The sequence below is a fragment of the Vigna angularis genome, chromosome 1 (genome assembly GCF_016808095.1).
Source record: "Vigna angularis cultivar LongXiaoDou No.4 chromosome 1, ASM1680809v1, whole genome shotgun sequence".
NCBI classification, from domain to species: Eukaryota; Viridiplantae; Streptophyta; class Magnoliopsida; order Fabales; family Fabaceae; genus Vigna; species Vigna angularis.
In genome coordinates, this window is record NC_068970.1 from 4346184 (window position 1) to 4473913 (window position 127730).

At 31.9% G+C, this 127730-nt stretch overlaps 9 protein-coding genes and 1 long non-coding RNA gene across 12 annotated transcripts; 6 read left to right on the forward strand and 4 right to left on the reverse strand.

Annotated features, from left to right (window-relative positions):
- Positions 1–17824: 17824 nt before the first annotated feature.
- LOC128195012 (uncharacterized) lies at positions 17825–20364 on the reverse strand. The gene is made up of 2 exons (XR_008246538.1): positions 20232–20364; positions 17825–18054 (listed from the first exon to the last, which is right to left on the reverse strand). It is a non-coding gene; the product is annotated as an uncharacterized LOC128195012 (long non-coding RNA).
- A 3531-nt stretch (positions 20365–23895) lies between these two features.
- Positions 23896–24721, forward strand: LOC108337181 (auxin-responsive protein SAUR78). Its single transcript, XM_017573652.2, has one exon. The coding sequence runs from the start codon at positions 23985–23987 to the stop codon at positions 24348–24350; it is 366 nt and encodes a 121-aa protein (XP_017429141.1). The 5' UTR covers positions 23896–23984; the 3' UTR covers positions 24351–24721.
- Positions 24722–39377: 14656 nt separating this feature from the next.
- On the forward strand, positions 39378–41312 carry LOC128195013 (uncharacterized). Its single transcript, XM_052871803.1, has 2 exons — positions 39378–40741; positions 41062–41312. The coding sequence occupies exons 1-2, from the start codon at positions 39646–39648 to the stop codon at positions 41094–41096; spliced, it is 1131 nt and encodes a 376-aa protein (XP_052727763.1). The 5' UTR covers positions 39378–39645; the 3' UTR covers positions 41097–41312.
- Positions 41313–47020: 5708 nt separating this feature from the next.
- LOC108340869 (putative pectinesterase 63) lies at positions 47021–48570 on the forward strand. Its single transcript, XM_017578450.2, has 4 exons — positions 47021–47439; positions 47635–47841; positions 47929–48176; positions 48254–48570. Exons 1-4 carry the CDS (start codon positions 47023–47025, stop codon positions 48411–48413), a joined length of 1032 nt encoding a protein of 343 aa, XP_017433939.1. The 5' UTR covers positions 47021–47022; the 3' UTR covers positions 48414–48570.
- Positions 48571–58586: 10016 nt separating this feature from the next.
- On the reverse strand, positions 58587–60344 carry LOC108340801 (uncharacterized). 2 transcript variants are annotated; one of them, XM_052871804.1, is made up of 3 exons: positions 60132–60344; positions 59448–59937; positions 58587–59098 (listed from the first exon to the last, which is right to left on the reverse strand). In XM_052871804.1, the coding sequence occupies exons 2-3, from the start codon at positions 59890–59892 to the stop codon at positions 58704–58706; spliced, it is 840 nt and encodes a 279-aa protein (XP_052727764.1). In that variant the 5' UTR covers positions 59893–59937; positions 60132–60344; the 3' UTR covers positions 58587–58703. The 2 variants fall into 2 exon arrangements, with proteins under 2 accessions (XP_052727764.1, XP_017433885.1); XM_017578396.2 differs by having other exon boundaries at positions 58923–59079.
- A 3730-nt stretch (positions 60345–64074) lies between these two features.
- LOC108331977 (uncharacterized) lies at positions 64075–67717 on the forward strand. Of its 2 annotated transcripts, XM_052871805.1 has the most exons (8): positions 64075–64275; positions 64388–64455; positions 65539–65654; positions 66670–66776; positions 66959–67008; positions 67121–67203; positions 67300–67442; positions 67533–67717. In XM_052871805.1, exons 1-7 carry the CDS (start codon positions 64218–64220, stop codon positions 67412–67414), a joined length of 597 nt encoding a protein of 198 aa, XP_052727765.1. In that variant the 5' UTR covers positions 64075–64217; the 3' UTR covers positions 67415–67442; positions 67533–67717. The 2 variants fall into 2 exon arrangements, with proteins under 2 accessions (XP_052727765.1, XP_017422526.1); XM_017567037.2 differs by having other exon boundaries at positions 64077–64275; positions 67300–67717.
- An 847-nt stretch (positions 67718–68564) lies between these two features.
- Positions 68565–69235, reverse strand: LOC108339192 (uncharacterized). Its single transcript, XM_017576334.2, has 2 exons — positions 69042–69235; positions 68565–68913 (listed from the first exon to the last, which is right to left on the reverse strand). Exons 1-2 carry the CDS (start codon positions 69158–69160, stop codon positions 68784–68786), a joined length of 249 nt encoding a protein of 82 aa, XP_017431823.1. The 5' UTR covers positions 69161–69235; the 3' UTR covers positions 68565–68783.
- A 2613-nt stretch (positions 69236–71848) lies between these two features.
- LOC128194242 (uncharacterized mitochondrial protein AtMg00810-like) lies at positions 71849–72769 on the forward strand. Its single transcript, XM_052869330.1, has one exon. It carries the CDS (start codon positions 71849–71851, stop codon positions 72767–72769), a length of 921 nt encoding a protein of 306 aa, XP_052725290.1.
- Positions 72770–102679: 29910 nt separating this feature from the next.
- LOC108337138 (peroxiredoxin Q, chloroplastic) lies at positions 102680–104590 on the forward strand. The gene is made up of 4 exons (XM_017573596.2): positions 102680–102969; positions 103084–103221; positions 103942–104031; positions 104114–104590. The coding sequence occupies exons 1-4, from the start codon at positions 102775–102777 to the stop codon at positions 104330–104332; spliced, it is 642 nt and encodes a 213-aa protein (XP_017429085.1). The 5' UTR covers positions 102680–102774; the 3' UTR covers positions 104333–104590.
- Positions 104591–104662: 72 nt separating this feature from the next.
- On the reverse strand, positions 104663–109528 carry LOC108337137 (probable flavin-containing monooxygenase 1). Its single transcript, XM_017573595.2, has 5 exons — positions 109093–109528; positions 108589–108829; positions 105805–105983; positions 105353–105702; positions 104663–105191 (listed from the first exon to the last, which is right to left on the reverse strand). The coding sequence occupies exons 1-5, from the start codon at positions 109504–109506 to the stop codon at positions 104849–104851; spliced, it is 1527 nt and encodes a 508-aa protein (XP_017429084.1). The 5' UTR covers positions 109507–109528; the 3' UTR covers positions 104663–104848.
- Between the last annotated feature and the right edge of the window lie 18202 nt (positions 109529–127730).

The following is a 127730-nucleotide window of genomic DNA, read 5'->3' on the forward strand; positions in this document are numbered from 1 at the left end:
AAAAATGTGTTAGAAATCTTATATGAAAAAAAAATAAAACAAATTTACAAAGTAAATATAAATGTCATCTTATACTCCAGTCTTTTAAAATTAACAATAATTTCATTCATGACAAAACAAACAAAATTTACAATAAAGCTTAAAGTCCTGCCATTACTCTCTATATAAAGCTTACTACAATTTACAACAAGAATCAACACCCAACATATTTCTGAAATCTCATTTAAGATGTTGTTTTTTTTCCATTAATGATAATGAATGATTATTAAAATAGTAACGAGGAATCCAAAGAAAAGATTTTCTCAACGAACTGACATGACAAATTCTGGGCTCCAACCATACATAATACATGTTTTAGAAGCATTATTATATACCTATGGTGCCTCCAAAATATTGGAAAATATTTGAATTAATAAAGGTAAATGTATGCTACCAAGTGAGCATGTTGTAGCTATGTTGATTCTTTGGCAGCATTATCATGCACATGGGAAAGAGATTGCTAATCCAACAATGATCTCATGTCATGCCAATGGATATGATATGGGTGCATTGAAAGCATCAAATTTTCCGTATATAAAGCTAAATGTATGTTATCAGTTAGTCTTTAAAACTGTATTTATTGAGTTGATGATGCTTAATTAGTTCTTGATTTAAAAATTTGTTAAACCATTTGTGTTAGGTAAGTTTGGCTTTTAGTTTAAACTTTAAGCCATGCAGACGCACATGATTCGCTCTCTTGGAATGATAAGCTGTGCTTAATATTCTTGACTTGTTTTCTTTCTGTATTTCTTCAAATCCTGATAGCTTGTCTTTTTATACAAATGCAATGTTTTTAATGTTGTCATCATTGATAAGAACTAATATTTTGGAAGAGAATAATACAAAAACTGGAAGTGGGTTAAAGTATGAATTAATAATTAAAAACTAGATTGCTGTTATCTTCCATGGGAGAACCAAATTGCAATGCAGTCCAATAATCTCGTGGAGTTAGACTATAACTAATTATATTTAGATATAATAATTATGTTTAGGTTTTGTGGCACATAATTATGTGGAGTTTCAATAATACATGACAAGAAGAATCTATTTGTAATAATATGCATATGAACATTCAGAAACTTCACTAAACGTGCGCATGATTTATTTTCTTCTTGGGATGCCTTGTTTTTTATGACTTTGAACATTGTGCCATGCTTATCTTTCATTGCCCGAATGCCGACAGAACTGAAGAAAAATACTATTCTTAGGTATTTCTAATTTGCTTAATAATTATCATTTGGAGTTTAGTCACATAAGATGACAAGATTATGTTCGGCGTCTCCACAATTCACAAGATCAGTTTTTCTTATTATTATTCATATTGATACTATTTTTTATTATTGTTGTTCATCAAATTTTACTAGATGTCAAACTTTGTAGAATATTGTTATTTTTCATAAATGTAATCTTTATCTCTTTAATTATGAAATCGTGTTACAGTGAGTGCATGAAAGTCAAAGCAGAAAGGAAAAACGTCTGATAATTAATGAGGTTGAATAGATGGTGAAAACAGATACATGCTGAGACCAAGACTGTGTCAGGAATGTAAAATATAAATTTTCAAATGATACATACTCTTTCACGTTGAACTTTTTAACAAAAGTATTTTATTATATTCAAAATTTAAGGCAACTTTATTAATTATGCGTTTTGTTTCTTTAATACAAAATAAAACACTGCATAATTAAGAAAGAAAATATGATTACGATTTTTTTATAATAATTAATGAATTTTAGTATATTAAACTGTAATAAAAGAGGAGAGTTTTAAGATTATGGTTGAAAATATGTGACGGTTTTTCAAGCTAACGGTAACTTTATAGTCATTTTTAAAAAGAGATATAGGTTATGATTCTTGTAGATGATCGTAGTATAACATATATTTTTTTTAAAAGTAAATGCTATAGACTATGGTTAATTAAAGTAGATAACGGTAGCCTAAAATCTTTCAAAAAAATATATTTTAAAAAGCAAAAGATATAGTTGAAGTAAATAACCATAACATAAAAGTTGATAGAAAAATATATTAGAAAAAGGAACAAGATTGTAGTTATATTAGGCTACCATTTTTAGTAGAATAATAGCCTATAGCCAACTTTTTTTTAAATATTTTTGTTTTGTTTTGGTTTCTCCCTACATAATTACACATCCTAGACAAAAACATATAGATACACCTAGAAATCAAAACATAATAGATAACAATATTACAGTAGACAAAGTGCTTTAAAGGCTACAAAATATTTATATACAAGTGGACTAGTTATTAAAACTATCGTAAATTTAAACTATATATTTGGCACAAGCATTCCTTACATATGTTATTGAATCCAAAAACAATAGTTGAGATTATTAAAAACTTACACAAAAGATTATAATTTCAATTAATACATAAAAGAAAAAATTTTAGAGTGTTTTGAATTAAGTAAATTATGAACTGTTTGAATATAAGCACAAATAATGATTGTTATTCATTGCATAACATAGTAATCACACTCATATGAATCGATTTGTTTTTTACACTACAAATATACCAACACGATTATATATATTTGAAAAAAAAAATCAAACAATTATAATTGGACCAAAATAACCTTGATCGATAACCATGCCAGTTTTTTTAATCTAGCATTTTGTCTATCTCTCACCATAATATATCTAGTTAAAAAAAGCATATTAATTAAGACACATAAGAAAGAAAGTTCATAAGATAGAAGTTCTCACCAATCTACTATTTGTTTCAAATGCATATGAAAAAACTTCAACAATCAAAATAATATCATCAATAAGAAAAATCACAAGTAGTTGCGATAATTGAAAATATAATCATTCTTAAACTTAAAAAGATTATATATACAAATACAACAAAATACACTTAATCATGAATATAAGAGGCAAAATATATTTATTTTTCATATCCAAAAGAATTGGTGATACGTGCTTTAATGTAACTCATCTTATTGATCATTTAACGAATGAGACAGGATCTGTAATTCGTATAAAACTCAATCACATCTTCTTAATAACATCAAACATATACTTAAATGTAACAAGTTTAAATACAATAAATCATATTTAAATAAAAATATACTAAATAACATATTACAGAAAAAAAATTAGAAGAAATAACAAAGTCGTGTAAATAAATATATATATATATATATATGAAATTGTATTTGTTTATGTTTATATGAGATGAATTTTATAATGTATATAATAAATATTAATTCACAATAAAAATCGTTATACTTTATCGAAAATAATAGTAGCATTTGAAGAACTTTGGCACCTGACCTTGAAATTTTAAAAAGAAAATATAGTTATAAGTTGTACAAAACTCACATGCGAATGAAACCATGAATATTGATGATTCATGGTATATTGAAGTCAACCATATGGAACATGCTGACTCCATGTGTGTCTCACATGGTCCTGCCCCTGAACGCCAAGTTGCACTGTCAATCATTATAAAAAGTACTGTTTCTTTAACCCAATATATTTTAGCTGTTTTAACTGTATATGGAAAAAAATTATGATATATTCACTTTTTGCTTATATTCATCATTTATTCATCTATTATATGTAAACTTTTCCCAACTAATTATAATTAATATTATTATTACTCTACCAACATGATTAATGTTTGGTCCAGTAAATTTTTTAAAAAATTAATAAAAGTGTCGTACACAAACTAATATCTTACAATAACGGATAATATAATTAAGAAAACATTCTTTTTTTAAATGGTTTAGAACAATCAAACGAACAAAACATGTGTCTCAAAATAAAGAATTAATTTCATACCTAAATTAAGAAGTATATTTTTTTTAATAAGTAATTGTTAAAATAGAAATGACAATAATAAAACGTAGAGGGAAAATAAAGAGACAGAGAGTCACCTCAAAGTGACAATTCTTAGTGGACAGTCAAGAACAAACAATGTCTCTTTTCCTTATAAAAAATCTCTTGATTTTCTCCTTATTAAAAACGAAATAACTTTGCATCCTGAAAAATTTTAGTATTCGCTTATATTAGGTCATTTTTAAATTAACTTTTTCCTTTTTCTCTTAAATCAATAAATTAAATGAATTAGAGTCGGGAATTTAGACATAAGTCTATTAATTATTTGCAATTCATCCGGGTGTGGATTTATATTTTTAAGTTAAAAAATAAATGTGAGTTTTAAAACTTGATTTGCATTATCGATGAGTTTGGGTTTATCTTGAATTCAAACATTATCTGTATAATAGACTAGTCATATGAATTTATCTTGAATAATTTTGTAAGATTTTCAAACGTTACTGGTGATAGTGTTGTCTCAAAACCCGTATTGCCTTTTTATGGGACGGATGTGATGTGATATGTTAAAATTGAAGCGGTTTAAAGTACATGTTATATATACAAACTTTTCTATCAATGCGAGTTTATGTGAATAATTGAGAAACTCAATTATATACTCAACTCTAAATATTTTTTTTTAATTTCATTAAGTGTTTAAATCATATAAATTAACCTTAGGTGATAAATTGACATGGAGAAAGCTTATTATACATCTAAAACAAACTAAAATTTTAAATAATGAAGAACTTAATATCTTAGTATGAGAAACCAAGAATATTTTAGATGTTATATTAATTTACCGATTCAAAATACCAATTATTACAATTTTTTTTTTGTTAGATTGATTCATGTGTTTATTTATACTTGATGAATGTTTGAGAGAAATTAAATGAATTTATTATAATTGCAATTTAATTACTTAATATATGATTGAATTTATACTATTACTTCTAATTGGACAATCGGTCCTTCTATTTATGTATTATTAAAATTTTGTTTTAATTGTATTTACAAGACAATTACATGTGTTGTCAAAACTAATTAAAATTCTTAGGTTAATTCAGTCTATTGTGAATTTGAGTCGAATTGGGTTTAATAAAAATTATAATTTTTGATATATGTTAAAATTAAATCTGATTCACTGAAAACCTTATTCGTTTGGTGTGGTGCCAAATCATTCATAAATTTTAAATTACAATAAAAAATAAAAATCATAAAGTTAAATTCTTCTATGTTGTAAATTTATCATTCAAGACTCTGATATTATATATAGATAAGTAACAATAATGATTTAATGTTAAATAATAATTTATTTTGTATTTTTGTATTTTTTTTATTATATTTGAAGTTTAAATGATTTTGGATTGTATTTGAATTATATCATTTTTTATTGTATTTGAAGTTTAATATCATTTTGGACTGTATTTGGATTGAATTTAATTTAGATTTTAATTAAAAAAATTTGTTATTTTTTTAATTGAAAAAAAAATTATAATTAAGTAAGTAAGTGATCTAACCCATTTAATTCACTAACTTGTTATGATTCGAGTCAGGTTTGAATTTTGTCAGATTATGTTAAATCACTAAATTATGAACATGTGAGATTTGAATTTATCAAGTTAAATTGACTTACAAAATGATTAACCCGTGATGAGTCGAATCATAATTATTACGTAGTTTGAGTGCTAATCATGGAGATAAATAAAATTATTATTTTATTTAGGTTTAAAATTATGAATAAATGGTGTGTATTTACATAAATGAGACTATTTTCTTTAAAAAATAATTATAAAAATTCATTTTATTTTAATTTTCTAGTTCTAATAGGTATGAATAATATGACGAATTTGTACATCAATAACTACATTGTGAGTTAATATGATTTTTAAAATTAGTTTCAAAATTCACAAGTTATTTGTAAAAATTATTTACAATATTAATACATATCTTGCTTAGTTTTAAGAATACTCCCATTTAATAGATAAAAGATAAAATTGAGAGAGAGAAAAAAGTTGATTTCGAGAAAAAAGAATCTGTGTATTCTGTTGGATTTTCTTACAAAGATAGACCAAGAAACTTGTATTCATAACATAGTCATATAATTAGAGAATTGTTTTATAAAATATGAACACTCTAGCTATTAAAAGGAAATTATCATGAAAGTTAATTTTTATTTTCTAAAAGAAATTAATAGTCTTTATTTATCTCACAGAAATAATATGATATCTTGAAAGACAGTGACACAATAATATACGTTTGAACTAATTGATTTTATTTTCGTAAAATATAATTTTTATTATGAGTTTAATATAGTTTATCATATTTTGTATTTTATTTTATTTTTTTAATAAATTTTTATGTGATGATAAATAATTAATTGATTTTGACGTGTGAGTATAACTGAGATATTAAAATTAATAGTGATGTTTAATATGCTATTATTTTAAAGTAATTGATTTTACAATAAGTAATTCTTTTAATAATTACTTTGCACTATCATGAAAATTTTAATGAATAAATATATTTTATTGATAAATTATTTTTATATTTATAATATAAAAATAGTTATGATACAAAATTATATTAAATTATTGATATATTTCTCAAAAAGATATTAAAAATTAATTTAGACATAGAACGAATTGTAGTTGTTCAAATACATAGGATAAAATACACTAGGAAAAAGAAGAAAAATATTAAAAAATAATTAAGATACTATATATAAAAGTAAAAACTTAAATATTCTAATTCATAATATAAATTATTTTATTTTCTAAAATCTTGATATATAAAATCGATTGTTTAATTTTAATAATTACTATTTTATTTTTTAATTCTTATATATAAAATCGATTGTTTAATTTTAATATTTACGATTTTATTTTGTCAAATCTTGAAATATAAAATCGATTGTTTAATTTAAAAAATTATTGGTACAAAAAAATATTAACTCTTTGTTCACTTGAATGGATTTGGGGGAGAATGATTGAGTGAATTTGAAGGTAAATTTTTTTGTTCTTGTTTATTTGAGTGAATTTGGAGGTAAGTGAGAGTAAATTTGGAAGCAACATTTGTAAGAATTAGTGTAAGATTTGATTGATGTGACAAATTAAAAAAATTTACTTCCAAATTCATTCTCACATACTTCCAAATTCACTCAAATAAATAACAACAAAAATTATCTTCAAATCCTCTCAAATCCACTCAATCGCTCTCTCTCAAATCCATTCAAGTGAATAAAGCCTTAGGTTTGTTATATCAAGTGAATAAATGATGACTTATGACGATTCTAATCTGTCTATTATATTAAGTGACATGATAATATTTTTTTAATAAATTACAAAACATATTACATCAATTATAAAACTCCTCATAGCGATAAAATGAAACATTTGTAATTACTTATAAATTTACTATGTCAATTATAATTGTAAAGGTTGTAATAAAATTTTTTAATTATTTATGTCAGGTGTTTTTTTAACCGAGATAGTGAGCTTGTTTCTCATATTTATAAAATTCTCTTTTTTTTCTTCCCTCCTCTCCTCTCATTCTTGTGACCATTTTTAGGAATTAGATAACGATAAAGCATAAATACACTCATAAATGAACATATAAATAAAAGTACAACATTAATTTCATATGTTTAACATTTTAAACTTTACATTTACGAATATTAAAGAATATTATTATTTAATATGTAACTTTTTTTTACAAAAACTACAAATCTTACGTGATAAAAATTACATATAGACAACTGTCCAAATCAACTTTTTATTTTTATATTACTTTATTTGACGTGAGAATTTAGTAAATATCTATTTGAAAAGGTGTAAGTTCGAAGGAAGGGTGACTCGTAAAATTGGAGAAAAAATTGGGAGAGGTTATAAGTTAAACTCTATTCAGTAACAATTGAAGGTTATTTAAAAGGTTTGAAAGAAAAAATTGTAGGATTATAAGTTCAACTCTCTATATTAACAAAATACTAATAATTGTTAATAAAAAAACTACTTGAAAAATCAATATCATCTTCAGCCATCTTATATTTTTTACATCAAGTTTTATTTTTTACTAAAATCATTATTGATTATTCATAAAAAAATAGTTATTTCTTTTTAAAAATCTTTTAAATGGGGATACCTTATTTCCTTGCCTTAAAAATTAACATATCCTTTTGTTCGTCGTTTATAAAAATTATGTGACCTGTGGTTTTTTTATTCTCATAAATGAAGGATGAAAGGAATGATTCTTTTTTTTAGAACAAAGGCCATATTTGACAGATGGGAGATAAAAAGATATACCTTTTAAGAAAAAAAACGAAATATTATCATAATAATATTTGGTGAGGACATTTTTTTTTCCTTTGCTATGAAACATTTATTGTGTTTCTTATTGTATGAATACTTGGTTTCTTTATTTTGTAATTTTACCATTTTAAACAATTCTAAAATTACCAAAATCTCAATGATTAGAAATTTGTGTAGTTTGAACAAGATGTTAGGTTATTGTATATTTTAGAATCATAGAAGCAATCAACGAATAAAACAACTGGAACAAGAACTAAAAAAAATGCTAAAATAACCTTTCAAAAATAAAAAATAGTAATATTTTAAAGGATAAAAACGTAGTTTAGTTTTATTTTATTTGCTCCTCAGCTAGGCCCACCCACGTGGAACTTGAAACAAAAGTTTAAAGAAGAGTCCAAAAGTGAAGCCAAACCGAAAGGCAGATAAGAACTTGTCATAAAAAAGGTTTAATAAAAATTTTAGATTATGATATTTGAAATATATATATATATATATATATATATATATATATATATATATATATATATATATATATATATATATATATAATAATTCACGGTTCATTCAATGTTTTAATACAACTTTAGAAATTAGTAAGCGGGAGTGTATATATACAATCGGACTATTTCAATCAAGAAATTTAGTCTATATATTAATTCACAGTTCATTCAAGAAAACAAAACATAACAATCAAATACTAAAAACAATCTTTTTTATAAAGTCACTCTCTTTCTCTTCAAACTCTTATATGCAAATAAGAGTTCAAATCCACACTAAAGCTTCATAGAAAACTAACTAACTTTGAAAACTTATCTTGGTTAGATTTCACTAAGTTCAATTTAGACAAATACACATTCGAGTCTTGATTTTGGAAGCAACAAAAGAGAATGCGAGTAGAATTTTTAAAAAATTGTGAAATTAGAGAAAATATAGTTTTAAGCATAAGATTTGCACAAAAATAGATCTTGATATATAACAAAAGTAGTATTTAATTTTACTCTGATATCTAACCGGCATATCAAAGTCATGTTCATTGATATAAAGTAGGTAAAGATCTTAAAGTCTAAAAGTTTTTTGTATTGAAAATTTTTCATTTTTTATGTTCTATTGTAGAATGATGGTACAAAGAATGATGACCACCAAAATATTTTTACTTAAAGAGAAATGTTCTGATATAAAAATGACTCACACTTAAAAAATTATTATCAAGAATTGAAAGGGAGTTAAATTTCTACGAGAGTCAGTTGAACATGAATAAGATATATAAATTAAAATTTTAAGTTAAAAAATCCTTCTATTATCAATTTATTAACAACTCTTAAGTATTTCTTAAAAATACATATAGTAACAGCATAGAAAATTGTGTTTTAGAATTTATAGTATGTTTAAAATAATAAAATATTGATTATTCTAATAATAAAACTTTAAAATATAAATAGAATTCTTATAAACGAGTTTCATTTTCTTAAAATTACACCATCTTTCTAATCTTATATTCTCTAAAGTTCTCTCACTTCTATATAGAGTTCTTAACTATCAGATCATTTGTTTGGCATCGAAGACTGCTAGATGATCCTTGAGCTGAGTTCTTCACTTTTATCCCATTAGTTTCACTAATAGAGTAACTTTTTTTTTCCTTTTTCTTAGTTTGTGTAGGTTTTTTGTGCATGTGGATCATCTAAGTTTGCATATGGTGTATGGGTTTTCTTTAAGAGTTTTTGTTGACCAATGGTTTTAGTGGTGTGTCTTGGTCGTAGTTGTGTTGTTCTTAAGGGAAGATAAATCTTTTTGTTCGTTTGAATGCTAGTACTATCACTGAATGCCAGAACTGTTGTTGAGCGCCAAACTGTCGTTAAGCGTAATACCTGTCATTGAGCATGACGTTTTGCAAAAGATTTGGCGTTGAGTGTCAAGACTGTCACTATACGCAACCTGTTGCAAAAGTTTTGGTGTTGAACATTACTTCTGAGTCTTATTCTATATGTTGAAATTTTATTTCGCTACGTAATAGGAAGTGCGAACTTTCTATGACTACCATAACTATGATGCCAGAACACCTTTCATATAAAGGTTATTTCACCTGTGATATAGTGTCTTGTCTACACTAGTGTACCATGGTTTTTAGGTATGTTTAAGATGTATTATGATCCTTTTATGGATTGATAACATTGTTGTTGTGAATATGTGTAGTAAATGTTGTGGAAAAAATTTCAATGAAAAGTTTCATCTAGTGATTTAAGTAGTGTATGTATTGATATATGGATTTTGTATTAGAAGTTATCATATCGCTCTAATAATCATCTAATCTTAAGTAGAGAATGGTGTAATATGTGATGAGAGGAGTGAGAGGTCTTAATCTAGGAGCTTTACCTTAGCCAACGATTTTAACAAACTAACCTTGATTGTGGTAGGGTAAAGCCCTTCGCAATGACTTTATAAAGTAGTAAAGGTCATCACAAGTGCATAACTCACTAGAGTTTGATATGAATATATGTATCCAAATTATCGAATCTAGTGTGAATAATTGTATGTACTAGGATTGCTAATATGAATGTTTTATATGTATTAATATTTCTATTTATGTTGTGTGATTGTTTTTTTTACACATTAACTTACCTTTTTTTTTGTGTTGATTTGTTATATGTTATTTTTGTTTGCAATTATCATATTAATGGACGAGAAAGCAACTGCGGATCCCGTACAGGATGAGAGTGGTGCAACAATATAATACTAAGATGATCTAGTCCTACAAAGGTTCTCTTTTAAATAACTTTATCGTCTTTTGTGTATATATATTTTTTAATATTATAGTTATGAAAAATATTTACCTTAATAGTAACAATTTTATTACTAGTAGTAATAAATTTTTCTTTATGAATGGAAAATATAATTAATAAGTTTATGTAAAAGTAAAATGTGCAAAGCTAAATAAGAAATTTTGGTAGCTTAAATAGTAGAAAATTGTGGTGATTTCAAGAACATGGGTTCAAACTCTTTTCTACCTTTTTGTTTTAAAAAACAAATGGACAAAGAAACTTTCGGTGATTGAAATAGCAAAACACCAAAACATCTTTCGGTGATTGAAATGATAATATATATATATATATATATATATATATATATATAATAATAATAATAATAATAAAAGACACCAAATAGTACCAGAATCTTGGCCTATAAATACCAAGCAAGGGGGATGGGGATTTTGCACCAAGAAGTAGACTGAAATCATAAGATTAGGAAGAATTTAGAACAAGAAGGATTTTAGTGTGGAGATTCTGGAAGTTTTCCGGGAATAACCTCTAATCAAGAAACCAAGTCTGGAATAGAGGTAGGGGAGCTAACCTTTCTAAGCTTTTATATTATGATTTAATATTGTTTTATTACTATTCATGTCTTGAAATTCTGTGTGAATACTGTTAATGAAAAACATATGTGCTTTTTATATATCTATCTATATTGAATTTCTGTGTTAATATTATATGTTGTTGTTTTGAATCAGTAAATAAGAAATTTGTTTAAAACTAGTTGAGGAACACTTTGGCTAAGGAAAGACTTGGTACTTAAGTTGTCCATTGTGACGCACCTCTCTTTCCTGGAAGTCTAATCGACAAGTTTTTAACTTAAATCTTATTGAACAAATTATGTACTGTTAAATTATTGTGCAATATATCTTGTTGGAATGAAAAATTCTGATGAATTCATGTTATTGTGGTGAATATGGAATTATGAATTTGAGCATGGTATGAGTTGATGAATATGAACATGACATGAGTCTCGTGGAGAGATTCTGTAATGATATGGTATTAGTGTATATGTTGATGTTGAGGGTCCTGTTGTTGGAGGTTATCCTGATACTCTAATAATCATCCAGTCTCAAGTAGAGAAGGATGAATTATGTTGTGAGAGGGGTAGAAGTCATCACAAGTGCATAACCTTTCGTGACCGCCCATCAACGTATCAAGTGTGAGATTATGGGATGTTATAATTGCTAATATGAATGTTTTATATGTATTAATATTTCTATTTATGTTGTGTGATTGTTTTTTTTACACATTAACTTACCTTTTTTTGTGTTGATTTGTTATATGTTATTTTTGTTTGCAATTATCATATTAATGGACGAGAAAGCAACTGTGGGGTGGTACAGGATGAGAGTGGTGCAACAATATAATATTAAGATGATCTAGTCCGTACAGGATGAGAATGATGTAACAATATAATATTAAGATGATCTAGTCCTGCAAAGGTTCTCTTTTAAATAACTTGATAATCTTTTGTGTATATATATTTTTTAATATTATAGTTATATTTGAAATAACTTAATAATATTATGTATATATTTTTGAATTATTTATTTTTAAATATTTTTTAGTAATTGTAATGATGATATGTTAACTTATCACCCAATATATGTATCATTATCATTATCTTTTAATTGTAATCGAGTAGTACTAGGATAAAATGCAATATTTGTCAAACCAATTGATCCAATTTTCTCTCTGCCTTGCCTATGACAATAATTATTTTTCATTTTCAAAGTTTATGAGTCACATTGAAGTTCCAACAAAAATTAGTCAATTATCCTATTTATTAAGTCTCTCCTAGCACGGAAAGCGACAGACATGTGCAAATATGTTTCCAAGGTCTCCAGCCTATTAACCTATATTATCTTTTTCTAATAAACTACCTCGCACTCCAATATATTTAAGTATGAAATACCATATTATATATCATTTTATTTTTTTTACCCTTTTATTTTTATTTATTGTTTTGAGTTTTACATTTATAAATTGGGATGCAAAGATAAAGACAGAAACAGTACATTGCTTTATTTGGAAGTGCCAACAACCAAACGGTTCCTAACTACCATCTCCATTTAAATTTAGCAAGAATACCAAAGGAAGCACTTATTTTTACTCTTGAGAAAAGGTACAGCATGCATATTCGAAATATTTAACCCACTGAACAATTTAAATATTGTAAAGTACGTTACCGTATTAAGGAATATGAGGCTATTTATTAATGTTATCGTACATACTTAAACATACATGATAGAGATCAATCAACAAACAAATTTCTCACCCTACTTTATCACAACCTGTGTTCGTATTTTAGAAGTTTTCGAATTTGTTAAAATTGATCACTTGGGAAGTATTATATTAATTAAACATAAAATTTGTTTATAATATATAAGTAAGTAAAAATTATATTAAATATATATTTTTGTAAAATTGAATTAAGATTAAAATTTATTTTTTACTATAATATTAGAGTATGAAGTAAAATTTATCGTAACAAAATAATTATTTATTAAATATATTTTTTCACCTGTTATTAAATAATTTATTAATATATAATTATTTTATATTGATTAAAAATAAGATTAATTTATAATATATAAATAATTATGATTTTTATTTTATAAATCAAATTAAATTAAATTTAAAGTTATTTTAGAAACCGAATTAAGTGAAATTTAAAGTTCACTCCTAACAATTTTCTTTACGAAAACAATTAAATAATAATATTAAAATCGTATTATGACACTACCTCACTCTAATTATACAGTAAACTCGTGCCATTATAAAACCATTTCTTCGTATTAAAATCATATCACAATATAACAACTTAGCTCCAATTGTAATTATTTCAAAACATACACCACAATCGTAATTTTAATATTAAATTATCCCAAATTCGTAAACCAACCGATGATGGACTCAAGCCTATTAGGGTTTCATAAACAATGGAGAAACAACTTTTAGAAAAATAAATACTATGAATGAGTGAAGTATGAACGCATTATTCACATTCTAATTTTTCTTCCTTTTTTTCTATCATACTATATATACCTTTTACATTTCTCGCTTTTTCTTTTACCGAATTGATATAATTTTTTAACCATCAAAATGAATTAAATTTTAAAAAATATTAAAATTGATAAATCATATTTAAGGACAATCTCATTATAGAAAATAGAGACACGACTTCCATTTTCAACTTTATTTTAAGAAAATTATAAAAAATGAAAAATCCATTTTAGTTGTATTATTATTATAATAAAATGAAAATCATGCTTTCATTTTATTATTATTATGATAATAATACGGTGGCAATCATAATAATAATTAATAAACCCTATAATAATAATAATACATTAACATGACAATAATTTTTATTGTTGTTGTAATAAGAATACTACTATTATCAAAATCCAAAGCAACTATAATAATTATAAAATAATTATGATTATATTACCGTCATAATATTAAAAGTATTAATAACTGTAATGATTGATTATCACAATGATATAATTAATATTATCATTATTAATATCATTATTTATAAGGTTTAAACAGTTTTTTAATCCTTATTTTTGTCCATATTTTCAATGTGTTACTTTTTTTTTTCAAATGTTTATTTCTATCTTGGTAAATCATGTTAAATTGGGTTTTTTTTTTTTTGAGGTGGTTTAAATTGTTAACCAAAGACTTAACAGTGTGTTTCATGTTATAGTTCATGGTTTTATTTTTTTTTTAAGTTTTTTAAAATTTAAAGAAAATTGTTCACTTATCAACTTAATATTATGTCACATGTTAACGTTAGTGTCACGTATCAAGTCGGTATCAGTGTCACATGTATCACGTGTTAATGTTAGTGTCACGTATCAAGTTGGTATCAGTGTCACATGTATCACGTGTCAGTATCTTATATCCAATTTTTGTTAATTTTAAGTTTATTTATAATGAAATTGAAGTGATATAAAGAATTTTGATTTCATTCTCATTTTGTAAACTCCAAAGTTGTGGTTTTTATACGACTTTGGTTTAACAATGTATTAATAATAATAATAAAATTAAAGTGGTGTTGTTTTAATTTAATTTTACTTTTTAAATTACAAATTTAAATAATATTTTCAATTTTTTTAAGGGAGTTATTTTTAAGCTTAATTTATCTATTTCCATATGTTTTAAAGTTGATTCATTTCCATAATTTAAACAAAAAAAAAAACTGACTACGCCGGTTAAAAAAAAACTGTATCTCTCGCTTATTTCTCTCTATTGGTAAACTAACATGAATGTAATGCATTCTACAATAATTCCATAAAATTACCTAAATTAAATTAAATCAAGTTGAATGGAATGGTTTAAGTTGTAATCATTTGAATTTGAACAAGCCTATGTCAATTTTCTCTATTGTAGAAGAATATTAAGTAAGAATATTTTCACAAACAATATTCCTTAATAACCCGAACTTCAATTCAACATGTGTGAAGCTTTTATGATGTTTAAGGGTAACTACATGTAATAAATACTATAACAATATATTTGTAAAGTTGAAAAAAATTAGGATGATAACATGCTAATTAACAAATTCTTCATTATGTATGGAGGAGGAAAATCAGATTTCAATGAACAAAGAGATATATAAGAGACATGTAGAGAGATTGACGTATCTCTCATGTACCAAATTTTATTTAGCTTATGTTTTTAGAATGGCTGATTAGTTTATGTATAATATAGGTTATACGAATTTTTAGAATGGCTGATGTTATACAAATTTTAATATAAAAGCTACCATTGAAGATGAGTTTTATTCAAGGAAAATTTCACATAAAAAATTTCACATAAAATATACAAATATGTGGCAAGTTTTCTGAGAGATTATTAGACAAGTTAGGGATATATGATTTTGTATATTTTCATTTTGATTTTGTATATAAATTTGTAATTATATACACAGTATTATGTAGTCAAATATTTTTAATTCAACTTTGATTTATATACTCACTTATTTAGCTATTGATTTGCGGAAAAAAAACTAATATATATGTATTAAAAAAAATTAAAATTATAAAGTGATTTCTTTTTCAATTGAGACTAATAATAAAAACATTTTGGAGGATGATAAAATTTTAGCATGATTAAAATTATTTTTGATGAAGTTTGTTTATACACGATATTTAGATTTTTCTATAGTAAAAGAAAGAAAAGCACGATATAAATTAGGAAATATAAATATATTATAAATTTATTATATAAGTAATACAACTCATTATTAATTTCATTATTACGTTCGCTTGGATAAAATGATGGATTCAAGAGTGAGAAGAAGAAGATAACGTAGATGAAATTGTTTAAATTGAAAAAAAAAAATGGAAATTATAGAAAAATGATCGCAAAGTTAAAAAATGATATAAAAACTTAATATAATAAATACTTTTTAGAATTATAAATTAGAATTAAAATAAATTTTAAACTAAATCATCATTGAAAAATCTTAACAAAAAAAAATATATAATAAAAAAATTAAATTTTTTTCGTAAAGTATAAAAAAATATTTTATTTTATTTATTATTTAATTATTTATTTTATACTGTGTTTCTCCCACTGTTATAATGTATTGGAAACTTTTCAAAAGTTACAAATAATTAATTTGGTCATAATAAAAATATTTGTAATATACTTATTTAAAATATAATTGATTATATATATATATATATATTACAAATTTATTTTTATTGAGAAAAAGAGTTTTTTTTTTCATGATATCAATATTTATTTTCTTAGTTTTTAAACTTTCATCTTTTGGTGACATATTCTTTCTGTTCTATATTTTTCCAGCTTGGATCCAATCAGAGGGTAAAGTTTGAACACAAAAGACATGTTCTCACTGATGGCTATGAAAACAATGACGACTTCGTTTAGGTTACCACATTTGTTCTTCAACAATGATCAATGCCACACTCAATTTCTTAGGTCTATCAAAGTAAAGAAGAAGGGAATAGAAAGAACAAATAAAGAAAATATATTAAAAGGGATAAAAATAACAATCATTTGATATAAAATGAAGAGAGAAATATGAAAAAAAAAACTCCATTGACGTCTGTGACACCCGGGCACGGAGACGAGGGCGGGGAGTGACGCCGGTGCAAGAAGCATGGTGCAGGGGGCACAGACAAGGAGCGGCTCCTGGCAGCTTCGGGTGGAAGGGGTACATGGACGAATCGAACATACACCGGAATGAGAGGGATCTGGAGACTGTATAGGTATGGGACTATACAGTTGAAGGATAGCTTAAAGGAATTGATTTGACTACTCATATCACCAAAATGCATTTGCTTTTCGGTAGCCTGACTCATAAGAACTCCATAGTCAACGGTCCCTATGAGTTGCCGGGGCGTTACAACGTCCAATAAAAAATTAATTAATTTTTACTTATATTTAAAATCAATATTAAAGACATTTTTTTCAAATTGGGTATTAAAATATAGAAAACACTTTTTGTATTTAGTTTTTTATGGTAGGTTCCATGTAAAACACTCTCGTCTTTTAAAACATGTATATTTTTTAAATAACCATGATTAAAGCCATGCAAAATATAGAATGTTATGTTGCTTTTAGACATTTAAGAGAAATTTGGATTTTTAAAAATAAAATTATGTTGACCCTTTTAACATCAAAGTACACTGATATTGATAATTTTTTAAATACTTTACAACTTTAAAATTAATATATTATTTTACTTTATAGGTTGAACTAATGCATTGACTCATCGACAATTATGTCACTTATAGTGATAATTTTAAGATTTGATCTGATTGTCCAAATTAGTTTGGTCTTTTGTAGTTAACTCGTGAAATTGGTTGTAACATCCCAAATTCTCACATTAATGTAACATCCCAACTTTTCACATTAATGTAACATCCCAAATTTTCACACTTGATAATTAACATTACATTTACGGTAACATTCCGTAATCTCACCCTTTAAAATTTCCTAGTTGATATAAGTCTATACATGTAAAAAGATTCTAATTATAGTTCTTCGACTCCTCTTTCCTTGGTACTATGTGAGGCGACATTCCTTCATCTGCTCCCGTATAACGAATTATACGATCATCGCACATACCCAAACACAAAACAAACACAAACAAGTAGGGTGAGCTAACATGCAACAAATCATTTATAAGACATGCATAATTACTTTGATACAAACATCATATAATAATTATGTCAGACACCCTCATACCATCGTACCCCAATTCCTATTAGACACTCGTCCCACAATACCCAATAAATACTATAATACTCAATAGACATTCATTCCATAATACCCAATAAACACTCATCCCACAATACCCAATAAACACTCATTCCACAATACCCAATAAACACTCATCCCACAATACCCAAATAAACACTCATTCCACAATACCCAATAGGCACTTATCCCCACGATATTCAATAGGCACTTATCCCAACGATATTCAATAGGCACTTATCCCAACGATATGTTGATGAGCGATCACGGAAGGTTTTTCACTTGTGATGTCATTCTTAGTCCCCTCACTATGTCCAAAACCGGCACATAGACCAGGACATTCTGCCCTCCATACCATTCATAATGTTAGTCCCCTCACTATGTCCTAAACCGGCACATAGACCAGGACATTCTGCCCTCCATACCATTCACAAGGTTAGTCCCCTCACTATGTCCTAAACCGGCACATAGACCAGGACCTCCTGCCCCTCTCACCACATAATTCATCATTCTCTACTTGAGACTGAATCATTATTAGAGTATCAGGATAACCTCCAACTACGGGACCCTCAACATCAACATATACATAAATACCATAACTGAATCTCTCCACGAAACTCATACCATGCTCACATTCCTTAACTCATTACGAAATCTCACCACAATCCTCATACACATACCATGACATTACAGAATCTCTCCGCGAGACTCATACCATACTCACATTCCTCAACTCATATTATACCCCTACAAAATCTCCCCATAATACTCATAACATGTTCAGATGCATAAATTCAAATCCAATATAATAAAATGCAATCATCACAATTATAATTCATAATTCCATATCTACCACAATAACATGAATTCATCAGACATTTCCATTCCAACCAGATATATTGCACAATAATTTAACAGTACATAATCTGTTCAATAGGATTTAAGTTAAAAACTTGTCGAGTAAACTTCCAGGAAAGAGAGGTGCGTCACAATGGACAACTTAAGTACCAAATCTTTCCTTAGCCAAAGCGTTCCTCAACTAGTTTTTAACAAATTTCTTATTTACAGATTTAAAACAACAGCATATAATACCGAAATTTAATATAGATATATAAAAAAAATAGAAATTAAGCAATATTGAGATCCCTGAGAAGATACGAAATTAATATCTATAAATCTGTAATTCCGATTTCAAATCTGAATGGTCACAATAATTCACTATTTGTTATAAACTACATATTAAAATTTCAGGTTGATCCAACGGTTAACTAGATAGATATTGAGGTTTTACCGAGGTAACTCAGGTGCAGAATTTTAAGTGGTTTTTGGTTATACTCAAAATGCGGAACTAATTTTCCTAAGCACAGACATTTACTTACAAATCTGAACGGTCAAAATGACTTAATATGTCTTATGAATTACATACTAAATTTTGGGCTCAATCTAACGGTAAATAAAATATATAGGAAATGTTTACCATGATAACTTAAGAACAGAAATATAGTGTTCATCAGATTTTTCAAAAACTTAAAAATTATTTTCTCCAAACATAGACTTTCAATTTATAATCCGATCGGTCAAAGTGTATTAATATATCTTAGGAATCACATATAAAAATTTCAAGTTGATCTAACGGTCAAATAAGTCGTAATATATATTTTACCGAGATGACTCAGTAACAGATCTATAGGTGTAATTAATTTACTCCAACATGCAGGATTTATTTCTCTAAGTATAGACTTCTAATTACAAATCCCAACGGTCAAAGTGAAGAAATAGATCTTAGGATTCATATATTAAAATTGTAGCTAAATCCAACGGTCAAAATAATTAAAAGAAAAGTTTTACCATACTAACTCGAAAATAAGAAAATTATAATCATAAAAACTAAATTTATATAAGTGAATAGATAACTACCATTACCAAAATTTTAACATAGTCACAACTCATATTCATTATCATAACATGGATAAAAATCATATACAAGAAGGATTAGCTCCCCTTACCTCTATTCCAGACTTAATCTCCTGCTCCGAATTTGTTTCCCCCGAAACCCTTCAGAACCTCTACTCTTCTTGCAACTAAAAATTTCTCCCTAACTCTTTCTTCTCTATTTCTCAAGCTCTCACTTGATTCCTCTTCTCTTGGTGCCAAATACCCTTCCCTCCCATGGCTATTTATAGTAAAAAAATTTACTATTCCTTAATATTTTAATATTATTTATTATTTTAATATTATTTAAAAATAATATTTCAATCACTTTCTCACCAAATCTGATCCTAATTTCTACCTACTACTTTCTTCCATGCTAAGGAATCCAAATGCTGAAAATTTATTTTTACTATTTACTTTTTACTATTTACTATTTACTTTTTACTATTTACTATTCACTATTCACTTTTTACTATTCGATTTTCTTAAAAAAAAAATACTAAATAAGTTATCAAAAATTTTAACCTCTCCTTATAAAATTACTATAATTTTATATCCAAAATTTATATTTTTCTATCCATTAAAATTATTATTACTAATAAAATACTAAAATTTACTATAAATATTTTTCATGGGTCTTACATTGGTTATGTCACACAATGTAATTTCCATTTTTTTTGTTGTTGTTTGTTCATCTTTCGTAAAAGTAAAATAAATAAAAAAATTCCTTTATCATTTTAAGGGTAATCATTAATTAGTATATTATTTTTGTTTGTCATGATTAATATTTATGTATGTCTTCTGGTAGAGTTGTCAAAATAGATCACAATTCGCGGGTCAATCCAGTTTATCACGGGTTTCAGTCGAATTGGATTTTAAAAAAATGTATTTTTTATGCGGGTCAGATTTTAACCCTGCTCATTTAAATCTGGCTCATGCGAGTTGAACCCGTGGTGAGTCAACCCGACCCACCAACCCACCTACCTAATTTTGTTTTATTAAAATTTAATTTTAATTTTATAAAAAAATATTTATTATTTTGTTTTTGCTTGAAAAATTATTTAAGTTTCTTATTTTCAAAATTAATTAAACACTTATCTTGGGATTAAATTTGTTTAGATTTAAATTATATAAAATTTGTAATTTTTTTTATTTAAAAAAATTGTAATTAAATAAGTTAGTGAGCCAACTCATTTATCTACCAACGTATGATGATCAGACCAAATTTGAATTTTTCTATCTCAAAAATAAATAAGTCGAATTGAATTGACTCAGTAACCAACTCGTGATAGACCGAATCAAATCTGCCCTGGATCTTGACAGCTTTATCTCGTGGTACAACATCTCATATATGAGAAGTTTGAAAAAGAAAATAGTTTCCTTTTGGTAATTGTGAAAATTACTGACAACTTAGTTGTGGGCCACGGAGATCGGGGCAGTGGAACATGTCTATCTGTCTCTGACTCTTTTCTATATACTAGGTACCTCCCTCCATCAACATATCATTCCTCTAATTATTTTTCACATTTTAAGACACCTAATTACTTTATTTAATACCATTCAATTTATTCACAAATAAAACCTTCTTAAATTACTACATTACTTTTCTTCACTCATTTACTTTCCTATGCTACTCGTCTTTTCTTATACATTTAAAATATTTAATGTATTGTAATTAAGAGAATTTCAGTAAAATAAAGTCATATAAGAAATATTTTTAAAAATACTCCTGTAAAATTTTCGAGGTTTAATTAATTTCTCAGTAACTTGTTAATTTATTTGATCTTATTATTAACGAGATTATATGGCAATTATTTTCGTTTTCCCATCTAATGACACATAAAATTGAAATAATTTAGGAAAGACAAAAACTTGAAATATAATTTTTGAGAATTAAAATATAATTTAATGTTTATATATTTAGTATTCAAAAACTAAAGGCGGAAATTTTGAGGAGTTATGGAGAAAAAATGGATATAAATTACATTCTAAATAATTTTTCGGAGAAAAATACAAAATACAAAAACTTAGGAAAAAATATAATAAATGTTAATTTTACGTTTAAAGTAAGTATGAATATATGTTAATAATATTATATATATATATATATATATATATATATATTATTTTTTAAAGAAAATTTATCGAAAAGACATATTAATGAGATTCGAATTCTTCTAAACATAAATATTAATATTATTTTATTTTAAATTCTTAATACAATTAATTTATTGGTTTTCATTCTTATATTATATACTTTTTATTTAATATAAAACTTAGATTCATATTTAAATTCTTAATAATTTAAATTTTAAACTGAATAAATTTTTTTATTTTCTCTTGAAAATTTGTCTTTTATTTTTGTTTTTGTAGTATAATTTTTTTTATTAATGCCAGTATAATTTGATAAGGATTAAATATTTATTAATTTAAGTTCATAGTGATATGTTTGATATTTTAAATAAGTTACAGAATATATCTAACCTTTCATTTAATAGCGATTTTTTTTAATATAAGAAATTTTTTATTGAAAAAGGTTAATATACTTTATGTTAGAAAATGTTAAAAAAAGTATTTGAGGTGATAAATGAAAATTGTTAAATTAAGGTATTTGGATAATGAATTTTATAATTTTTAAGACATTAGGTTTGAACTAATATAATTTTAAATTATCTTTATTTTTAAAGATTTTATTTAAATAAGATCATTCAAATTTAATAAATTTTATTTTTATTTTTAGATAAAGTATTTTATTTATTAATAAATACAAAAAATTATTTAAATATAAAATCGTTGTTACAAATTTTAAAATATCAAAATTAATTATCATTTGTAGTTGATATTAAAAACTTTTTATGTTATATAATTTTAGTTTGTGTCAAACACATTTATTTATACTGAAAATGACAAAGCTATTTTTATGATGTTGATAATTGAAGTCTTTTGTCAACTTTTTTTTTAACAATGCCATTGACATATTTTACCACTTAGTTGACATTGTTAAGAAGACAATCATAATTAATGTTGTCTTAAAGTTTTCCAATCAACACTATACAGAAAAGCCTAACAAATTATTAGCAAAATAATAATATTTCTATTGGTGATGAAAAAACCACTACTGATATTGAGATAGATATCAATCGAAAAAAATTTCATTCACATGTGCAAGAAAATAGTCTTTCAACATTGATTACAAAAATCTATAACTAATATTAAACAAAAAATATAATAGTTGTCTAAATCAATAATCCACATCATTTGAAAAGAAATAATCCTAACAATATCTCAATCTTAATAAAACTAATAATATCCACAATCAAAACCAAATTGAGCTAAAAAAAAATACAAATAACAAGATTTTAATTTTAAAATGTAAAAAAATTAAAATTATTTTTTTTAAAATTCAAACATCGTATTTGATCATAAAAAAATTCTAAGAAAGTAATTATTATCCAAACTTAAAATGATCGATGGAGATAAATGAATATAGAAACACATGACAAAAATACAGAAAAAGAAGTACACGAAAATGAAGCTAACGTGGAGTTCAGTACCAAAATTAAGACCCCTACATCTCTGCCTTTGCTTTTGACCATTATCTTACACACTCACAGAGAATTCTCCAGTGTTAAAAGTGGGTCCCACACCACTGACCCCACTTCTATTCCATTTTCTGACCATTTTACCCCTCCCCACCCCCTTTATATTCGCGCCTTCCTTCTTCCTTCCTTTTCCCACATGCACTCTCTCTCATTCTCTCTTATTCTCTCTCATTCTTTCTTCTTCTTCTTCTTCTTCTTCAATTTCAATTCTCACCATTTGACGTAATGGCTAAAGGTGGAAAACTAATGAGGCTGAAATCGGTGCTGAAGAAATGGAACTCATTCGGCAACGGCAAGCAGAGCCGCCACAGCACCAGCGCCGTCGCCGACGATGAGTCCTCCTCCAGATCGGACCTCCACGCCGTCTACGTCGGCAAATCCCGCCGCCTCTACCGGGTCTCCTCCGGCGTCCTCGACAACCCCGTCTTCCGGGAACTGGTAGAGAGGTCCCGCGACGACTCCGACCACCAAGACGACACCATCAATGTCGCATGCGAGGTTGTCCTCTTCGAACACTTGCTGTGGATGCTCGAAAACGCCGACCCACAACCGGAGTCTCTCAACGAACTCGTCGACTTCTATGCCTGCTAAGCCAAACGCTAATGCTGCATTAAAAAAATCGAAAAGAAACAAGGAACGTATAATGTTATGTTTTATATTTACACATATAATACTTGCGTTGTCTATTTGTGACTGTAATTTGATTAGTTGTAATAGCTAACATTCATCCATAAATGTTGTCAATAATTTAAGTAAGTTGGATCAATTAGTAAATATTGGTTTTATGATATGATTTAGATTTTTGCGAGATATGGTGGGGATGGATGTTGAGTTGGTTGTAGTGGTTTGGTTGAGTTGATGATGGAGGCTCCAATCAATGTAATGAAAGGGAAATTGTACGCAGTGTAAGTTAAGTGTAAGTGTAAGTGAAGTGGTTAATTAATTGTTCATTTCTTCTTGAAGGGAAAATGTGTCTTGTTTTACCTTGGATGAGCTTGTTTTTTTGTTAGATAAATGTAATGTTATGTTGTGTGAGTGGTGCTGTCAGAGTAGAATGTGACTGGGACGACACCGAAACTTTTTTTGTCCACGAATCATCATGTGTCGCATTGAAAGCTTCAATTTTGGAAGCTCTTCATCAGATTCCCGAAGTGGGTGTTTGGTTATAACAAAAGACCATTATTGGAACTGCTTACAAATTGGTCGAGAGAGACTTATTTTGCTAATTAAAGAAAATGGAAGCTGACATGGTGACTACTCTCCTACTTCATCAAGATGCCATCACACTCTACATACATTTTCATCCATTGGCCCCTCATGTATGCTCCGACACTTTACTTTCCTTCATATAATCATCACTCCAACAGGATCAACCTGCACCGATGCAAGCTCTTTTATATATCAGAATCTTTTTCATGATTATGTTCTATGCAGTTGAAAATTCAACTGCAGAAAACCCAGATCATTCACTAGTTACATCATCTACAGTTTAACTGGGACAAGGTAACATGCGTTGTGCACAAAGTACAAACAGTTCCCACAGGTATTTATGTGAAAGGATATTCATACCTTCATTTTCTATAGTTTTTCCATTCAAATAACAAAAATAATGTGTCAAAAAACAGTAAACTATTATTCTAACTAAACTTTAATGATTTATGCTGGCTTAAATTTACAATCTTCTAACTTTTCACAACTCAACCCCACAATTGAAAGTTGTATGTCTTTTCACAACCCAGTTAGTTGCTGTTGGTAACAAAGTAATAGTTTGAATTAAACTGTACAGTAGTTTCCTTATTAAAAAATGAATCTTGCTGAAGATATATATACTAGTTAAAGAATTACTACATACTATATATATATATATATATATATATATATTATATATATATACTGGCTCTAGGGTAGGACCCCCCAATTAATTAAAATGTTACCCAACCAGACATGAGTGACTTTGGCCTTGCGTCATGATTTCTATTTGAAATTGAAGAAGCTACGTCCCCTCCTGCTGAAAAATCTGAAATTTGCATTAATTATAAGGCACTACACCAAAACATTCATGGGTTGGTCAAGGAAATAAATTTCTGTATCTTGGTTGTTAGATGGGGTAGAGAACATGGAGATGCATCTAAGCCAGTAATTCCAAAAAATGTTTTATACATAAAATATAGGAAATATGCAAGCAGAGGTAGTTGCAGAAAAAAAGTTCATATTCTGAGACAGCAGTGAGTCAACCGCTTTTAAGGGTGCAAACAGCAGAATTGAAAGGCTTTTGCATTGAAAAAGTGGATGAGCTTAATATATAAATAAAGAGGGTCTGAAAAATGTTGTTAAATTTAGGGTTGTAAGGAAGAGATATATACCACTTTATGGCAGAGATACGCATACTTTTGCAACAAATGATTGGGTTGTTAGAGATGCCTTTGTTTTTCTCATTACATTACGCTCTCACACGCTCCCTGTAGGAAATTGCTGACTTAGTGAACAAAAAAAGGAAAAAGAAAACATATTTTTTGTTTATCCTGATTCAGGATTTTAAATTGGACATTAAGTGGATGACACGAAAATTTGGTCGTTTATTTATAGTAGCGCACGCATTAGTGTTCGTAATTAAGATGGGTGAAACGCGTTGCCACCCCACAAAGCCCGTTTTATCAATATTGGTATGGTGTTTGAGGAAAATTCTTCTTAATCTGAGTTTTTGTACTTTTAAGTTAAGGACTTAAGATGATAAATAGTGTGTTTGGATAACCATCCTAAATCCAAATCTTAGAAATTGCATACAATGATCATGTAAAAGTTGCCCACGAGCATAATCTCCTTTTAGAGATTATGATATGACCCATTAGTTAAAGTTATACAGGAAAAAGTAATTTAACTCGCCTATAGAAATTCTTAGGTGTTTATCCAAGTCACATTTATCTAATTTTTTAAATTTAAAGCAAAATATATCACAATACTTAATTATATTACATAAAAATGTGATAGAAATTTATTAAAGATTTTATATTAATTAGACAAATTTACAATATACAAATAAAGGTAAATAATAACTTATAAGTTGATTTTATAAAATTAAATTACACTTAAAATTTAGTTTTTAAAAGATAATATTAAAGTTATCTAAAATTGATTTTTTTAAAAAATTTATAGTAATGTGTTATCCTTAATATCTACGTTCACATAAACTAAGTTATCAATTTTGATTAATTATAAAATAAGCAATTCATCTATTATCAAAAGTTTTAGTGAAGAATTAAACAAGATCAAACAGATTTGACCTTTAAAATTCTTATGATCAACTATTTCAGATAAATCTCTAATTATCCTATATTATCCTGGTGTTAGGAATTATCTGAGACATTATAATATAATTTGTGTTGTACTAGTGTGACGTATTAATTTGTATAGTTTTTGTATGAGTATATATACTGGAATAAAATGAATAGTTGGCATTTGGCACAGTGATTGTTTGTCTTGAAAGGTTTATATATTTTGGGGTTGTGGAAAGGATGGAGTTTGAACTTTGGGCATTTGAAATTCGAAGATGAAGTAGTTAGTAACCTGCCAGCTATATTGTATCTTTTCTGTCTGAAAACTTTAGAATTAACAACAAATCATTAGAATACTGAATAAGGAAAAGCAAAACCATTAGAATACTGAATAAGGGAAAGCAAAAAGGGATGAGGAATAAACAAAAGGGAGAAGATGAACGAACATAAAACAAAAGAGAAAACAGAGTTGAAAGAGAACATGTTTCGAGTTATAGCTACTAAATAATGGTCTTAATTAGATGGTCAGCATATTTGAAACCGACAATAGATTTTTAAAAGATAATAAATTTAGATATATGAATTTATGTGTTAAACAATCTCACACTAACATAATTTTAACCTGTACTGGTCTAACGAGCATCAAGCTAATTTTTTAATATTTATTTCAACCAATGTAGAATTAATTGTATATGTTATGAATTATATATCAGAATAAGAATCATAATAATTTTTAAAGTAACATGTTATTTATGTCCCTGTTCTTTAAAGTAGAGTTGTTTATGATATCGTGAATTATCAAGAATTATACCATATGAATATGATATGTGAAAATAATAAACATGTCAATTATGTTAAATAAAAAATATTGATGAAAACATTTTGAGGAGAAGTAATATATAATGTTGGAGAATGATATTTTAAAAGAACTCGTTTGTGTAAGTGTTTTTGGAACAACTGTTTTTATAACTTTACATGATTTATAGTGTGTTTGAATTGGCTGAAGGGGTGAAGAAGAGATTAAGGTATTGTTTGGATTAAGAAAAAAAATGATGTGGTTTGAATGAATTTGAAATAAAAGTTTGTGTATGATATGGCTGAGGTTAAAGATAATATAAATATAAATATAAATAATATATTAAAATAAAATTGAATTTATTATTTATATTATTATTATTGTTACTATGTAAATAAATAATATTAATGGGATCAAAAATAGTTTTTTATATATTAATAATCCATAAAAATAAAGAGTTGTTTATTTTTTAAAAATGAAAGATAAGATTTAGGCCTTGTTCTGGATTTGAGGGAGAGTAATTTTTGTCATTTATTTGAGTCAATTTGGAGGTAAATGAGGGTGGATTTGGAAGTAAATTTTTTTAATTTGTCACGTCAATAAAATCCTATACTAATTCTCACAAACTTTACTTCCAAATTTACTCTCATTTACTTTCAAATTCACTCAAATAAACGACAAAAAAAATTATCTTCAAATTCTCTCAAATCTCTTCAAATTACTCTCACTCAAATTCACTCAACAGAACAAGACATTAAAGTAAATAAAATAAATACGTGAGGATGTTCGAATCAATTTTGATGAAACAGAATGGGTCATTTTCTAAGAGGTATAATGGTCATTTCACGTTATATATACAGTTAATACTAAAAAATCTTCACTGGATGCAAGGATGAAAATTATCTTACATATATAACACACTTTTAGTAGAAGAAGGTAAGGGTACCCCAGGACACGAATTCTGACATTCAATTCATGAGTATTTTGGCTGGAAAATAATTGGAACTTGGTTTTCCGATAATCGAATTTTATGCTACTTTTTATTTTTTATCTTTTGATTTGAAGAAAAAATAGAGAATGAAAAGAATAATAAACAAATAAGTTTATTAGAGGAAGTAATAATTTTTTTTATAAGTCTGGTATTCATAAGTTGATAAAAAAAATAAAGGATTATTTTTTCTTTTAATTTTCAGTAAAGTTTAGAATTAATCCATTTTTAAAATTTTAGGGACAAAAAATGTATACAAATTTCCGAGAACAAATTTCAAGAACTAAAAAAGTAAATATTTGCTTAAATTCCTTTTTTGTTTTGCTTTTGTTTTTCTAAATTTTTAGTCCAACCTATTTTTAAATAAATTACTAATAATAAATGAAATAGATTTGTCAATTTTAAATTTACAATAAACAACAATAATATTCGACTTTTAATAAATTATTTTTACTAAATAAATATATATTCGCAAAATAAGTTGTACTACTTAATTTAATTAATATTAATAAATAACAGAATTTCTTAATTTTTTTTCCAAATAATTTTCCTTAATCATCTTATTTTTCATTCTTACTTTACCAAATATCTACTACTAACTTATTTTAAAATAAAAATTTATAACAAAAAAGAATCTTATATTTTTTAACTTTAATTTAAAACACCACAATTTTAATTTTGCTTCAATTAATTTCACCTACAATAATGTTATTTTCAAATTTTAGTTTTTTTAAGCTTTTTACACTAAAATTATTATTCAATCTATTATTTTTTCTTAACTATTATACATCTCCCAAATTTAATTTTATAAAAATATATCACACTCATAAATATGTTTTTAATTCTTAAACTTAAATGTGAAATTCGAATTCATTCTTATATAAAACTTTAATACATCTTTAAACTTTAAAAATAAATTAATATAATAAATAATATTAATTTATTTTACGGTGATTTTAGATTAATATTTAAACTGTATTGTATTAGAGAATACAAACAACATAATCTAACCTTTAAAAAAATTAACACACTTAGATTGAAATAATTATATTTATTTATGTTTAAAATTTAAGAATTAAATTGTGTTAAAATTTATATATTAACGAATTTTAATTTCAGATTAAAATTTATGGATTTAAGTATATTTAACCTTACCAATTATTACCAGAATTTTCATTAATCAGTTGTGTTTTTATTTATTTTTTAATTTCCTTTTTTTTTCTCAGATAAAAAAAAATCTATTACTAGAAAATCGAATTCCAGCTGTTGAAATGAATTACAGGTCAAAGTTCATGTGTCAGGGGGACCGAATTCTTACGCTCTGTAATAAAAAGCAACAATATGCCATTCATAAAAAAAAAAAAAGCAGAACAGTGTTACGTTAGAAAAAATTCTTTTGTAAGTGATTTTAAAATTATTTAAATTAAGAGAAAGAAATTGATGGAGAGGTAGAGAATTATTATAGTTGTTGAAGGATATGTTTTTAGAATGTAACTCGTTACCTAATCATGATTGAGTTGAATATGATATTGTGTCCATGGGAGTCACCTACAAAAGATATATATGCATGTCATAATAATCGTGCATTATAGAAAAAATTAGGCTTAATGGCTTGGTTTGTCTCCAATTTGGTTGAAGTGGGTCAAACTCGTTTCCTATTTTAAAAATGTTACTATTTCGTCTACATGTGGTTTAAAAGTAACAATTTTGTCCAAAATTAGTAAAAATTTGCCTCAATTAATTTCCTTCCGTTAAGTACAGAGAAACGATGTTAACTTTTATTTCTCTCTTATGCTCCTCTATGCAACGCGTCAGTCTTTCTCAATGCTATTAGTGTTCTTTTGTCTTTGGATTATGTTCACATTACTTATCCTTTGGTTGATACAACAATAAATTATATTAATAATTATTTTTATAATAAATTATAGTTTTATATACTTTATTATTAAATCTAATAACAAATATGTCATACAAAAATAAAATATAAAAAATTTAGATATACTAAAATTTATAAAAATCCTAGTATTTTGTTTAATTTTACCTTGCTTTGATATAAATATTTTTCAAATGATATATTTAAATATATTAATAATATTTTTAATTTAATATATTAATAATATTTTAATGAATTTTTTTTTACATTTTAACATAAAGTAATATATATGTTAAAATTTTAGTAAACAAATTATATTTTATTATAAAGTAAAATAGGTTATAAAATATATTTTGGAAATTGTAAAATAAATACCGTCCATGAAAGCTATTTTTAATCTCAAATTTTTTAAATACAACCATTTAAAAAAGCAACTTATAAAGAATTGTATAAAAAATTTATTTTTAACCTCAAAATTTGTAAATACAAGCTTTTAGAAATTATATTTATTAAAATTAATATAATTTTTATTCTCAAATTATTTTTAAAAGTAAATTTCTAGCTTAGTTAAATTATGTTATTTTTTACCTGTTTGTATTTTATAAAAATTATATAAAATATCTTTTCGTAACAAACGTCACATTTATCTATTGACAAGGTATTTCATATTCCTATAATAAAGTATAAGGTTCAAATAATATATAATTTGATTTAAAAATTAAATATAGTTTAAAAAAAATTAAAAATAGAAAAATATATTTGATCTATTAAATAATTATTAGAAAAATATGAATAAAAATGATATTTTAATCATTTTAATAATATAATAAAGATAATCTGAGTAGTTTCATACACAAAGCTTTCAAAACATCAAATATTATTATTTATTAATACTTTGTTTCAATTTTTGTAAATGTTACTCAAAAAAACCTTCTCTCTCCTACTTTTCAATAATTAAATGATTAAACCTTGTCTCTCCAACTCTCGATGCACATAAAATATTAGAGGGTGTACTGACAAAAAGCTAATGCATTTAGAGGAACAGAAGAGAGAAAAAAAAAAGTTAACGCCGTTTGTGCCTATTTAATGGAAGGGACTTAATTGAAGCAAATTTTTCTATGTTTGGATGCAATTGACATTTTTAAATCACGTGTGGACAAAATTGCAACTTTTTTAAAAGGATGGACGAACTTGACACACTTCAACAAAACTGGGGACAAAACAAACAATTAAGCCCAAAAATTACATTCGTACCATGTAATGTGTATCATAGGTGTATTATACATACATTTGATTTTAAAATATATATTATTGTCTTGCAATGATATTTTATTTCATTAGAATTGAAAATTATGGTATTTTGAGTACAATAGTCAGAATAAAACAAATTCCATATATTTACTCTAAGATAAGTGAATTGCATTAAAAAAGTTTTAATTCATACACTAATTAGTTTCTTTGTAAAATCTGTAATACTTTAAACCATTATAGTCTAATAAATAAAATTATTCTTTTGAATATGATTATTATTAGATGAAGGTCATCATACCTTAGGATCACTAAGTTCTAGACGAGGATAAAAATTATAAAATCTCTTAATTAGAATGTGCTGATATGATATAACAAAATATGATTTTAAATTAAATATAAAAAACATTTTTCCCATCTTAGAATTTTTTTATGAACAATATATAACCTTAAATTGGTCAAAAATAAATAATCGTAAATATCTAAAAACAATAAATGTTTAGTATTCATTATATTTTATTGATAAACCAAAAAGTACATAATTATAATGCATTTAAAACATTTTTTATTGATAAACCAAAAAGATTAATCACATTGCGGGTATAAGTTGTTTATTAGATATATTTGTCTTCTTTATTTATTTCAATACATTTTCATTAATCTTAATTCTATCTTAGTATTATCATATAGAGACAAATGTCGTAAGAAGTGACTTGTATTTATAGTAGATGCAGTGAAAAGGTAATATGGTGTAGAATGAAAGAGGTAAAGATTTGAGGAATGGAAGTTGAATCTCATTATATATCCATGATGGACAACTCACAATGTTGACAAAACCACTCGTGTTTTGACCGACAATGATGATTGGAAGGAACCACTAAAAGTTAAAGCTAAAAAGAACATTACCAAAGTGTTAGGCACAAGGGATGAAATCCAAGTGTTTCAATTCCATTGGTTAATTCATCCATTACAAATAACAAACAAACCATTTCACGCAAATCATGCTAAAGTATTGCTGTCACCAGTTGTCCAATTTTGTCTCCTATTATCTACCATCTTCCTTCACAATATCCAATCCATGCATGCTTCTTAATCCACGCAAATCAACAAAACTAACTCAAGGCTCGAGTCTTATTTCTTCATATTGTTCTCTATCTAAGGTTCGTTTCACAACCTCTTTTTGTTTCTTACTTTTCCAAATCGAACAAGTGGCTACTTTCACTAGTGCAGTAAAGGGAAATTCAAGAACTACTTTCCAAAGACATTTTGACACTCAAATTAGTTAATTATACTGATTAATTATCAAAATTAAGTGTTAAATGTTCAATAAATGTTATCACCTACATTCTTACTTTATGTATTTATAGGTTTTTGAAATAAGGTTTTGGTTAGGATTGACCCCATTATGGTCAAATAGCTCACAAGGATACTTTATTTTGTTAATCTTATTGAGCTTGCACTGATGCTTCTAATTAGTTTATAACCGAGCGGTCATTTGTGAGAATGAGACCGATTGGTCAACGTTGCCTCTAAGATTCTAGAAAACATTCTAATAAGGATTGACGGACCAATCATGTGGTGAGTGCATTGACTAGACCATTTACATGGTACACCATGCTACTTGCCTATTTTTAAAACTCATTTAGAAATTCAAAATCAAATTATAATTTAAGTAAATAAAAATACTAACCTAAAAAAAACATAGATATGAAAGAGCACATCAATAATAATGAATGGAGGTTAATGTCACACGCCTATAAAGAAATTAGTTTTCTTTCTACCAAACCTATTATATAAATATCTATATAAAGAAAGACATTAATTGTTCTTGGCCTTGACACACTTAGCATTGAAAAAAGGTTGTAAACATCGTATGAATTGATGATCACCAATTCTCCATATTGTTCACACCACTGCCAACTTCGTAATGTAAACTAAACAACGTTGTTAGTTATACTTGCCTTATTCCAACCAAACCTCTACCCAATGCATAGGTGGCATTTGGACAGCATACTATAATTTAGAAATGAGGTTTCCTTCCACATTGCCCGCAAAGTTTATTGTGGTTTGTGAGACATTTCACTGCTTTTGGCAACTGAGCTGGATCCTTATCTTGTATTTTAGGTCGCAACATATTCCATAACATATGGTAGATATGCTCATCTCACAGTTCCCAGGCCCCCAATGTTCGATAGTAAAAGCGAATTACAGTACCAGATAGATAGATGGATAACCGATCTTTTTGTTTTGTGGCTTACCTCGTGCATATATACACCACAGCCACAACTCAACTGTGAAAATGTTTTTTTTTTTTTCTTTAATGAGAACAACTGTTCGCAAAGGTTGTTTGAAACCAGAACAAGTGCACTACACGGTTCATAATTTCAGAGAATGTAGATCGAACATTAAATGAATTAATAAATTAATAAATAGAAAATAAAAAGCGGGTACTATTATATATCCCATGATATTATCAACTGTCCAGACAGAGATTAATGAGAAGAAACAAAAAATAGTTGATGTTATCTTGGTGACGTAAGAATATAAGGTTGTGGATAAGAGGAAGTGAATTTGTGTATATGATGAAAAAAAGAAGTATAGTAGTTTGTTTTTGGCAGTAGAAATGAGAAGACAATAATAGTAGTTTGGTGGTAGGGATGAGATGGAGACCGGTGAGAAGCGAAAACGACGAAAATGGTGAGTGAGGGGGCGCGTTTTACGGGGTTTGGTGGAGATGCTCCCTACCAATCACTATATACCACTCACTCTATTCACTCACCCTTTGTTTTACTTTTTGTCATCACCACCACCCTACTCTCGTCTTTTCGCACCCCCTCTCACCCTCATCCTCGTGGAGGGCCCTTTTCCTCCTTTCGCACCACTCATCTTAAGTCTCTTCTCGCATCACGATAATAAATAAAACATGAATACACTCGTCATCATGCAAGACATTGGCGAGAGACTGTTCATGTGCATTTCTTGATTTTGTTAAAATTATTACTAAGTCTTTGAAAAAACTTTATTTTACTCTTATATATTTGAATCTGCTAATAACTTTTAGATCCGTCAATTGAAGATATCTTTCATTATTAAACCTAATTATTATTACGATCGACGAAATTAGATTCCTTCATCATGCATGTATATTGTTTTCTCCTTTTGCAATAATTGGTTTATTTGCCACGACTCAAAAGATTTGGTGGCTGATCTTGACTCGTTATTAGGGAGTGGGATTTTCGGTTTGATCGCGTTGGATCTTGTCCAATACTTGCTTAATTATTGCTTTCGCTATTAAAAGGAGCCTTTACCAATCTCATTCATGCAAAGGGGTTTGTGAACCCAAACTATCAATGCCTCCATTGAAAAACGAAATGTTGCAATGAAGAGGAATATTAATTAATCACTCAACTTGATGCCAACAAAACAGTATATGTAATAATGTTGTATCGTAATGTCTTTTTGCAATTTGGCCTTTGAATTTATAGCTTCAATAGAGTTATGTGCGACCCCCCAGAGAGACTTTATAATCATGATTTGTGTCCTAGACTGACCATATATATGGACCAGACAAACATCATGGGAAAGTTTGGTTATACCAAGAATCTAAACCGTTGGTCAGATTATACAACATTGAAATGAATGTTTTGTATGGATGGCCTTGGAGTTAAAGGGTGAGTTCATTTGACACATCTAATGTAGCTATTTATCGAGGGCCACTTTCTTCATAAACGTAGAATTGTGTGGTGGGAAAGTGGTACTAAACGTGCTTAAAGATTAGATTTTTCATGTATTCACTAAGGGGAAGGTTAGATTGGACCAGGTTCCGAGATAGATGGAATTGGTGTGAGTTTTAAGGAGGATTTTAAGAGACTTTTTTGAAGTTGGAACCTTATTCAATGTCCGAAATGGAAAAAAAAATAAAATTGTTGGGTGTCAGAAAAGTGTTGAACTTTGATCAAATTAAGACTCGTGTTTGGGGTGTGTTTTTGTTTGGTGTTGGGAAAATCAAACTCTCATTTATGGAATGTATTCATGACTTGCAAGTACTATGTTGTGGCTGTTGGTTTAATAAATTTGCTTTTTTTTTTTTCAAAACGAAAAAACTGCTCACTGGCATTGTTCAACTTTTCAAACTTGACTTGAACGTTGCACGTGAATATGTAGGAAATTCATTTTGTTTATACTTTTCATCCAATGAAAAATTATTATATATAATTTTTTTAATTTTATAAAAATTACTTAAAAGTCACAATTATGATGACTTGAGGTTGATTGACTAATAATGTAAAACAACATGTCAGAACCATTACAATAAAAAAGATTATAATAACATCTTTACCTTATTATAAAAATCCAATACCAGTTATTAACTAAAATTTATCGAAAATTATAAAATTATAGATAAGGTTCATTGAACGTCAGACTCGCACCATATATGTGCTTTAATAATTTTCAACTAAAAAAATAATATAGTTAGAAAAGGTTATTAATTAACATTTTCACTTTCATTCTCAATAGGTACCTTTCAATCAAATAACAGGGTCCAAATTTTTGCATAAGTTTTTTTTACTTCGACTTGATCAGCATACAGTAAGCATGACACAATTTCAAATGCTATTGTAAAATCCCCTTACAACATTTATGACATCGATATCAAATAATATTTCTACATAAATTATCCAGCGATTGGTTACTTTATTTTATAAGATAATATGTGTATATATTATAATTAAAATCACGTATGAAAGCCAAATAATGTGTTTAAATTTGCTTTTACTCTTTACACTTTTTCGTAAATACGTAATTATAGTTTTTCTAAATAAATTTTAGATTTAATCCATAAGTTTTAAAATTTAAATTATTTTGATTTACTTTATGTCATGTTAACATAAAATATTACATATCGGTTAATAATCGAGATGCTAATTTATTTTTTATTGACTAATACAAGTTTTTATATTTTTTATTAAGTTTTAATGGTTAAATTTTTCCTTTAATTGGGTGACATGATTTATGTTTGTGTTTTTATGTAACATCTTTATAATTTGGATTGAGTTCACTAACATTCTCTTCACTCAAATTATATGACTTTTATTTTTTAATAACATATTGATAAAAACATAATGCATAGAAATATATTACAGCTCAAATATATATGTATATATATATATATATATATATATATATATATATATATATATATTTTTGTGAGTCTGCATGGATGTCGGCAATATTCTGATCAAAACATTGACGTGAGTATGGTCCCGTCCCATAATTTCACATGCTCTCTTGGCTGTTTTCTTCTTCTTTTTGTGATCTTTATCCTTTAATTTTGCCATCTATTTCCACTTCAATTCTACATATCATAACTCCCACAAGATAATTAAAAAATACATCTTCTTTTTGGATGGTGAAAATGTACTTCAATCCCACCCTGCACATGCATCTGTCTTCTGCTTTGAACGTCTTCTGGAATTTAGTGCCTACAACCTTCTCAAATTAGATCCTGTTAGATTTTTCTTTTCTTTCAGGGGGGTCTCTGCAATGTCCCTAGAAGAAAGCAACAACTCATTTTCTTCTCCTTTTTTATTTTTAACTCCATTTTCATAACTGCTCTCTTTCACTTTTCATAATATATTTATTAATTTCATTGCAAATCACTGCCTATTCTTTTCACTGTTCCCATATTATCCTCTCTATTATAAATTTTATTGCACGTACCATCACATCCACATGCGTGTTTGAGTAAGAAAATTTATGTGAATCGGTAGATTTCATTTTTTTTGTCAGAAAAAAATAAATCTATATAAATATAGGAAATACACGAATATATAAAGTGATAAATAAAGAAAATTAACATAATAAAAAACTTACCTTACAAATCTCGAGATTTATTACTGTAATGAAATCAATAAGTAATTAATCATGCTCTCATTTACTTACTATACCGGGCTTTTGTTAACAAAGTATTTTGTTTAACTTTTATATCTAACTAGTTTTACAAAATTATTAGATAGTTCATATGTCATGCACTTATTTTAATTCCCAAATATGTAATGCAGTTATTTTAATTCACTTAGTCAAAATACTTTTTTTAAATAATGTTTCAATGTTTTTCTAATATTAAGTTGTCATTACAATAATACTTTTTTTTACTTGTAAGATAAATATTGGTTTCACATATATATTATAAATTATAAAACTCCAATGTTTTTTAACGCTTGATAACGACTAAAATGACAGATAACATAAAAAGTCCATCAACTATTATTATAATTGATTTTAATATCATATTAAAAAATATGTCAATTTATAAACTTAACTTATTCTCATAATTAATATGCGATAAAAAAGATAACTCCATTATATATAAAAATATTTTCTCATAAAAAATTATTTTGTTTTTTCTTTATTTTTGTCTTTCATCAACTCTTCCCCTCAAGCTATGTATTTTCATTATCATTGTTAACTTCAAAAGTGATATGAAACAAAATATATAATTTCATAAAAATTTAATTCTGAAAGAATATTGAGAAACATTTCGTTAGGCTAAAATAAATGTAGCTGTAGTTTTCGTTTTCTTATTTTTCTTTCTGCTGAATGCATGTCTTCAAAAAGCAAAGTCAATAATATATATATATATATATATATATATATATATATATATATATATATATATATATATATATTATAAAAAGAGAACATTCATTAAAAGGACATTGATACGTTAATATAGATTTTTTTTACAAGTTTCATTTTTTTTATTAGATTTAAAGTACGTTAATATAATAATAAATAAATAATAAAGTAATAAAATATTATAAAAAAATATTGTCAAAATATTTTTTTCTTATTAAAAATTGTGACTTTCAAAGCAATCCTTACCAAAATCAGAGACTGCAGCCATACATCATATGTTATGTTGCATCAGCTTGCATGCCAATTCTTTAATTCACACTGCACAACTCAAACTTGTCTCTTCACACTTTGCCAAGTTTCTATACGCAAATGACTTTCATATTCCTTTACCATGCAAGTTATTCTATTATTGTTTCTTTTATATGGAATCATTGCTACTCCTGTTAGACACTTCAAATCTTTCACCTCGTACCTTAATTATTCCCTTTCGACACCGATCTTTGAAAACAAGAGTATTATGAAGATAACAACACTTTGACACATCATTCATCAATGCGTCATTTTCTCTTATTTTTCACTTTCACTAAAAATCTTCTTTCAAATCTCACATAGACCTTTCCTAATTTTCTTGTGTGGTATAACTGTCAGAATGCTCCGTAATTGGTTTTTCCCCTTTTGTTCCTATTTTACTGTTTTTTATTTGCTCCTCTGCTATCCTATATATAAGGGCACTCCTTTACTTTTCCACGCACAATATATACATTTTATATTCACATGATATCAGTGTGTAGATTCTTCTTTCTTGATCTTCTGCTTTTCCAAGATTACTTTTGCCGCTTTTGCCTACTCTGTAAGTCTTTCGTCTTCATTGCTTGCTCATCATGATGCGCACATTCTCACACACGAATCACTCAGTTCATAGACATGATTCTTCAAGAGCATCTTCCGTCGCTCTTCCATGATGGTATCAGAGCTCTTCCTTTGAAGAGCTCTGTTGCGCCTCTAAACCCTATTTTTTTTTTGGTTCCTCTTTTCTTCTCTTTGCCTATTCTTTTACAGGATATTCCACGATGATGGAGGAACATACTCTTTCTTCCGGTCTCCTGTATCTTCATCCAAGCGAAAGCCCTGCAATTTCCCTTGTTTCCCCTCTCTTAGAATCCAACAATTACCATGCTTGGAGCAAATCAATGTGCACAGCCTTGAGTGCCAAGAACAAGATTCAATTTATTGATGGTACCGCTACACCGCCGCAAAAGGAAGCTGATTTTTATCACGCATGGACAAGATGCAACGACATGGTGGTCTCTTGGCTCGTACATTCTGTATCTCCGGACATACGCCGCAACATCCTCTGGATGGATAGCGCCCAGGCCATATGGGACGACCTAAAATCAAGATTCTTCCAAGGAGATCTCCTACGCATTTCTGAGTTACAAAATGAAGCCGCCGCTCTAAAACAAGGGGAAAGAACCGTGACAGAGTTTTTTACCAAGTTGTGTATAATATGGGATGAGCTCGACAACTTTCGTCCTGAACCGACCTGCTCCTGTGAAATCAAGTGCTCTTGCAAACTTATTTCAACAATTGCTCAACGAAAGCATGAAGATCGGACTCTACAATTTCTTCGCGGACTGAATGAACAATACGATAACATTCAGTCTCACGTTTTGCTTATGGATCCTATGCCTCCCATTTCAAAAATCTTTTCCTATGTTGTACAACAAGAAAGACAGGTTATGAGCAATAATTTTCTCAATGGGTTGGAAATTAAACACGTTGCTGCTGTCGGCATCGTCACTTGTTCCTATTGTGGCAAAAATGGTCACAACGAATCGGTTTGCTTCAAGAAACATGGATTCCCAGCTAACAAAAATACTACTGGTAAGAAGATTTGCTCTCATTGTGAAAAAGCTGGACATACCATTGAAGTCTGCTACAGGAAACATGGGTTTCCTCCAGGTCATAAACTCCATAATGGAAAAAGTTTCATGACTACAAATCAAGATACCAAGAATGATGGTTCTTCAGATGCCAATGATCAAGAGGTCCGCTTGACACAACAACAATATCAAGCTCTCCTGACTCTTATCAAGCCCTCTCACGACACAGGAACCTCATCAACTAATCAGATCAGTTCTGTAATATCTAATTCAAATGATACAGGTAAATCCGTTTTTACCCTTACTTCTCATGAAGGCAAAGGTATTATATCTTGGATTCTAGATTCTAGCGCAACAGATCACGTTTCCTCTTCCCTCACTCACTTAAGCTCTTATGAAAAAATTACTCCTGTAACCATTAATCTACCTAATGGCATGCAAACCACCGCCACACATAAAGGCATTGTTAAAATCAGTGAACATATTATTCTCAAAGATGTTCTGTTTATTCCAGATTTTTGTTATAATCTCATCTCTATCTCTAAGCTGGTTGCACATAATAATATCTGTATTACTTTCACTAATGGAAAATGTTTTATTCAGGATTTGACAACAAACAACAAGACTGGTTCAGTTGATATCAATGGAGGGTTGTACATCTTTCGTGGATCCACCAACATTACACAGCATTTTACTCACTCTGTAGATAAGCACACTCCTGCTAAATCTGATTGTAACAACATTTGGCACAATCGGCTAGGTCATTTGTCTGATAAAAGACTAGAAATTTTGAGACAAAAGTATAGTTACATTGATTTTAGAACTGAAAATTGCAATGCTTGCCACACTGCTAAACAAAGACGTCTTCCTTTTTCTCCTAGTATTACTCGTACCTCCCATGCTTTTGATCTTATACATATTGATATTTGGGGACCATGCTCTAATCCCTCCTTGCATTCTCATAGATACTTTTTAACCATTGTTGACGATTATACTAGATATACTTGGATACATTTGATGAAACATAAATCTGAAACTCGTCAACACATTCTTCATTTTATTGCATATGTTAAAAATCAATTTAAAACTAGCATCAAGATCATTCGGTCTGATAACGGCAAAGAATTTGCTGTGACTGATTATTTTAATTCTGAAGGTATAGTTCATCAAACTTCTTGCATTGAAACACCTCAACAGAATGGTATAGTTGAGAGGAAACACCAACATCTTCTCAATGTAACTAGAGCCTTGCTTTTTCATTCTAAAATCTCTACTCATTTTTGGACATATGCCCTCAACTATGCTACTCTTTTAATTAACATAATGCCTACTCCTTTTCTCAATAATTGTTCACCATATGACAGATTGTATCAAAATGATTTTGACATTTCCAGGTTAAGAGTCTTTGGCTGCCTCTGTTATGTTAGCACTCTTCATTCCAATAGACAAAAGCTTGATCCTCGTGCCAAGCCCAGCCTCTTCCTCGGATTACATCCTACTACTAAAGGTTACATTACATATGACCTTGATAGCCACGATATTAAAGTTTCTAGAAATGTTGTTTTTCTTGAAACTGAATTTCGTGCCATTACTTTCCCCTCTATACAAGATCAGTGTGTTTCGATACCTTTATCTACTAATCCCTTTATGCATAATGATGATCACAATCACACTGTTGTTCCCATAGATAATGTAACCATAAATGATGAACATACTCAAGACCCTACAGAAAATGCAAATCATGAAAATGACTCTCCTAGACGATCTACTAGAATTAGAAAACCACCATCCTATCTAAAAGATTTTCAAATCTCTTCTTATAGTACCACTAAAACAAAATACCCAATTAGTAATATCCTATCTTTTTCCAAATTATCAACTGCATATAAAGCTTTCATTTTCTCTCTAGATAGTGTTACTGATCCACAGGATTACAAAGAGGCCATACAACATGATCATTGGCGGCATGCTATGAAAGAAGAAATCATGGCTCTAGAACACAACAATACGTGGACCATCACCACTCTCCCTTCCAACAAAAAGGTCATAGGCTGCAAATGGGTATACAAAACAAAGCACAAGGCCGATGGGACCATAGACAGATTCAAGGCTCGCCTTGTTGCCAAGGGCTATACTCAAATGGAGGGTATTGATTATTTTGATACATTCTCTCCTGTTGTTAAACTGACTAGTGTTCGTTTCATATTATCTTTAGCTTCAGCTAAAAATTGGCACATCCGACAATTGGATGTCAATAATGCATTTTTACATGGTGACTTAAATGAAGAGGTTTACATGCAAATACCACCGGGGGTCCTTGCAACAGGTAAAAATCAGGTTTGTCTCCTTCATAAATCCCTTTATGGTTTGAAACAAGCTAGCAGACAGTGGTATGACAAGTTATCATCTTTTCTTCTCTCTCACAACTTTTCACAAACATCTGGAGACCACTCCCTTTTTACAAAGCATACTGGGAATAACATTACTATAATGCTTGTTTATGTTGATGATATAATACTCACTGGAAATAATGTTCATGATATTGATCAAATAACAAACCTGCTTAATGAAAATTTTAAAATAAAAAATCTTGGTAATCTATCTTACTTTTTGGGATTTGAAGTTGCTAGAAGCAGTGCAAGGATCCTTTTAACCCAGAGGAAATATGCTATTGATCTTCTCACAGAAACAGGAATGCTTGATGCAGCTCCTGTCAGCACCCCTATGAACTTCTCCACCAAAGTCTCTTCTGATGGTGTTCCTCTTGATGACCCCGCTGCATTCAGGAGGCTAATAGGAAGACTTATCTACCTCACCAACACCCGTCCAGATATCACTTACGCTGTACATCGTCTCAGCCAGTTTGTTGCTGCTCCTACCACGCTCCATCACCAAGCTGCCTTTAGAATCTTACGATATATCAAACAAACTCCTGGCCAAGGTATTTTTCTAACTGCAACTAATAACCTTCAATTAAAAGCTTATAGTGATTCCGACTGGGCCGGTTGCCCTGACTCTCGCAAATCCACCACTGGCTACATTGTTTACTTGGGGGACTCGCCAATATCATGGAAATCAAAAAAACAAAACACGGTCTCACGCAGCTCATCCGAAGCAGAATATCGCGCTCTTGCCCAAACCGTATGTGAGCTCCAGTGGCTTAGCAATCTTATGAATGATCTCCATCTTCCTCTTCCACAACCTGCCACCATATATTGTGACAACATGTCTGCCATCAAAATTGCCACAAACCAAGTTTTCCATGAACGAACAAAGCACATAGAGATTGACTGTCATCTCATTCGGGAAAAAGTTCAACAGGGCATTGTAAAGCTCCTCCCCATACACACTACTCTACAACTTGCTGATATATTGACCAAGCCTCTTCCTCCTTCAACCTTCCATAGCATTAATTCCAAGCTTGGCACTCTTAACATCTACGCCAAGCTTGAGGGGGGCTGTCAGAATGCTCCGTAATTGGTTTTTCCCCTTTTGTTCCTATTTTACTGTTTTTTATTTGCTCCTCTGCTACCCTATATATAAGGGCACTCTTTTACTTTTCCACGCACAATATATACATTTTATATTCACATGATATCAGTGTGTAGATTCTTCTTTCTTGATTTTCTGCTTTTCCAAGATTACTTTTGCCGCTTTTGCCTACTCTGTAAGTCTTTCGTCTTCATTGCTTGCTCATCATGATGCGCACATTCTCACACACGAATCACTCAGTTCATAGACATGATTCTTCAAGAGCATCTTCCGTCGCTCTTCCATGAATAACATAAAGATATTATTATTAAAAAGCAATTCAGACTGACAATGGACTATTATGATGTCATTATACAATTATAAGGGACATATTGAATAATAAAAATTCATTGTAACATGAATGTTACATCTCATTTAGAATTAGTCAAGGATCATAATCATGTTTTACAAAGTGATAACTACAATTGTGAGCTGAAAAAACTACAATTATAATACTTAAAAAAAATAAGAACGGAGAAATAAATGCATCTTATCAAGTTACTCAAAAACCTTCAAAATTTGGCATACCAGAAAAAAACTGAGATTATCGTGCACAATTTAAAATTAGGGCATACAATACTTTATTTTTTATTATATTTTAGTTTGATGTGGGTCATAACAAACCAATTATAGTGTTCTGCAGTCTTGATTGGACAGCAAATGAAAATTATTAGAGGCAAAATTATGAATCATGCCATAACAGGTAAGAACATGAAATACTGATAATTTCGATTTTGATCCTACTGGGGTTCCTGACAAAAAGGATAAAAACGAATATGCTGAAGCAGAAACAACATTTAGATTTGTAGTTTACAAAACTGAAAGTTGTGGTGTTTATTGATTAGTTGAAGCCCAAGGTTGGAACAACATGAACTGGATAATAAAAATAGAAATAGGCTAATCCGAGAAGTGCGATGAAGATGGACATATTTAGACTCAAAGATCGAGATAGACAAAAAAAAACATCAAAATCGGTTTAAAATTTAACGTAAATAAAATCAATTTATAATATATATATATATATATATATATATATATATATATATATATATATATATATATATATATATATATATATATATATAAATGAGCGTAAATTTTACTTTATAAATCAGTTAAATCAGTACAGATCCAAATTGAAAATTAATTTAAATTCAAAGTTTTGATTTTCATGAATGTTATTTATATATTCAATTATATATTTAATAAAATTCATATTCTTTTGATGTTTAAAAGAAACCGTGTTAATAGGTTTTTTATGAGTATTTTAGCTTTGTGTATTTTTTCAATTTGATTTTTTTTTGGAATTGTGTGTCTTTTTTTATCTCAATCCAGGTTAATTAGGACCAAACCCTCTAAATTTTGCCAGATTGACAGTAGTAGAATATATAGATAAGTTGGTTCTTTCAAGGTCATTCTTGTGTGAAGCTTATATTGCATAGTACATACTACCTGTTCATTTTAGTATCTCACGCTTGTCTTATACGGTTTGCGAAGGTAAGTTGACCCATAATTGATAAAAAAATAAAATAAAAACCACAATATTACTTTAAAATATAAAATATCATCTGTTTTAAAAATCTAACTATGGTTTATCTAAGAAAAAATATTTGTCAGACATAGTAGAATCATTTATATCTTAAGCCACCTAAAAATATTTTATTTTATCTCTAATTTATACTACTAAAGCATTATATAGCCATTCAACCTCCACTAAATCATAAAGAGCGCTTCAATTTCATATATATTATTCAGATTTTACTTTTACTTAGCTTTAACATCTAATTTTCCAGTATGCCCATTGATGATAATATAATATTATGTTCTGTACCTTCTAGTAATAAAATATAATTTAGCATTTTCTAGTTTAATTAAAACGTTGACATATCCTAATATAATATAACCTTTTATAAACAAAGAACAACAAGCTATTCAATGTCCACATAATCTATAAACCCTTTTTATTAATAGTCATATATAATGCACAACACCATGTTAGGAAAATAAATAATTTTATATAAGATAAGTTTTAAATTGAGATTAATATCTTTAGGATTTAGAGTTTCTGATTTTATTAATAAGTGTTTTTACTTGATATTTTATCTAAATTGAATAGTGTGATAGTAAAATCACACATAAAAAATAGTATTTATTCTTTATATAATGTGTTGTGTATTTTCTTTATTTTTTTTCGTGAATAATAGATATAAACAAAGAATCATAATAAAGAACTAAAGTTGTTTGGAGTACATATTGCAAAATTTATGAAGATCATAAGAAAATTTGTTCTAACATTATGACAATCAAAGATTTACTTCAACATTAAAATAATAAAATATCTTACAATAAAAATATTGTTAAAGTGTATAAAAACACGAAAAATATTATTACAACAACACACAATTCTTAGAAAGTAGTAAGAGCCTTAAATATGAAGGAAAATGTAACTGTTAGAGTTTTGCTGCAAAGTGATTTGCTGCAAACTCTATTTGCAAGAATTCTTTTATTTTTTTTATTCAAGTTTATTTTGTTTGTATAAATGGTAGTTGAATAGTACTTATGAAAACCGAAAACGAATTAATGTAAAAAAAATACTTCATATTCTTACTTTTAAGAAAATTTAACAGACTTTGTTATAAGTAATACTTATATGTCTAAGCAGTGATTGTGAACCTATTTAAAAAATCTTAAAGAAAAATTGAACGTAATAAAAAAAAATAAACTAGTACAAAAACATTTGTTTTCCATATTCTTCTATTATAAATTGTGTATCGTTTACAAAAAGAGTTCTTATGAAAATTTCAAATTTAATTAAACCTTAAAATTATTAACTTGTGAAATACTAATATTGATTCCAACTTTTCTCCATCTAGCTCTGTACTTACAAGTGACAGCAAAATCATTGAAGTATGGGCCTCCAAAGTTGACAGCCCTTAACATTGAGCCCAATTAACCTCCACGTACTCTAATTTTTCTCTGTATATAGAGTTCTCTTCTTACGCAAGTCACTACGTTGCATTGCAGCATAAGGTGATGGGTCACGTTGAAAGTGGCGGTTCATTTTTTGCTGCAGTTACACTCGCACTCCACCTCGTAACAGCAACCATCCTTTTCCTTCCCCCATCTTCTTTAAACAGCGCTGTTAGAATCGTTAGGGTTCGTAGGGACGGCACGGGGGATTTCAGGACGGTGACGGAGGCCGTCAACAGCATTCCTTCAGGGAACAAGCGGCGAGTGGTGGTGTGGATCGGAATTGGCGAGTACCGCGAGAAGATAACAGTCGATAGGTCCAAACCTTTCGTCACGTTTTATGGAGAGAGAAATGACAGCGACACCCACACCATGCCCATCATAACGTACCACGCCACCGCGTTAAGGTATGGGACAGTCGACAGCGCCACCGTCGCTGTCGACTCCGACTACTTCGTCGCTGTCAATGTCGCTTTTGTGGTGCGTTTCTCTCTCTCTCTCTCTCTCTCTCTCTCTCTCTCTCTCTCTCTCTCTCTCTCTCTCTCTCTCTCTCTCTCTCTCTCTCTCTCTCTCTCTCTCTCTCTCTCCTTTTATTGTGCGCATAATAAATTAATCGAAACAAATAATTTTACAATTGTCACATGTTTAAATGTTGTGAGGTACGTATACATGCAGAACTCGTCTCCAAGGCCAGATGAAAAGAGTGTTGGAGCACAGGCAGTAGCCATGAGGATATCAGGGGACAAGGCTGCGTTCTACAACTGCAAGTTCACGAGCTTTCAGGACACTTTATGTGATGATAAAGGCAGACATTTTTTCAAGGACTGCTACATCCAAGGCTCCTACGATTTCATCTTTGGAAATGGAAAATCCATCTACTTGGTTCGTATTTGTATGTATGTAATAGCCCCTTTAATTCCATTTATTATGTTGAAAGGGTAGTTCACATGTATGATGATATGCCTGTAGAGAAGTACCATAGAATCGGTTGCAAAGGGTTTGAGTGTTATAACAGCACAAGGGAGGGAAAGCGTTGCAGAAGATACTGGATTCAGTTTCCTTCACTGCAACATTACGGGGAGTGGTAACAGGAACACTTACCTCGGACGTGCGTGGAAGAAGAGCCCTAGAGTGGTATTTGCTTACACTTACATGGGCTCCCTCATCAGTGCCCGGGGATGGTTCACCAATCAACTTCCTCAACGCAAGTCCAACCAGTACGTTTTGCAGATGTCAAAAATATACTTATAAATTTTCATGTTTTATAAACTAATATAATTTGACATTATTATAGGACAATCTACTATGGAGAATATAGGTGCATGGGAGCAGGAGCTTTTTCCTCTGGGCGTGTAAAATTTCGGAAGATACTGTCGTATGAAGAAGCAAAGCCCTTCATGAGCATGGCCTATATTCATGGAGGAAAGTGGGTTGTCCCACCTCCAAAGCTGTGACCATGTGAGCATTAATTGTTATGAGAGAAACCACTCATACATGCTTGTATCATCATTGTGCTGTGCGACTATACCTGTCTACTAGTGTAACAAACAAACTGTTACGTAAAACTTTGAAAACCTTGTTGGGTGTACTTGATTGTTGTAAGAAATAATTCATAAGATGCTGTACAAATTTCCTTTTATATATATGATGAAAGTTAAAGTATGGCCATAAAGTTAATGCAAAAAACGAAGGTAGGAACACATAGAGACTGCTAAAACTTACCCTTCTCGTGCTACATCGTAGTTATCGACAACTAGCCATATTTACTAGTTAGAGATATGCATGGTCTTAAATATGGGTGGAAACCGACCGAACCCGCATCATCATCCAAAATCTAAATTCGGCCAGCGGTGGATTTGGATTGGAAAACAAGTTAGATGAAGCAAATAAAGTGGATTAATGCAGGTAGAGGTGTTTGGATATGGAAAATGAATTATGAATTTATTCTTTTCCTATTCAAATCCCCAATTGCAGGCAGTGATGCCTCCTCTCCTATCGTTTTCATTCTTCTTACCCAACTTCTAATCCTGGTACTTGTGATCTATAATGGTTTGTTGATTTTGGTGGATGAAGACGCGTTCTCATCACATTCCCAATTCCCTCTTCACTGAAATTTCTTGCCGTTCTGCTTGTTCGCGTTTGTCTACTCTGTTCATTTGTTCACTATCATAGGATCTGCGTTCGCGATGCAAGTTTGCGTGGATGGAGGCTCCATCTGAGTCGTCATAGTATATTTATTAATTAATTATATATAATTTTAAATATTTTATATACATTTAAATACATTATTTAAAAGTTATAAATCATTTTAAATAAAAAAAATTAAAAAAGTGAAAGTGTGTGCACCTGAATTCCTACAATTTTAATTATTTTGTTTTTTTATTAATTTAAATAGTTTATATTTAATATTTTTATTAATTTAAATAATTTATAACGGAAACAATTGTTATTAATTAATTATAATTTGTAAAAAAACTATAATAATAAAAATTCAAAAGAATAGAAATATAAATTTTTTTGAATTTTTAATTAGATAATTACAATAATTATAGTTATAAATTATTTAATTGAAATTATTTTATAAGAAATTTAATTTAATACAAAAATATTAAAATCATGAAATTTATTTATTTAATAATATTAAAAAACTTTAATTATTAATTATATATAATTTTAATTATTTTAAATACATTTAAAGATATTTTTACAAATTATAAATGATTTTAATTAATAAAAAAAATTAAAAATTAAAAAATATGTAAACACATATTTTTTCTTATATATTATCCATTATGTTTTACTTAATACGATCCTTTCCATTCACATTTAAATTCTTGAATACAAACTTATTTGTTTCAATGTGATTATAAAAAGCCTTAACTTAGTCTCTAAGAAATCAACAATACAATTCAAAGTAGGAAGAAATCCCCCCTCCCTTTTTTTTTTTTGACATTTTGAATGTTTTATCACATGCCACTTTAGTTATAATTAAAAAATTGTGCATATATATATATATATATATATATATATATATATATATATATATATATATATATATATATATATATATATATATATATATATATATATATATATATATATATATATATATATATTGGTATCAAAATGGATTGTAACTCGCGAGTCAATCACTTTAGATTTGAGCCGAATTGGATTTGAAAAATATATAATTTTTTTATGCGAGCTAGTTTCCAATCCGGCTCACTTAGAACCCGGCTCATCGGGTTGAACCCATGTTGAGCCAGGTTGACTCACCAACCTACCTAATTTAATTTAATTATTTATTATTTTGTGTTTTAAATTCAATATTATTAGTTAGCATTTTTTTTATTATATTGTAGATTATTATAAAGAAAAAGATGTTTCGAGAGAAAAATATTATAAATTTATTTATTCAAGACTCTAATATTATAAATGGAAAAATGTTACAAAAATTATCAATAATAAAAACTTATTTGTTCGCCTTTTATACATGTTTTTGGATTACGCTTGGATTGTATGATACTTTTTTATTTATTTTGAATTGTCTATGGAGTTTAACATTATTTTAGTGTAATGTTTTATTTAGATTTGAATTAAAAAAATTATAATTTTTTAATTTTAAAAAATACTTATAAATAAATGAACCAGACAACCCGTTTAACCCATCAACCCATGGTGGATCGGGTCAAGTTCGAAATTTTTAACTCGCTAATAAGTGAGGGGAGTTACTCCTTCCATCACCACACACGACTTCCAACACCTTCTCATTTCTTTTTTGTCCCTCAGTTTAAACGAATGACGAATGTGAATATGCGTTTGTTTCTTAAACTCCATGCACGGATGTAAATATGCGTTTGTTTCTTAAACCGTAATTGAATACAAGAGTTTTACTCTTTTGTTGTGTAAGACCTTTTCCCCCATATAGATAAATCTACACTCAGTTGAGCTTGAGAGTTTCATGATGCAGTGAACTCAATCAAGCTATTCAAACCTTTTTTATTTATGGATTTTGTGATTAAGAGCTTCGGGAGTCTGACAACTTCTCAGTTTTCATTATCTTTTATAATTATTTGATAACATTTTCTAGACCATTTTATGGCTAATAGCAAACTTGTAAGTTTTGACTAGGAAATAAAGTATTTGGCTAACTGAAAATTCTTGTGAATTGATGATTTCTTCTACAGGGTGGGAACTGTTGTGTTACTGGTGCAGTTTTCATTGCAAATATGTTGTCTGATGTTCTTCAGCGTGTGGTTCTGTAGGGTATTTTTGAAATAAAAAAAAGGTTTAAACCCTCCCTTGGTCCTCAAGTTTGTATGAAAATCTCATTTGGGTCCTCAAGTTTTTTTCTGTCTCAATTGGGTCATATTTTTTGTAAAAGTGAGCACATTGTACCATAACCGTTAAGTGATGTGAGACGGCGTTAAATTGGTGTGAGTTGGTGCACAGAGAATGTGGTGATGTGTTTAGGGTTTCTTACGTGGACTGTTTTGTTTAAAAAAATAGTGCTGATGTGGCATAAGTACCCTTTATTCATATTAGGTATATCAGAATTAGGGATTTGAAATTGGAATTGGGGATTTAATTTGGTTGTTGCGAGACGAAGCGGAGGACGAACAAGAACTCGAATCTTGAACAAGACGAAGAGGCCAGCTAATAGTTGACGCGACTAAGGTAAGATACTTCGTTTCGTCTTTGGTTTTCTGTTTCAGTGCATAAGTGTGATTTGTGGTCTTCGACAATTGGGTTTTTGTCTTGGTCTGTATGAATTTTTATAATGCTTTGTGGTCCCCATTTTGCATGTTCAATTGTTACATTGTAGTTTACACATTGTGGTCCCGAATTTTGTTTCTTGAATTGTTTATCAGTTGTAGTGGTCCCCTGTCTATGAGTGTTTCGTTAGTGGGGATGTTACTTTGTTCCCTGTCCCCCTGTCTTTGTCGGTGTGAGTGTTTAGTTAGTGAGTGAGTGTTTCCGTAGTTGTAGCACTGTAATATTCGAAACAGTTCTTAACCCCCATAATGTACAGGTTATAAAAGGAAGTTGTTGATATGGATGAGGAACGTATTAAGGTGGTGGTCCACCATTCTGGAAATTTTGTGAGTGATGATAATGGGAACTTAAGCTTTGAAGGAGAGAGAGCAGAATGGTCTTGTGATCCAGACTTGTTTAGCTATTTTGGCATAGTAGCGTCAGTCAAAGAATTAGGTCATATGGACATCAAAGAGTTATGGTACGGTTTAGGAGGTCAGTCTGTGCACCCAGATAGGTTAGAATTATTAACTGATGATAGGGGTGCCATGCACATGTTGAACATTGCTAGGTTAAATGATGAAGTTCATCTGTATGTGGTTCATAATATGATGGAACCATAAATAGTAGAAATGATTGATTGGGTTGGTGGTCAAGTTGATGATGAAGGTGATGTTGCAAGACAAGTGGAGGAGGTTGAGGTTGAGGTTGTTCGTGATGGTCAACTTGGAACAGAAATGGTGGAGGGTGAGGGGGATACCCATGAGGGTGATGTTGAGGTCCATACTGAAGTTGGAACAGAAATGGTGGAGGGTGAGGGGGATGCCCAGGATGGTGATGGTCTGGATCATACTGCAGTAGGAAGAAAAATGGTTGAGGGTGAGGATGATGCCCATGAGGGTGAAGGTGATGGGTATGAGGGTGATGGTGAGGATCATAGTGATGTTGGTAAAAAAATGGTTGAGGGTGATGGTCAGGATCATAGTGATGGTGGTACAAAAATGGGTGAGGGTGAGGGTGATGGTGAGGATCATAGTGATGCCCATGAGGGTGAAGGTGATGTGTATGAGGGTGAAGGTGAGGATCATAGTGATGCCTATGAGGGTGATGGTGAGGATGTTGAGATCCATCATGTAGAGGAAGCTGAGGTACATGATGTAGATGATTTTGAGCTAGAGGATTATGAAGAGGATGATGATGTAGAAGACAGTGAGGGTGATGCACATCAGGCAGAGTCTGAGGACGAAGATGTAGATAGAAGTGAAGGCATTCTAATTGATGTCAGCGTGCATTGTGACATTGAGTCTTCTAAAGGAAATGTGGGAGAACAAGCTTCCAGTGCCTTACTTGAGTCTGAACGATCAACAGATAATGAATTTATTCATGATATGTGTGGGTTGTCTGACAATGAGTGGTTATCAGAGGAGTTGTTTAGTGGATCAGATAGTGAGGACAATCATGTGAGGACTAAGATAAGGTTTCCCACTTTTAATATGCCTAAAACTTTGGTGGATTATAAATGGGAAGTAGGAACCTATTTTGCTGAGAAAAATGAATTCACAGATGCCATAAGGACTTATGCACTAAGTAATGGGAGAAGTTTAAAATTTATTAAGAATGACAAGAAAAGGATTTCTGTCAAGTGCTTGGGTGGAAGAGGAAATTGTAAATGGTATGCGTATTGTTCCTTTAGGACTGATGTCAGTGCATGGCAACTGAGAAAAGTGTTTGATAACCACAACTGTAGTAGAGATTTCAATGTTAAGTTGATGACTTCAAAGTGGTTGAGTCAAAGGATGGAGAAAACTGTGAGAGAAAATCCTACAATGAAGGTCATGGACATTAGGGACAAAGTTACTAGGAAATGGAATGTAGGAATTTCAAGAAATATGGCGTTTAGGGCAAGAGCAATGGCAAAAGATAAGGTTGAAGGATCATTCAAAGATCAATATAGAAGACTTCACGATTATGGTCATGAGCTGCTGAAAACAAATCCAGGAACAACAGTACAAATTAAAGTTGATAACAGTAATGGTGAGGTCATATTCCAAAGATTTTATGCATGCTTGAAGGCATGCAAGGATAGCTTCATTTGTTGTAGACCTATTATTGGCTTGGATGGATGCTTTCTGAAAAGCAAGTATGGAGGGGAGTTACTAACAGCAGTGGGAAGAGATGGAAACGACCAAATGATGCCCATAGCATATGCTATTGTTGAGGTAGAGAACAAAGACTCCTGGACTTGGTTCTTGGAGCACCTTATTGAGGACCTTGGTGGGGCAGCTGTATGTGCAGGATGCACATTTATTTCAGACCAACAAAAGGTCAGTGAATGTTCAATATGTTTTACATATAACTGAATATCTTCATTAAACAAATGTTAATTACAATATGTTGAATATGTCAGGGTCTTTTGCCAGCAATCCAGGATCTTCTACCTGGTGTAGAACAAAGATTTTGTGTTAGGCATTTATATTCAAACTTCAGAAAAAAATCTCCTGGAAAAAACCTTAAACGTCTGATGTGGCGGGCAGCAACAGCAACACACCCACAACAATGGGAGACTGAAATGAGGAATATTAGAGACATAAATTTAGACGCATTTAAATATCTGCTTGCCATCCCATCTAGGTATGCATTAAGTCTTCTAATTATTAACTCTTATAAATATTTCAATATTTGCTTGCCATGACACATACTTGACTAGTTATATTCACTTATCCCAGGTTTTGGTCAAGATCTAGATTCACCTCTAGATCACAATGTGACACTCTTGTGAACAACATGTGTGAGGGCTTTAATAGTGTGCTAGTTGATAGTAGGTCTAAGCCTATTATTAGCATGTTAGAAGACATAAGGGTTTACATAATGAAGAGATGGGCTGCCAACAGGACAAAGATCACATCATATCAAGGTTCAATCTGCCCCAAGGTTTTTAACAGATTTCAGAAGGAGTCCTGGTTAACTAGATATTGGTTACCAAGGTAACTTTTATGATGTGTGTTTCCATTCATGTTAACTTTCTTTCCATTTATAGTGATCCATCTAATTGTGTTTTGAATTGTGTATTACATATAGGTGGTCAAGAGAAAAATTATTTGAAGTGAAACATCTTTCAGAATTTGGTCAGCAATTTGTTGTGAATATTGACACCATGGACTGCACATGTAGAAAATGGGCAATTACTGGCATTCTGTGTACTCATGCCATCACTGCAATGAAATTTTTGAATATAAATGCAGAAGAATACATTGGCCACTGGTTTAGGAAGTCTACTTATGAAGAGACTTACAACACAATAATTAACCCTATCAATGGACAACATGTCTGGGATGTTACACCCTATGCAGATATATTACCACCAAAGAAGAGGACAATGCCAGGAAGGCCCAAGAAGAAACGAAGACTAGAGGAGTGGGAGTTGAAGAAGAATAACAGTGAATTAAGAAAGGGTGGGCAGAGGAAAACATGTGCCATCTGCAAAGAACTTGGACCCAACAGAAAAGGCTGTCCACAAAGACCTCCAACAGTAGAGGTTCCTACAGCCCAATCTTCTCAAGTCACCCAACCTCCAGCAACTATGCCTTTATCTGATGAATGATGTGATCAATGATCTAATGTACTGAACACAGTCTGTACTGATCCTAAATTTATATTTTGTAGCAAATGTATTGTTATGATGTATTTTGGATATGTAAGACAATGTTGTTATCATTTTGAACAGCTTCTGTTATCATCTAAGACAATGTTTGTGGTTATCAGAAAGTGATTACTGCCCAATTTTGTTATCACTCATCAACTTTATGGCTCATTACTTTATCATGTTTCTCATTACTCCACTTAGTCATGATTTTGCTTTATCATTATTCCACTTAAAGTAACAATACAATTAAAAGAAATTAAATGACACACATTATCACTGTAATAACTCACCAACATTAATGAAACACACATTACATATAAGCCAAGTTTCAAGTCTGATCACAGATGACACAGCATCAACCAACTTTCACCAACATTGCTAATACAATTACATTCAAAACAAATATGACAAAGATCATCCCCACTAACAATTTAAACCACTTATCTAACTTAACTAAACTTTTCTCTATACAACCCAGTTTGATCTTTGGACAATATGTTTCTTCCATTTGCAACACACTGTCTTCCATGCTCATCACACCCAGTTCTTCATTTCTTTCACTATCAGTCCTTTCTTCTACATTCAGCCATTTTGCTTCATTTCCTTCGTCAATGCACCACTTGAAGAAGTTGCAACCAACCAATTCTCCACTCCCACCCTGTTCAACACCAACACACACTCCTTCGTCAAAACCCAAATAAATAGACATAGATTTATTGTTATATCAAACTGACCTTGAAGTTAGGGCAACCCCAGAATTTTTTCCCCTTGTTTTTAGGGGTTCTCGCAATACGAAACACTGCACTGTGACCACAGAGGCATCTTGGGTTTCCATCGAAGCTCCTAACACTGCCACTACTGCGTTGCATGGCCGAACCCAAACATTTGCAAGAGGAAGATGAACAAGACATCCTTACCACCACCTCAACAGTGCTTGCCCAAGACGTAAGACAGCAGCTCTGGTTCACCAAGACGAAACACGATCCTCTCCAACACGAGAATATACTTTGGATGAGATGGGATGCCCTTAAATGTTAGGGCTTCGTAGCCTACGTGGATAAAACACAACAAACAGTCAATTTTAATGCACAATGCCACGTCCGTAAATGGAAAAATCCAGCTCACACCAATTTAACGCCGTCTCACACCACTTAACGGTTATGGTACAATGTGCTCACTTTTACAAAAAATATGACCCAATTGAGACAGAAAAAAACTTGAGGACCCAAATGAGATTTTCATACAAACTTGAGGACCAAGGGAGGGTTTAAACCTAAAAAAAATAATGAAGAGGTGTAGGGAACAACACCCATAAGTAAGCTAGGTTGTGTTAACTCACTAAGTGATCAATTTATAGTGAGTGAGGTCTGGCTATCGGTTTTGACAACTCTCGCTGAATACTATTTAACTTAAAAAGAGGTAAATCCTATGTCAAGCGCAAACACGTGATTTGTGAATCAGTGATCTTCTTCCACGGAAAATGAAAAGGAATTGAAAGATAATATTTTTTGTTTACGGAGTCAAATTATTTCATTATTATCTATCAAATAATGAAAAGGAATTGAAAGATAAAATTGAACAAAGTTACGTTACTTTTCTTAAAAATAAAATATATTTAAGTCCAGTGACTAACTTGCTTATCACTCAAAATTTTACAAGTCAGATTCACTTTATTTCCAAGCCGTATGGAGCCAAAGGATTTGTTTAAAGTACTCTTTCACTATAGTATTCTAAACTGGTGTTTACTTCTTCTTTTTTTTGTAATTATTTATCCAGGCAACTGTTATTTGAGAATAAAAAAAATATTGTTGGTAAGTTCATAATTAAATATTTTGATATACTTAAATATTTTATATTTTTTATCTTATTATAGTTATACCTACTTGTTCTATAAACATACCAAAAATTTATTAAAATCTACTTTTACTTTTGGGCCATAGCGGTCCTGGATAGGCCCAACTCAATTTCATTAGCAGAGAGTTGCTCCCTGTACCACCCCATACCTAATTTGTCTTTCTATAAAATGAATGTCAACATCCGTTTCACCTTCAACAGATGTTGACATCCGTTTACATATTTTATATTTTAGTTTATTGTTTTTATTTAAAAAAAAAACTTCAACGGATGTGGCCACATCCGTTTAATAGATTTTTTAAAAATATTTTATTTATTATTTAAATAATAATATATAAATTAAATTAATAATTATTATTTTATTAAATAAAATAAAATTAATTTATAATAATTAGATAATAATTTTAAAAAAATTAAATAATATTTATATATTAATTTAAAATATAAAAAATTAAAAAACTAAAAACTAAAAAAAAAAAACTATTTCAACTGATGTCGCCACATCCGTTTAGTAGATTTATAACAAAAATTTTAATTATTATTTAAATAATAATACATAAATTAAAATTAATAATAATTATTTTATTAAATAAAATAAAATTAATTTATAAATAATTAAGTAATAATTTTAAAATAATTAAATAATATTTATATATTAATTTAAAATACAAAAAGTTAAAAAACTAAAAACTAAAAAAATAAAAAAATTCAAACGGATGTCGCATGTAGCACATCCATTTTAATATATTTATAAAAAATATTTTAATTATTATTTAAATAATAATATATAAATTAAATTAATTATTATTATTTTATTAAATAAAATAAAATTAATTTATAAATAATTAAGTAATAATTTTAAAAAATATTAAAAAATATTTATATATTAATTTAAAATATAATAAATTAAAAAACTAAAAATAAAAAAAAAATTCAATGTTGACATTTGTTGAAGAAAAGAGATGGAGGTGTAAAATATTTTAAAATATAAAAGATAATTTTAGAATTTAAAAAAATATAATGATATAGGGAGTAAAATGGTGTGGTGTAGAGAGTAACCCTCTCGTTAGCACTGAGAACTGCAAGCCCATTAAAACTAAGAAAAAGAGAGGGCAAATGTACGTTTGTCATTGGTGGCCGAAAAACAAGGACAGTTCTTCAACGTAATGAATAGAACACGCAAATAAGGAATATTAAACACAAAAAATGTCAGATCTCGTTAGCAATCACACTCATGCTGTCTCCCATCAATCATGTGCGCATATGCTACGACAAAAACAGAATAACTCATGTTTTATTTTCAGGACACCAAGAACACCTCAATTATGGCATACTATATAATAAATACGCATATGGTCTCAGTGGAACCTGGAACAGCTCAAATCCCGGATTTCATTCAAGATTATGTTAAAGAAGCACATGCTCCATCGTCACATTCTTTTTAAACAAGAAAACAGCTTCTGCAGTACGAAAATGCGTGTATGAAAAAGTCTTAAGCATCTCCTATTATATAATTATGATGCGTGAGAATCTCACAACTCATAATCAAGTACTTTTGATCCCCAAAAGAAACACATTTTCGCATCCCTGAATGGATATATTCTTCATTAAATGTCAAAAATGTTCTGTTTGAATATGTTGGGAAAGTACATGTATTGGGAGAACACTGGATGAAAAGTACACAGATTTTTAACAGCTGTTCTACAAACAAATGACCCATCACAAATCTTTTTTGTTGGGGAGTTATGTCATTCTTCATGCAAGAAATCAAAACCAAAATGGAAGAAAGTGTAGAAACCAGAACCATGGTTTTCCTTCTATGTAGATGAGAGCAAGTATTTATTCTTCCACTGTTGCTGTGTTTCCAGCTGCAATTCCACCAAGAGTCTGAAAGTTAGTTAAAAAGGAAAGGGTTACCGATACCACATTGCACACCATCTTTTACTCTTTTAGCAAAACGTGAAATAGACAGAATGCCTTTGAATTACTTGTTTTGTTGTTGATGTGTGAGATAAAGGTAAAAACAAAAAAAGAATAAATTGGATCCATTAAGATGCTACATGATGAACATAAAACACGATCATGAAACTAATTGATGATGGTGAGACACTGGAACACTGGGTATGCTAATTGGAATTCATTTGAAAGAGAGAATATATATATATATATATATATATATATATATATATATATATATATATATATATATATATGAAAGAATGCAATTATAACTGACCGACGGAGCTGTCATCGTGGTTCTCCATGCAGTTCAAGAGGTATTTGAAGGTTTCAATTTCACACGGAATAGTGAGTCCACCACTCTGATCAAACCCAAACTCCTCTGCAGCTTTTTCCAACAAAACCTTGAACAAAGAGTGGCTAAGGTAGCTTGTTGGGATGATAAACCTCCGAAGCTCAGGCCCAACATAGACAGCTAAGTAACCTTTGGGAACATCATGCGGTGGTTGAGGACTGTAGCAGCTATCCTCATCAGAGTCACAGTACAAAAGATTTGTTAGTCTTTTGTTTATCAATGGTGGAATGCCTCCAGGACGAGCAACATCAGAATCATGGTTTGAATCTTTTGAGCCCAGAGTCACAGTTTGCCACTTCTGAAACATTTCCTTCAATCTCACAATCTGCCTAATCCCACTCAATTTGGAACCTCCACCATCATCCATTGATCAACTCACCAGATCCAACCCCTAACTATGGACTCTCTTCAACTAAAAATGCACAGAAATACAACGTCAAACATCAACTTATGTTTATGTTCTTCCAAAGACATCATGTTTTTCTTCATCGTGCATCATACAACAACAAAAACAACAACAGTAATAATTGAGGGAGAAGATAATTAAACTGGATTAAAACATAAATGAATGTAAGAAGAAAAACAAGTGAATGGAGAGATCGATACCTGTTACGGAAGAGGTGATTTGCTGGATATTAGAAATGTTATTTTAGTTTTACAGAACCAAATTTGAAAAATGTGTCTGATAGTTTGCAGAGAAACTATGTCTAATCTATGGTTAGAAAACACTCAATCTTTAGTTGTGTTGGCGTTGGCTTTGTTGGTTGTATTTCTCTTTCCTCTCTTCTGTTCCCTCACACGCTACTCTCCATCTATCTGTTTTTCAGTTTACTCCAGTAAAACCCAACCGTTACATACATATTTATATTATTAAGAAACACGGTGTCATTAACTGAACTTAATTACAATATGTTGGTGTGATCATCAAACGCAAGTGAAATTTTGTTGAGACTAACACTGCGTCAACATTTAGTTTAATTTTTTCATTTCTGTAAAAAAGATAGGGAATTCAAGTCATTAATATATGCTTGTATTTTTATATTAGAAAATGGAAGTGCAATTAAAATAATTGTATAACCGTGTTATTCATTTAATATTTTTAATATGTCGGTGATTCCATTTGGATGACTTTGTTGATGCATGATATATGATTAAAATTGTAAATTATTGAAAATTGGTGATATTAGAACGTGATATAATGTTAATTAATCTGAAATTGATTTAATTTAAAATATAGTGATAATTTTGTAACAATTAAAAAGTATTTTAAATTGGTTATAGGAGAACCAATTTAATATGTATATATTAAGTCGGTTAAATTGATTCAATATACGCATATTATGTTGGGAATCCAAGTGAGTGTAAGTCTCAAATTGGATAGAAATGAAAAAGTAGAGCATTATATAAAGATGAAAAACTCATTAACTCATTGTTTAAGGTTTTGGGTAGATAGTGGTGTCAATCGCTTATATGGTTGAACTCAAACCTCCTCTTTAAAAGACCCAACAGGTCAAATAAACAATTGATCAATTGTAACACAACTGCTTTATTAAATGTGCACCACTAGTCTCCATGGTGTTTCACAAATTTTCCTACTCAGCTAAGTGTATTGTCCATGGTGTTTTGTAGTTGGAGTATGTGTTATGCATGATAGTTCGTTAGTGTTGATTCATGATGGTTCGTCGATGGTCTTTGGTGGTTTGTCGTCTCTTCTTTACACCTTCGCATGGTCACTTTTAAAAATGATATTTTGTTCTTTTAGTTAAAAATATTGGATCGAGATTGATCTAAAATCGATAGCATGAGTACATATTAGATGGATTGCACGTCCAATCTAATATACATTTTCAACATATTACATCAACTTATATTAAATTAGTTACGAAACCGATATAATATATATTTAAAAACTTATTTAATATACATATTTTATCCTAACAGCTTAATTAAATTATGATTGTCTCCTTTTTCTAATAAACGAATATGTTTGTGAATAAATTAAACAATGTTGTAAATTATATAGATTGTTATATTTTGTTTAATTTTTTCTAAAACTATAACTTAAATTTCTCTAAATTTTAATTATATTTTTTCTGACTTTCTTACATCTAAATTTTAAAACTGTTTTATATCTCACAATTATCACAAAAACTCCAAATATATGAATAAAAATACTAATTATTAAAAAAAATAGTTCAGCTATTTAAAAAATCAGTCCAAAATCCTCATAATTAACAAAGTGTCAAAGTTGGAGACATGAAAACACAATTTAACTTATGCTCATTGATCTTAAGACCGCTCTTTATATTCTATGCAACTATGATGTCATTAACTTTTTTCAGTGTAATGAATTATTTTATTGGTGACAGCTGAAAACTAATTTTTTCCTTATAGAAAGAGATGGATTACCAAAGTAAATAAAATATCTTCATCATTACAGTATTTTATGTGAACTTTGTCCCAAATTTTTTTAATTCAGTGATATATGTAGTTATAAATTTAATTATATAAATAATATCGTTGAATTATTATTTATTTTAACAGAATATTGAATTCTTTTGTATATTTTGTTATAAAAATGAATGTATTTTTTGTCAACTAATTTTCAGAATATTAGATTCTTACATATTAATTGAATTTGGGTCTCAACTAGTAGGTCCTAGTTTTTTCCCCCTCTCTATACACAACTGCAAAATTAAACCCCTTCAATATACTTTAAACTATCTAACTCTCCATCAATTATATAAAATCTGATGTGTTATTTTATTCACAATTCAACTTAAAGAGAGTCAATTTCCTTTTTCCGGCAAAATAAAGTTAATGAAAATTTTATTTAGTAAAATCAAGTTCTTAAAGTCTCATTTGGATGGTTGCTACTTTTTAATTTACAGAAGTATTTTTTAAAAAATAAAACACAATCAATACAATATAGAGATGAAACTATTTTAAACGTGTTTTAAAATATGTTTATAATATTTTTAACTTATTTTAAAATATGTTTATAATCGGTTTTTAAACAAAGATAATTTACTTTCGTAATATTATATTTGTAATGGTCTTTTTATTATAATATCATTATATTATCCTTATCGCTTCCATCTTATCATATTCTTTTATAATTATTAGTGTTATTTTTTTATTATTGATTTTTTACCATTTTAATTATCATTATTATTAAAATATTTATAATTATAGTAGTGAAAACATATATGTGTTCCTATGCTTATATGTTTGCATTTTTATTATATCAAAACATTGCAATTCCAAAAAAGTATAAGAAATATATAATTTTTTAAAATGATTTCAAAACGATTATGTGAAAAAAATGAAAAAAAAAATTATAATATGAACAAAAAATAAATATAACCTTAAATATTTGAAGTTACTTTCAAGTAGGGACTTATACCATGACTTCTAAGTTGAGGGTTATGGATTACTTAGATATTATATGATTAATTATTCCATCAGATAATGAAATTGTTTTAATTTGACAAAAGAAAAAATTGTCTAACTAAAATTAACTGTGAAATCAGTTTAAAACAGTATATAATTTTTACATAACGCATAAATTATCAATATTATTACAAAATTAAGAAATATCATGAAAGTTGCAATACTTTTATTATAATCATTTTTATTCCTTTATTACTGTTATGATGGCATTGTCTTGTTTGCAAAACTAGCATAATTGTCATAAAAAAAGCTACAATTATTAATAACATTGTTACCTATGTTCTAGCTAGATATGACAAAAGAAAAATCGACACCGTGGATAAAATTTGCGACCCATAATTATTATATGTGCATATTTATTATCCACGTATAATGGACAACGGATATCCTGCGAATCGGATACAGGTAGTATACTATTCGATCTGCGGATATCCGTTATTTGCAAAAAAAGTAATAACAAGTAATTTATATATTTTTAATTAAATTTAATTAAAAATAAAATAAAATAATATTTTATTAGGTTAAATTTAATTAAAATTAAATTTTAATTTATATTTAATTTAATTTGTATTATATATATATATATATATTTTGTAATTTTATTTTAAAAATGTATATAAAAAAAAAACTTTTGTAGGTATTCGCAGATTTTAAAATACTCGTTAGTATTTTTTAAACGGGTTACGGTTACAGTTTTATCTGGCAGGTCGGGTTGCGAGCAGACACTATCTGTGTCCTACCCAACCCGTTGTCATCCCTAATTGTAGCATTCCCACCATTATACAAATATACATATTTAAATTTATTTTAATATGAATCTTTTTTATTCTAAAATGAAAACTAAAGAAAAGGCTACTTATAAAAAAAATTAAATGATTGTAAAATTTTAAAAATGCAATACTTACAATTTAAAAATATTCTAAAAAGGGACCCATAAATTTCAAGAATTAGTTTATAATATTGAACTAGAAAATACCAAAAGTTAGGACATTAAAAAATATTAAGTTGTGCATAAATTCATGGTTGGGCTTTTCGGGCCTTGTTGTTGGGCTTTTAGAATGTAAGATCTCTCTGTTCTCCGACTTGTTCCCCCTGATTGCGGTTTTTCTCATTCTTCGGCGCATAATAGCTGTTCCTCTCTCGGCCTCTCAACTTGTTTCATTTATTTTTTGTAACAGTTTTTTATATCAATTTTTTTCCTCTACAATTTCTAGGGTTTCTTAAACCCCTAAAACCACTATGCTAAATTCCAAACTAGCTAGAGTCGGAGCGTCGGTCGCTAAACACCTCTGCACAAGTACTTCTACTTGTTATTTTTATCTTCTCTACATAGTTCATAGCATGTAGAGAACATCTGATTATATTGAACCTATTCAACTAATTATTTGTCTGTTTTTTTAATTTTCCAGGGAATTGTACATCCTTGTGTGGAGTAGGATATGTTCGAACAGGAAGATATCGTTACCTGCAATCTCCGGTTAGTGATTCAATACCCTGAATTTGTATTTTCCTTTTCTTATTCCTCCTATTGTAATTTCAGCTTTCAATTTCTATTAAGTTTGGTAATCTGGTGCTGGTTTTAGGATCTCAATAGATAGCAAAAATAAGCGTGCTTGAGCTTATCATGGGAGATACCTGCCTGGTTTTTAGATTTGTTTTAAAGAAAAACTGGATATGAACTAGTTTATTGTCTTATGATAAGTGGGTGTTCGTGTTTTGAAATGTGAGGCCATCTGTAATATGACAAAATAACTGTTAAACTAGTCTGGACATCTTTTGTCAATTATAAAGATTGGTGATATTGAATGAGTTATGGGAGTATGATAATGACATTAATCTTTTCCATTATTGCAAATGGTCTCTCCATCTTTTAGCTAAAGGAAGGGGCCAACAAGTTTGTGGTTAGCAGAGGATGGGAGAAATTGGACCCTATTTTGACAATGTTTTGCTCTATTTCTGATAATGGCCATTATGAAGATGAAGATAATTTCACCTTGTACTCTGTTTTTTGTATTAGTTTATTTATTTCATTTGTTTTAATACTAGAAGGAATTTGGTTGTATTTGAATTCTTGGAACAATTAGCATTTTGTATACGTAGTAACCCAGAAATCTGAAAGTCTTCTATCAATTTAATTACTTGGATTGGAGAGAGGACTGATTATGTTAATGAGGGTTTATAATGCTTGACATTTTAAATATTCTCGTTGTCAAACAAAAATATACTTCGACACCCTCCAAAACAAAAAACACTCCTTTGACAACTCATTTTAATAATATAATAAATATGTAGTAGTACTTTAAGTTAAAAAATAAAAGAAATGTGATTAGAATATTGATATGTTGAGCTGTCAAGTAATTGTTTTTTCTTAGTAGATGTCAAAATATCACATTCCTTTGTCTAATTGTCAACTGTTTGTGCGATCAAATTTTTATAGAAATTGTGTACATTTGCATCCAGATTACTGGAGAAATTGTTTTATTAAATTTTTACTTTCTTATGGCATTGGTTTATGCTTATCTGTTTTTATGAGTGATTATTTTGTGTTCTTTTTAACTAGTTTCAACAGCATTCATTTACTAAGTTACACAAGGGAGCCATGATGGAAAGACATAATTTCCTTTCAACAATGACTACTAACAACACTACTGAGGAAGGGAGTGAAGAAAAAGAAACGTACGTTCTTTCTATTTGAGATGACTGATTTGTGGGAGTATGTGATCCTTTTGTGAATGTGTAAATATCATGTCAATATAGCATTCAAAAACTTACTATTTATCGTGTTTGTGTTATAATTGTAATTTTGACTCAATTGTTACTTTTATGATTAACGGACTTAAAATGCAAAACTTTGAATTGTATAAGAACCCCAGGCAAAATTGGTTATTATTCAGTGTTGATGTTATATTTTGACACGCAACATGGGTAAATTATGCTGACTAATTGTTAACTGCCAATTTTTTGTTTCTAGCTAATAATCATGATTTAGTCATTTAACATGACCCTCCTAATCTAAGTGTTATAAATTTGCCGTTTCTCTTATTGTCTAATTTTTAGCTAGATAAGTGGTTATTGAGTTACAATCTAAGGTCAGCGGATGTCTATCTACTTTATCATACAGCATATGAAATATTTTAAACGCCCATAATGAAAGGCTTAAGAACTGACATTGTGTAGTGAGCTTGATGGAAGTTTAATATATTTTTCTTCCAGTGTTTAAACTTTTCAAGGCATCTGAGTGAGAACTTCAAAGCGCAGAGAATGTTAATATCAAATAAATATTTGGCTTGCACTCTGCTCTACCGTTCCATGTTTCTTGTGCAACCAACCATGATTTCATATTGTTTAGCCTTGGGGGTATGGTATGATATCTGAGCAGGAGTGAGGTTGCTGTGTGATTCTGATACTTTAACCAAAATGGCAACAATAACAAAATCTTTGAGCCTCAGTTGTCGCAGCTGGTCGCATTCCCTGAAAAATTCCAAGTCCCTGTACGATGGAAATAATCCTCCCACGTGTCATGCTTTCCCACACCGTTAGAGATCAGTCAGTGTTAACTCCCGTTAGGACAGATTACATCATTACTGTCGTACCTTGCCATATATTATATTAGATGACAATTGTTCATCGTGAGTATATTAAAAGTCTTCCACAAGTGTCTTTTTTCACCTTAATCTTTGAGATTGTGCAGGATATCTGTAACGTTTATTGATAAGGATGGTGAGGAAACCCATATCAAAGTCCCTGTTGGAATGTCTATGTTAGAAGCTGCTCATGAAAATGACATTGAACTAGAAGGCAAGAGCTTTAAGTTTTGAATTTTATTATTTTCTTCTCAATTCTGCTGACATAACGATTCGTTTCGATTTTCATACTGTCAAGTAGGTAGGGCCATTTCTGAAGTGGCCAAGCGTATTCGTAATTGATTCAGCTTACTTTTCCTTTTGGTTGAGATGGTGTCTTACTTAATGTTACTGCAGGAGCATGTGAGGGCTCGCTTGCGTGTTCAACTTGCCATGTTATAGTCATGGTACATCATGGGTGATCTATGTAGTGAAATGTTGCTTGAAGTTATTATTAGTTTGTTTTTTGAACTACCGTGTTCCATTTACAAGAGGGACAAATAACTGATTTTTGTGCAGGACGTAGAACATTACAATAAATTGGAAGATCCAACCGATGAGGAAAACGACATGTTAGATCTAGCTTTTGGACTTACTGAAACGTGGGTTAACCATTCATGAACTCAGGATTGGAAATGTTCATTTTCCGTTTTTGCTACCCTTAAATGTGACCTTGACTAATTATGGAAAATATGCAGATCACGTCTGGGTTGCCAAGTTATTGCAAAACCTGAACTTGATGGAATTCGGTTAGCCGTTCCTGCTGCTACTCGGAACTTCGCTGTTGATGGTTTTGTGCCGAAACCACATTAGCAAATGACTTGGGTTCGATGCAAAGGGGGTAGCTTTCTCAGTTTTGTAGCCTCACTGATTTAGATAAATTACCATTTATTGATCACAGGCATTATTTTTGTATTTTCCGTGATCACAGAGCACGTCAATTTATCAATGACAGAGAGATCATGGTGTAATTTTCGACGGGCTACACTTTGGATGTCAATAAATTGTTTGTACTTTTTTGTATCAATAACAAGTGACTGAGCGAACGAGCACTTCAAAAATATCTGCATTTATAAATAGATATGGAGGCTTCTTGGAATGTGTGGATTCAAACCAACTCGATTGTAGATTTCTTGTGTTGGTTAAGTTGAAACCTGAAACAACAAAAGCTTGGATTGCATTTTGAATTTGTTGTTCGATATTTGTCTATCACAGGTTTGACATTGTCTATCACAGTCTGATTTTAACTTCAAGTTATTATCTACATGAAACTAGAGTAAAATTGACTGGAAGATATTAAAATGAATTGCCATTCAATTGTAGTTAATAATAGTTTATTTGCTTGCAATTCTAGAAAAGTGGGTAATGGTGGTTTGTGTGCCCTTTCATTTCTGTTTCCTTATTTCAAGAGTTTTCTGAGATCCTTGGGAGAAAAATGTCTAAAAGGAGTGATGTAGGACAGAGGAAATGTCTCCAAAACATTGAACTTCAAAAGTAGAAAATATAGTATAATTTGCATGTCCGTTTCCACCTCTTGCCTTCCGATTCTTTTTTTAAAAAGAAAAGAAAAACTGAAAACTAAATAATTCTCGTATCATTGAATCAAAATACTAGCGACCATACTCATCTATAAATTACCAATAAAGTAATTCAACTCAACTTGCTGGGTTATTTAGAGAGGAAAAGAGAGGGGGTTTTGAAGCGAGGAAGCATTTTTAACATTTTTTACTTGGGAAACAATAATGAACTAGTTTTATAAAGTAAAGTAAGGTAATAAAACCCTCTAAACACTGTCCATTTTTAGGGGTAAAAATCATCATGCTTCACCCCGAAAACCTTAACAGTAAAAACACTTTAAGCATTGGGACAAAACCATGTGGTGAAGAATATAGAAAATTCTGCAGTTGTGCCACACATAAACTGAAATTAGAAGCACAACATGCGTTGATATTGTGCGCGAAATGGCTAGAAATAAATCACCTAAATTAATAAGCCCTTGTGTAGGTTTGTAGTTGAATCCGTGACTTTTAAACTCATCCCAAAATCCTTACAAAACATAAGCCGTCACGGAACATCTAAAAACGAAGAAAAATTGAAACTAAACGATTACCTATTCTTTCACATAAATCTATGAAAGTGAACCGTGATCGAACTAAACGACTACCTGCAATTCAATTATGTTTCAGTTGAGCTTCTTGAGGATGTTAGAAGCCCAACGCTTGACTCGTCCCCTGAGAGAGTATCCGAAAACCATTCCAGCAACAAAGCAAATTGCACAAAGCTTTGAACACGTCCAATACGATACCGCGTGTCTGCAACAAACAAAACACATAATAATCGTGTCAATTTAAAACTTCAAACCCTAATCTGTAAGAGCAGTGTTAAACAATGAAAAAGAGTAATCTGAAATAAGCTCAAGATAAGACGCAGGGAGAAATGCCTTGGAGGTCTGGTAGCTAAGAGAAGGGAAGAATCAGGAGGCGGTGGAGGCGGTGGTCGGATACGATCGAAGCTTGACGAGATGATGTCGCCGGAAACCTTACTGACGGCAGCAGCCATCGCTCCAAAATGCAGTAGGCGCTGAACTATGCCGCTTTAACATTCGCCTTTTTCATCCATGTATAGTATTCCCTTCCGACTCATCTAAACGACGCCGTAATAACCCTCCGGCTATTTTATTTACCAATAACGTATTATTGTATATTAATTAATTAATAAATAATCTGTAATCATTTATAAAGGAATTTTGTTTATGTTATGTCTCTGTTCTATTTTTAATTACATTAATCATAAAAAACAAATAAATAAAAAATTATGTAAATACTAAAATGAACTTCCCATATTTTTATTGCAGATAAAATAGTTATTAATATTTTATTTTTACGTAATATATTTCCATAATTCCATACTTACATTTCAAATCACATATATTTTTACATAATTATAATTATTAGTATTTTTTAAAATAAATAAAAATATAAAATGTTTATTTTCTACTAATAATTCATGCAAACAATAAAAAGCAGATATAATAATAATAATAGCACACTTATATCTTTAATAGGTTTAATAGTATTTTGTATATAATCTCATATGTATGAATGGAATGGAGCAGTGAAATGGATTCTAACTCCCTCTTACCAGTTAACCAATAAAGATCATTATATTGAAGGTTGAATTGGTCATTCAAACAAACTATTCAGTGATTCAATGTTTAATATTTTAGTTAGGGTGGAATCAATATTAATAAAATTATTTGTATAATTAAAATTATACAATATTATAGTTTTATAGAAAAGAGTAATAAATATTTATAATTTTTAAAAAATATATCTACATTATATTTAATACACGTCTGTTTTATTAATAATAACAAGTTTCTATAAAATACATAAGGTGAAAAATATTTTAGATAATATATTTTTAAAATTAGAGTTATAATATCTATGCATGTTTTAAAGTATTGTAATATTTTATTTATGTTTGAATTTATATAAATAAGTACATAACTTTATATAATTATATTATCAACTAAATTAGATACACAAGTATAAGTGCAGCCAAAATTAAAGCACCACTTTGACTCATTATCTTATGCTGACAAAAGTTGTGTATCAACAAAACCAAATATATGGAGAAGAATATTATCCTTTTCTTTCTCTTTTGGGATGATTATTTTAAATATTGTAAGTTTAGAGAATGTTTTTCCAATTAATTTAGCATGAGATGCACTAACATAGTTAAATTTTAGTTATCTAAATATAAATTTTTAACTTTAAAAATTTCAAATTTCTCGTATTTACAATACTTATTTTACTAGTTTTATATTAGTAAAATAAAATATTACAAACTTTACTAAAATAATATAATAACAACTTCCTGACATTTTGAATATTTTAAAAAATCAAAAAATATTCCCATAATAAAAATAATAGATTATTAATACGAAAATCTGACATAATTAATAAATAATTTATTTTTGTCTAATAAATATGAAAACGATTGTCGCCACTCTAAAATAATATTTTGATCTAAATTTTGAAAGAACAATAAAATAATATAGATTGATAGTCAAATAAAAACTATATACGTAACAAAAAGATATGTCTCTTTTATTTTTAATATAGAAGCAATCACATAGAATTGATTATTTGTTTGTATTGGACATGAAGATAAAGTATAACTTAAGAAAAGTCTGAAATTTCATCATGTAAACATACAATTACGTAATTAAATTTAAATTTAAAGAATTATAAAATTGAATACTTGTTATATTGAAGTCATTTCTTCTTTTTATAAAAAATGTCATTTCCCATCAATTTACTTGTAGAATTTCAATCATATTTGACTTGGACAATGTGGTAAGACTAATAATATAGCAAATAATATTCTATTCAATTTTATATATAAATTTTTTTCTTCGTTGACATGATATGTGAGCAATCATGTTCTCTCTTGACATATAAAACAAACTTGTTTGAAAATTCATCACGAATCAAGTCATTTCTCTCATCATATATTTTATTACCTTCAACAAAGCTAAGAGCATCATGTTCATATGTTGTGATGGTTAAATATGACATCGATTTGATAATCATGGTTAAAAAAATTGACATAAAAGATTAACTGTTAATATATAAACAACAAATCATATATGATGATGTCAAAACAAAACCTTCTCAATATAAATTAATCAATGATTTATAAATTAAATAAAGGATAATATAATAAGTTTATATATATATATATATATATACATATATTAAATTACATATATCTTTTATTTTACAAAGTTTGGATTTTGCTTTTGTTTTTATTTTTTTGTTCATTTTTCCTGGTTATAACATGTGATAAAAGTTCTCAGTTATACTCTTTCAAATTATATTATTTACAGAAAAATTTATGTTACTTCAATTTTATTATTTATAGATATAGACGACCAAAATTATATAATAATTTTATAAAGGACCAAATGTTTATAATATAGAATATAATTTTAAATTAACGTAATTTATTATCAAAATAAAAAATATGTATATAAAAGTTTTTTTTATCATTTTAATTGACTACCATACTTATTTAGTAAACATATATATTTTGACAGTGGTTTGAAAAACTTTCTTCCTGACAACTGCAAAGTTTGTCCAATCCAAATCTGATCATTCTTTATTTACTAAGAAAACATCTACTAGCTTCACTGCCCTCCTTGTGTATGTAGATGATATCGTGTTAACAGGGAACTCTATGATGGAGATCAACCACATAAAGGAGCTTCTCCACAACAGGTTCCGAATAAAGAACCTAGGAGAACTCAAATACTTCCTAGGACTAGAAGTAGCTAGATCTAAAAAGGGGATCCACTTATGTCAAAGGAAATATGCCTTAGATATACTAGAAGACACCGGAATGCTGGGCTGTAAGCCTTCATCTACTCCCTTTCTTAGTGACACAAGCTCTTTGTACAGATTGGACAGCTACCTGGATGACCCAGGTCCCTACAGAAGGTTGATAGGGAAGTTGTTATACCTCACAAACACTAGACCCGACCTGTGTTTTTCAGTTAATTTACTTAGCCAATTTGTTCAATCACCTACTGATCATCACTATCGGGCCATCCAACACATTCTCAGGTACATCAAGTCTAAGCCATCTGAGGGGTTGTTTTTCCCTGCTGATTCTCCTCTACAGCTAAAGGGATTCAGTGATTCAGACTGGGCTACATGTCCCAACACTAGAAGATCCACGACAGGATTCTGTATCTTCCTTGGATCTTCTCTCATCTCTTGGAAATCTAAGAAGCAGAGAACTGTCTCCAGATCATCTACTGAAGCTGAGTATAGAGCGCTTGCAGCCACTGTATGCGAGATACAATGGCTCAGTTATCTCCTACAGGACCTTCAAGTAGAAGAGTCAGGAATCCCGGCCTTATATTGTGACAACAAGTCAGCCAGGCACATAGCTCACAACCAGAGCTTTCATGAACGGACCAAGCATATTGAGCTTGACTGCCATGTAGTGCGTGAGAAGGTAAAGGAACAACTTTTGAACCTTCTTCCCATACGCTCTGACGAACAGTTGGCTGACATCTTCACGAAGTTTCCCCATCGCGTTAGGTTCAGATCAATTATTCCCAAGCTTGGACTGACAGCCATCCATCGTCCAGCTTGAGGGGAGGCTATTGGGATTATACCTAATCCCTTACTGTCATAAAGACAGTAACCATTTCTGTTTTACTAGGATTTACAGTTACTTGTTTTTAGTTGTTAGTTAGAGCTCTATAAATAGAGCTCTCCTCTTTTCATTTTGTGTAACACAGAAGAACACTACCATATGTACAGAAAGCATTTACAGAACATGAAAGAGTAATAAAAAGACAGTATTTTTCTTACCTCTTTCGTTGCCCTCTTCATCTTTTCCTTCTGCGCCACCATCCGCCGCTGCCTCTACGACGGCCAGTCTGTGCGGACGCCACCACTGCTTTAGCGTCTGGGAAAACCTTGAAGACGCTCCGTTCTCTCTCTTCTTGCCCCCGTATCACACACACTGCTTGCGTGGCATCCGCTGCCTGTCCTAAAGCCTCATCAACAGCTGAGTGTTATGGGCTGGGCCGCATAACAAATGGAACAGTGTTGGGCCAATTCTAATATGGTATCAGAGCAGGTCTAGTACCTGCTCTGCTTCTGTTGCCTCTGATTCAATTCTTGGTATCTTCTTGGGCTGTTTCTTGGATTCTTTCTCTCATGGATCAATCATCCAATTACTACCCAGCTGAAGCATCCAACCCATCCAGTCCCTACTACTTACACCCTGGTGAGAACCCAGGACTCACCCTCATTGCCCAGACTCTAAACGAGAACAATTATTCCTCATGGAGCAGAAGCATGAGGAGAGCCTTGTTGTCCAAGAACAAAACAAAGTTCATTGATGGGTGTCGCAACCGGAATCGCGACGGGACGACGATCCAATAAAAAAAAGATTAATTTTGAAAAAAGAGATTTTGGAGTCGCCACCATAGTTTATTCTGGAAAACTACGGAAAAACCATAAAATGATAAGGCATGGTCAAATTGAACCAAATTCTTGGTTCGGGAGTCGGTTACGTGTAGGGAAGGTATTAGCACCCTACAACGCCTGCCCTAAGGCAGTACCTTTAACTAAATGCGCGAATGTGGATGTGGTTTTCAAAGTGTTTAACATTCCCTTGAAATAAAACTCTAAAGAAACAAACAATATTTTTTAGCATTTTGGGGCCCGACAAGGATTGACCTTGCTCCTACGTATTCTCATGTGAGAAATCAGGGTTACGTAGTTCTTTTGAAAACTGTTTGAGAAATTTGCTTGAAAATTGTTTGAGAATTCGTTTGGAAAATTGTTTGAGAAATCGTTTGGAAAATGATTTGGATTTTTGGGAGAGTGAGCCTGACAAGGACTGGCCTTGCTCCTACGTATCTCCACTTTTAGTGGAGAATCAAGGATCACGTAGTTCTGCAGGCGATATTGTTCGTAGTTTTGAAAAAAGTAGATGTTTTAATTTTCTGAGGATTTTTATATTTTTTGGTATTTTTTTATTTAAGAGAATGAAAAGGTTTTTAGCACAAGGACGATGCGTGCGATCACACATGTGCCTAAACCTTTAAAACATATTTTTTGTAATTTAATTTAAAAGAGAGAAAAGGTTTTTAGCACAAGGACGATGCGTGCGATCACACATGTGCCTAAACCTTTGGAACATATTTTTGTTATTATTATTGAAGAAAGAGAAAAGGTTTTTAGCACAAGGACGATGCGTGCGATCACACATGTGCCTAAACCTTTAAAACGTATTTTTGGTATTTTGAAGAAAGAGAAAAGGTTTTCGACACAAGGACGATGCGTGCGATCACACATGTGCCTAAACCTTTAAGACGTATTTTTGGCATTTTTTTGAAGAAAGAGAAAAGGTTTTCGGCACAAGGACGATGCGTGCGATCACACATGTGCCTAAACCTTTAAAACGTATTTTTGGTATTTTGAAGAAAGAGAAAAGGTTTTCGGCACAAGGACGATGCGTGCGATCACACATGTGCCTAAACCTTTAAAACGTATTTTTGGCATTTTTTTGAAGAAAGAGAAAAGGTTTTCGGCACAAGGACGATGCGTGCGATCACACATGTGCCTAAACCTTTAAAACGTATTTTTGGTATTTTGAAGAAAGAGAAAAGGTTTTCGGCACAAGGACGATGCGTGCGATCACACATGTGCCTAAACCTTTAAAACGTATTTTTTGTAATTTTGATGAAAGAGAAAAGGTTTTCGGCACAAGGACGATGCGTGCGATCACACATGTGCCTGAACCTTTAAACGTATTTTTGGTATTTTGAAGAAAGAGAAAAGGTTTTCGGCACAAGGACGATGCGTGCGATCACACATGTGCCTAAACCTTTAAAACATATTTTTGGTATTTTGAAAAAGGAGAAAAGGTTTTTGGCACAAGGACGATGCGTGCGATCACACATGTGCCTAAACCTTTAAAATGTATTTTTGGTATTTTGAAGAAAGAGAAAAGGTTTTTGGCACAAGGACGATGCGTGCGATCACACATGTGCCTAAACCTTTAAAACGTATTTTTTTGGTATTTTTGAAGAAGGAGAAAAGGTTTTTGACACAAGGACGATGCGTGCGATCACACATGTGCCTAAACCTTTGAAACATATTTTTGGCGTTTTGGAGAAAGAGAAATATTATTATTTTATTTATTCATTTTTTTTTTGTGATTTCCGTTCAATTAAAAAAAAAGGTGAGTGTGTGCAGTGTTTAACAAATAAACAAGACAAATACAATACAGAGGGATGGGGTTATCTTACAAGGGGATTACACAATAAAAACCAATAAAAATAAAGAGAAAAAAAAACATAAAAATAAAACAAGAGAATATTAAAAAATGGGGGGCCCCTCTTTAATTGGGCCAATACTCTTCTTCTCCAACTTTGGATCTGTTAGGGGTGTAAATATTAAAAATGGGGTGAATCCGGAAATATGCTTGGAGGTCCAATTCTTTTTCTTATCTTCTTTTTTTTTTTTATTTGTTTGCATTAGAACACTCCAGAATTCTCTCCTTCTTCATTCTAGAGTCCAGCCAAAGGAGAGACCTCCCTCCCCTCGCGCATCCGGCCGTCGCCAGCTACAAACCAAGACGTTGCTCTGCCAGTGCCGCCGCTCTCTGTCCATCCGGCCAATGCAAACCTCCCTCGACCGTTCTCAGCATCGCCGCTGACCTCCGGCATCACTGCAACCGCTGCCGACAGTGGGACACTGCCTTCTCTCTTTCTCGTCTCTTCACCGTGAGTGATGGTATGAGGGGAGCATGGTCGGGAATGATGAGCCAAGGGGTGGAGGAGAATGGATGGAGGAATGGAAGTTGTGAGATAGGGATGAATATGAGGTGCTGGAGACAAAGGTGAAGATGATGGGTGTTGGCCGTGGCTTGTGGCAGTGAAGTGTTAACAGTGGCCGTGGATGTCAAGATGGTTGGATGTGATGATTGTTCGGTAGTAACATACACGTAAAAATATTTACAACAACATCTATTTAACAGCAACATATGCAAACTTACACATGCAAATATAGCAACCACATAACGGAGACATGTTCAAGGGTAACGTGACAGAGACATGTTCAAGGTCAATTAACCAAACTCAGTAAAACATGGAGTGGAATACATTACTTACCTCTTGAAGCTTGGCTCCTCTTTGTTAAGTCCTGGATCTTCTTCCTCAGAAAAATGGATGATCCTCCTCCCTGGTGTGCTCCTTTCTTTTCATTTTTGTGATTTCTGGCGAATGAGGATTAAGATAGTGGACGTTGGCTGTGAAGTTAAGGTGCTGGATATGGTGATGGGTGCAGGCCGTGGAGACGAAAAGGGGAGAATGTATGGCCGTGAGTGTGAATATGGCTATGGTGACGGGTGCATATGGATGAAGATGATGACTGGGTGAGGATATGTGGTGACCTTGAGGTGTTTTGGGAGGTTGATGATGACCACTGAATATGGGGAGAGGAATAGAGGTTCACGGCAGCAAAGAGGGTTGAGGATGATGTGATGAGGATGGAGAAGAGTTTGAGGTGGTGGCCCGTGGTTTGAAGATGACGGTAGTTGGAGGTTGTTACTGGTGTGTTTGATGATGGTCGTCGTGTGTGTGATTGACAGAGAAGGTGGACTATGAAAGAAGAAAGGGATCCAGGTGATGGGTGTACGTCGTGTCTGTACTGATGTTGGTGGTCAGACGATTTTTGTTAGGGCATTCCCTTTTTTTGAGTGATGGTCCTGAAGTGGTGAGGTGTTCGAGGGTGGCTGCTGGATTCTCACGCTTCTACTTGTTGTTGGTGGCTGGACCGTGTTTCCTTTCCAAGCTACTGTCCGTATCATCCCTCCAAGTGAAAGCTCATTTCCCCATAACCAACTGGACGGTGAGTCTACTGCAATGTTGGACTGGTCACAGTGGGGAGTTACAGTGGTGCAATGGTCATTAGAGTGCAAGACGAAATGGTTCAAACCATGACTGTTGGTTTAATATTTCAGGTTCTTTGAGATAAGGAAGAGAACTCAGACTCTATCTTGTCTCTGGTCGAGTGGTTATTGATGGTTCCGGGTGAATCAGGTGAGTAGCGTGAGGGGAGGAGATGAAGGTCAGTAGTGGTGTTTGGTCCCGTGAGTTGTTAATGAATGAAGAGTTTCTGGTTCAGAGATGAATGATGGATGATGGGTTGGAGGCAAAGGGGCGTTGGAGATGAAAAAAAAAATGGAGAAGATGAAAGGGCTCCATGTGGGTTGTTGGCTGTGTGGGCATATGGAGGATGGGGGGCCGTGTAGTCAAGTCCCCCTGTCAGTGGGTGTTATTTTTTTTGGATGAATGAATAAACTAAGGACCAAAGATGGTGGGTTCACGTGACCTCTCCCCTTGCTTATCAGAAAACCCCAATACAATAATGGTGCAAAAGGTAACTTTACAGAGTAGCAGAGATGGGCAGCCGCTCCAGATGGATGCTCGTGGGAGACAGACTCAGGTGGGAGTCTGTTGATCATCCACTAATAAGGCTGTCCACCATAGCAGACCTCCACTACCTTGTCCACTGATTCATAAAAATATATCTTCAGGTGGCTTCGTTGGCGATGAGTGGAGCACTCATTGAAGTGGATAGTGGAATCTGTTACGGTGGGGAATAGTGGGAATCATCGGTGGCAAGTTCAGACCATTTTTTTTTAAGTGCAGTCACCACTATTTGGACGCTCGGTCAAACAGAAAACGAACGACCGTTCATATTACATGAACAAACGCCCAGACCGAGCGCTTGAAACATCTGATACAAGCCGAACGCAAACAGTAGCCAAGAACGAACGTTCACAGGATCAACCAAAGAAAACCGAACGCTCAAATAAAAATTTAAGGACGAACGCCCGAGATCACTAAACCACAACGAACGAACGCTCGAAATTGTCTATGCTTTTGACGAGCGCCCCAACACGCAAAATTGCCGAACGCTAAACAGGTCCTGGCATGAAAACGAACGTCCAAAAGGTATGAATGGCCGAACGGTCGAGTAGTCGCTTGTAGTTGACCGAACGCTAAGAATCTGATTCAGACCGAACGCTCGACTTGGACGCTCGCTAAACGAACGGTAAACTTGTCAGGCTGAACGGTTGATGACGAACGTCCAGAGGAAACGAAATGCCGAACGGTTGAACAGTGCAAAGGACGAACGTCCTAAAAGACCGGGACGAACGCTTTAAGATGAGGACGAACGGCTTGAAACGAACGTTCGCATAAAGGCCAGGACGAGCGTTTCGAAATTGGAAGGACAGGACGAGCGCTTGGGCTGAGAAAAGACGAACGCTGATTGCTCACGGTTGAACTGTTTGGACGAGCGCCTGATCAAGCTGCTAGGCCGAACGGTTGTGGACGAACGGTTGAAATGTTTGGACGAGCGGCCACAGCAACAGGACGAACGGTCACAACAGTGGGGAAGGACGAACGCGAGATCAAAGAGGACGAACGTCTGATACCTCTTTATTTTTTTTTTTTTTTTTATTTTGCTATTTTATTTTTTTTAATTTTTGTTATTATATACCCTTTTTTTGTATTTTTGATATTTATATCTTTTGTTGGTGAAAATAAAGTTTATTTAATCAACCCGGACGAAATTGAGTGTTGACAGCTGCCCCTCTTTACTTAGATTTTACTAGATCATATGATAAACAAAGTTTTCATATTATCAGAGTAAAAGATAAGTAAAGATAGAAATATTAATTTCGTTCGGATTTCAAGATACACAAGGAAAAACAGAGAATTTTCAATGACAAAGAAACAGGAACAAACAGGAAAATTTTTTTTTTTGAATTAATTAAAAATTTTTTTTTTGTTTTTTTTTTTTTTGTTTTTTTTTTTGTTTTTTTTTCAAATAAAATGAACAAGATTAAATGAATGAGAAATTTGAGTTTGATTGGGTTCGACCATTGCCATGCAGAGGGTCGTTTGAAAAAGTAAAAATATGTACTGACCATTGCCATGCAGAGGGTCGTTTGAAAAAGTAAAAATGGGCTCGACCATTGTCTTACAGAGGGCCGAGATATCAATGACAGAAAGCAAAATTGGGCTCGACCATTGTCTTACAGAGGGCCGAGACACCAAAATTCAAAAGTGCCTTCGACCATTATCTTGCAGATGGCCGAGATAAAACAAAACAAAAGGTGCTTTCGACCATTATCTAGCAGATGGCCGAGATAAAAAAAAACAGAACAAAAGGTGCTTTCGACCATTATCTTGCAGATGGCCGAGATAAAAACAAGAGACAAGTGCGCTCGACCATTATCTAGCAGATGGCCGAGATAAAAACAAGAGAAAAGTGCGCTCGACCATTATCTAGCAGATGGCCGAGATAAAAACAAGAGAAAAGAGCGCTCGACCATTATCTAGCAGATGGCCGAGATAAAAACAAGAGAAAAGGGCGCTCGACCATTATCTAGCAGATGGTCGAGATAAAAACAAGAGAAAAGAGCGCTCGACCATTATCTAGCAGATGGCCGAGATAAAAACAAGAGAAAAGAGCGCTCGACCATTATCTAGCATGGCCGAGATAAAAACAAGAGAAAAGAGCGCTCGACCATTATCTAGCAGATGGCCGAGAAAAAAAACAAGAGAAAAGAGCGCTCGACCATTATCTAGCAGATGGCCGAGATAAAAAACAAGAGAAAAGTGCGCTCGACCATTATCTAGCAGATGGCCGAGATAAAAACAAGAGAAAAGAGCGCTCGACCATTATCTAGCAGATGGCCGAGATAAAAAACAGAACAAAAGGTGCTTTCGACCATTATCTAGCAGATGGCCGAGATAAAACAAAACTGAAAAGTGCGTCCGACCATTATCTTGCAGATGGTCGAGATAAAATGGCAGAGAGAAAAATGTTTGATGGTTTGAAATTGACAATTGGAATTGGTTGAAATTTTGAGGTGTTGAAAATTTTTTTTTTTTGATTTTGATTTTTGATTTTTTTTTTTGAAAATTTTGCATAAGGTTGAAATTAAAAACAAGGTGCTGCATTTTTGTACAAGGATTTGAAATGTTATTATGCATGAGAAACTTGGTTGATGTAAATTTTGAAATGAGAAGAAAACTTTGATGCATGCTGATTTTTTGTCTTTTTGAAAGAAGGAAAAATTTGATGAATATACATGGAGGCAAATTCAAAGTTGATGAAAATATGTACATGATGTATTGGAAGATTATGAACCTATGACATTTTTTTGAGAGTCAATTTGCTTCCTTTGAAATCATCCAATTTGTGACGATCTAGACTTCCAATTTCTTTTCAGTGGACGTCCAAATTCTAAATTCAACTGTGCAAAATGAAGTTTGTGTGCTACGCATTTCTTGACGAGATACTAGTGTGTACATGCTTGATATCAGGGGTTGAAAAAATATGTGGAGGATGATTGGAAGGATTTGGAGAGTACCGGGATGGCTACTTGGGCCTCTTACTCCTTAAAAACGGCTACAAAGGCCAATGTGAGGTAGTAGATACCCAGAAGCTGCTCCAGTTTGAAGCATGGTAAAAGTATTTCCATGGATAAATGTATCTGTGAATTGTGAGGGAACAAGTCATGAATCAGGGAGTGATAATATCATGTGGGATTTGCAAATTGCCCTAAATTTGGTTGTGATGGATTTTTGAAGTTCGGGGCGAACCAAGATCATGCAAGGCCCAACAAGGGATGCCCCAGTCTTTGTATGAACTTTGAATGTTCAGATGAAAAAAATTTGAGATTTAACAAAATTGCTCAATACTCTGAATGGGCTGAAGCATATGAAAGTCACGCCTTGGTTTTGGGCATGAGTCAATTAAGCGAGGTTCCAAAAGAAGTTGCCCCCCACGAATGATAAGATGGCTCAAAATCATACAAAGCCCCAAAGCGTCTGCCCCTGTTTTGAGGGTGGATCTATGAATTTTGGTGCGGACAAAATCTGAGAGGCCCAACAAGGGATGCCCCGGTCTTGGTACGAACTTTGAATATACAGATGAAACAAATGTGAGATTGACAAAGTCGACCAGTATTCTGAATGGGCCGGGCCGAAACATATGAAACTCACATAGTTGCCCCAGTTTGGAAGAACAGGCGAAAAGGTTATGAAGAGCTTACAAAGTTGCCCCAAGTTAGGGACTCGGGGGAAGAGTTTGAATGGGATTTGAATGTGTTCAGGAATTTGTGATGGATATGGAAAGGATTGGCTTGAAAAGATTGCCCCAAACGGTTTGATTTTCCCTTGTATAGTCTTGATCAAAAAGGAGTTCCCTTCGTCCGAGGACATTTATTTTTCATCATTTTTTTCATTTTTTTTTTTTGCATTGTTGGTCATTTTTGTCTTGTCTCAAAATTAAGCTTTATGAAAATTTAAGCAACCAGTATTCAATCTGTGTGGACTTTTATTGGGCTGGTAATGTGGCTTAGGCTAAAGGGTGTTGAAAGAAAGGATATAAAGGCTCAAATAAATTTTTGTGGGTATTTTTTTGAAAAACAAGGGTTACCATCTATACTTTGTATCAGTTATTCGTCAAAACTGTTTTGACTACTTTGTCCTTTCTCAAATTTCATTCTTTGCTTGCCATCACTTTGTGATTCTTTGTATTTTTGCTTCACTTTTGAGGAGTTTGCTTCATTTGATCACTAAGTGTGTTCCTTTGCAATTTGAGTTAACTTCTACTGTGATGATAACCCTTGTTTGGGTAAAATTAGAAAAGAAAATTCTTATTGGCTCAAATTGGGTATCAAAGGATATGTTTTTTGTTTTTTTTTTTTTGGATGAAGAAAGATGGCCACACATCATTTCAAATTTTGATTGCTTTATTTTCAAAAGATTAATTAGGAGACAAAGACTAAATGATCTCAACAGAGTCATTTTCATTCTTTTTTTCATTTTTTTTTTAACGGATTCCAGGATCTCCCAAATGAAAGCCAGTGGAGATAACGAAAAATCTGCCCCAGTGTAAAGCTTGGTGTTTATCAATTGGGCTCAAGAACATGATTGGGCCAATCTATGGGTATAGCGAGGGCTAAAAGATGATGTTTTCAAGCGATGCACACACAAATATCTCTTAAGAATATGTGATTTGATCATTTGACTCCAGGAGATTGTAACATCCATATATATTTTTTTTGAAATCTCATAAAATGGATGATTTGCATTGAAAACAAATGACTCAAACTTTTGCGTATTTTTTTTTATTTTTTTTATGCATGAAGAAAAGTATATGAAATGAAAATGATGATGCTAGTTGAAAAACAGATTCTTTTTTTTTTATTTTGTTTGTTTTTTTTTTTTTGAAAATTGGGCTTTGCGGACCAGCTTGGAAACTGGACCTTGCGGGCCGATATGGGAAATGGGCTTTGTGAGCCATTGGGGAAAATGGGATTTCTTGGCCAATGGAAAATGAGATTTTTTTTTTGGCCAATGGAAATTGGGTCCTGCAGGTCAGCATGAGAACTGAGCTTTGCAGACCAGTATGGGAAACAAGCTTGCTGGGCTAATGTGGAAATTGAGAGATTTTGGCCTTTGCAGAAATCTGGGCCTTGCGGGTCAGTATGGAAACTGAGCTTTGCAAGCCAGTATGGAAAATGGGCATTCTGAGCTAATGTGGAAATTGATATTTTTCGGCCATTGTGGAAACTGGGCCTTGCGGGTCAGCATGGAAGCTGGGCTTTGCAAGCCAGTATGGGAAACAGGATTTGAGAGCTAAAATGGAAACAAAGGCTTGGGAACTAGGCTTGGTGAGCGATGCAAAAATTGATATGAGTAAACTTGATTTAGAAAAATGTTTGAAAAATGTTTTTTTTTTTACTTTTTGACACGGGAAAATCCAGATCGGATCGGCCCTGAGGAGAAGTAACATAGAAGGAAGTTGGACTTACCAAGCACATTGACCCGATGGATCAGATGACCTGAGCCGTGTGAACTTGTCACAAGAAGATGACGAAGGAAACCCCTTTTTTTTTCTTTTACTACAAATTCAACGAAAATCACACAAGACAATTTGAACAAATGTACAAAACATCATTCAACAGCAAAAATGTGAAAACAAAATATTTTTGACATATTTCCAAAAGAAGTATACTCGAGAGAAAAACCACGAAGGCCAGTGGGCCTAATGGGCTCGAGCATTGTTCCTCTTTTTTTTTCAATATTTTTGATTTATTCAAAATGTAGAAGAAGAAGGAATAAAAATCAAACAAAATGGTGATGTGAAATTACAAACATGCCAAAATAATTCTTCACTCAAATTTATATTTCAGAAAGAATTGGGTTCAAAGAAGGCTAACATGGTAATGAGGCCCAATGCACCTGAAAAAAAAGTCCTTTATCATGCAAATAAAAAACAATTTTGAACACTTCAAATTTTACATCACTCCAATTATTATTTTTGAAAATTTTCCATTTATCATATTTTTGATTTTTTGTGTTTTATTATTTTTTGGTGAAATCGGATCATCCAAGAAGTCTTGAATTGGGCCGGATCGACCCAACAAAACCCTACCCGTTTTCAGATTTTGAATTTTTTTTAATTTTTACTTTTTTTTTATTTTTTTTTTTGAACTCAGAAAGACCGGGACCGACACCAGACGGTTGTAGTGACCGGCACTGTAGCTACAGTGGATTTGCTCAGCTATAAGTCGAGAGTTCCTCCGCTTTGGGCGACATTTTCTGATTCTACTCTCTGTCTAACCTTCTCTCTTCCTCTCTTTCTCTCTCTTCTTCTCTTCCTTGAGCGTCTGGATTTCTGAGAGGCTCCTCCGTCCCCGCCTTCCACAGCGTCCGTGCCTTCCGACGAGCTTCCGTGTGCCTTCCACTTCCAGGTAAGTCCTCTGTACTCTAAATCCTCTTCCTTTCCTACTCTTCCGATCTTTGCTTTTTGCTCTTCTGATCGTTCCTTCTCTTGCTCTTCTTGTCTCTCTTTTTACGTTTTCTTTGCTTTTCTTTCCTTCACGCTTTCTGTTCTTGCTCTTTACTCTTTAGCTTCCTGCTTCTGCTTTTCTTTTATGCTTTCCGTTATGTTGTTCTTTCCTGCTTTCCTTTCCTGCTTTCTGCTTTGCCTGCTTTTATTTCTGTCTCGCCTTTCTCTGCCTTTCTTTCTGAGTCCTCTTTTCTCTTTTCTCTTTTTTTTTTTTAAAAAAAAACTTAAAACACTTAAAAACACAACTGTCCTAACTTAAGGGGTATATAGGCTGGAAACCAGACGTTAATCTCCCTTCGATTGAAGGTATGGCAGAGACAATCGGGTAGAACAAAGCCACGTACCCCATAAAATCAGAAAACTTAAAAAGAGAATTAATTTGTATGAACCAGACATGGACCATATGGACAAAGACAAAAGGACGTAGATCCGTTTAGGACCCTCTTGCAAGGACCGTGAAACAGATCCGAGACCAGACACTGAAATAACAAAGACCGACCGGACAAAATAAACTTAAAAGGAAACAAAAACGAATAAAGAAAACACTGAAAAAAAACTTTTTTTGTTTTATGCTTGTTATGTTTTTGCTCTTTTTACTTTTTATTATTATTTTTTTTTTGTGTGAAAACTTAGAGAGGAAAGATGAGCGAGATGGAGATGGAGAGGTACACCGGTCAGCGGTGGAGACCTACTGACGATCAGGTCAAAATGATGACCCAAATCTACAATTACGGGGTCACACATCCCAGCAGAGCCCAAGTCGTCGAGATTGCATCTCGACTAAGGGCTTTCGCAGATGCCACTGAATACAATGTGCACTGCTGGTTTAACAACCACGGCAATCGGGTTAGGCGGTGGCAAGCGGAGATAGCCCTACTGGCACTCAGTTTTCACAACTGCCGCTATACATGTATGGTAAGCACCCTGATCACCTCCATCTATTTCCTTTTTTTTTTTTTCGAAAATATTCTCCTCATCTTATTATTGACAAAAAAATTGTTTTACTTTTTTTTTTTTTGGAAAGAATACGACTGGGTGATCATGAGGGCGCCGAGGCTGCTGAACTTGTTCCCCGTTCCGATCATCATTGACGACGACAGGGACGGACGACAAATCGCTCCACCCATGCTTCTCACATTCCGGACCAGAGCTCCCTCGACGGAGCTCTCCCTCAGACCACCGCAACCAGCTCGGGAATTTTTTCGCTGAATTGTCGTTTCTTTTTTTTTTTTTAATGGTTTGTAATATTAACGATCACCAGTGATCGAACCCTGAACACTGTTTATTTGCTTTTGTTTTATTTGCTTTTATTTTTGTTTTTTATTTGAATTTGTGACCTTGCACTTCTTTTGTTATATCTGCCCCTTTTTTTTCATTTTTGCATTTTTATTTTATTTATCATGATGCCAAGATCGTATGAGTGTATTCAAATGATATCCTTGTTCAAAATCAACTTTCCGACCTTACTGTAAAATCTCTCTTGATGGTGAAATGAAATGGATTTTTATGCTTTTTCCTTTTATTTGGTCCAAAGAAAAAATTCTAATCGAATAAACCTTTAAAACAAAGAAGAAGAGGACCTAAAAAAAAATTTACAATGAAGGAAGATAAGAAAAATTAACTTCGAAAGATGAGAACCGGAGTAAAACTCAAAATTATTTGCATGAAACAACGAAGAAATGGGCTCAAGATAAGCCTTTGATGGAAAACATGATGAAATACACGCTGACACAAATGTAAAGATGGAAAACATGCCTCGCAATAAATTGGGGAAAATCTGACACTGTAACCTTGTTTTTGATTTTCAAATTTGCTATTTTCGAAAAACAGGAATTTGGCAATTTGCAATAAAGACAAGCGACTCATGATTTTCATTTGTTTTTGTTTTTTTTGTTTTTTTTTTTTTATTATTTTTTTTTCGACACCCTATTAGGACATGATTTCCAGTAAACCTCGGAGATACCAAGTAATGAAAGTTTACATTAACAGTTCATAGATGAAAGCGTGATATCAATGAGCGTAAACCTCATAGTGAGACAAATTAAAGCTCGAGCAAAACAACATCAGTTCCAACTTTTACAATAACTTATGCTTTCCTAAATAATCCGAGAGTCCTCTTCACTTGTCCATGGCATTTGTAGATGTGAACTCACGCCTTGCCACAGTGCTGGATTAACTTTCTTCAAACTTTAAACATCCTGAATCAATCAAAGATTGCACTTTACGTTTCAGAGCCTTGCATGCCTCTATTGAATGTCCACACGCCCCTCCATGACAATCACACCTGGCATTTACGTCATAGCTCCTTGGATACGGAGGTCGTATAGGCCTGGTTGGACAAATCTTTATGAGGTTTCTGCGGAGAAGATCTGGTAGTAGCTCTGTATAGGTCATGGGGATAGGAGTGAAGTTGGCGACCCTCTTATCGCGATTGTAATTTCTTCGCTCAATGGCTCGACTGGACCCATAGGAATGTGACATTTGAGGATAGGCAGTAAAATGGGAATTAGCTCTTCGCTTCTTATCCTTCTCATGTCCAGGACCATAATCGTTTAAACTGGCTACTAGCTCTGGGCCTAGTGCAATTTTTCCACTTCTTATGCCACTCAAACCCTCTCTCCAATTATCACTATGTCAGTAAAACTTGAGGAAATTGAGATGTTTAACATGTGCTCATAAAATGGTGGATGCAGAGTACTCAAAAACGTGATAGTCATCTCCTTGTCGCTCAGGCCCGGCTTTACTTGAGCAGCAATCTCTCTCCACCTTTGGGCATATTCTCTGAATGATTCAGACTCTTTCTTCACCGTGTTCTTCAGTTGTGCTCTATCAGGTGTCAAATCTTTATTATATCCATACTGCCTTAGGAATGCCTCAACCAGATCTTTCCACGAGTAGATGTGAGTAGTTTCTAAGCGCATGTACCAAGTTAGAGCCTCGTCAATTAAACTTTCTTGGAAGAAATGAATCAAAAGTTTTTCACCGAGGGCATAAGCTGCCATTTTCCTGCAGTACATGCTTATATGGCCCCTTGGGCAAGTATTTCCCCGATATTTCTCGAACTCTGACAGCCTGAACTTTGGAGGTATCACCACATCAGGAACTAAACATAGTTTTTTAGCATCTCCAAATTCAAAACTTCCTTCACCCTCTATGGCTCTCAACCTCTTTTCAAGGACTTCTAATATGCTCTTATCATCCTTAAAATCTGCTGGTGTAATGACAGAAGATGGAGACTTCGTCTCAAGTTGTTTTTTCATTATCGTGCTCTCAATACCTGGTTGGATCGTCTGCCCAGGAATTGTGAAAGTGGTTGCCCCAAGCTCGTCTTCTACTTCAACTGCATTACCTTCGGCCTTTTGAGTATCAAGATGTCTCGAGTCCACTCCTGAGGGTGGAGTATAATTCGGGGGAAGACCATAGGAAGGGAAAGTTCGTGCTTCTGGAGCTCCTTGTTGTGATCGTTGCGTGCATAAACATCCAGGATCTTGTAAGGCATCCAGGGTCTTTAGGACCTGTCTCATTTGTTCCTTCAGCTGTCGGATATCGGCTTTCATTCCCTCTTGAACTTCTACTTGGTTCTCCATGATTTTGCCACTGGTTCGTGTCCTTTAGGGTATCTTGGATGTTTAGCCGTATTTTTAAGTTTTTTTTTTTTTTTTGAAACAAAACTAAGAAAATAAAAAAGAAAAGAAAAAGAAAAGACAACGTAGTTCGAATTCTCTAGTCAGAAACTATAAAGCTGTGAAAATATTTGCCTCGGTATAATTTGGAAATTAACACGAAACAGAGTCAATAAGGTGGTCCATCATTCAGAAGTTCCCAAAATGCGAGACATAGGAATTCTTGGTCAACCATTTTAGTCATCACATTCTTCATTTGTCTGATCAGTTTCTCGCAGAAATTGAGGAATGTTTCAACCCTCCTAGGCGGGTTAAGCATCGGCTAAGAACTCAAGGATGTTTTCAATAGCTCCATTGGCAAGGGAAGCTAGCTATGAGAGACTTCTCTTCCAATTCTTTGTAACTTGTCCTTATTCAACGACATACTCTTTCATATAGATCATTATTTACAGATGCATCCTTTTTAACTTGATGCTACATTTTTCCAACCTCTCAACTGTTACTTTCATCTGCTGCTCAGCACTATGAAGTTTTTTTTTCGGTAAGGAGGGATTGACTTGAATTGTAACTTGATTGTCCTAACCCTCCTACGGTTCATTGGCCAAGGGAATCTTTATTAAAAGTCCATTATCTCGTGTCTCCTCTCAACCCCAGTGAAATGGTGTTTTAGCTACACATATACAACATAAAAGAGAGAAATGATGGATTGGATGGTGGAAATTGGAGTTTTTCCACCATGGAAGCCCCTTGGAGCAGCTGCAGCAGCGTCCCTGGTCTCTTCCCCGTTCTAGATCCCCCTTTCCAACTGCCTCTGGATTCTGATATAAAGAAGGGTACAAGAATTGAGTCACGGGTCAATTCTTGACGAGCGTCCAAATTCTGGACGAGCGTCCTTGGACGAGCGATGGACGAGCGCTGGACGAGCACTCTCTTGGTGACGAGCGTCCACTTGCTGGACGAACGTGCTTCTGCTGGACGAACGTGGACGAGCGTGCCACTGGACGAACGTCTCAATTCTGAACGAGCGACTGGGTTCTGGACGAGCGTCCACTTGTACGAGCGTTCTGGACGAGCGGCCTGCAACGAGCGTCTTCTTCTCCGCCTGGACGAGCGTTACTGGACGAGCGTCCCATTTCGGGACGAACGTGCAGACGAAAGTGGACGAACGTCCTCTTCTGGACGAGCGCTGTGTTCGGCGATGCGTCCATGTACGAGCGTTGGATGTCAGGACGAGCGTCCACTATCTGATCGAACGTCTTCTGCTACACGAGCGTCCACTTTCATTGTCAACGAGCGTTCGTTCGCCATGAAACGAGCGTGCGCTCGCTAAGTGACGAGCGTCCATTTCTACCTCGACGATCGTCCTCTCTAAGAGTCCTGGACGAACGTCCTCTTCTCACGAACGTCTTCTTCAAAACGAGCGTCCTCTTCTGCTTCAGGACGAGCGTTGTCTTTTGAGAGCTGGGCGAACGTTCACTTGGCGTCACCCTTGCGCCAAGGGTTTCTGCATGTGTGACGAGCGTTTTTGCGTGCCTTGTTGATTCATCTCTATAATTTGTTGGAGACTCTTCCAAGCTCATTTTTAGCTCCTGCAAATGATATATAATCTGCGATCTATGCTGCCAAGGGACACACCATTTAACTTGTTCTTTGCTTAAACTTGTACAAAGTTGCGCCCATTCATTTACTCTTTTCACATGTGATTCACAAGGAACAGCCCAAGACAAGTGCAAAAGTGCCTAAAAGTCACTTCTTTTTCCAATGGTGACCCATGTTTACCTGACTGAGTACATGTGATGGACTTTTTGTACAAAATCCAACTTTCTCTCGGGTAATCGTTTACAGTGTCCTTGTAATCGATTATATACCACAATAATTCGTCCATGGGGTACAGGGAATTTAAGGCATCTCCAGTCTCACGGGAAATGAACCACATATACAACACTGGTAGACAACATAACATCTTTCCCCCTTTAAGTTCGTAACAACGATTAAGGGTCCCATAAACTTCAGCCAGGATGGCACTGACTAGATTCTCACAGCGCTCTTTGTCTCCCACAAACATTCATAGCGGCATAATCGACGAGGTTCTTGACATTTAGGAGAAAGCATGACACCATAGAGGAGGAGAGCTAATACATCCGTAAACATTTCCCAATTTTCCTCTTAAGCCAAACGATGTAGGTATTCCTATAAGTATCTTTGAGGAAGGACCCTCACTTTGCCCTTGATTGTGAACTCGCTTTCCAACTTCATTGGGTGTACTTTCCTGATCCTCGCTAACTGCAAGATAAGGGTATACTGCTCAAGGTAGCTGTATGGAGTCTTTTCCATATTTAAGACTTGCTCGAATTCTTCCATTGGTGGTACTAGTTGGAAATCTTGGAAAGTGAAGCACTTTAGTGGTGGATCATAGTACTGGGCTAAAGTAGTAATTGCTGATGTTTGGACCTCCACCTCTAACAGACTCAACAAGTTCTTATACCCCACCAATATTATCCTCCTTTACTCGACGTGCATCTTTTCGTCAAAATGTATGAACTCGAATACCTCTTGACTCAAAATTCCATGTTAATTCCCATTTTTTAGCTTAAGGCCTTAATCACAACATTATAATTTTTGACTAGAATCCACAAAACGTGACAAGACTATGAAGAAACACAATGAGCGAAAAAAAGGAAAAAGCAAAAGAAAGAAAAAAAGATAAAGAGATATGAGGATATGTACAAGGTGCGTGATTTTTATTAAGCGAACATGAGGGTTATAAGAATACACATTTCTCCCTTTTGTGCCTTATCAAAGGTTGGATGACTGAAGTTCTAAGGCCAAATATATGCACTCACAAGGATAGCTTCCTAATGCTTAAATCAGGCCACCAGAGCTATGGCTCTTTTCACTGTTTCTCCACAACAGTCAGAGTAATCAACTAGATGTGGAGACACAAATGAAGAGAACAGACTCTGGCTGGGGTTCTCACGATAGCCAAACAGGAAGTATGTCCCAAATGACACCGCTACACAACCCCTCTATTTCTAAGTTGCGCTCAGACCCGGGTATAGGGCCTCACTCATGATATGCATATTGTGTGTGTGTGAAGGGAGAATGCAATTATACACCCCAAACCCTCACCTGCAAAACAACCAGAAAAATCCCAGGCAGATATAACATGTTTTCTACCCTAGGGTTCAATATAAACAAAACAAACACACATACAATTATGACAAAAATCAAACAAAGATAAAGAAAAAGAAAGGGAAGAAAAACACAAAGAAAAACCACATTGAATTCGCACATCTAATTAAATGGCCAGACTCTCATGGTCCCCAGTGGAGTCGCCATCTGTCGCAACCGGAATCGCGACGGGACGACGATCCAATAAAAAAAAGATTAATTTTGAAAAAAGAGATTTTGGAGTCGCCACCATAGTTTATTCTGGAAAACTACGGAAAAACCATAAAATGATAAGGCATGGTCAAATTGAACCAGATTCTTGGTTCGGGAGTCGGTTACGTGTAGGGAAGGTATTAGCACCCTACAACGCCTGCCCTAAGGCAGTACCTTTAACTAAATGCGCGAATGTGGATGTGGTTTTCAAAGTGTTTAACATTCCCTTGAAATAAAACTCTAAAGAAACAAACAATATTTTTTAGCTTTTTGGGGCCCGACAAGGATTGACCTTGCTCCTACGTATTCTCATGTGAGAAATCAGGGTTACGTAGTTCTTTTGAAAACTGTTTGAGAAATTTGCTTGAAAATTGTTTGAGAATTCGTTTGGAAAATTGTTTGAGAAATCGTTTGGAAAATGATTTGGATTTTTGGGAGAGTGAGCCTGACAAGGACTGGCCTTGCTCCTACGTATCTCCACTTTTAGTGGAGAATCAAGGATCACGTAGTTCTGCAGGCGATATTGTTCGTAGTTTTGAAAAAAGTAGATGTTTTAATTTTCTGAGGATTTTTATATTTTTTGGTATTTTTTTATTTAAGAGAATGAAAAGGTTTTTAGCACAAGGACGATGCGTGCGATCACACATGTGCCTAAACCTTTAAAACATATTTTTTGTAATTTAATTTAAAAGAGAGAAAAGGTTTTTAGCACAAGGACGATGCGTGCGATCACACATGTGCCTAAACCTTTGGAACATATTTTTGTTATTATTATTGAAGAAAGAGAAAAGGTTTTTAGCACAAGGACGATGCGTGCGATCACACATGTGCCTAAACCTTTAAAACGTATTTTTGGTATTTTGAAGAAAGAGAAAAGGTTTTCGGCACAAGGACGATGCGTGCGATCACACATGTGCCTAAATCTTTAAGACGTATTTTTGGCATTTTTTTGAAGAAAGAGAAAAGGTTTTCGGCACAAGGACGATGCGTGCGATCACACATGTGCCTAAACCTTTAAAACGTATTTTTGGTATTTTGAAGAAAGAGAAAAGGTTTTCGGCACAAGGACGATGCGTGCGATCACACATGTGCCTAAACCTTTAAAACGTATTTTTGGCATTTTTTTGAAGAAAGAGAAAAGGTTTTCGGCACAAGGACGATGCATGCGATCACACATGTGCCTAAACCTTTAAAACGTATTTTTGGTATTTTGAAGAAAGAGAAAAGGTTTTCGGCACAAGGACGATGCGTGCGATCACACATGTGCCTAAACCTTTAAAACGTATTTTTTGTAATTTTGATGAAAGAGAAAAGGTTTTCGGCACAAGGACGATGCGTGCGATCACACATGTGCCTGAACCTTTAAACGTATTTTTGGTATTTTGAAGAAAGAGAAAAGGTTTTCGGCACAAGGACGATGCGTGCGATCACACATGTGCCTAAACCTTTAAAACGTATTTTTGGTATTTTGAAAAAGGAGAAAAGGTTTTTGGCACAAGGACGATGCGTGCGATCACACATGTGCCTAAACCTTTAAAATGTATTTTTGGTATTTTGAAGAAAGAGAAAAGGTTTTCGGCACAAGGACGATGCGTGCGATCACACATGTGCCTAAACCTTTAAGACGTATTTTTGGCATTTTTTTGAAGAAAGAGAAAAGGTTTTCGGCACAAGGACGATGCGTGCGATCACACATGTGCCTAAACCTTTAAAACGTATTTTTGGTATTTTGAAGAAAGAGAAAAGGTTTTCGGCACAAGGACGATGCGTGCGATCACACATGTGCCTAAACCTTTAAAACGTATTTTTGGCATTTTTTTGAAGAAAGAGAAAAGGTTTTCGGCTCAAGGACGATGCGTGCGATCACACATGTGCCTAAACCTTTAAAACGTATTTTTGGTATTTTGAAGAAAGAGAAAAGGTTTTCGGCACAAGGACGATGCGTGCGATCACACATGTGCCTAAACCTTTAAAACGTATTTTTTGTAATTTTGATGAAAGAGAAAAGGTTTTCGGCACAAGGACGATGCGTGCGATCACACATGTGCCTGAACCTTTAAACGTATTTTTGGTATTTTGAAAAAGGAGAAAAGGTTTTTGGCACAAGGACGATGCGTGCGATCACACATGTGCCTAAACCTTTAAAATGTATTTTTGGTATTTTGAAGAAAGAGAAAAGGTTTTTGGCACAAGGACGATGCGTGCGATCACACATGTGCCTAAACCTTTAAAACGTATTTTTTTGGTATTTTTGAAGAAGGAGAAAAGGTTTTTGACACAAGGACGATGCGTGCGATCACACATGTGCCTAAACCTTTGAAACATATTTTTGGCGTTTTGGAGAAAGAGAAATATTATTATTTTATTTATTCATTTTTTTTTTGTGATTTCCGTTCAATTAAAAAAAAAGGTGAGTGTGTGCAGTGTTTAACAAATAAACAAGACAAATACAATACAGAGGGATGGGGTTATCTTACAAGGGGATTACACAATAAAAACCAATAAAAATAAAGAGAAAAAAAAAACATAAAAATAAAACAAGAGAATATTAAAAAATGGGGGGCCCCTCTTTAATTGGGCCAATACTCTTCTTCTCCAACTTTGGATCTGTTAGGGGTGTAAATATTAAAAATGGGGTGAATCCGGAAATATGCTTGGAGGTCCAATTCTTTTTCTTATCTTCTTTTTTTTTTTTATTTGTTTGCATTAGAACACTCCAGAATTCTCTCCTTCTTCATTCTAGAGTCCAGCCAAAGGAGAGACCTCCCTCCCCTCGCGCATCCGGCCGTCGCCAGCTACAAACCAAGACGTTGCTCTGCCAGTGCCGCCGCTCTCTGTCCATCCGGCCAATGCAAACCTCCCTCGACCGTTCTCAGCATCGCCGCTGACCTCCGGCATCACTGCAACCGCTGCCGACAGTGGGACACTGCCTTCTCTCTTTCTCGTCTCTTCACCGTGAGTGATGGTATGAGGGGAGCATGGTCGGGAATGATGAGCCAAGGGGTGGAGGAGAATGGATGGAGGAATGGAAGTTGTGAGATAGGGATGAATATGAGGTGCTGGAGACAAAGGTGAAGATGATGGGTGTTGGCCGTGGCTTGTGGCAGTGAAGTGTTAACAGTGGCCGTGGATGTCAAGATGGTTGGATGTGATGATTGTTCGGTAGTAACATACACGTAAAAATATTTACAACAACATCTATTTAACAGCAACATATGCAAACTTACACATGCAAATATAGCAACCACATAACGGAGACATGTTCAAGGGTAACGTGACAGAGACATGTTCAAGGTCAATTAACCAAACTCAGTAAAACATGGAGTGGAATACATTACTTACCTCTTGAAGCTTGGCTCCTCTTTGTTAAGTCCTGGATCTTCTTCCTCAGAAAAATGGATGATCCTCCTCCCTGGTGTGCTCCTTTCTTTTCATTTTTGTGATTTCTGGCGAATGAGGATTAAGATAGTGGACGTTGGCTGTGAAGTTAAGGTGCTGGATATGGTGATGGGTGCAGGCCGTGGAGACGAAAAGGGGAGAGTGTATGGCCGTGAGTGTGAATATGGCTATGGTGACGGGTGCATATGGATGAAGATGATGACTGGGTGAGGATATGTGGTGACCTTGAGGTGTTTTGGGAGGTTGATGATGACCACTGAATATGGGGAGAGGAATAGAGGTTCACGGCAGCAAAGAGGGTTGAGGATGATGTGATGAGGATGGAGAAGAGTTTGAGGTGGTGGCCCGTGGTTTGAAGATGACGGTAGTTGGAGGTTGTTACTGGTGTGTTTGATGATGGTCGTCGTGTGTGTGATTGACAGAGAAGGTGGACTATGAAAGAAGAAAGGGATCCAGGTGATGGGTGTACGTCGTGTCTGTACTGATGTTGGTGGTCAGACGATTTTTGTTAGGGCATTCCCTTTTTTTGAGTGATGGTCCTGAAGTGGTGAGGTGTTCGAGGGTGGCTGCTGGATTCTCACGCTTCTACTTGTTGTTGGTGGCTGGACCGTGTTTCCTTTCCAAGCTACTGTCCGTATCATCCCTCCAAGTGAAAGCTCATTTCCCCATAACCAACTGGACGGTGAGTCTACTGCAATGTTGGACTGGTCACAGTGGGGAGTTACAGTGGTGCAATGGTCATTAGAGTGCAAGACGAAATGGTTCAAACCATGACTGTTGGTTTAATATTTCAGGTTCTTTGAGATAAGGAAGAGAACTCAGACTCTATCTTGTCTCTGGTCGAGTGGTTATTGATGGTTCCGGGTGAATCAGGTGAGTAGCGTGAGGGGAGGAGATGAAGGTCAGTAGTGGTGTTTGGTCCCGTGAGTTGTTAATGAATGAAGAGTTTCTGGTTCAGAGATGAATGATGGATGATGGGTTGGAGGCAAAGGGGCGTTGGAGATGAAAAAAAAAATGGAGAAGATGAAAGGGCTCCATGTGGGTTGTTGGCTGTGTGGGCATATGGAGGATGGGGGGCCGTGTAGTCAAGTCCCCCTGTCAGTGGGTGTTATTTTTTTTGGATGAATGAATAAACTAAGGACCGAAGATGATGGGTTCACGTGACCTCTCCCCTTGCTTATCAGAAAACCCCAATACAATAATGGTGCAAAAGGTAACTTTACAGAGTAGCAGAGATGGGCAGCCGCTCCAGATGGATGCTCGTGGGAGACAGACTCAGGTGGGAGTCTGTTGATCATCCACTAATAAGGCTGTCCACCATAGCAGACCTCCACTACCTTGTCCACTGATTCATAAAAATATATCTTCAGGTGGCTTCGTTGGCGATGAGTGGAGCACTCATTGAAGTGGATAGTGGAATCTGTTACGGTGGGGAATAGTGGGAATCATCGGTGGCAAGTTCAGACCATTTTTTTTTAAGTGCAGTCACCACTATTTGGACGCTCGGTCAAACAGAAAACGAACGACCGTTCATATTACATGAACGAACGCCCAGACCGAGCGCTTGAAACATCTGATACAAGCCGAACGCAAACAGTAGCCAAGAACGAACGTTCACAGGATCAACCAAAGAAAACCGAACGCTCAAATAAAAATTTAAGGACGAACGCCCGAGATCACTAAACCACAACGAACGAACGCTCGAAATTGTCTATGCTTTTGACGAGCGCCCCAACACGCAAAATTGCCGAACGCTAAACAGGTCCTGGCATGAAAACGAACGTCCAAAAGGTATGAATGGCCGAACGGTCGAGTAGTCGCTTGTAGTTGACCGAACGCTAAGAATCTGATTCAGACCGAACGCTCGACTTGGACGCTCGCTAAACGAACGGTAAACTTGTCAGGCTGAACGGTTGATGACGAACGTCCAGAGGAAACGAAATGCCGAACGGTTGAACAGTGCAAAGGACGAACGTCCTAAAAGACCGGGACGAACGCTTTAAGATGAGGACGAACGGCTTGAAACGAACGTTCGCATAAAGGCCAGGACGAGCGTTTCGAAATTGGAAGGACAGGACGAGCGCTTGGGCTGAGAAAAGACGAACGCTGATTGCTCACGGTTGAACTGTTTGGACGAGCGCCTGATCAAGCTGCTAGGCCGAACGGTTGTGGACGAACGGTTGAAATGTTTGGACGAGCGGCCACAGCAACAGGACGAACGGTCACAACAGTGGGGAAGGACGAACGCGAGATCAAAGAGGACGAACGTCTGATACCTCTTTATTTTTATTTTTTTTTTTTTATTTTGCTATTTTATTTTTTTTAATTTTTGTTATTATATACCCTTTTTTTGTATTTTTGATATTTATATCTTTTGTTGGTGAAAATAAAGTTTATTTAATCAACCCGGACGAAATTGAGTGTTGACAATGGGTCCATAAAGAAACCCCAGAAATCTGATGCGCTGTTTGATGCATGGGAAAGATGTAATGTGATGATACTGTCCTGGATAACAAAGACACTCTCCCCACAGATTGCTGAAAGCGTCATATACGTTGAAGAGGCCAAGGAATTATGGGATGAGCTGAAAGAAAGATTCTCCAAAGGGGACTACTTCAAGATTTCTGACTTGTTACAGGATATACATTCTATCAAGCAGGGAGAAAGGGGAGTGAGTCAATTCTTTACTGATTTGAAAATCTTATGGGAGGAATTGGAATTTTTAAGACCCATTCCCACTTGCACATGTAACATACCATGTACCTGTGATCTTTCAAGAATCACCTTAAAATACAGGGAAATGGAACATGTAATATGCTTCTTGAAAGGGTTAAATGACTCCTACAACACTGTTAAGACACAAATCCTTTTAATGGATCCTCTACCTAATATCAATCGAGTCTTCTCTCTCATTATGCAGTAAGAGAGACAAGAGAAAAATAGTTCTCCCGAAGTCAAGATTCTGGCAAGCACCACTGATAAAAACAACCAGTGGAAGGGCCAAGGAAGGGGATCTGGATTTCGTGGTCAAGGTAGAGGAAGGGGTAGGAATCCTAACTATGGCAAGCAATGCTCCTTTTGCAACAAGATGAATCACACCATAGATGAGTGCTATTCTAAGCATGGGTACCCTCCTTGGTACAAGAAGGGAGACAACAACCAAAACAAGATAGCTGACTGGGGTTCTGCAAATGCATGCCAGAACAGCACTGAACCTGCAGGTGTTCAGAGCACTCCTCCAGCAAGCAGTAGCGACATTTTTCAGTCCTTCACAGCTGAACAGATGCAGAAACTTCTAAGAATGATGGACAAAGTTGATGAGCCCTCTCACAAGGTTAATCAGGTCCAGAGAAGTAACACTCAACACAAACAAGGTACCCTTTCCTGGATTATAGACACTGGTGCCACAGATCATGTGACACATGATAAAACAAACTTTGTGACCTTTTACAAAATTAAACTTGTTTCTGTGAAACTGCCAAACAACTCTATTCTAACTGCTGAACATGCTGGGACAGTGCAATTTTCAAAAAATTTTATCATTTTTAATGTTCTCTATATCCCTGAATTTTGTTTTAATTTGATTTCTGTTCAAAGTCTCATTAAGGACCTAAATTGCAGTCTAACCTTTTCCTCTAAGACCTGTCAGATAAAGGAGAATCATACATTGAAGATGATTGGATGTGCTAATTCCTGGAAGGGGCTCTATTACCTACAAGTTTCTCCTAAATCTGATCACAGATATACTGCTAAGACTGTTCTTTTCTTTAAAAATCTTGATGTAAACCTGTGGCATTGTAGATTAGGCCATCCAGGTGACAAGGTTATGAAATACATATCTGAGAACTTTCCCTATGTTAAAACTGACACTGATATTGTTTGTGACACTTGTCATTATGCTAAGCAACGCAAGCTATCCTTTCCTAAGAGTGTTTCTGCCACTACTGATTGTTTTGACATGGTGCATTGTGATATTTGGGGTCCTCTTAATACTATTTCTGTCCATGGTCATAAATATTTCCTCACTATAGTAGATGATTACAGTAGACACACATGGATTTTTCTGATGAACAACAAGGGTCAAACTAGAGAATTATTGCAAAACTTTGTTACTAAAATTAAGAATCAATTTAAAAAATTAATCAAAATCGTTAGATCTGATAATGGCCCTGAGTTTAGTTGTATGGACTTCTACAACATGCATGGCATCAACCATCAAAAGAGTTGTGTTGAGACCCCTGAACAGAACTCTGTTGTTGAAAGAAAGCACTAACATATTCTAAATGTGACCCGTAGCCTACTCTTTCAATCCAATCTACCTAATGCCTACTGGTCCTATGCGGTTGGCCATGCTGTTTATCTGATAAACAGGCTGCCCACTGTCATTCTTAACCACAAAACTCCTCATGAACTCCTCTACAAGCTGCCACCCACCTACTTAGATCTCAAGACCTTTGGCAGCCTATGTTTTGCCTCAACCCTTGAGAATAACAGGGGTAAGCTCGACCCTAGAGCTAGAAAAGGAATTTTCTTAGGATACAAACATGGTGTGAAAGGGTACATCGTGCTTGACATAAACACCAAAGAACTCTTCATAAGTAGAAATGTTGTCTTTCATGAGGACATTTTTCCCTACAAAAAGGTGCAGGGCAGCAGAGAAGAATATAACATTGAGAGAGACAAGGCTGATACTTTGAATGACCTCCTAAAGGACCAGTATCCCACTGGTGATAACAAACATGACGAGTTGAATGCTGCTGATCCAGCAGCAGTGGAACACTCAGGAGCCCAGCTCTCTGATGATGAAGATGACAGTGAAGATGCAGAAACCAGCCAGGAAAATCAACAACAGAGAAGGTCTGGCAGACCCAGAAAAACCCCTACATACTTGAAGGATTATGTCCACCAGGTGAATCAATCCTCATCTATTCAGAACAGTCTTAAAACACCCTACCCTATTTCTGATATATTATGCTGTGACAATCTTTCAGACAAACATTTGAAATACACTATGACCATCACTGGAAACAAGGAACACAGATCATACAATGAAGCAAAAGGGATGAATGAATGGGTAGAGGCCATGCATAGAGAAATTAAAGCTCTGCAGGACAATGACACATGGGTTCTGACTCAACTGCCCCCAGGGAAAAATACTATAGGCTGCAAGTGGGTGTATAAAACAAAGTACAAAGCTGATGGGAACATTGAAAGGTACAAAGCTCGTTTAGTGGCTAAGGGCTATACACAGCAAGAGGGCATAGACTATTTAGACACCTTCTCTCCTGTGGCCAAACTCACCACAGTCAGATTACTTATTGCTCTAGCGGCTTCCAACAGTTGGTTTCTTCATCAACTGGATGTTGACAATGCCTTTTTGCACGGAGACCTTCATGAAGAGGTCTACATGGAACCACCCCCAGGATTAAATGTATGCAATGAAGGACAGGTTTGTAGGTTAACCAAATCACTGTATGGCTTGAAACAAGCCAGCAGGCAGTGGTTTGAAAAACTTTCTTCCTTCCTGACAACTGCAAAGTTTGTCCAATCCAAATCTGATCATTCTTTATTTACTAAGAAAACATCTACTAGCTTCACTGCCCTCCTTGTGTATGTAGATGATATCGTGTTAACAGGGAACTCTATGATGGAGATCAACCACATAAAGGAGCTTCTCCACAACAGGTTCCGAATAAAGAACCTAGGAGAACTCAAATACTTCCTAGGACTGGAAGTAGCTAGATCTAAAAAGGGGATCCACTTATGTCAAAGGAAATATGCCTTAGATATACTAGAAGACACCGGAATGCTGGGCTGTAAGCCTTCATCTACTCCCTTTCTTAGTGACACAAGCTCTTTGTACAGATTGGACAGCTACCTGGATGACCCAGGTCCCTACAGAAGGTTGATAGGGAAGTTGTTATACCTCACAAACACTAGACCCGACCTGTGTTTTTCAGTTAATTTACTTAGCCAATTTGTTCAATCACCTACTGATCATCACTATCGGGCCATCCAACACATTCTCAGGTACATCAAGTCTAAGCCATCTGAGGGGTTGTTTTTCCCTGCTGATTCTCCTCTACAGCTAAAGGGATTCAGTGATTCAGACTGGGCTACATGTCCCAACACTAGAAGATCCACGACAGGATTCTGTATCTTCCTTGGATCTTCTCTCATCTCTTGGAAATCTAAGAAGCAGAGAACTGTCTCCAGATCATCTACTGAAGCTGAGTATAGAGCGCTTGCAGCCACTGTATGCGAGATACAATGGCTCAGTTATCTCCTACAGGACCTTCAAGTAGAAGAGTCAGGAATCCCGGCCTTATATTGTGACAACAAGTCAGCCAGGCACATAGCTCACAACCAGAGCTTTCATGAACGGACCAAGCATATTGAGCTTGACTGCCATGTAGTGCGTGAGAAGGTACAGGAACAACTTTTGAACCTTCTTCCCATACGCTCTGACGAACAGTTGGCTGACATCTTCACGAAGTTTCCCCATCGCGTCAGGTTCAGATCAATTATTCCCAAGCTTGGACTGACAGCCATCCATCGTCCAGCTTGAGGGGAGGCTATTGGGATTATACCTAATCCCTTACTGTCATAAAGACAGTAACCATTTCTGTTTTACTAGGATTTACAGTTACTTGTTTTTAGTTGTTAGTTAGAGCTCTATAAATAGAGCTCTCCTCTTTTCATTTTGTGTAACACAGAAGAACACTACCATATGTACAGAAAGCATTTACAGAACATGAAAGAGTAATAAAAAGACAGTATTTTTCTTACCTCTTTCGTTGCCCTCTTCATCTTTTCCTTCTGCGCCACCATCCGCCGCTGCCTCTACGACGGCCTGTGCGGATGCCACCACTGCTTCAGCGTCTGGGAAAACCTTGAAGACGCTCCGTTCTCTCTCTTCTTGCCCCCGTATCACACACACACTGCTTGCGTGGCATCTGCTGCCTGTCCTAAAGCCTCATCAACAGCTGAGTGTTATGGGCTGGGCCGCATAACAAATGGAACAGTGTTGGGCCAATTCTAATAAATATAATAAGTTTATATATATATATATATATATATATATATATATATATATATATATATATATATATATATATATATATATATACATATATTAAATTACATATATCTTTTATTTTACAAAGTTTGGATTTTGTTTTTGTTTTTATTTTTTTGTTCATTTTTCCTGGTTATAACATGTGATAAAAGTTCTCAGTTATACTCTTTCAAATTATATTATTTACAGAAAAATTTATGTTACTTCAATTTTATTATTTATAGATATAGACGACCAAAATTATATAATAATTTTATAAAGGACCAAATGTTTATAATATAGAATATAATTTTAAATTAACGTAATTTATTATCAAAATAAAAAATATGTATATAAAAGTTTTTTTTATCATTTTAATTGACTACCATACTTATTTAGTAAACATATCTATTTTGAAAGTTAATATCTGTATATAAAGGTAAAAGTTGACTTGATATGATACTTTAATAATATTTAATTATGATAGACGGCATTTAGTATTGGTGTTTCAATACTTTTCTATATTTAATTAATTTTTCTAATATTTATATAAAAAATGTATTATAGTTATTATATAATTTACATTATATATTAAATATGATGTTGTTTAATTTTTTTAGAAATAAAATATTGAATAATTCGTATTAAACGATAAAAAAGTAAATTAGTTGTCTAAAATTATTTTAGACAATTTAAAAAATTAAATTAATTTAAATAATTTTATAAGTAACTAAAATATATTAACCACACAAAAGTTATTTTAATTTTGTCAAACATATTTATTTAGTAAAATATTCATGATAAAGTAATTTAAATGTTTTTTATTTATTTGATCAAAATAATTTTGATATTTGTGTGTTTGTTTGATAAATTAAATTTAAATTTCACTTTTTAATTTGTAAATATTTTTTATTCGTTTTATATTCGTTTGTTTAAAACAGTTATACATTCCTTTCACTATTTACAATATATATAAATGTAAACTATAATATACTTAAATATAAATGCTTAATTTATCTAAAATTGAAGATCCTGCGACGGTTAAGGTTAAAACTAAAAAGTACAGCGGTGTTGGGGTCAGAATTCGTCCACGCCACAAAGCTAATCTTCTATCATCACCAATAACCATCCACCAGCCATTAACGCTTTTCCTTATCTTTCTCGTCTCTCTCTATCCTCACACCAAAACCAATCTTTCACTTGCCATTTCCTTCTTCGCACTGTTCCTCACCAATGGCTTCCCTCTCTCTCCCTAATCACTATCTTCCCACTTTGCTTCGCTCTCACTCTTCCAACTACCCATCTTCCCAAAACCTCCCACTCTCTTCCACGCCTTCAAATTCTCAATTTTTCGGTCTCAAGTTCTCTCATTCTCCTTCTTCCTCAATCCCCTCTTCTTCTTCCCTCAGAACCTCCATTTTCGCCAAGGTACATTTCACTCATCATCACCTTTTTGCATGTTCCTAATAACTTAGCCTTTTAGTTCTTACTTAGACCCACCAGCGTCTCTTCTCTTTTTTTGTGTTGTATATTCCTTTATAGGTGAGTAAAGGTTCTAAGCCACCGAATTTCACACTGAAAGATCAGAATGGAAAGAATGTGAGCCTCTCCGGCTTCAAGGGAAAGCCAGTAGTTGTATATTTCTACCCTGCTGATGAGACCCCTGGCTGTACCAAACAGGTAAATTCACACAATGTCAATGTAGGAATAGTTCAAAATGGAGATGCCAAGTTTTTAAAGTTGTGTGCTTCTTAACCGTTTTCCAAGTTCACATATTTCAACAGTGAATAGTGAATGTATGATGCACTATATATGGAGCATTTGAATGAACAAAAGGGAATAAACTGTTCAACATCTTTCAGACTTCATTTGTTGATATATAGGAAGGTCTTTTTGTTCTTTTGAAAAGGAAGGACAGAGAAGGATTCTGGTTGTTCTCATGAGTTGAACTCCGGTATTGTATATGCATGCTGCAAATGGAGGGTAATGAAAAATAGAGAGCACTTCAACCCCTGTTAGGTTTATCCATACTATTCTTGATTTGGTTATCTTAGTTTTCGCATGTAAGATAGCGTAGAAAATAACTCCTTTGGGCAAATCAACCAGATTCGCTGCCTCTAACGGATTTCTGATGATTGAGTACTTTGTATCCCTATTCATTGAGGTTCATCTACTGCTATAAGGTTCTTGATGTATGCTTTCTGACGCTTAGTTATTGGGTTTTAGTCACAACATATTAATACAAAACGTAAATAGTTGTAATACTAGAAGTAACAAACAAAGAAATAAAATTTAAAGTTGCATACCAATTCTAAAAGGTCTCATAAAAATGACCATGAACTTGTTTTGTCAAATGTCTTATAATACGGATTGGAGGGAGTAATTTATTCTTTATTGCAGGCTTGTGCTTTCAGGGATTCGTATGAGAAGTTCAAGAAAGCAGGAGCAGTGGTTGTTGGGATAAGTGGCGATGATGCTTCCTCGCACAAGGTAAAGATCAAAGGTTCCACTGTTTCATTTTTATAATCAACCATATTAATATTTTTTCTGATTTGCGTTTCACGTAATGTAGGCATTTGCCAGCAAATACAAACTTCCATTTACATTGTTGAGTGATGAGGGCAACAAGGTGAGAAAGGAATGGGGAGTGCCAGGTGATTTCTTTGGATCATTGCCTGGAAGAGAGACTTATGTGATTGACAAAAATGGGGTGGTTCAGCTTGTCTACAACAATCAATTCCAACCAGAAAAGCATATTGATGAGACCCTGAAAATACTTCAGAGCCTTTGAGGCTTTTTTTATTCTTTTGTTTTCTATCCCCGCGGGCCTGATTCAGAGTCTGGCAAATATTTAACTGTGAATTTTAAGTTTGTAAGCTCTGTAATTATGTAGCTGATTTTGGAGCCTTTGATCACATTTCTTGGAGGTGATGACATGTAGAGAGAAAAAGATTATAACCTCTCCGGTGGAAATAATGCCTTCATTTGCCAAAAATACAGTGAGATTATATATGTATCTTTTCCACATGGTATGTTTACTTTCAATTGACATAGTGACCATCCACTACAATTTCTATATAAAATACATATGTTTTATGTGAACAAAGTTGCTTGTGTAACCTTGAAGGAGTTTTGACTGCATTCATGGAACATGACTCTTAAGTATCTAAACGACATTTGGCTCTCGACTTAGCCTTAAATTTTTCTTTCTTAGAGAACATGTAGTTATTTTTATCATCATCATTATTAGTATTATTCTACCAGTATTTTTATCAGTCACTGAGAGAGTGGTTGTAAGCTTGTATATTCAATCTTCCTTGGCATAGTCTGGAATGCTGTAGGGGCCAAATACTTCGGATAACCAGTTCTTCTTCCTCCAGGAACTCCATCCTAAATCTTTACAAATTTCATCACTGTGGTTGATGCTATAAGTTGAAATGCAGTGCCTCTTATAGAACCTAGTTGACCTTTTCATCACTTCTATCTCCTTTTCTGTTTGTGAAAGCATGCTCTCCACACTTGGGAGCTTGAATTTGTCATCTACCAGCCCAGAAAACCACATGGAACGTAGCTCTGATGAGTGAAGATTTGAAACACTCTCAACGAAACCCACAAAGGCCATGTTTGGAATCAACGGATGAATAGTTCCCCTATCATCATGAGCATGAATCAGCTGTTACTTACAATTTTTTTTTAATTTTAAAAAAATTTCAGTTTAAATAAAGGGTATGTCTAAAAGAGTTGAATACATTCTCCTGATGTATATTTTGCATGAAAGAAAGCACAATGAATATTGAAGAGTTCTTCTTACCTATATAAAGGCATAATACCAGAAGAATACTCCAACAAGCTACTAAAAGGCTCTGGTAAAATAGTTTTGAGTTTTTTCTTTCCATCAAAACCAGTTGCAAGAATCACTACATCAGCGTTCAGCTTAGTGTTGTCTTCAAATTCAATCCCTCCATTCCAGAACCACCACTTTGATGCCTTCTTAAAGACAATTTTGCCCTTTTCAGCCTCGGAGAAGAAATTTTCTGGCATGATGGCCATTTGACAAGATGCATAATCCTCCACAAAGGGGTGTTCTGGTTTTAATCCATACTTCTCCAATGGAAGTTTCCACAGAAGGTACGACTCAATAAACTTTGAAATTCCACGCCTCTATTATTGCTCATTGAATAACATAACCAAAAATAAAAAACATTAGCTATGCCTGTAGAAACCATAACACTAGCTATGTGATTCTGGAAAATGGTAATTTACCAGCGGAGATAACATGAGGCAGAGAAGAGTCCTGAGTAAGCCTTGTTCTGGTCTCTCGTGAATGAACTGAGAAGATCTTGTTGAGAAGAACATGAAAAAAGGTAATCCCCAAATCCAGTAATGGGGAACTGTCCAATGCAAAGTCCTTACAACCATGGTGCAGGCTTCTCCTTCAGCTCCTTCACAGCAATACACCAACAACTTTGTTATGCATTTTGAAATTTAACAAAAAAAAAATAGAGATTATCTTAATTAATTATTATAAGCAAACAGAATATAAACATTTAATGTAAGTAAAAAAAAAGGTTAACTATATTTAAAGTATTAAATTTTGAAATTTGTTTATGTCTCAAAGATTGAAATTCGTTTGTCTTAAATTTCGAAATCCATTTGTTTTATATTTATATTTTGATTTTCAAACTTTAAAAATAAATAAATGTTTTTTAAATTTAATTGTATTTAATTTTTTGACATATCAAACTTATTTTTAAATTTTTTATACAATAATAAATATGAATCTAAAATATCCTTTAATAAAATTAATATCATTAAGTTAAAAATATTATATTTATTTATTTTTAAAGTTTGACAAGTTAAATTTTATTAAAAAATTTCTCAAAAAGTAATTTCAGTTTTGCTTGGTAACATCTTGATGTCAAAAGAATTTTCATTATTTATTGAAGTTGGTGGATGGCATGAGGTGTTGAAATTTTAGTGGACTTTTCATATGATGATGATACAAGACTGTCGCACGTGGTATTGATGTCTATGGGTGAAGATGAAGGTTGGAACCCGTCGTTTAAAGCCATTTCCAAACATATTGTGAAAGTCAAAACTGATCTGTGGAATTCTATTTTATATGACTTATAGCCTATGAATTCGTTTCATATAAAGCTTCACATAAGATATTATACTAATAAAATGTAAAGAACAGTATGCAAGTCAACACATCTTTCATTCATAAAATAAAAGGAACAGTAGTGTGAAAAGCATGCAAATATCAACTAGGAAAATAAAGCCCTTACTTGCTTTTAGCATTAAAAAAACCAATAAATTATATACAACCAGAAAATCATTTGGAAAATTAATGTTGTCGTCTTTGGTGCTTTATAAGCACAAGAACTGAAAATGACATTGTGAAACAAAACAAAACAGAAAGGAAAACAAAACGTAATAGTGCCAATATGAAAACGAGCTTCAATAGAAAAACAATGTCGTTATTTTCCACAGCACATGCATCATAGCGACAGAAAACAACGTGTTCAATTGAAGCTATTGAACGCCACCTTTGTCATAACCCAAACTGAAAAGAAAAAAACTTGGAAGAACAGCAGAAGAAATTTGAAAGAAAATCGAGTCATATGCATACAAACCAGCTTTCACATTATTAGTCATCAGTTAATTCTTTTTATATACTTTTCCTTTTGAAAAGAGTCATGATAGGTTACCAAATATCATATTTTTTTATAGTATAAATATTTTTATTAAAATAACTACGTTTTTTCGTTATTAAACTAGTATGTTTATCTTTAAATTAAATTATAAAGTATTTTGTATTAGTAAAGATGTTTTCCACGTAACTTCATACATGGATAAAATACTTTTTAATTTAATTTAAAAATGAAGTTTAAATTTTTATAATAGTTTAGAGAATATATATATATATATATATATATATATATATATATATATATATATATATTACAATTGTTTTTTAACATATAATAATAATTTGAGAGGAACAACTATTTAAACAACAAATAACTAATAAAACATAATAATTTTCACTTTTACTTCACAAATCGTTTCACAAAAATATTGCTATATAACATCTAATATTTTACATGCGTTCAAGTGGTGTTAGTTGTGCATCTTCTATGAAATGTTTGAACAGAATTTTTAAAACACCAACTATTTGAATTAAATTTTATTCCGAGTCACTCTAGGCGTATAACTAAAGGGATAAATTATAAAAGAGCAGTTAATGCTTCCCATGTTTAGAGTATGATATTTAGCAATAAATTACAAATCAGTATGATTTTTTTTTCATAAAACTCATAAATTATCAGCCGTTATTATTTACACCTTCATATAAAAGATTTCTTTTTCAATTTTACCTTTAAATAAAATTTTTTCTTAAATTAAAATAATTATTTCATCAATTTTATTTTTTAGATGATTATTGTTTTTAATTAAACAATTTTTTTAATTAAAAAATTAAATACAAAATAAATAAAAATTGTTTACAATAAAGTTATAAAAAATATTTATGTTTAACTTTATAATTATAATAATAAAAAGAATAATAATTTATGAATTTTTATCATAAAGAAAATTGAATACACACATATAATGCATGTATTTTTACTATTTACTAATAAAAAAAGGTTTAATCTGATAAAAGTCGTATATTTTACATATTGATGCGGTGTGAATTCATAGTGTCAATTTGGAGAAAGTTTCTACGTAAACATATGTAAAACAAGAAGAAAAATAAATGTAATTTTTACATAAGCTAAATAGTTTGTGTGCATTAAAAACTATATTTTAAATAGTTAATGTAAACTAGCTTATAAGAGTTTAACCTGTACATAGATTAATAACGAATAAAAAAAATTGTTTTTGTTTTTATTTAATTTTTTTCTTTAGATGTACTTAAAATAGAAATATATATTTTATAACTTTACTTATACAAAACAATTTAACTTTTTCTTCTTCTTTTTTTATTACTAAATGAAGGTTTTTCCAAAGGGGATTTATATAGAAAGCTGGGATTATTATTACCTTGGTTTGCCCGTGCACACTCCATGGCTAAATCAATACCTGACTTTTTGAAACCAACCACCACCACCTTTTTCCCTCTCAGAAGTTGAGTAGCAGCTTCCTGGTCAAGTTTACAGTAATCTAACGTATGCATCACCTTTCCCTTGAATATATGTGGCCCTTTTTTCTGTGGAAACGTTGGAATTTTCGGTGTGTCTCCATATTTCCCAACGCATACTACCACAAACTCGAATCCGTACCACTGAAATCAATCATGTATAAGCGGCTAAAAGAGTCACTCATCATGCAATAAATCACTTCATTTTGAAAACTCATCAAGTGTTTTCTTTTTCTCAAATATTTTAAATTAAAATATTAAAACTTTTGACAATTTCCAGAAGAGTATCAAAAGTATGTGGGAGAATATGATAACTTAAAAAGTCTATGCTCATAAATTTGTGAAACCCTAGGTTATGTATAGATACCAAAGTGTTTGATATTTGAGAAGTAATAGTTTGTGCAGACCTGAATGGTGTCTGAGTTATTGGTCTGCACAGCAACTTCCCACACAGACTGACCGGGAAGCAGGCTTGAAAAGCCAGTGACTTCGCGGTTGCCGGAGAAGCGGATTTCGACGACCTTGGAGTTGAACCTGATGTTTTTGAAAACGTCAAAGTGGTGAGCATAAGAGTGCAGATAATTGAGTATCTCCAAATGGGTGGGAAAATCGGGGTTGTCCCTTTGAGGCCAAGGGAAATCGGTGAATTCATAATCACGACGATGAGACTGTAGTCTGGTGGAGTTGTAGGAGCAATGACTCCAAACCCCACCAATGGAATCTGAGGCCTCAAAAACAATAGGGTTGTGATGAGATAACTGTTTAGCAGCAGCTAAACCACTTACCCCAGCCCCTATGATGCCCATTTTTGAGATCAACATGGGACGGTTTTCGTTTTGGTTTTCCATGTAATATGATTTGGTATAATTGGGATCTATGTTGAACTAGGTTAAAGGTGTTTGTGTATGAAAAAAGTGTGTATATGTATGATGAATTGATGAGTGCAATCAAAATGCAAGGCTTGAACCTGTATTTATAGATGTCTCGAGCTCCATCACTCGTCACTGTGATGTCACAGAGCGTAGATTTCTACGGTAAACAAATGAGAAAAACAAAAATACATAATGCAAATGCATGCAGACCAGCTTGCCTTTTGACAACCTTGAAAAACATAATAAAAGAATATAAATGTAATAAGAGATATCTGGTTCTATCTTTCATAATGTGTGGTTTATAAGAGCTTATTATCGTTAAGAATACCATTTTTTTTTTACGGGAGAGGACATATTTTTTAAAATATTATATAAATAAACATATTGTAAAATAATTACGGTCAATAGATAAGTTGTATATATAGGAGTTTAACTTTCACTACTAATTTACTTGAAGAAATTATACATATTCAATGAGTTAAGAATTTAGCGTAATATTTTTTTTTTAAATAAAAGTTATTGGAAGCTTGACTACTAATATGAAAAGTTAACGACTTCAATATAATAAAATAATTGAAAGTTGTTAACTTTTCATATAATTTTTATTCGAAGTCATTAGCTCTACGATGACTTCTATTTTTAAAAAATAAAAATTTCAAAATCCTTAAATCGACTTTAGAGTATATAATTTTTTTAAGTGAAGTCATTATAATCTTACACAACTTATCTATTAATTATAATTATTATATAATTTGTTTATTTGTATAATATTTTAAAAAATATGCCCATGTATATTAAAAAAACTAAGAATTTTTTTACAGGAAATTTTTGTGTGGATGTAACTTAATATATCTCATTTTTTTATACATATTTAATAGGAAATTTATAAAAATTCATCATTTATTAAATTAGTTTAGATTCCTTTAAGTTTAGGATACGAAATAATTAGATTTTATAATAAGAAATTGTTCGGAAAAGATATGAATATTCATGCAGAGAAAATTTAAGAGTGGAATGAAAAATCAGTACTTTATTAATGATTTTTAAATGTCTTTCAACATTGGGCATCATTTTATAATATGGATTTCTGGTGGAAGTACATTTTGTTGAAGAAAGAAGCAATAAGTAAGCTAAGGAGGTTCTCGTTTATGCATATGTTTTGAAGATTAAGATAATGGTGAGCTGATGACCTTTTCAAAACGTGATTATGTATGAATCCACGCCAATAAGGGGTGATGGTCAAAGTACTTAAAAAACATACATGAGAACACTTATTTATAGCACCATATACACGAATAAGTTACAACTATATATATATGTTGTTACTTGAGCATAATTATGAGGTATATACATAGAAAGTGGACCCTCTGAACAGTCAAATATTTTCCAGAACATATGAAATTCCAGTGCAAATTTTAAGTTGGTGAATTGAAACTCATATATATTATTAGTATCTCAATAGGAGGGATTAAAAAAATCATATATATATCCACTATATTTTCAGTTAGAATATTTGATGATGAAAACTTTACCTTGAAGGGAACATTTGATTTCGATTGTTAAGATTCTAAGTTAGTGGGATAATTTACTTTTCACACAGGTTTATCATAAAGTAGTAATTGTAGATTCAAATATATAAGATTAAAGAGATAAAATAAATTAAAAAAAAATAGATATTTAATTATAATTTTAATAAAATGAGAGGATGTGCCTGCACACTCTTATATATATATATATTGGTCCTTCATTGACGAGAATCATATGCCAGATAGAAATATCAGAAGAATCAGAGTGTGAACAATCAGACCGTGACTCCTTGCACCAATGACTACACAAATCAAAAAATAAAATAAAATGGTCCAAACACGTTCGAATAAAGTTGGTAGAACCAACCAACGTACATGGCTACAGACAACCTCGAAGAGGTTTTACATTTTATACACCTCATAATCACTTAATCAACTTCTATACGTTTTTTAAAAATATCAAAACGATACGTATTTCACGGAAACATTATTATAATTCTTCTGAGAAGTACTACATGTTAAAGAATATTGGCTAATTTAATGTCCAATTTCATAAATACGTTCATGAAAAAAGATAGAATGGCAGATATATCGAAATGGTCGAAAAAAATGGTTGTTAAGATCGTCCAAAGGAAGTTGTTGATTGTGCAAGAGTAATATATATATATATATATATATATATATATATATATATATATATAGTATAATAATTTAATTAAAACAATGGGTATGAAGAGGAGTGGTTTTGTTTTGTGTTGACCATGCAAAATTTTCAAGTGGAGTTCAGGTTTAGGGACTTGGTTCTTACAAGGCGATGTAGTCAACCGAAAGCAGTGGCGCTAAACAATTATATATATTTGTTGGTAGTGTTGGCAAAACGGCCGTTTGGTCCCGTCCAATCTAGTTTATCTCATTTGAATCGATTCAACACAATTAGTTTATTAGTAAGTCGAAAAAATTGAATCTGACTCGATTTATCACACGATGGATTAAACGGATTGTCTCATTGACTCATATAATTAACTTTTTTTAAATCCAAAGAAAATTACATTTTTTTTAATTTAAATTTAAATAGACTGTACTTTAAAATTATGATAAACTTCAAAGACAAATCAAAATAAAAAAATAAGGTACAAGTCAAATGTAATCCAAAAAGAAACTCAAAAAGCGAATAAATAAGTTTCTAATATTTATAATTTTTATGTCACTTATCCATTTATAAGATTAGAGTCTTGAATCGATAAATTTATAATATCTTGCTCTATCGAAACATCTTCTTTATCCTCATTTTCAATACAATAAAAAATGTAACTAATAATATTGATCATCATTTACAATACAATAAAAAAATATTAACTAATAATATTGAAACAATAAATAATAAATAATTAAATTAAACTAGGTGGATTGGTGAGTCAACTCGGCACACCATGGGTTCAATCCGGGTGAACCGGGTTCTAAGTGGATCGGGTTGAAAATTGGCTCGTGTAAAAAAAATCATTTTTTCAAACTCAATCCAACCTGAACCCGTGGTGAGCTAGGTTTGTCCACAGGTTTTAACCCATTTTGACAACATTATTTGATGGAAAATAAATGACACACAAATATTGATCTAAATTACATCAAGTGTATTTACATTGAATTAAACAAGTCATTAAATAGTTGTGGATCAATAAGAGAACATTGATCGAGTACGTGAAAATTAAAAATAGAAAATATAATATTGACCGGATACACAATGAACAGTTCGCCAAGCTCTTCACCAAGCTCTTTACACGATCTTTCAAGATTTGTCTATTACTCACATTTTTCTCAATGCAACAATCTGTGCAATTGTCTACTCTTTGTCCTCCGCTGGTACTTAGTTCTCATTCTCAATACGTCCCGCATATCTTGAGATCTAAGAATAGCCTTCATCTACAAACTTCAATTATCATAGTTGGTTTTCTTTGTCAACTACATCACAAACAGACTATTTACAAGATTGGTTATCTCACTCTTTCTTCCTCGGACACTCAAACAAACTTGCTATTGTTTTTCACTCAAACACTCAAGACACAAGCAAATTTGTTAGAAAATAAATGACATACAAATATTGATCTAAATTACTTTGAATGTATTTTCATTGAATTTAACAAACCATTAAATAGTCGTTAACATAATAAATAAACCCTAAAATTCCAATCATATTTACGTAGGCATTCTTTTAGACGAAATGAATTTTTCAGGTTTTACCATAGAATAGAAAAGAAAACATGGTAACTAGAATGATGAGAAAAATGAATACGATGACGATGTTTGTTGTCACATTTGGAATGAATCAACATAGAGATATCTAGAAAGGTGGAAGGGAAGGTATACGTTAATATATGCATGCATCTCTCACATTCAAGCATTACTGTGAGGTGGCTTGGGATTTGGCATTATTTTTGGAAAACTAATGGAGGCTGGGTGGGAAATAGCTAGGAACTCTGCACTTGGAAAATTAGTAATATGGTTCACTTTAATGCATGCATGGAAAATTGGAAACGGCTCTTCATATAATCCATGTCATATCATTCTCACTTTTTTCATGCCAACAATTTATAAATTTAATAATTCATTAATGTATGGATAATATTCTGCCTCTTATTTTTAAAATGCGAACCTTATTATTTACTTTCTCATGACAATGTCAAGGCTCTTACAAGAAATTGGACCATATTATTTTTTGTTGACAATATTGTGATTCAACGCCAGCGGAAAAGTCTATGATATCTGTTTCGAAACACCCCTCAAATATGGTTTTTGTAATACATTACACGAAAGTATGCGTAAATGCACAGTGTGGTAGTTTGTACTAATACTTTATATATATTAATTATTATAATTGGGTGACACTGTATATGTGGATAGAATATTGTTTAGTCTTTGGAGGTTTCTTTCTGTGCTTTTGTACATGCTTTTCCAACCGAATCCCCATTAAATTTCAATTACAGTAATCTATGGGGATTATTGCTTAAAAAAATGTACAATAATACTAAGTATAATACCGTGCTCTGTATTTTACTCTAAAAATTGCAACAACATCAAAAAAAAATATCTTGACGCCGTTTATTGCTTAAATATATTGTTGACAATTTGATTTTAATAATATAATAGTATGTATATTTTATTTAACAAAAGTTGTGAATAAAATATTATTATGATAGATGGTTCGTAGTTGTTATCTAATTTGCCCATTATTTAATTATGTGTAAATGATATAAATTCCAAGTTGTAAGTCATATGGACGGAATTTGTAATTATCTTTTCAATGTAACTTCTTCATAGTTATGTAATATTAATTATCTACATGGAAGTTTCTGAGATAGAGTGTAGAAGACATAAATTCTACAAAATATATGACAAAATCACTATTTATATATGAACTTTTTTTACAATAATGACAGACATTGTACAAACAAGGGTTGCATCTATAAAATAAAAATACATTTTTATTATTTTTATTTACTTTGTACACAATTATATCCTTACAACACCTCGCAAGTTGAAAGCATTAAAGAAAGTAATTTCACTTAAATTAATAATTATTTCTATTCGATTAATAGCTTAGTACATTCTTTGTCTTGTGCAGTAATTATTAGGATATACTATGTTAATTTATGATTGAGATTAATTTATTTATTGGAAAATTGAAAACCATCCGCACACATGTAACTTACTAGAAGGAAATTCCTAACAAATATAAACAACTAACCAACCACTTGCACTTGCAAAGACAAACAAAAATCAACAATAACAATAACATAATTATTTTAAGAAAAAAAAACTAAATTCAAGAATTTAGAATGGACATTGTTGAATCTCATTAATAATGTGTTTGATTTTATGTATGAACAATTTTAATGAATATGTTAAAGATGACTTTTTCATCAATTTTTGTGTTTGTTTTCATGCCTATTAGAGAATTTGAGAGACTTGATTTGTATGAGAAAAGATATGAGTGATCTCCGCAAGTTGTAAAGATTTGTCAAAAATGAACTGTTTATTTAAAGGAAAAGACTATTTATTAAAAATGAACTGTTTATATCAAAAAAAGGTTGAAGACTTGTGAACAAATTCCTGCATGCATAGTAAGATTCTTCTATTTTTTGCTCTTTTGAACAAAAACAAATAGTGCAGGGTTGATGGTTCTATAAACAAATGTCAAGAAAATGGATGGAATCTAGCCCGACCAGCTCGACCAAGGGGTATAATTGATTGTGGTGGTGGCAGTGGTAGAATCGATTATGGGGAGAGGGATGAAAGTGGTAGAATCAATTATGTTGTCATTTTAAAGAGGACATAATTGATTCTTTTAATATTTGTTTGCTAATGGAATCGATTCTTCTATGTATTTAATATTGGGATTTTTTTTTCAATACTGGGTTGATAACAATGTTGGTGATTTGCTCACAACAAGGTAGCATTGTAGTGGCTCTTAGTTAGCTCATTCTAGTTGATGTATTCTTGGGTGGGAAAGGAAAAACTTTTGACTTGTGCTTCATCTTTGAGAAAGGAAAGTGTTTTGTGCTTGTGGTTGAAATAACCATTGAAACCGAACTTGCTGAGCTCAACCGAGCTTGTTGAACTCAACCGAGCTCAACTAAGTTTGCTGAGCTTAACCGACTTTGTTGGTCGATCTTGCCTTGCCTAGCTAAACTCAACTTGTTAACCTTACTTACTAAATTTACCTAGCTAAAAGGTTTTTCCTACTGACCTTGTTTGTTGAGTTTGATGACTTTATCTTTTGTTGTCAAACTTGACTAATAAAACTGAGTTTTTTAAGTTAAAAAGAGCTTCTATTGAAGGATGTGCTCTTATTTTTACAATTTTAATTTTTTTCAGCATTAACAATTTTAATTTTATTTTAATATAATTTCTATCACTTCAATTTAAATTTATATCAAAAAGAGATAAATTAATAATTATCTAATTTATCCATTAAAACAATCTTTTTAACTTATCACACTCATACATCATTCACAGACTCTTATAAATTTCATCTTCAAATTTTCTCCTTTATCTCTTAATCCAAAAAACACCGTTTCTCCGTAACCTCAAATCTATTTCCTCGTTTTTCCTTAAATCTGTTTTATAATTCAAACACTATAATAATTATTCTTACATGACACTGCGTTGTTGAAATAATTCGATAATATTATACAGTTTTAACAATATGAAAAATGTCATTAGAAATTTATTAAAATACATTAATAAAGAATTATACTATCATGTGATAACTTTTTTTACAATAAGTAAAAATATATATTAATATAGATGGTGATTAATAAGTACAAAATTATAGAGAAAAGAGGGGACAGTCAGTTATTGAATAGACAACACAGGGACAGTGACTATAACTGCTTCTACTCCACTGTTTCTTCCAATTAAGCTTGTCTCTATCCAGGATAGAAAGCTGGGTACTAGCTTCCTTCTAGTGGAATTTCAAATTAATTAGTACACACAAATTGGACATCAATAATTCAGACCTACCCGTTTCTCACCACCAAACACCCACCATTTTCTTTAAAATTTAAATGTGAATTTCATTCTTCTATTTAAATAGAAACAAGAAAATTAATCAATGAGAACCCTTTTGCTTTATGATTAAAAAAATAATACATTTTAGATTTTAATTATATTTGTTTTAGCAGAACAAAAAATAATATGCATATATAGATGTTAGTGTAACATGAAATAAATTTAAAAGTACTTTTATCCATGAACATGAACAGAAGAAGCCTGACACTGTCCCTGTCGTTCTGGAAAGAAACTATGCATAGAAATGGTTGAATCGACAGCATAGCATTAATTTATTTTGAATTTAAGACTAAGGAAGATGGAAGGAAATTAAAGCTCAGTGATAATATAGCTTAGCATTCCAATCACTTTCAATTAGGACAGTGTATACCTACTTTCCCTTGTCCTTTTCAATTTATTTTTTCTTCACATAATTATTTTTCGACAGGAAGTTGGCCGCATAAAAGTTTACATAATGTTAAATTTATACAAATTATTGACATAAGAAAAACTCCGGATATGGTTCAATTAAGATACATCCAACTTTCTTTGCCGGCTCAAAATCTTTAATGTCAGCTCTAATGGGATCTTGACACGTGCATTCAGTCCGTACTAGTAATAATTAATTAAAATATTCATCACTTCAAGTTCCCAATATCAGAATTTATTTCACAAAATACAAACACTTATTTTAAATTTCCAAAAAAAGCTTCAAATTATTTTTTTAATATTAATATTCACCTACTAAATTAATTATAAAATTATGTTTATAAAAAGTTTTGAAAATTTTAATACTAATATTTTGTATTAAATTAATAATAAATTATGTTTAAGAATAAGGTTTCAATTTTTTTCCTACTAATATATTTATATTACATTAATTAAAACTCTATGTTTCATAATAAAATTAAATTAAATTATTATGAGTTAGAATTAGTTTCTTTTATCTTCATCTAACTTTTTATTTACGATTTTATTTTTTATCTTTTTTTGTTTTTTTTTTTGTAGATTTTTTTAGGTTTTTGACAGTTTTCATTTTTTGAATCAGTTTCTTTTAGGTTTAATACATCATTTGGTCCCTATTGTTAGGGGGTTTGGTTCAAAGTGATCCTACCTTTTAAAAAAGTTCAGTAAAACCCCATATTTCATTAAAAAAATGTTCAATCTGAGTTCTTTTCGCTCAGGTCATTAAAAACATAACGGTGCAAATGTCACCATGGCCAAATCTAACTGACTTGTGCAGCTTGATGAATGTGTAGGTGAAATAATTAAATGCAAAGGAGAAACGTAAATGGTTATTTGAAGAATTAAATGTAGAGAGAGAAAAGTAAATGGCTTTTAATGGTTGAAGAGAGGGATATTTATGTATTGATTAGAGAGAGAATATTTCTCTAGACACTATGCACCAATGTACCAGTTTTATACACCCACCTCCAGATTTCACCCTATATAATATTTCACTCAAAAATGATATAATTTTTGAAACCCATAAAACTAGATATTTCACCGTTAGGACAACATCAATATAACTAAAACAAAAAATCCTTTCTTATTAACAACAAAACTGTGACCATTAGATAACATATGCACCTCTCTCATCAATCTTTATATCTTCAACGAAAACTCCTTTAGCTTCCCTAGACCTATTTTATAGACCCAAAATTTAAAATCTGCACAACGAAAATCGTAGCCTGTAACCCTTGACCATTCTTATAATCCACCCATGCAACCCTAGAATATCATTTGCGTACTTTACCTATCAACAAGGGACATAGCAGCACATGCACAACAACAATTTCATGCACTTGGTATTAACCATATTATGATTTCCCTCCCAAGGTAGGTACCACGAAAATCATTAAATGTCAATATCAAGAACTCCTTCTAACTCTCTGAATTCCAACGTCTACACTATACAGGAAGAAAATATAATATTTCTCTTCATCTTACCGTGGCCCCCACATGCATTGAAACTTTTCACTTGCAAAAAGAAAACATGCACTCATACCATTATGTGATGACAATACATTACTCAACATTTGTATCACTTCCATACATTTAATACCCATCAAACATTTCATGTAATTACAAAATAATAATTTATTATACCCATAAACCCATGTTGGTATCTCTATTGAGAATACAACCCATCACGAATGCATTATATTGTCATATTTCACTCATACAACACGTTAACACTTCCTACTCTTATTTACATTCTTAACCTAGCCAACTCACGGCTACCCTCCAAAGATTCACGATATGCACTTATCCTTTACTACAAAACCACATACACTATAATCCTTCAACCCGTGCATTCATATTCTGGGAATAACATCCCAAACCATTTTTTTTCCTTAGCAACCCACAACCTTCCAATTGGGTATACCATCTATCCACACTGTTTCTCAAGATTAACAAGTTTCAAAGGAAACGCATCATGCTCAATCAATACATCAAAAAGTTAACTCCCTTTACCTATGTTTTCCAGTGAATTCTTTAAAGGCCCCTTGGTTCCTAGAAAATCTCGTGACTGCAACAAGGGCCCCTGCCCAACTCCTTGGTACTCACAGTCTTTTATCTATTACTCATTACGCTCATGGTGGAGGAAAAAAACTGGTGGTTTCTCTCTTGCGTACCCTCTCGAGTTGTTATGGAATGTAGCTTAGGGTTGCTTCTTATTTCGCACACAAGTCGTAGGAGGTCACGCGTTCTTCCTCCCCGTTGCTGCCGTTGTTGAGGATACCCAGCTAGTGGCTCCCCTGCGCCCCCGGGTCTCGTCGGATTCCCTCCAGTACCCACCGGGATACGTCGGTGCGGTTCCCCACCGATCTTGGTCCAACAGTGGTAGTGATGGCGTGATGAATGCGTTGAGTTATTTGATGAATATTCTCACTTCGAAGGTCTACGACGTAGCAATTGAGTCCTCTCTACAATTGGCGCCAAAGCTTTCTGGGAAACTCGGGGTTAAGGTTTGGCTCAAGAGAGAGGATTTGCAACCCGTTTTCTCATTTAAGATTCGTGGAGCTTATAATATAATTGCAAAGCTTCCTAGGGAGTTGTTGGAAAAGGGAGTTATCTCCTCTGTGGTGATTGTTATGTGAAGAGAGTTAATCCAAAGGTGAGGATAATTGGGGTGGAGCCCTCTGATGCAAATGCAATGGCGTTGTCATTCCATCATCATCAGAGAGTGATTTTGGACCAGGTTGGAGGATTTGCAGATGGTGTGGCTGTTGGGATTTGCACTTAATTTACATCATTTTAATTTTTTTAAAATATTTACACAGTGCAACCTCTTCAAACGTGTCACGTATTCATCAAACTGCCCATCTCATTTAGGTTTGGCCACTGTGGCATTTGCACCGTTATGTTTTTAACAACGTGAGCGAAAAGAACCGAATTGAACATTTTTTAACGAAATATAAGGTCTTACTGAACTTTTTTAAAAGATATGATCACTTTGAACCAAACGCCTAAGAGTAGGGACCAGTGTATTAAACTATTTTTTTATTTCTTGTTGGTAATCTTTCTTTCTATTTATGTTACTTTCGTTTTTATTTATTGAATTTGTATTATGATTAGAAATGTAAATATTTTGTTCAGTTTTGTTTTCTTTATATTTTTCGATTTATGAATTTCGAGAATTTACGAGGAGCTATCATTTTTGTTTGGGTTGAATTAAAAAATTACTAACTAGGTTGAGATTTAACTTTTGGTGGATAATGGAGATGAAATCTCTAATAAAATAAGTGATGAACAATTATTGTATAAGTTACTTCAACTGAGAGGAGTTTCTCAATGATAAAGATAATAAAAACTTATTTAAAATCAACAATATCTCAACAAAAATTAAACGATTTAACCTAATAATTTATTGAAAAAAATGTTAAATGAAATTAATTATACCAATTTAATAGGTAATTTGTTAAAAAAAAGACTTAAAAAAATTTAAATAAAATATCTCATTCTTACGTTTGTTTTAAATCTCAAACCCTTGAGTTCCTCGTTGTAGTAAATATATAAATTTACTCATCCATATATATATAAAAAGCAATAAAAATATTTTTAAGATTCACTACTTTATAGCGGATTTGATTGCGTCAATTATATCAAGTTGAGAAAAATAAGGATAAAATTGTCAAACTATTTATTTTAATCCAAAGGTGTACAATTATTTATTTTAGTTACATCAATTAAAATTTTTAAATATTTGATTGTATGTTATTGTCAAACTATTTTATTAATCATTTAAGATAAAGTATGATTAAGATAAAATATGGTGAAGATAAAGTATGATATTTTGATTTTGTTAAAAACTTTTGCAATGTAGTATCTTGTTTGACAGACTTTCTAAAAAATAAAGATTAATGTTATTGAAATTTTATCATAATAGTATCTACTGAGCTTTAATTTTTTTATTTGAGATCTAATAAAAATATTGATATATAATATTATACCTCCAATTTAAATTATTTATATTTATTTTATATTTAAAAAGGTAGTATTGATAATTATTGTTAAATCTTGAATTGTATCAGTCAGTAATTTAGAAGAATATTCTTAAATTGTCTAATTAGATTTAGATAAAAGAAAATTTAGTTTTTTAACGAATTATAACTTAAGAGTTTTTAAGGTTTTTGAAAATATGAGAGATAAAAAGATATGAGAGATATGTTGTATAGAAAAAATTTAAAATAATTAGATTAAAAGAACATATTAATTTATTTATTAAGTTTGAAACAAAAATATATCAATGTTTTGTACAAGAAAGAATTATAACTTTGAACCAAAATAAAAACATATTTAATTTTTAAAAAATAATAATATTATGGTAAACATAATTACTTATTCAATAATAGTATAATTTATGGTGTTTAGAGTTGTCAAAACGGGTAATCCGGCTCGACCTGGTCCAACCCACGACAAGTTGGTCACTTAGTGAGCCAACACAACCCAGTTCACTTAACAGCGAGCTGAAAAATTTAAATCCGACTCGACCCACCACGGGTTGGTGGATTAAACAGGTTGGCTCACTGGCTCACTTAATTATAAGTTTTTTTTAAATAAAAAATTATAATTTTTTTAATTTAAATCTAGATAAATTTCACTCTAAAATGATGTTAAATTCCAAAGACAATTCAAAATAAAAAAAAAATATTATACAATATAAGCGTAATCCAAAAAAGGCAAATAAATAAGTTTTAAATATTGATGATTTCTGTATCACTTGTCCATTTATAATATTAGAGTTTTGAATAGATAAATCTATAATATTTTTCTCTCTTGATGTACAATATAATAAGAAAATGTTAACTAATAATATTGAACACAAAATAATAAATAATTAAATTAAATTAGGTGGGTTCCGGGTGAGCCGAGTTCTAAGTGAGTCGGGTTGAAAACTAATCCGTATAAAAAATTATATTTTTTTCAATCCAACTCAAATCCATGGTGAGCTAGATTGACTCGTAAGTTACAACCCATTTTGACAACTAGTGTTTATAAGTTTTTGTATAAAAACACGAGTAAATAGATTAAAAAAATGTAATACTCTCCAAATTCTATATAATCATTTGAAATATACATTAAATATACAGAAGAGAGAGAAATTTACATATAAAAACAAAATTTTATAAAACTAAAATCACAAGTAAGATTTAAATATCTTTTAAATATTGATATTTTTATATACTTGTAGATACTCATGGTTCCTTTACATACAAGGTCAACTATTAAAATAAATTTTCAACATAATAAATATATATAAAACAATAATTTTTATTGATAAATCACAATAATTCAATCTTATTTAAAAATCAACATACAACAATCATATATACCACAAATCAATATTGAACGAAGAGAATATTAATTAACATTTTCAAAAATACTTCATGAAACTAAAATAATAAATTCCTTAGAATTATATATATATATATATATATATATATATATATATATATATATAAAGGATTTTTCTTTTTTTAGTGTTTACATTGTTTTCTAAATTTAGCCATCTTTTTAAACATAATCTCTTTTAATTATAAAACTATTTAAAAAAATATTTATAATAATAATAATATTTTAATTATCACACATGTGTTCTAATTATATATGTATATATATAATATCATATAAGAAAATATAATAAAAAATAAGTATAATATATCTCTAAGCACATAGGAAAATTAGAAATATTAATTAAGTTGAGCTATTAAATAACTCAATCACGCTTAATTAAATTGTGTTGGGTTTTATTTGGGATTATATATTCAAGTCAATTTAAACTAATCTATTCTTATAGCATTTTGATAATGAGTTTAGAGTGAATGACTTGAAACTGATTTATAGTTTTATTATAGACAAATTATGTTTTATATACATGTATATATATAATTAATTGAACAAATTTATTATGATTTAACTTATTGATTTATTTTAAATTATGAACTAATTTTTGGAAAAAAATTTATCTTATCATATCATAATGTTGATCCAATTGACCTAATTCAAATCAATCCACTCAAGAAAGAGTTATATTTGATTGAATTTAGCATAAGGAAATACGAAAATCTAACCTAATTCAACCAAATTATTTTTTAGTAGATTGGGTGAGGAATTCATCTAAATTATTTCAAACCAAATTCGTTTAAGATCAATGAAAAATATTAAAATAAAAATACCTTTATATATATTGTTAAAATAAAAATATTATTAAATTTATAAAAAATATATTCTTTGAAAATTTAATTATAAAAAGTACAAACAAAATTTAAGGATAAAAAATTAATGAAAAAAAACTATATTAATAAAAATAAAATTGGTAGTAAAATGGATACAATCAAAAAAAGGCTTCTGAACAGTTATAAAAAAACAATCCTCTTGTATATAAGACTGAAAAGTGTAACATCTCAAAAATACAGTATAAAACTAAACTATATGATACAATGATCACATGTTAATAATATTTCAGCTCAGTCTTACGAAAAGTAAAACGTACGGTTATGGCCGAACGACCTTACAAGATAATTGGCAAATTGAAACAACTACTCTAGGTACTACTGGACCGAACGGTGTCACAAAAATAAATTATACCGAACGGTCTTACAACAGGAAAAACTAACACCAGACCGAATGCTCTCAAGGTTCGGCCTTAACTTCTACCTCAACCAAACTTTCCTCTTCCAGCGCCTCTTCCAGCAAAGCTTCTTCTTCTGCTCACATCCACAAGGATGATCATTGCAACAGAAGGACAACCACCGAACGTACAAAACGGACAAGACAGAAAAATAAGGCAAGCTTATGTAATTCAATTCAATCATCAACATATATTTCACACAATGCAATTAAACGAGATAATTTCATTCACTTTTACATGCAAAGCCTAATACTAGACTCTGACTGTCCGGACTGTATGAATTCTGTGTAGCTACGACGTTCGTGCACCCGGGTGATATAGTAACTGGATACCCTCAATAGCTGTCACCCGAGGTTAGTCCTATATGTCCAAATTAACCATAAGGACTAGGACCTCCTGCCATTCCCACTCATGACTTACCCTCCTCTACGTGAGAAACGAGTAATCACAGAATATCAGGATGAACCGCCAGCTTAGCATGCCCACATTCATACTTTACCAAATCCAATATACATTCATGAGCTATTTCTCCCTGGAACGCTCGTTCATAACTCAAGTTCTTTCATTCATATCATATTCTATCATCTTTCATTATTAAGACCTCAACGGAACCAATTTGATTAAAGGTCTATGAGGATACCAAATGTCGAACGTTAACTTCGACTCTGAACAAGATCGAACGCTTGGAGCGAGACCAAAGGTCTCCAGTTCCAAACAGATCAAAACTGAGGGAGTGAATATCGGGCTTAAGAAAGAGACTGATTTCAATAGTATTTCTCGAAGATTGAGCCAATTTAATGAACTGACTCATGAGAGTTTAGACCGAACGCCAATAAGCGTAGACCGAGTGCTAAGACTCTAGGCCGAATACCATAGAATCTGATACTGTGGAATATGGAATAATAATAAGTGACAGTATTATGTGAAGAAACCGAACGATATGAGTACTTAACTTATTTATGAATTTATCATCAAGGGGAACGAGTGCTAGTCGAAGACCGAGCACTGTAGAGAGCGAAATCCATTGAGTTTGGACGAACACTCTTACTATAAAGGTCGGTTACGAAAACTAGAACGAGTGCCTGGCGTAAGACCGGGCACTTGCTTAGTACGAGCACTTGGTGTAAGACCAAGCACTACTAACTTATAGAGAAAAGGCTTGATAAATATAATGGATACCATTTTTAGTAGTGTTTAAGAACAAACGAAATATACAAATACATATAGATATAATTGAGTTTATAACCAAATACCAAGGAACGACTACCCTTGGCCGAACGCTTATGGACAATGATTACAAAACGAAGACGCTCGTCCTCAAACCAAAATTCTTTCCAAATGAAAGAATTCATTTCAACGGAGTCCACAGGAAAAACCGAACGGTCAAGGACCATTCAGTGACGAACATAAACTTTCATATCGAATTACATACTTATCATTCTTTACACCAATTCATTTCTTCAATATCTATTTTCATACATTCATACATCCATATCATAGTAAATATTTATACAGTCAAAACATATCAACAATCATACTTCTTATTCATTCAGCAATCAACGCACATGCATCCATTCAAAGCAACAAAATAAGTCAAATTAGATAAGCTTTCCTTACCTCTAAGCGTGACCGAACGTTCAACAATGCAGAAATATAGCTCCTCACTACTGAAGTCTTAGAGTTCGACGATCACCCCTTACAAACTAAACCAAACAGGAAAACCAGAAATACTCATAATAAAGTGACCCCCCCTTCATGCAACCAAGAATCTGGGTTTGCATGTGTAAGAAGAACAAACGTTCTAAAGAGAAAGTAACTTACCAGTTCAGAACCAAAAACTGATCGGTTCAACTGGAAGCTTTTGACGCCGGGAGTGCTTCAGCGGTGCTTGAGTGGTGATCGGAGAAGAGAAAGAGAGAGATTTTGTAGAGAGAAGTAAGAGCTTTTAGAGAGATGGAGGAGAAAATGAAGTTTCAGAATTTGGAAGAAGATGGTTGCATGCAGAAAGTGGCGTGAATTTTGAAAAGCCAAGTTTTACTACAACCGTCAAGAACGAACGTCCACTCAGCTGCTCACACCTGTCCCTCACTTTCTGATTTCCAGATGCCCTTTGTTTGACACCTGGCGTCCGCTCAGATGGTTTTGGGTGTGTTTTAAATGGGTTCTGACAAAAACACATGTGGATATGTGATTCATTTTTTCTACTATAACAAAAAATCATAAAATTATATAAAAATAAATTTAAATAATTTGTATAGTATTATTGTAGATAATTTTAGTTTTTATACATATAATTTTTTATTATAAATAGTTTTTTTAGTTTTAAAATTAATTAAATTTTAGAAGAAAAAAACTAATTAAATTAAAAAACGGTTAAGTTTTAAAAATATCATTTAAAAAGTAAAATTTGTAAAATAATTATTTTGATATAAAAATAAACTTAAAAATTGACAAAAAAAAATCTGTAATATATATAATATTATATATTGATTATGAATAAAATAAATAAAATATTACTTTTAGAGAATATGCAATAGTCAAGTCAATAGACCGACACCTTTTTAAGATAGACTGTCAGTTACTTACATTTCAAAAGTAAATTAATAATTTAAATGTATTAAAATACAGTATTATCTAATATTCTTAAAGTGATAAATATAGCATTGAAGTATTTTTTATTATAAAGCATCCTTGTTATGATTCTAATATTGTAAATTTAGCGTCATTTATAATTTTAAATGAGAAAATAGTCTAAAGAATTTTTAGTTATTTTGTCTGTATAGTGATTTGTTGATTTTTTTTTAATAATTATTTTTCAATGTGATTCTTACCATGAAGTTTGACTGGTAGATAATAGATGGAAAAATAATAATAAAATGTCATTAATTTATTGATTATTATCATTACCACTTATATTTAGGGTATCCTTACCTATTACTAATACTTTTTTTTTGCTTTGTTTTTATTCTGTTTGACTTCTATAACTAATTTAGCTGTCATTTAATCTCTCTGGAAATTAGGTGGAACAATTATTATCACCTTTTGCAACAAAAGTCAAAACTTATATGTCCATGAGTCATCAGCTACATTCATATTTATAATCATATTAAAAATTAAGATGGGTTTTCTACTATTAGACCTGTTTCACTGTATACCGAAATACATTAGATATTTTTTTATAATAATATTAAAAATATAAAAATGACGATCATATTTATTATTTTAAAATGAAAATAGTTCAGATGTATAAAAGCATGTGGTTTTATGTTGAATTTTGAACCAGTTCATTGTTTATGTATCAAGAAAAAATAAAAAAGTTGAGTGATAATATTTTTCAGGTTTATTATTTTAAATTATTTGTATAGACAATTAAAATCACTGTCTTGTCGGGTTTTTTTTTTTATATCTAAATAAAAATATAATATGTGGTTGTATATAGTTCTAAAAAATCAACTCAGAAAACACTAAAAGTTTGAGTGAAAATATCCAAATTTAAAAAATATATATAAATTAAGTGGTGATAAATCTGGGACGTTTCCCATCTAAACTACCAACATAAAAAAAAAGTGAAACATCACCAAAATGAAATTATATAGTTAATTTATATCAATTTTTAAGAGCAAAATTCTACATATGTTTTTAATTCTAGTCTGTCTTTCGTTTATTCTATAGTCTATATTCATTTTAATGCATCATCATCACTTTTACATCACACGAATAAATATGATAAATTAGAAAGTATAAGAATTTAGAATTTAAAATCATATTAAAATTAAATGAAAAAATATATGATGTATAATAGTCAAAGTCAATTCCATTTGTATGTGTTTGAGGGCACCAAAATCACATCAATAGTTAAAATCTTTGACAAATTTTAAAGTAAAATATTGATATTAACACTGTGTTTGTTTGGAGATATTATTTTGTTCATAAAGAATGGTGAAGAAGAATTTAAAGATGAAAAT

What these genes read in the sequence shown, in the direction of transcription:
- LOC108337181 (XM_017573652.2), top strand. Translation starts at nt 23,985, where the DNA reads ATGGCTAAAGGTGGAAAACTAATGAGGCTGAAATCGGTGCTGAAGAAA.
- LOC128195013 (XM_052871803.1), top strand. Translation starts at nt 39,646, where the DNA reads ATGATGGAGGAACATACTCTTTCTTCCGGTCTCCTGTATCTTCATCCA. An exon ending in ATCTAATTCAAATGATACAG is followed by an intron (nt 40,742 to 41,061) that starts GTAAATCCGTTT and finishes TGTTTTATTCAG; the next exon opens with GATTTGACAACAAACAACAA.
- LOC108340869 (XM_017578450.2), top strand. Translation starts at nt 47,023, where the DNA reads ATGGGTCACGTTGAAAGTGGCGGTTCATTTTTTGCTGCAGTTACACTC. An exon ending in CTGTCAATGTCGCTTTTGTG is followed by an intron (nt 47,440 to 47,634) that starts GTGCGTTTCTCT and finishes GTATACATGCAG; the next exon opens with AACTCGTCTCCAAGGCCAGA. An exon ending in ATGGAAAATCCATCTACTTG is followed by an intron (nt 47,842 to 47,928) that starts GTTCGTATTTGT and finishes ATATGCCTGTAG; the next exon opens with AGAAGTACCATAGAATCGGT.
- LOC108340801 (XM_052871804.1), bottom strand. Translation starts at nt 59,892, where the DNA reads ATGGATGATGGTGGAGGTTCCAAATTGAGTGGGATTAGGCAGATTGTG. An exon ending in CCACGATGACAGCTCCGTCG is followed by an intron (nt 59,099 to 59,447) that starts GTCAGTTATAAT and finishes ACTAACTTTCAG; the next exon opens with ACTCTTGGTGGAATTGCAGC.
- LOC108331977 (XM_052871805.1), top strand. Translation starts at nt 64,218, where the DNA reads ATGCTAAATTCCAAACTAGCTAGAGTCGGAGCGTCGGTCGCTAAACAC. An exon ending in GGGAGTGAAGAAAAAGAAAC is followed by an intron (nt 65,655 to 66,669) that starts GTACGTTCTTTC and finishes GAGATTGTGCAG; the next exon opens with GATATCTGTAACGTTTATTG. An exon ending in CTTGCCATGTTATAGTCATG is followed by an intron (nt 67,009 to 67,120) that starts GTACATCATGGG and finishes ATTTTTGTGCAG; the next exon opens with GACGTAGAACATTACAATAA.
- LOC108339192 (XM_017576334.2), bottom strand. Translation starts at nt 69,160, where the DNA reads ATGGCTGCTGCCGTCAGTAAGGTTTCCGGCGACATCATCTCGTCAAGC. An exon ending in TTAGCTACCAGACCTCCAAG is followed by an intron (nt 68,914 to 69,041) that starts GCATTTCTCCCT and finishes TGTTTGTTGCAG; the next exon opens with ACACGCGGTATCGTATTGGA.
- LOC128194242 (XM_052869330.1), top strand. Translation starts at nt 71,849, where the DNA reads ATGGAGATCAACCACATAAAGGAGCTTCTCCACAACAGGTTCCGAATA.
- LOC108337138 (XM_017573596.2), top strand. Translation starts at nt 102,775, where the DNA reads ATGGCTTCCCTCTCTCTCCCTAATCACTATCTTCCCACTTTGCTTCGC. An exon ending in CCCCTGGCTGTACCAAACAG is followed by an intron (nt 103,222 to 103,941) that starts GTAAATTCACAC and finishes TCTTTATTGCAG; the next exon opens with GCTTGTGCTTTCAGGGATTC. An exon ending in ATGATGCTTCCTCGCACAAG is followed by an intron (nt 104,032 to 104,113) that starts GTAAAGATCAAA and finishes CACGTAATGTAG; the next exon opens with GCATTTGCCAGCAAATACAA.
- LOC108337137 (XM_017573595.2), bottom strand. Translation starts at nt 109,506, where the DNA reads ATGTTGATCTCAAAAATGGGCATCATAGGGGCTGGGGTAAGTGGTTTA. An exon ending in ATAACTCAGACACCATTCAG is followed by an intron (nt 108,830 to 109,092) that starts GTCTGCACAAAC and finishes GATTGATTTCAG; the next exon opens with TGGTACGGATTCGAGTTTGT. An exon ending in GTGTGCACGGGCAAACCAAG is followed by an intron (nt 105,984 to 108,588) that starts GTAATAATAATC and finishes ATTGCTGTGAAG; the next exon opens with GAGCTGAAGGAGAAGCCTGC.